Genomic DNA, 144,179 nt, shown 5'->3' on the forward strand with positions numbered 1-144,179 from the left:
TAGCTTTATGCAATGTCCAGAAGTGTTAAGAATGATTGTGTCACTTCTGAACATGTTAATTTTTATTGTCCACTAACCCTCTAATGAGTTGTTTCGAGTTTGGTGTGGAGGAAGTTTTCAAGGATCAAGAGAGGAGTATGATGCAATATGATCAAGGAGAGTGAAAGCTCTAAGCTTGGGGATGCCCCGGTGGTTCACCCCTGCATATTCTAAGAAGACTCAAGCGTCTAAGCTTGGGGATGCCCAAGGCATTCCCTTCTTCATCGACAACATTATCAGGTTCCTCCCCTGAAACTATATTTTTATTCCGTCACATCTTATGTGCTTTGCTTGGAGCGTCGGTTTGTTTTTGTTTTTGTTTTTGTTTTGTTTGAATAAAATGGATCCTAGCATTCACTGTGTGGGAGAGAGACACGCTCCGCTGTTGCATATGGACAAGTATGTCCTTAGGCTTTACTCATAGTATTCATGGCGAAGTTTCTTCTTCGTTAAATTGTTATATGGTTGGAATTGGAAAATGCTACATGTAGTAATTCTAAAATGTCTTGAATAATTTGATACTTGGCAATTGTTGTGCTCATGTTTAATCTCTTGCATCATATACTTTGCACCCATTAATGAAGAAACACCTAGAGCTTGCTAATTTGGTTTGCATATTTGGTCTCTCTAAAGTCTAGATAATTTCTAGTATTGAGTTTTGAACAACAAGGAAGACGGTGTAGATTCTTATAATGTTTACAATATGTCTTTTATGTGAGTTTTGCTGCACCGCTTCATCCTTGTGTTTGTTTCAAATAGCCTTGCTAGCCTAAACCTTGTATCGAGAGGGAATACTTCTCATGCATCCAAAATACTTGAGCCAACCACTATGCCATTTGTGTCCACCATACCTACCTACTACATGGTATTTCTCCGCCATTCCAAAGTAAATTGCTTGAGTGCTACCTTTAAATTTCCATTCTTCACCTTTGCAATATATAGCTCATGGGACAAATAGCTTAAAAACTATTGTGGTATTGAATATGTACTTATGCACTTTATCTCTTATTAAGTTGCTTGTTGTGCGATAACCATGTTTCTGGGGACGCCATTAACTATTCTTTGTTGAATATCATGTGAGTTGCTATGCATGTCCGTCTTGTCTGAAGTAAGAGAGATCTACCACCTTAATGGTTGGAGCATACATATTGTTAGAGAAGAACATTGGGCCGCTAACTAAAGCCACGATTCATGGTGGAAGTTTCAGTTTTGGACATATATCCTCAATCTCATATGAGAATAATAATTGTTGCCACATGCTTATGCATTAAAGAGGAGTCCATTATCTGTTGTCCATGTTGTCCCGGTATGGATGTCTAAGTTGAGAATAATCAAAAGCGAGAAATCCAAAATGCGAGCTTTCTCCTTAGACCTTTGTACAGGCAGCATGGAGGTACACCATTGTGACACTTGGTTAAAACATGTGTATTGCGATGATCCGGTAGTCCAAGCTAATTAGGACAAGGTGCGGGCACTATTAGTATACTATGCATGAGGCTTGCAACTTGTAAGATATAATTTACATAACTCATATGCTTTATTACTACCGTTGACAAAATTGTTTCATGTTTTCAAAATAAAAGCTCTAGCACAAATATAGCAATCGATGCTTTCCTCTTTGAAGGACCATTCTTTTTACTTTTATGTTGAGTCAGTTCACCTATTTCTCTCCACCTCAAGAAGCAAACACTTGTGTGAACTGTGCATTGATTCCTACATACTTGCATATTGCACTTATTATATTACTCTATGTTGACGATTATCCATGAGATATACATGTTATAAGTTGAAAGCAACCGCTGAAACTTAATCTTCCTTTGTGTTGCTTCAATACCTTTACTTTGATTTATTGCTTTATGAGTTAACTCTTATGCAAGACTTATTGATGCTTGTCTTGAAGTACTATTCATGAAAAGTCTTTGCTTTATGAATCAGTTGTTTACTCATGTCATTACCATTGTTTTGATCGCTGCATTCATTACATATGTTTACAAATAGTATGATCAAGGTTATGATGGCATGTCACTCCAGAAATTATCTTTGTTATCGTTTTACCTGCTCGGGACGAGCAGAACTAAGCTTGGGGATGCTGATACGTCTCCGACGTATCGATAATCTCTTGTGTTCCATGCCACATTATTGATGATATCTACATGTTTTATGCACACTTTATGTCATATTCGTGCATTTTCTGGAACTAACCTATTAACAAGATGCCGAAGAGCCAGTTGTTGTTTTCTGCTGTTTTTGGTTTCAGAAATCCTAGTAACGAAATATTCTCGGAATTGGACGAAATCAACGCCCAGGGTCCTATTTTGCCACGAAGCTTCCAGAAGACCGAAGAGGAGACGAAGTGGGGCCACGAGGTGGCCAGACTATAGGGCGGCGCGGCCCAGGCCCTGGCCGCGCCGACCTATGGTGTGGGCCCCTCGTGCCGCCTCTTTACCTGCCCTTCCGCCTACAAATAGCCTTCGTCGCGAAACCCCCAGTACCGAGAGCCACGATACGGAAAACCTTACTGAGACACCGCCGCCGCCAATCCCATCTCGGGGGATTCTGGAGATCTCCTCCGGCACCCTGCCGGATAGGGGATTCATCTCCCGGAGGACTCTTCACCGCCATGGTCGCCTCCGGAGTGATGAGTGAGTAGTCTACCCCTGGACTATGGGTCCATAGCAGTAGCTAGATGGTTGTCTTCTCCTCATTGTGCTTAATTGTCGGGTCTTGTGAGCGGCCGAACATGATCAAGATCATCTATCTGTAATTCTATATGTTGCGTTTGTTGGGATCCGATGAATAGAGAATACTTGTTATGTTGATTATCAAAGTTATGTCTATGTGTTGTTTATGATCTTGCATGCTCTCCGTTATTAGTAGATGCTCTGGCCAAGTTGATGCTAGTAACTCCAAGAGGGAGTATTTATGCTCGATAGTGGGTTCATGTCTCCGTGAATGCAGGGAGTGAGAGAAACCTCTAAGATTATGGATGTGCTGTTGCCACTAGGGATAAAACATTGGTGCTATGTTCGAGGATGTAGTCACTGATTATATTACTCGCAATACTTAATGCAATTGTCTGTTGTTAGCAACTTAATACTGGAGGGGGTTCGGATGATAACCTGAAGGTGGACTTTTTAGGCATAGATGCATGCTGGATAGCGGTCTATGTACTTTGTCGTAATGCCCAATTAAATCTCACAGTACTCATCATAATATGTATGTGCATGGTCATGCCCTCTCTATTTGTCAATTGCCCAACTGTAATTTGTTCACCCAACATGCTGTTTATCTTATGGGAGAGACACCTCTAGTGAAAGGTGCACCCCGGTCGTATTCTTTACATCGCATACAATCATCTGCAATACTTGTTTTCTTGTTTTTCGCAAACAATCATCTTCCACACAATACGGTTAATCCTTTGTTACAGCAAGCCGGTGAGATTGACAACCTCACTGTTTCGTTGGGGCAAAGTACTTTGGTTGTGTTGTGCAGGTTCCACGTTGGCGCCGGAATCTCTGGTGTTGCGCCGCACTACATCCCGCCGCCATCAACCTTCAACGTGCTTCTTGACTCCTACTGGTTCGATTAAACCTTGGTTTCTTACTGAGGGAAACTTGCCGCTGTGCGCATCACACCTTCCTCTTGGGGTTCCCAACGGACGTGTCAACTACACGCATCAACAGGGCACATCAAACTTGAGATTAAATTATGCGTTCTAGTTCTATACAAAACCCAGTAGGAGGTTGATCGGCAGCGGCTAGGGTTTAGTGTGGGAGGAGATGATATGCGTACGCTCCTGTTTATATAGGTCGGAGGCACGCGACGGCCGCTGCACGCGTGGCATCGCCATTCGCAGAGGTAGGTGACGACGCGTGCCAGCCGAGGCATCGCCATTTTACGCGACCGCAGACTGCCGAAGCGGCGCCGCTGAGAAGACGCATCGACGCTGGGTCACTGCCAAGCGGGCCCGACGAAACGTTCGCCAGACGCGAGCGGACACTTTACGCGTCCACGCAGCGTCCGCGCGACGGATCCGAGACACATATTTGGGCATGTTTGCGTCGCTGCGAACGGCCCAGTCACTATGCGTCGTCCCGCTGGAGTTTGTACCAGACAAATTTTTGGCCCGGACAGATGCGCTCGGAACCGAAATCATCTTCTGTTCCCTTCTCTATTTGTTCAGGTTCGAGAGAACACAGCAGCTCTTGAGCTCAGCAGAAATTAATCGGGTCACGCTGTTGCTTTCCTTGCCGTTGGATTGAAACGAATGGTGGATGGGAAGCCTCAGGTCACGTTGTGCCCTGTGAACGTGGGGGCACTGGATCTCTGTCCAGAAGATAGATCATGATCATGGTAGTGACCTATATTCAACGTGATGATGATTTGATTTTGCACTCGGCCTTGAACAGAGGTACTAGTACGGTGTCACAATTTTTTATCATTATACTTGGACGGTGGCCAAATTCAAAATCTCATAGCGGCAAAACTTGCCGCCCACAAAATACAAAAATTTCACACGCTTCCAAATTCCCATTCTACCCCTGTGGAGATGGCAGGAAAGTCGGTTGGTGGGGGGGGTCTGCCCGTCATTTTTTGGATCACCACCTCCCAAGCCCGGAAACCCTCCCAAAAAAATTCATTTCCCTCAGACCACCCACCGGAACTTCCCAAGTCCCTCTCTCCCACCTCCACGACCACCGCACCGGAACATCCCCGCCGGACTTCCCTGGCCTACCCGAGGCCTCGCGATCCTCGTCATCCGGCTGCCTGCCGGAGCCGCTTCATCGACGCCGTCATCAACCGGACCGGATCATCCCCGCCGAACCTCGAAACCATATGCTCATCCAGCAGTCTACCGCAGTCGCTTCAGCTACGATATCGTCCACCCCACGGGAGCCGCTTCGCCGGATCCGTCGTCCACCGCATCGGATCTTGCTCACCGACACCGCTGTGCATGAACCGGATCTGCTTCACCGGTGCCGTGCATGATCTAAACTCTTCTACTGTCGCTTTTCTATTGCTTGCCTACAAGTTCTTGTTTAATCTTGGGGGAACCTGTTTGTGCTAACGACGCGCCGTTACGTTTTTGCAGATGAGATGAGTAACCATGAAGTGTAATGGCCGTCTCTCCAACCCCAAGTAGCACATGTAGCGTACTTCATCACCGGATCTATCAACCCCAGGAAGATCTGCTGTGACTCCCACATAGTGCTTCTCCTAATGTAAGTCCCTTGTTTTAGCGCCATGTTAAGGTTCGTATGCTTGTTTGTCTGAAGCTCTTTTAGTTCATTCCTAGCTATGACCGTAACACCTTGCTATTTTCTACTTCATTGCTAACTTTAAGCGATTGAACATTTTGGTTTGCATTCCCTGCTCTGTAGATGTAGCCATCATAACTTCTATCTTGCTCAGTCGTTGTTACAAAAATTATAGGTATTATAGTAACATCCTGCTATTATTTAGTTCATGGACAATTTTAAGTAATTGCACATGTTGGTTCGCATTCCCTGCTCTATAGCTTTTGGCATCGTAACTTCTATATTTGGTTTACATTCCCTGCTCTGTAGATCTAGCCATCATAACTTTATCTTGCTCAGTCGTTGTTACAAAAATTATGGCCTACTACTATGTTGTTTGTGCCAATTTTTTACTCCATGAACATGTTGGCTTGCATTCCCTGTACTACAGGTGATGCCATTGTTTTGTATCTAGTTCATTGTAAGCTAACAAAGTAAGGACTTAGTTTGGCATGCTATCACTCTGCTATCTAGCCTGTAGTACAAATAAACTTGTCATACTACTAGATAATAATTTTGCGTGCCATCTTGTTCTTCAAAAGCTGCTTTATTGACTTGTTTCTCTGACTTGGCATGACGCTCACATATGGAAAGCTGAACATATTGGTTTGCATTCCCTCTTATACAAGTTCACAGGTGATCCCACTATATTCTGTATCTGGTCCATCCTAAGCTCCAGCATTAACTATCCTCTATGTGTTGCTCATTACAAGTTTATATCCCGAAACATCTTGATTTGCATCCCCTTCACTATAAGTTCAGGAGTATTATTTAGTTCACGGCCAAAATGAAGTAATTGCACTTGGCACATGTTGGTTCGCATTCCCTCCTCTTTAGCTTTTGCCATCGTAACTTCTATTTTTGGTTTACATTCCCTGCTCTGTAGATGTAGCCATCATAACTTCATCTTGCTCAGTCGTTGTTACAAAATTTATAGCCTGCTACTATGTTGTTCATGCCAATTTTGTACTCCCTGAACATGTTGGTTTGCATGGGACTCGACGATGTAGTAAGTCTATTGCTTCATTCTAACATGCTCGTTATATTGGTCATTGGTATGCGGCATGCACTCTTTGTTTGCTTATTGTGCGCATTACAATGATCTTGTTATAACGACGAAATGATGAGTTCCAAATTCTTTGGCAAACAATATTGTAGTGTCTTTGCCTTTTCATTGTTGATGTCTTAACTTGTAATGTCTTTGTTTCAGATATAGGTGCTGCATGGATAACTTAAAAGATTGCCGGATCGCTTCATTGTATTGCTAGGTTTAATTACCATTCAATTTCTCTGGGTTCTGTAATATTTTTTCAAAGCCTTGCAGCTGATGTAATATTTAGTTAGTTTTTATAGTTCTTTCGCGTATTTTTTCTTTGGTGCTTGTGGTAAGTGAGGCTATCCGACAGAAATCAATGCTGCGTAAATATTCTCAGTATCTAAATCACGAATTCCCATCCCTTAAACGGCCCAATTAACCGAAATCACATATGTGCCGGCCCGCAAAATCCTAAAGCGCCTATTATGCCGGCATATAAACAGCAACTAAACGGGCTGGCCCACTTACTTATTGGGCCAGCCCACTTGATTTACGGTGGACCCCAGACTCTAATTGGGCCGGCCCACTTGCTTTAAGGTGGACCCCACCCACTACTGGGCCGGCCCACTAACCAGTTGGGCCAGCCCAATTGCTTTCGTGGTGGACCCCACATACTAAATGGGCCGGCCCTTTAAGAGGAAAGTGGGACCCACCTGTGTTTCTGGCCCGGTCCACTATCCTGTTGGGCCGGCCCACTTGCTATATGGTGGACCCCACGTACTAAATGGGCCGGCCCTTTAACAGGAAAGTGGGACCCACCCGTGCTTTTGGCCCGGCCCACTATCTTGTTGGGCCGGCCCACTTGCTATATGGTGGACCCCACATACTAAATGGGCCGGCCCTGTAAGAGGAAAGTGGGACCCACCTGTGTTTTTGGCCCGGCCCACTAGCGTGTTGGGCCGGTCCACTTGCTAAATTGTGGACCCCACATACTAAATGGGCCGGCCCTTTAACAGGAAAGTGGGACCCACCTGTGCTTTCGGCCCGACCCACTATCTTGTTGGGCCGGCCCACTTGCTATATGGTGGACCCCACGTACTAAATGGGCCGGCCCTTTAACTGGACGGTGGGACCCACCTGTGTTTTTGGCCCGGCCCACTCTCTTGTTGGGCCGGCCCACTTGCTATATGGTGGACCCCACATACTAAATGGGCTGGCCCTTTAACAGGAAAGTGGGACCCACCAGTGCTTTTGGCCCGGCCCACTGGCTTGTTGGGCCAGCCCATTTGATCTAATGTGGACCCCACGTACTAAATGGGCCGGCCCGATAGCAGGAAAGTGGGACCCACGTGCTAATTGGGTCGGCCCAATAACTTCTTGGGCCGGCCCACTTGCTTTAAGGTGGACCCCACTTGGTAAATGGGCCGGCCCGATAACAGGAAAGTGGGTCCACATGTTTTGTGGGCCGACCCTTTTGCCTGTTGACCGGTCAAACGAGTGCATTCGGCCCGGCCCACACGCTTAGTGGGCCGGCCCATTAATGTTTTGACCAGTCAACCTTAGAGGTTAGGCCCGGCCCACGTAACTAATGGACCAGCCCAGCTATATAGTTGACCGGTCAAACTAAGTCAGCTGGCCCGGCCCGCAAACTTAATGGGCCGGCCCGCTTAAGACGTGGCAGGCCTCGTGTGGGCCTACCATCTACCACGGGGTTTCAGCCGGTTAACGCCGTTAACTGCCAGTTAACGGCGTCTGCCACGTGTCAGTTTGCATGACGTCAGCAGTCAACGGGCTCCCGGAAACACTTGGGCAACGGTCCGATTTTCCGTGGCGGAAGGGCGCCCAAGCGCAACGGACCTAAAAAAACGTCGTAGGACTTTGCCTGACGCAGTTTCGACAACAGAACCCATATCGTCGGGTTAGGCCCATAGGCGACGAAAAATACCCCTTAGCGGACGATTTTGAGACGTTGTCTATCAGAACTTTTCTTGTAGTGTATGTTGCTTATGTATCTTATTTCTTATAAGTTGCTTGTTGAGCGGTAACCATGTTTCTGGGGACGCCATCAACTTTTTAGACCTTTGTTGAATATCATGTGAGTTGCTATGCATGTTCGTCTTGTCTGAAGTAAGGGTGATTTATCATGATTAAATGGTTTGAGTATGCATATTGTTAGAGAAGAACATTGGGCCGCCAACCAAAGCCATGTATCATGGTGGAAGTTTCAGTTGGACATTAAACCTCAATCTCTTATGAGAATATTATCTGTTGTTGAATGCTTAAGCATTAAAGAGGAGTCCACTGTTTTCTATGTTGTCCCGGTATGAATGTCCTCAAGTTGAGATCTATCAAAACTGAGAAATCAAACGCGATCTATCTCTTTGGACCTTTGTACAGGCGGCATAGAGGTACCCCTTTGTGACACTTGGTAGAAACATATGTAATGCAATGATAATCCATGGAAATCCCGAGCTAATTAGGACAAGGTGCGGGCATTATTGGTATTCGATGCATGAGGCTTGCAATTTATAAGAGGTTTTATGCATAACACATATGAATTATTACTACCGTTGACAAAATTGTTTCCATGTTTTCAAAATAAAAAGCTCTAGCACATGAGTAATCCATGCTTCCCTCTGCGAAGGGCCTTTCTTTTACTTTATGTTGAGTCAGTTTACCTACTTCTTTCTATCTTAGAAGCAAACACTTGTGTCAACTGTGTGCATTGATTCTTACATGTTTACTTATTGCACTTGTTATATTGCTTTATGTTGACAATTATCCATGAGATATACATGTTACAAGTTGAAAGCAATTGCTGAAACTTAATCATCCTTTGTGTTGCTTCAAAACTTCTATTAAGAATCTATTGCTTGATGAGTTAACTCTTATGCAAGACTTATTGATGCTTGTCTTGAAAGTACTATTCATGAAAAGTCTTTGATATATGATTCAGTTGTTTAGTCATTATCTTTACTATTGCTTCGAATCACTTCATTCACTTCATATGCTTTACAATAGTATTGATCAAGATTATGATAGTAGCATGTCACTTCAGAAATTATCCTTGTTATCGTTTACCTACTCGAGGGCGAGTAGGAACTAAGCTTGGGGATGCTTGATACGTCTTAAACGTATCTATAATTTCTTATGTTCCATGCTAGTTATATGACAATACTCACATGTTTTATATACACTTTAAATCATTTTGATGCATTTTCCGGCACTAACCTATTAACAAGATGCCGAAGCGTCAGTTCCTGTTTTCTGCTGTTTTTGGTTTCAGAAATCCTACACATGAAATATTCTCGGAATTGGACGAAACAAAAGCCGAACTTCCTATTTTCCTCGGAGGGTTCCAGAACACCGAAGGAGAGACAGAGAGGGCCCACGAGGTGGCCACACCACGTGGCGGTGCGGCCAAGAGGGGGGGCGCGCCGCCCTATGGTGTGGGCCCCTCGGGCACCCCCCTGCGCTGCCCCTTCGCCTATAAATTCCCTTCGTTGCGAAAACCCTATTACCGAGAGCCACGATACGGAAAAAGTTCCAGAGACGCCGCCGCCGCCAATCCCATCTCGGGGGATTCAGGAGATCGCCTTCGGCACCCTGCCGGAGAGGGGAATCATCACCGGAGGGCTCTACATCACCATGCCCGCCTCCGGACTGATGCGTGAGTAGTTCATCCTTGGACTATGGGTCCATAACAGTAGCTAGATGGTTGTCTTCTCCTCTTGTGCTATCATGTCTAGATCTTGTGAGCTGCCTATCATGATCAAGATCGTCTATTTGTAATGCTACATGTTGCGTTTGTTGGGATCCGATGAATATTGAATACTATGTCAAGTTGATTATCAATCTATCATACATGTGCTGTTTATGTTCTTGCATGCTCTCCGTTGCTAGTAGAGGCTCTGGCCAAGTTGATACTTGTAACTCCAAGTGGGAGTATTTATGCTCGATAGTGGGTTCATGCCTCCATTGAATCTGGGACAGTGACATAAATTTCTAAGGTTGTGGATGTGTTGTTGCCACTAGGGATAAAACATCGATGCTTTGTCTAAGGATATTTGTGTTGATTACATTACGCACCATACTTAATGCAATTGTCTATTGTTTGCAACTTAATACTGGAAGTGGTGTGGATGCTAATCCGAAGGTGGACTTTTTAGGCATAGATGCATGCTGGATGGCGGTCTATGTCATGGGCGGGCACAAACAGATTCATGGGTATTCAGCTCAATACCCATTTTTCTTTGGCAAAAAAAAATATATACATATCATATGTTCGTATGCGATTTCCCTTTGTCGCGTTCGATCGCGCGAGCGATCGATTCTTTGCCGCGAGACCGCTAGCTAATAACGTGTTCTTTATCGCGACATGCGCACGCTAATCATACGCGTTCCCACTTACCGCTTGGCCTGGCCCAAATTTAATTCTGCCCACCATGTGCCCACTATTTTCCATTTCCATGCTATTACGTAGCATTAGTACTCCTGCTGATTTCCTTTTTTTTTTGCAGTTCCCTTTGTTGGTAGTTGTAAAAATAAAATAGGGAAACGGGGACAACATGATGGATTTTTTTTTTGCAATTCCCTTTTATCAATTCCCTTTATTTTTTTGTTTTCATTACTCTGTATCAAAATTTATATTAGTTGGACTATTTTTTTCAATTCCCTTTAACTTTTGTTTTTATTACTTTGTATCAAAATTTATATTAGTCGGACTATTTTTTTCAATTCTCTTTTTCGGGCCAATGATTTTTAAAGGGGATTTAACGGGTGGGAAACCACTTGCAACTCAAATAAACTACCACTTGCAACTCACATTAATGATTATTTCACTATAATGAACCAACACTTTAAAATTTATTTTATTTGAATTACCTCGTGGCCTACAAATTTATTGCTAAATTATTCTAATTGAAATTTTCATTTTTTGATTGGTAGTTTTTTGTATTTACCATTGATAAATATTGGGGCAGGGGGTTGATAATTTGTGAGCCAAAAAAGTCCCCAAAATATTCTAAATAAAAATAGCTTTTTTTGGGTCGATAGTTTTTTAGGTTTACCGTTGATAAATAATGGGGCAGGGGGTTGATAAAGTGTGACACAAAAAATTCCCAAGATATTCTAAATAAAATTAGCATTTTTGGGTGGATAATTTTTCATATTTACCGTTGATAAATAACGGGGCAGGGGGTTGATAAATTGTGAGCCAAAAAAGTCCCCAAGATATTCTAAATAAAATTAGAATTTTTGGGTTGATAATTTTTCATATTTACCGTTGATAAATAACGGGGCAGGGGGTTGATAAATTGTAAGCCAAAAAAAAGTCCCCAAAATATTCAAAATGAAATTAGTATTTTTGGATCGATAATTTTTCACATTTATCAATGATAAATAACGGGGCAGGGGGTTGATAAATTCTGAGACAAAAAAATCCCCAAAATAATTTAAATAAAACTATTTTTAGGTTGATAATTTTTTATATTTACCGTTGATAAAAAACGGGGTAGGGGTTGATAAATTGTAAGCCAAAATTGTTTCCAAAATATTCTAAATAAAAATTGCATTTTTTGATCGCTATTTTTTTGCATTTACCGTTGATAAATATTGGGTCAGGGGGTTGATATATTATGAGCCAAAAAGTTTCCAAAATATTTTAAATAAAATTAGCTTTTTGGGTCGATAGGTTTTTAACGTGATGGATTTTTTTTGCAATTCCCTTTTATCAATTCCCTTTAACTTTTTCTTTTATTACTTTGTATCAAAATTTATATTAGTTGGACTATTTTTTCAATTCCCTTTTTTCGGGCCAATTATTTTTATAGGGGAAATAACGGGTGGGAAAACCACTCGCAACTCAAATAAACTACCACTTGCAACTCACATTAATGATTATTTCACTATAATGAACCAACACTTTTAAAATTTCTTTTATTTGAATTTCCTTGTGGCCTACAAATTTATTGCTAAATTATTCTAATTGAAATTTTCATTTTTCGATCGGTAGTTTTTTGCATTTACCATTCATAAATATTGGGGCAGGGGGTTGATAAATTGTGAGCCAAAAAAGTCCCCAAAATATTATAAATAAAAACAGCTTTTTTGGGTCGATATTTTTTTAGGTTTACTGTTGATAAATAATGGGGCAGGGGGTTGATAAATTGTGAGCCAAAAAAGTCCCCAAGATATTCTAAATAAAATTAGATTTTTTGGGTTGATCATTTTTCATATTTACCTTTGATAAATAATAGACAGAGCGGTTGATAAATTGTGAGCCAAAAATGTTCCCAATATATTCTAAATTACATTAACTTTTCGGATCGATAACTTTTCACATTTACCATTGATAAATAACGGACGGAGGGGTTGATAAATTTGAGGGCTAAAAATGTTTTTAAAATATTATAAAAGAAATTAGCTTTTCGGGTTGATAACTCTTCACATTTGCCATTGCTACATAACGAACATAGGGGTTGATAAATTATAAGCTAAAAATATTCACAAAAGTATTCTAAATAAAATTAGCTTTTCGGATTGATAACTTTTCACATTTACAGTTGATAAATAATAGGCATAGTGGTTGATAAATTGTGAGCTAAAAATATTCCCATAATATTCTAAGTAAAATTAGTTTTTCGGATTGATAATTTTTCACATTTACCATTGATAAATAACGGACAGAGGGGTTGATAAATTTTGAACTAATAAAAAGTTTTTCAAGATATATCAACATGGATGTTAGTTTTATAGGTTCGCTTCGATAATAATTTATTGATGAAAATAAATCTTAAGTCGAAGTTACGTTTTGAGAATGAATTTTAGAATTAGAATAGATTGTCAGTGACGTCTAATAGTTCGTGCATCATACTTCTTTTTTTAAGTGCATGCAAAGTTTGTCCATTATACATTTTACTATATAGATTAGATAGTATAAAAAAAGTTCGGCTCATCTATTAGACGTGAAGTGGTACTAGCTCAGCTGGTAAGCGTGCTGTTGTGTGGGTCGATCGTCAGGTCATGGGTTCGAATCCTATGAGATGCAGCTGAGTTTTTGCCACCGCGCGAAAAGGAAATTGAGCCGGAAAGGGAATTCCACTAGTTGAGCCGGAAAGGGAATTCCACTAGGCGGGCCAGCGCGCGCGGGAACGCCAGAAAAGGTAATTCTCCTGGTCGGAAATCGATCGCTCGCAGGCTGGCGCGCGGTCGAGCGCCAGGTAGGGTTGCCCGTTCGTATGGCACGTACCCAGCACTCCGGCTGCGCGTTCGGTTAATATGGTTAATTCGGTTCGGTAAATACGGTTTTTCGGTAAATATAATTTTAATACTTCGGTAAATACGGTTACGTATAAAAATACGGTTCGGTTTCGGTAATAACCATATAAATTCGGTTCGGTTTCGGTAATAACCAAATTAACCAAAGTTGACGCGAATTTTTAAATAACACCTACTTTTTATGGACATATATTTTGTTTATGTATTTTTAAAGACCAAACTGATTGTGTTACAGGAGAAACAAATGATAAATAATAGAAATGCGACCAAAATAAAAATTACAAAGTTATTTAGGACTTAAACTGAGAACTTGTCCACATATATATGTATACTTACACATCCAAACCACCGCACTAGACTACCTTTGTTAGCACAACATGCACTTCTAAATGATATACAACGTTAACATGAATTTGTGATGGGCCTGGAAAGCAAAATTCCTTGTTGGGATGTGCAATTCGGTTTTGTTCGGTTAACCACGGTTTTTTCAGTTTTTAACTGAATTAACTGAAGTGTATATGGTTAGCACTTTTGCTAACTGAAACCTAACCATAAAACCATAAAAACTGAAAATCCAGTTCGGTTAGGTTTTTTTCGGTTCGGTTTTCAGTTTCGGTTCGGTTATGTGCAGTCGGACCCAGCACACCTAGCCAACCAAACCAAAGCCATAAACGTGTCTGGCCCATAGCATCTCCAGCGAATGGACTTAGAAAACAAAATTCTACCGAACTATCTAATCCAAAGCCCAAGTGGAGCAACAGTTTTGTTCCCGTACGGCCGTACGTGATTCTCCAGTCGTTTGGCATTCCTGAGGCTTCACTGTTCCAGCTACAGAAGATGAGGCGATTCGTGAGTTCGTGAGTCGTGACTAGGTAGCGAGGTGGAAGCGCCAAGGCAGCATCGCGGCGAGCGAGCGAATTCGTGGCTGCCGGCGCCGCGTGCGATGCGATCGGCAGAGAGCGCAAGACAACAGGGGAGTCCGGCGTGGCCGCGTGGGTACCGTGAAATTGCAGAGCTGAGACTTGCAGGCCGTGAAACTGCTGGTTAGGGTTTTTAATCCCTCCTTTTTTGCCAGATTCTAAACTAGTAAATCTGTAATTGTTGTTCCAATTGGGATTAGTTATTCACTGATCACACTTCCAATAATTCGCTGATTGGCTGCTCCCAGATCTGGCCATGGGCAGCCCGGCCCGAGCGGCCCGGCCCGACCCGGCCCGAAAAACTCGGGCCTGGGCCGAGATATGTTGGCCCGACACCCGGGCCGGGCCGGGCCTGGGTAGCCCGAAAACTGAGATTAAGCCTACGGCCCAGCCCGCGGCCCGACGGCCCGGCGGGCTTGGTGTGTTTTTTGCCGGGCCGGGCTTGGGCCGAATTTTTTCGCGTCGGGCCTACCTCGGGCCGGGCCGGGCCCGGCCCGACACATGCCCAGGTATGGCTGCTCCATACTGAATTGATTGTAGGTCGCAACATTTACTGATTTTTCCATGAGTACAAAGATGAAGAGGAGCAGTGTTCATACCAGTGTTGGTTTGATGACATTGTGGGAGAGAGCTTCAAAGACAGAAAAAGATTGATTCCATTGTTGGTATGTGAACTTTTATGTTTATATCATGGTTTATACCAACCAGTTTATCAATCGTCAGTGTACGCACCTCTATATCATTTTTTTTGTACCTTCAGTTTTTCATTGGATTTTTTTTTTACTTTGAATACCCATTGCAAATATCCTGTGCCCGCCCATGGTCTATGTTCTTTGTCGTAATGCCCTGATTAAATCTCATAGTAGTCATCATGATATATGTATGTGCATCTCTATTTGTCAATTGCCCAACTGTAATTTGTTCACCCAACATGCTATTTATCTTATTGGAGAGACACCACTAGTGAACTGTGGACCCCGGTCCATTCTTTTACATCTGAAATACAATCTACTGCAATCTCTATTCTCTGTTGTTTTCTACGAGCAAACATCATTCTCCACATCATACGTTTAATCCTTTGTTTTCAGCAAGCCGGTGAGATTGACAACCTCACTGTTAAGTTGGGGCAAAGTATTGTGATTGTGTTGTGCAGGTTCCACGTTGGCGCCGGAATCCCTGGTGTTGCGCCGCACTACACTCCTCCACCAACAACCTTCACGTGGTCTTCATCTCCTACTGCTTCGATAACCTTGGTTTCTTACTGAGGGAAAACTTGCTGCTGTACGCATCACACCTTCCTCTTGGGGTTCCCAACAGACGTGTGCTTCACGCGCCATCATTTGGTTCAGGGTGGGCGTGTAAACGGATCGGATCAGATTTTGCTCATACCATATCCTTTACCATATATTTTTCTTGGTTTCGGATCGGAGCGGATATTGACCGATTTCGGATTCGAATGCGGATATTTTGGATTGTGGATTCGAATCGGTAATGGGGTAGACTCGCACCGGAAACAAAAACAGTCGGATTTATGCTCTCATAGTTAGATAGTTATAATTCTTGCAAATTTTTGAGAGAGATTTAAACTTTCATGCTTGTGTAGTTAAGAAAAAAGATACATTACGCTAAAACTCAAGCATTGATAGGAACTTAGAAAACATGATCGCCAATTGAATTTGGTAACTCAATAAGTACTAACCTTTCAAGGTTGATCTTGAATTTTGACTCAAAAATTGGATTATCCTGTTTAAAACCTTCGAATTATCCTAATTAAATTTCGGATAATTCATATCCGCATGCTATTTGCTATACTATATCCTACACCGTATTCGGAGCATCACTTTGGAATCGGATATCCTTATCCGTCGGATTCTTTAAAAACGGATATGGATACTTAAAACGGATTCGGCACCGATTTTGATGCGGAAATTATCTTACACCCCTAGTGTTTGGATGCATAGAATTTAGCTTTAGAATTAGTATTCTGGAATTCAGCCTACAATTCTACCGTTTGGCCGGTTTGGGTGTGCGCTGAATTTTGGAGTGGCAAGTGGAAACAGAGGCAAATTCCGAGCCCGCACCCGCCCCGTGGTTTCCCTCGCTTGAGCAATACGGAGGGTCCGCTCGGAACTGCTCTCCGCGTACCTCTTCGGGCGGCGAGTTCCACAACCGTAGGAGAGCTTCACCGACGGCGTCCGCCCCTCCATGACCCCTAGGTCGACCAGGCAGGATTGGAACGGCGGGAGGGAGGGCGATAGGGGTAGCAGCGCCGGGAGGTTAACGGCTTCTCCCTTGGACATCGCCTCTGCCCTGCCGCTCGCCTAACCGGCCTCTCCCTCTGTTTTCTTCTTTATTTTCTGCCGATGCACCTTATGTTCTCTCTATCCAAGGCAGAACAAGAACGACAACATTGGACTAATCTGCTCTTCGGCATAGGATTGCTGGCGTACGCGACGACATCGACGTCTTTCCTACAGGTCACACCAATTGCTTCCGTAGCTGGAGATGGAACGTGGATCGTAAAGTAATACTCAGTCTGATGGAGTGATGGTCTAGGGTTACACAACAGAGCACCGATTTCAGTATGTAATGATGGTGTGTAAATTTTAATGTTTGTAGAAACTTTGCTCTCTAGCAATGGAGAAGGCAGATGACTGGCTGCGGTCAAACTCTCGAGAAGAAACTGAACATATTGGTAATGTTGTGTTTGGATGCATAGAATCCTCTATGGAATTGAATTCGACTTTCAGATTCTAAATTCAAGATGGAAATGAATTGGCTCCGAATTCGAATTCGGCTGTTTGGATGTGCTCGGAATTTTATGTTGGAATCAAAGAGTGAACCCAATTCCAAATCTGTTTGGATGTACAAACCATCGAATTTGGTAGTCTGGTGAATTGGAACCATATAAACATGTGTACATGTAAAAAATATCGTGTATATATTACAATGTATATATATTATTTAGCACACACAATAAATCATCCGTCATAAACGACAGGAACAAGCTAACAATTTCAGGCAAGGAAACAGACATGGCCCCCACGCTCGCCGTCGTACTCTGCTCCCGCGCCGCCATCGCACTCTGCTCCCGTGCCGCCGTCGTACTCCGCTTCTGCGCCGACTGGGCCTCCACGCGCGCGCGGTCCATCTCCCCGAGGAGCGCGGGGAGACGTCGGAGACATCGCCACCGGCGCCCACGAGGCGCTCGATCTACCTGCAGGTGATGGAGGTCGTGAGCTCCATGGTGGACGTCGCGGCCCTCCTGCGCGAAGCAGATGACCACGAGCTGGAGCTCCCGCGGGGAGAGGTCGGCGAGCGAGGCCTTTTCGGCGGCGGCCGCGCCGGGAGAGGGGCGGCCAGGGGAGGCGGCGCAGAGGGGAAGAAGAGGGGAAGCAAGGAAAGGGAGAAGAGCAGGGGACCGAACCTGCGCACCACCGTCGGGGCTCCGCTGCCGTCGAGGCTCCACCGCTTCGGGCGCTCGCGTCGGGATGGAGGCGGCGACGGGCGAGTCTCGCCTGCTCGCTCTGCTCGCGGGACGAAGAGCTACGCTCGATTCCACAGGTTTCCGAGGGTCTGCCCTCGGAAAGTTTCGGGCGTTGTTTACACGGGCCGAAACAGTGCGTGGAATTCGTCCTCAATTTCCAGGCTCCGATTCTAAGCCTAACCAAATGGTGGAAACGGGTCCCGAATTCCAGGTTGGCTGATTCCAAGCCCAATTCAACGCCAACCAAACACAGCATAAGTGATTTCAATTTTGTAAATTTTACCTCTTTCTAGTTGTCCATGAGGAATTTGCCTATGTTAGGAATCTTATGAGTTTCTTTTTATGGTGCAGATACACTTTTTGCAATCTGTGATTCCGGCAAGACCGAGGGGTTCTTTTGCAAATTTTCTGTGCTGGCTACAGTCAGCGTGTCTTCCATATGTCCAATTCAGACTAAAATGGACTGATTAGCACGGATTAAGAGCATCTCCAGTCGCGTCCCCGAAACCGCGCTGGATTGAACTTTTGGGGGACGTGTTTTGTTCGTGCCGCGTTTGGGGGACGTCGCTCCCCAGCCCGTCCCCCAAACGCCGCCCCCAAACATTAAAAATACTTCTTTTTTTAACACAGAACCATTTATCAAATATAGCATATGAATAGAAATGTTTTGCGGGGATTGTTTTCAAAATAAAATACAACAGACAATAAAATAAGTAAACAAATATAATAAATAGGGCTTGATCAAGGTGCCACGGCATTTCCTTTGATCCTCCACAAATGCTCAACGAGACCAGCTTGAAGTTGATCATGAACATTGCTGTCACGGATCTCTGCGTGCATGGCGAGGAAATCAGCAAAATCATGATCAACCTCCACAAGAGGGCCCTCACACTCATAGGGGCCAACATGTGTCCTGGCATGATTCTTGCGGTCATCCTCGATGATCATGTTGTGCATGATCACACAATCCTGCATCACCTCCCACATTTGGTCGTGAGACCAGCTTAGAGCAAGGTACCGGACAATGGTAAATTGTGCTTGAAGCACACCAAATGCGCGCTCGACATCTTCCGGCAAGCCTCCTGTCGCGTAGCAAAGTGGGAATTCTTCAAACCTGATGGATTCGAGATTGTTTTGACAAAAGTGGCCCATTTTGGATATATATCATCGGCTAGATAATAGCCTTTGGTATATTGGTGGCCATTGACCTCATAGTTGCATGGTGGAGCATGCCCTTCCACTAGTCTGCTGAACACCGGAGACTACTGCAACACGTTGATGTCATTGTGTGATCCCGCCATGCCAAAAAAAGAATGCCAAATCCACAGATCATAATCTGCCACAGCTTCAAGCACCACACTGCAATATCCACGACGCCCTTTGTATATACCTTGCCAAGCAAACATGCAGTTCTTCCATGACCAGTGCATGCAATCGATGCTTCCAAGCATTCCAGGAAATCCTCTAGCAGCATTTTGTGCCATGATCCTTGCAATCTCTTCCTTAGTTTTCCCTCTCAAGTAGTATTTGCCAAACTTTCCCATCACAGCTCGGCAAAACTTGTACATGCACTCAATGGCAGTAGACTCACTCATGCGAAGGTAGTCATCCTGTGTATCGACAGGTGCTCCGTATGCAAGCATCCTCATGGCGGCGGTGCACTTCTGAATGGACGAGAACCCGACAACGCCTACAACGTCGAGCTTGAGCTTGAAGTAGGGGTCGAACTCTCGAACGCCGTGGAGGATATTCATGAACAGACCCTTGCTCATCTTGTACCGGCGCCGAAAATTATCGGCATGTGTTGCCTCATCTGCGAAGTAGTCGTTGTGCAGCATGGTATGCCCCTCCATCCTCTGCCGGGGCTTGGACTTCTTTCTCCCCGGCCTTGATCCTCCGCGGCGCGGCCTCTTCCTCTTCTCCGCCTCGGCGTCAACCATGTCCTGGAGGGACGCGATGATCAGCAAATGCTCCCGCAGGTCGTCGTCGAAGGCTTGCTCATCCTCCAGTAGCTGGGCAAGCATCTCATCGTCGTTGTCCATGTTTAAAGCAAAATCAATGGTTAAAATTGCGCAGAGGCAGACGACGCAACGAACAACGGCCAATCGCGCCTACCTGGCAAGTCGTCGAGCAACTTGTGTGCGCGGAGGTGGGGCGTATTTGACGCGCTGGCGAAGCGGCGGCGGCGGAACGACCGAGCGCCAGTCGCGACGACGGTGCCGACTCTCAGAAGAGATCAGACGTCGAAACGGCCGGGAAATCCAGCGGCAGCAGAGGGGTGGGAGGCGCAGGAAGGAAGGAGCGACAAGAAAAAAGGCGTGAACCAACGGTTTATGCAAATAGTCACCGACATGTGGGAACCCGCCTCGCTTTTCGTTGTGTCCGGCGTGTCCGGAGGGTCCCCTGTGGGGCGGGGATGGGCTCGGGGCACCGGACACCGTATCGGGACGCGCCGGACAAAAATCAACTATAGGGGACCCGGTTGGAACTTTTTTTTTATCCAGCGCCCCCCAAATTACTTTGGGGACGCTTTGGGGGACGCGACTGGAGATGCTCTAACAACAATATGGACCAGCTTAGCTGATTTGCAAACGTCCCCAAACAACCCACTAGGTTTACCTCGCATTGGTCTCGCACGCCACTACCTTAGAGCATCTCCAGCCGCGTCCCCCAAACCGTCCCCCAAACCGCGCCGGATTGAGCGTTTGGGGGACGTGTTTCGTTCGTGCCACGTTTGGGGGACGTCGCTCCCCAGTCGCGTCCCCCAAACAAAATTTCGCAAATTTTAAACTTAACTAGATTCAATTAGATTCGTCCAAACTTACATAGATTCGAACGAAATTTGACTAACTTTAAACTAAACCTAATCTAGAACCACTTGCGGCGGCCGGAGGCGTCGTAGTACTGCTGGAAGTTGTACATCTCGTCGGTGACGACCTCCTGCTTGACGCGCTCGTCGACGGGCTCATCGACGGGCTCGTCCTTCACCAAGCCGCTTGGTCCTGCCTCGCCGTCGTCGGTGAGGTCCACCAGCGGCTTGCCGGAGTCGCGGATGGACATGGCGATCGCCGCGTCCAGGTCGCCCCTCCAGGCGTCCTTGCCGTCCATGGACGCCAAGAACGCCGCCCGCAGCCCTGGGCAGTCGTCGGGGTTGTCGCTGCTGGCGATGAGCCGCTGCTGCCGCTCGTACTCCGCCAGCAGCGCCGCCTGCGACGCTTCCTCCGGCTCCTCCTTCACCTCCGGCTTCGGGATGAGGAGGGCGCCGCCGCGCCTCCCTTGCTGCCGCCCGCTGCCGCTGCCACCACGCCTCGTGTTGACGGGCGTCGCCGGCTCCTCCTTGACCTCCCGTTTGGGGACGGTGTAGGGCGCCGACCGGTACGACGAGGACGGCGTCGATCGCGCCGGTCCCGAGGAAGAAGAGTGCGAGGAGGACGAGTACGTCGTCCTCCTCGGCTGCCATTGAGGAGACGGCGGCGGCGACGACGGCATCTCCAGCCTTGGAGCGCCGTTGCGGAGGCCGCGGATGACGTTCTCGAGGGTGCGCCCCGGAACGCCCCAGAACAGGGCGCGGCCTTCCCTGTTCCAGCCATAGTTTTAAAAACCGGACCGGACCGGCGGTCCGACCGGAAAAAACCGGAACCGACGCCCTGTCCGGTTTTTTAAGTGTCACTGGTCTAATTAGCAAAAAACCAGAAAAAATGTATACAAATATTTCATTTTTGGCAGGATTCGAACCTATGAGCTGTCACAATGCTCAAAACTGCTCACCTGCGACCCAATAACACCTCTGCTAGGCTTGATTTGTGTTATACTACAGAAGTAAATACAATACATTGGATTACATGCTAATATTTCCCAAGATTAGCATAATAATTTATTAAATTTAGCGTTTTTTTGTCGCAACTGAACCGGCTGAGCCAGCGGTTGAACCGATGAACCAGTGAGCCAGTCACTTCTCCGGTTCACTCGCCGGTCCGGTTTTTAAAACTATGGTTCCAGCTGTTGGGGCCGCCGACGAGGTTGTCGGTGCTGTGCATCTCGATGTCGTACTTCGCCTGGAAGTACGTCGTCCACCAGGCGTCGTTGTCGTTGACCGCCCATGTCGGATCCAACCGCTCCTCGGCGGTGAGTTGAGCCCGACGGGCCTTGATGGCGTCCCTCCATTGGTCCGTCTTCGGCTTCGGCGGCGGCGGAACGCCAATGCCGTTCACGGCCATCTTCCAGCCGCCGCTGCTTGGCAGCCGCATGTCCGGCGGGACTGGATACCGGGCGTGGTACAGCGCCCACGCCTCCGCCACGGTGAGGCTGCCGCGGCCGAAGCCGTTCGCCGCGGCGATCTTGCGGGAGGACGAGCTCGACATTTTTTGAGCGGCGAGGAGAAGATCTGGGAGGGGGAGGCGGCGGCGACGAGAAGGATTATGAGCGGCGAGAACTGCAGGGCGTCTTAAAACAGCGGCGGCAGCGGGTGGTTGCACACAATAACTCCGGCGCGGACGGCCACGCGGCCATGCACGACGAGACGCGTCCCTGCGTCGCCTGGGAAAACAGGGACGCCATTAACGTCGCTTGACCAAAGGTAGGCGACGGGGTTTTAGCCTTCCTGTGCCGCTGACGGGTCGGGCCCGCCACTCCCCGCCTCGCTTTTCGTTGTGTCCGGCGTCCCCGGTGCGTCCCCTGTGGGACGGGGACGGGCTCGGGGCGCCGGACACCGTATCGGGCCGCGCTTTGGGGGACGCGGCTGGAACGCATTTTCTGTCCGGCGCGCCCCAAATCCCTTTGGGGGACGGTTTGGGGGACGCGACTGGAGATGCTCTTAGTCCGCCGCCGCCGCCACCACCACCACTGCCGCCGCCGCTGCCACCGCCATCTTCTCCCCCTCCTCTGCTATTCTTCCAAGGTTTGCACCCCCTCCTCCTCCCCTCCCCGCTCCTCATCGGGAAAGCTGTTTATGTTCCTCTCCTTTGCTTTAGATCTGCACTATCCATTTTCGAATTATTCATGATTGTGGACAGGATGGTGTCGACGCCATCGAGCTGCACCATGGAGAAGTTGATGGTGTCGAGATGCTTCTTCCACAAGAAAGGGACGCACATCTTCGAGGTTGCTGGGTACAGCCTCATGAAGGGCATGGGCGTCGGCAAGTTTGTCTGCTCGCCCACCTTCACCATCGGTGGGTACGACTGGTCCATCAAATGCTACCCCGAAGGAACCACCGAGCCGTCCAAAGGGTGTGTGGAGATATGTCTCGAGCTCATGAGCAGCAACGCCGAGGTTCGGACCCTGTTTGATTTTGGATTGGTAAGGCACGATTCAGGATTGATCAGTACAGCGTTTGCCCCACAAAGCAAGGTCTTCAGCTCAAAGGCCAGGGGGACCTGTCAGTATTGTGTGATGATTGTAAGCAGCAGCATTGATGCGGAACCAACTAAGTACCTTCAGAATGATGTCCTCATGATCAAATCTGTAATCACGGTGATCAAGGAATCCCAGGCTTCTGTGATTGTGGGCCCTCCTGAGATCGAGGTTCCGCCATCGGACATCCTGGAGCATCTAGCAAAGCTGCTGGAAGCTAAGGAGAAAGCAGATGTCACTTTCAGTGTTGGAGGAGAGACGTTCCAGGCGCACAAGACCGTGCTCGCCATGCGCTCACCCGTCTTGGAGGCAGAGCTCTTCGGGCCGCTGAGGGAGACATGTGTAACCATCCAAGACATGCAGCCTGCTGTGTTCAAGGCTCTGCTGCATTTCATCTATACAGATTCATTGCCTGACTTCGATGATTTTGAAGGTGATGACAAATGTGAAATGCACCGCCATCTACTGGTGGCTGCAGATAAGTATGCCATGGACAGGCTGAAGATGATATGTCAAAACATCCTTTGCAAGAATCTTAATGTGGAGAATGTGGCAACTATATTGGCTTTAGCTGATCAGCATAACTGTGACAAGCTTAAGGATGTCTGCGTTGAGTTTATTGCCTCTTCAGATAAGATGGATGATGTGGTTGCAACCCAAGGTTATGCAGATCTCAAAAGATCATGCCCTTCTGTCTTGGTAGATGCTTTCGAGAAGAGAAGTAGGTCTCGCAAAGCATAGATGGCCAGCTTGTTGTCAGCTAAACATATTGGTTGGGTAGTTTAGTTTGTAAAGCCGAGTAGTATAACATCATTGTGTGGAACTGTCATTGTCACATACATTGCAATGTCCAATGTCAGATAACAGTAGCATGTTTTTGATGGAACATAACAGCATAAATCGCAACTAGTTTTATGCTGTCATACTGTTAACTGTGGTTCCTTGAGAACCTAAAGATGGCACCTGGCTCATAATTGTGGTTCCTTGAGAATTGAAAGATGGCACATTGTATGCAACCTGTCTTATAATTATTCAAGGCCCATAAGCTATGAGTACATCCACATGTTATTCATATGTAGCGATCTTATTAGATTAATTGCTTGCATTATAAAACATTTGGAGGAATATATGTTTTTATTGATCCACTGACCTGGATGTACTTGGGTTTTTCTGGGATTACTACTACACAGCAAATTTCATGTTTTTTCGAGAAAGCGCTAAGTACTCTTTGCGTTTCTTTTCATTGAAAAGATAGAAAGTTTTACAACCCTCCTAAGAGGCAGATTACAAGAGTGAGTGCTTAATGGACGTCCCAGGTCGTCGGTAAGAGGATACGCAGTCCTAGGGCACCAGCTCGACCACATCCTAGCTTCTTCCTTGATCAGGGCAACTCTGGCGATGACGGAAAGCTGTGGTCCCTCATTCCGTTGCTTCCAAACCATCCAAGGGATGAGCAAGGGACTAGCAAATTTCTACTACTGTTACAATTTTGCATCAAACTGGAAAGGTATGTATACTTGTTTTACTGTTGTATCCTGTGTTATTCTGTTATTAGCCTATTAGGGGACTTGGTATTACTGTGTTATCAGTTTTATAAAGAGTAAGTCACAATAGTAGCAATAAGCATTTTTTCTGCGGACAAACACAATATCTTTTAACCTGAACAAGTGAAATAATACGGATATTTACTTGAGGATAATTTCTGTGCTGTGGGGGAGTAGGTCATAACTAGATAAAAATATATCCATTTTGGTTGATTACTCCTTGAGAATAGAATGCACACCACATTCCATTCTTAAATTCCTTTTTGAGCCATAATGTACGCAGAAATGGTCCGGATGTCCATGTAGGAACGTGCATTATTCAGTAATACCGTAACACTGAGTTGATGCATGGTTGAGTTACATCAGCAAATGAAACAGTATTTTCGTCGAATAACCAAAACTAATATGCTATGCATGGGAGGAAGCTTTGTTCCATTGTTTCCATAATTAAATACATGATCTTGAAGGTTATAATTTTGCTTTTTTGTCTGAAATAAATTTTGGTTGCATGATAACCATGCTATACAGTATAGAATATAGCCGCTGAGCTCCTGTTTATGTTGGTCATTTGATAGGTTATGTAATAGAAACAAAAGAAGAGAAGTTCTTGCATAAATTCCAGCTTCATTTCGTTAAATTATGCCATAGCATATTCAGTTGGCTAAGTATACTGCTCAATTATCATGAGCAACACCCATGACGATGTTGTTTACTGTTGAGGTACTGGCTATACATGTTACTGCTGAAATTGTGTATCTCTTAAAGTTCAGCATCGCATCAACAGACTGGTGCTATGAATTTGCGTTCTACTCAATACAATATCTATTTCTGCTTTGGTTGGAAGCAAAGTTTGTTCCCTTTTGTAGGCCACTGCCAACTTCGCGACGTCTTGTTGAGACTAGATGCTCGGCGCTTGTTGGCACTGGACCTATTTGGATATTGCACTGTACCCACACTATGTAGAATGTATGGCCCTATTGAAAATTTGGCTTGTGCAAGTCTCGCTAATACAAGACACAATTTATACTATCTGTTATGTGGTGTTATAGATGCCATTGTATTTATTGCTCTATGTATCCAATTTGTTCCATATAGCTCTGAGTTTTCATCACTTCTTCGCATCTCTGTATTATAATTCTTTTGACGTTGTGTTGAGGTATTGCTCTATGTCGTGACTTAAAATTCCTCTACTCAGAGTGCCTAGTTTTCTACCTTTTTCTCCGTTTTATTCACAGAATGGTGCGATATTTGTCTATTCGCACTAGCCTGTCAGACTATACTTCAAAACTATGAGTCTTAATGCTGGTCAGATTCAATGATGTCAAGGAGAAATGTAAAACTACTATCATGTAACAGCTCTTCCTGGGATTTCTTCAGTGTGGTCGAAGCTCTGCCTCTTCTGTTATTTGACCTACTACCATGCAGCTTATTTTTTGCTTCAACCGCTTTCCCAAGCTATAAGAAGGAAAGTGTCCCATGCATAAACATGACAGTTACTGATATTTTGAAATATTTGGATTAATTCGAAAAAGTTCCAGGGGAAAATTAAGGCATGTGCAGATCTGCGAAATGATTAAAAAAACACATTCTTCGGTATCAATCCATGGCACTTGATCTTAAAGATGTATGTTAACGCATGATTTTGCTAACCAATCAATCTGCAACATCAATTTTTGTTAGAGGAGACAAAATGTTGCAATAGGCACACCGTCACATAACATAAAAGTTACATTTTCCACGGTGTTTTTCATTTAGTGTTGTTCCAGTTACCTCAGTAATTACCAATTGGTTTCAATTTGTTTTGCTTGCAATCTTGCCAATGAAGTTGTGCCTCACCTAGGAACTATATCATCCTGCATGAATACAGAAAATGACACGGTAATTGCAAAAGCCAGAAAGGAGAAGAGACAAAAAAAAAAAGATATTTATGCCCTTTCAGGCCATCTACATCGGGGACGCTAAGCGTGGGCCCTAGGGTCCTAATCCCAATGAATCGGCAGTTGTCTCGGAGGGTCCTGGCCTATATGCATTTAGTTACATCCTTATAGGCATGGACACAAAATGTTGCATCGGGCGCTTAATTGAAGTTTAACTTGTGATATGAAAATCAGATTGAATTAGCTGGAGAAATAAGTGCTTCGAATTGAAGACCAATCGTTGGAGCTATGGACTCGGAATGATGTTTGGTTGGCGCCCAAATATGCCCGCCAAAATTTTGGTTGCCGATAAGAAGTTGCTCACAGTTCTTGCCAAAATTTTGGCCAAAACGGGGCTAAGAAATGCTTAGCCAAATTTTTTTGCTAGACAATGGTTGTGAAAAATTGATGGAACATTTATTTTCATGCCCACATTTTTATATTTTTCTCAGTTTTGCCCTTGTAGGCCTGAAATAGGCAAAAAATGAAAGCTAGAACTAAAACGGCAATACGTTGAACATGCAAGCTCTAAATAAGATGAAATCAATGTTGCTGGAAATATAATGACAAAAACTATCCAGCAATACATAGAGGTTTAGACCTAACTCAAACAAAAACTATGCCGAGTTTTCGTCGTAGGCAGAAATAAGAAACTGGGACACGAAAATAGAAAGCCTCAAATTGATGGAAAGTCCTATTGGCTCCTGAGCTCACTGCTCCGTGGGTATTAAAATTTGAAATTATATTTACAAGTTTCGAAAAATCGTGAAACAAAATCTATAAAGTAGCTAATGATGTATTCTACAAACATGCAAAATATCAATTCAAAATGTTTTATTTTTTGAGCTACAAAAAATATCAAAGTTTACAGTTTTTTGGATATTTGAAATCACTATATTCAGATTTATAATTTTGTCATTTTTGTGTAGCCTAAAATACACATTATTTCCAAATAATATTTGACACGTTTGTGGAATACTTTACTAGCTACATCCGGATTTATTTTTTTTCAGATTTCTTTGAAACTCGGAAATATGATTTTCAATATCTTTTTTTTGTAAGAAGGGGTCTGCTGCCCAGAAATCCCCACTCCAAAATTGATAGGAACATACCCTAATCGCCTAAGAGCATCTCCACTCGTCCCCCCGACGAGGCCCCCGAGCGACGTTTTTCCCATCTGGACGGCGAAATTCGGCCCAGTCGCGCCCCCGGTTCCTCCTTTTCGTCCGGATTTGGCCCTTCATCCATCCGGCGAGCCCACGCCATCCCCGGCCCCCCGGGGCGCGCTCGGGGACTCCGGACGAAAGATTTTGGCGCGAAACATCGTGTGGACCCGCGTAGTCGGTGACAGGAAAACCAAATCCTGTCGATTTTCCCTCCAATTTGCTTGCATTTCCCCATTCCCTCCAATTTGCTTGCATATGCCCATTCTCTCCCGCCGAATTTGTCCATTCTCCTCGTCTTCCAGTTCCAGTTCCCGGTGATACGTCCAAAACGTATCTACTTTCCCGAACACTTTTGCTATTGTTTTGCCTCTAATTTGTGTATTTTGGATACAACTAACACGGACTAACGCTGTTTTCAGCAGAACTGTTCTGGTGTCTCGTTTTTGTGCAGAAATCCAACTTTCGGGAAAATCCTCGGAATTTATGCAGAAGGCCCTATTTTCCCAGAATGCGACGGAGCGTAAGGACAAGTAAGGTGGAGGCCCGAGGGCCCCACACCATAAGGCGGCGCGGCCTAGGGGGGGCCCGCGCGGCCCTATGGTGTGGCCCCCTCGGCCGGCCTCCGACGCCCTCCTTCGGACTATAAATTGCCTTCGACCTAAAAACGCACGGGGAGAAGTCGAAGTCGCCAGAAACCCTCCAGAACGCCGCCACATCGCGAAACTCCGTCTCGGGAGCCAGAAGTCTCCGTTCTGGCACTCCGCCGGGACGGGGAATTGGAGGAGATCATCGCCATCATCACCGCCAACGCCTCTACATCAACCAGCCATGTTTCCCCCATCCATGTGTGAGTAATTCCCCCGCTGTAGGCCGAAGGGGATGGTAGGGATTGGATGAGATTGGTCATGTAATAGCATAAGATTGTTAGGGCATAGTGCCTAGTGTCCGTAATTGGTACTTTGATGATATTGTTGCAACTTGCTATGCTTAATGCTTGTCACTAGGGCCCGAGTGCCATGATCTCAGATCTGAACATGTTATTGTTTCATCATGATATTCATTGTTTTATGATCTTACCTGCAAGTTGTATACACATGTCGCTGTCCGGAACCAATGGCCCCGAAGTGATAAGAATCGGGACAACCGGAGGGGATGGTAGTGATGTGAGGATCACATGTGTTCACGGAGTGTTAATGCTTTGCTCCGGTACTCTATTAAAAGGAGTACCTTAATATCCAGTAGATTCCCTAGAGGCCCGGCTGCCACCGGCTGGTAGGACAAAAGATGTTGTGCAAGTTTCTCATTGCGAGCACGTACGACTATAATTGGAACACATGCCTATTGATTGCTTTGTACTTGGACACCGTTTTATTATTATCTGCAAATGCCCTGCTATGATTGTTACATGAGTTTCTCTCATCCATGCAACGCCCGTTATCCGTCCCCGTGCCTACAGTATTTTAATCCTGTTGTTTACTAAAATCACTACTGCTGTCTTTGTTACTCTGCTGCTGTTATTTCACTACTGCTACTGCTATAAAACTGTTACTACTGATAAACTCTTGCGAGCTAGTCTGTTTCCAGGTACAGCTGAATTGACAACTCCGCTGCTAAGGCTTTCAAGTATTCTTTGTCTCCCCTTGTGTCGAATCAATAAATTGGGTTTTACTTCCCTCGAAGACTGTTGCGATCCCCTATACTTGTGGGTCATCAAGACTATTTTCTGGCGCCGTTGCCGGGGAGCATAGCTTTATTTGGAAGTTCACTTGGATTGATATTGTTCGCTGCAAATTCTCCATCATGGGTAAACCTCGCGATACTAAGGTCGCCATATTACCATCCACTACAAGAAAAGGTACAACTCTGAGTACCTCTGCTGCTCTTGATTCACCATCTGTGATTGATAAACTTGTTTCACCGCCACATGCTTCACATGCGGGTACTTCTGCTGAATCTGAAAACTCTCATAATATTGATAATATTTCTGCTGTGCTTGATGATAGTGGTTCATTGGGATCTTTTCTAGACGCTACAATTGCTAGGTCTAGACAAATTGAAAATACTGAAACTCCTAATGAAAATGCTGTTACACCTGTTAATTCACCTGAGTTTGTTGAATACTCTAGTGATGATCTTGATGAAGATTATGTGGAACTTGATGATGATTTTATTGAAAAATGCAATGCTACTACTGATGCAAGAAAAATTAAAAAGTTGCTTGCAGAACATGCTGTTAGATATAAACTGTCTCCTGATCCTAAGTTTGCCACATCTCCTATAAACATTAAGGATAAAGATTATGATTTTTCTCTTGATTTATCTCATATAGCTATTGTTGAGAAAACACCCTTTTGTGGTACTGAAAAACAAAGTGCTGTTGAACACATGATTGAGCTATCTACTACGAGTAGCTTGTTTTCTCGATGATGTTAAGAAGCGTACTTACTTTGTTGCTAAAATCTTTCCATTCTCATTAAAGGATGACGCTAAAACTTGGTATAATAGTTTGCCACCTAATTCTATTAAAAGTCCAAAAGAATTGCTTGATGTTTTCTTCCGTAAATACTTTCCTGCTAGTGCTCAACATATTGCTTTGCAGAGAATCTATAATTTTGACCAGGGAGATGGAGAGAAATTGCACGAGGCTTAGGCGAGATTTTGCTCTCTTATTAGAGCTCGGCCTGATCATGATTTGGAAAAGCATGATTTACTTGATATATTTTATAGTGGACTAACCATTGAGTCTAGGGCATACCTGGATAGTTGTGCTGGTTGTGTTTTCAGGAAAAGAACTCCAGGGCAATATTTGAAGAATTATTGGCTAAAATAGGCCGGAATCATGATGATTGGACTACGCCTGAACCAACTCCAACGCCAATATTAAAGAAGAGGGGTTTAATTAAATTGAATGATGAAGATATGAGAGAAGCCAAGAAGTCTCTCAAGGAGAAAGGTATTAAATCTGAAGATGTGAAGAATCTTCCTCCCATAGAAGATATATGTGAGATAATTCCCCCTTCATCCATGATTGAGGTAAACTCCCTTCAACGCTTTACTAGGGAAGATATTCCGTATTCGAAACCTCCTGCACAATGCTTAGATGAGTTTGATAATTATATTGTTAAGCAAGAAAATTTTAATATGAGAGTAGAGAATCATTTAATGGAAAATTCTCGGGCTATTAGTGAATTGCATGATATTGTAGAGAGAACCTCCAATGATGTTAAGATGCGTGTTAAACATTTTCATATGGTTCAAACTCAAATTGATCAACTCACTAAAGTGCAAAATGACTTGTTGGGGAATAATTCTAAAGAAAAACATGCTTATGAAGTAACAACTAGAGGCGGTGTTTCTACTCAGGATCCTTTATATCCTGAGGGACATCCCAAAAGAGTTGAACAAGATTCTCAACGAACTAAAACTAGTGCTCCATCTAAGAAAAAGAAAAAGAAACATAAGAATGTTGTAGAATCCTCTGAACCCGTTAATGATCCTAATAGCATTTCTATTTCTGATGCTGAAACTGAAAGTGGTAATGAACATGATAAAGATAATGATAAGAATGATGCTTCTGATAAAGAAGATGTTGAAGAAGAACCTGAAAAGCATGCTAAAAATAAAAAGTACACTAAAGAAGATTTTATTGCTGAAAAACATGGTAATGAAAGAGAACCTTGGGTTCAAAAGCAAATGCCTTTTCCTGCTAAGAAACTAAAATCAAAGGAAGAAGAACACTTTAATAAATTTTGTGATTGGATGAAAGCTTTATTCTTGCAAATCCCTTTGACTGATGCTATTAAATTGCCTCCTTATTCAAAGTATATGAAAGATATTGTTACTAACAAAAGGAAAATCCCCAATGAGGAAATTTCCACTATGCTTGCTAATTACTCTTTCAATGGCAAAGTTCCAAAGAAGTTGGGCGATCTAGGTATACCTACTATTCCTTGTTCTATTAAGAATAATTATGTTAAAACTGCTCTATGTGACTTGGGAGCCGGTGTTAGTGTTATGCCTTTTTCTCTTTATAAAAGACTTTACTTAGATAAGTTGATACCTACTGATATATCTTTGCAAATGGCTGATAAATCTACTGCTATTCCTGTTGGTATATGTGAGGATGTTCCTGTTCAAATTACTAATAACTGCTTGATATTAACTGATTTTGTTGTGTTGGAAATGCCTGAAGATGATAATATGTCTATTATTCTTGGGAGACCTTTTCTTAACACCGCAGGGGCTGTTATTGATTGCAATAAAGGAAAGGTTACTTTCAATGTTGATGATAGGGAGCATACCGTTTATTTTCCCAAGAGGATTGAGAAAGCGTGTGGAGTTAATACTATTTCTAATGTGAGAACTATCAAAGTGGGAACTATTGATTGTCCTATATATGAGCCTAAAGAAGAATATCAAACTCTCGTGATTGGATCCATATCAATACAATTCAAGGTAACATGATTGATTTGAGGTTTATTTCTTCTTATGTTATGTAAAATTTATTTGGTGGCAAGACTTGATCAACCTTGTTAACAAATACTTTTTATATGCATAGAGGAGGTAAACAACATCTCTTTCTTCCTCCACTTGCTCTAGTTGCTGTAGCACTTTTAATTTGCAAAGTTCCTTAGTTAATTGGAGATTTCAAAATTTTTCCTGGCCAGTAATAATAAACTTAATACCCAGAAATGTGCATTTTTCAAAGTTTTCAAAAATTCACAAAAATTATACCGTTGGTCCTATTTTTCGACGAGGCACCTGGGAGCACCAGAGGATGACCTGTGGGGCACCACAGGGTGCCACACCACCAGCCGGCGCGGCCAAGGAGGTGGGCGCGCCACCCAGTGGTGTGGGCCCCTCTTTGCCCCACTATTTCATCTCTTTCTCCCAGCATCTTCTCTCTCCCGAAAAAACTCGCACCAGGTCCCTCTCACTCGTGTTTTTGCTCAAGAACTCCAGATTTCTCGATCTCTTTGCTCAGCCTAGATTTCTGTCTGAGATTTGGCACATTTGCTCTTCGGTATGTGACTCCTCCGCCTATCCAAATAGAATTTTGTTTGGTTGAGTATATCTTGAATATTTTGCTGCTGTAGGTAACATGTTTAGTGAGCTTGCATGCTTGTTCTAAGTTGTATAAACTAGTTTTGATGCATGATTAGTACTCTAGCAAGTTCCTATAGTAGTTCCCCTTGATTATATGTCACCAAATCAAATTTTATATTGTTTATTGAAAATTTCAGAAAATGGAGTGGAATAGATATCAACTTAACCAACAAGAATTGGAGGTCCAACAAGTCATGAGAGTGAACCGTGAAGAGGGAGTATACCCCTCTTACTACCCGTGCGCGGATTTCATGAGAAGCGCGGGAATATTGGAAGATGTTCGGAGTCTAATTTCTCGTGCAGGTCTGAGTGATTTTGTTGAAGGAGAGCCAAGCCAATATGCAAAACTAACTATGTCTGTTGTGCAGGACTTTAAGTTCAATTGGTCGCGATCTAACCCCACGGTTCAGTACAAAATTTATAATAAAGCTGTCAACTTGCCATTCAGAGATTTTTGTGCAGCAATTAGAGTACCGCAATGGGGATCATGCGAGAAGATAAGGGGATCGCCACAAGAACTCTTAAGCCTCTTCAAGATGATTTGCTATGGAAGGAGTTTCTCAGAGGATAGTGGTAAAATCACTAGCATTCAGCTACCGGCTATCCACTACTTTGCTTATTACATTACTAAATGCGTTCTTGCTAAAAGGATTGGTGGTAAACTATCTATCCCGGATTTAGCTTTTCTAGCTGCGGCATTGCAAAGTAGTAGGACTTATAATTTGGGGGCATTGATAGCTTATAGACTTGCTACTAACCGTGAGAAAGGTGGAATTTGTGGAGGTCTCATCGCTTCTCGTTTACTAGCTTTTCATAATGTAGAACCTCATCATCTTGATATTCCACTTTCCATAGAAAAACTTGACATAGCCTCTATGATTAAACATGAATTTGTTTCTGATTCCTCCAACTTGGTGAAAGGACACGGATGTCGCCTAGAGGGGGGGGGGGGTGAATAGGCGATTTAAAACTTTTACGAGATGGGCTTAACAAATGCGGAATGAAACTAGCGTTTACTTTGTCAAGCCCAAAGCCTATATACTATGGTTCACCTATGTGCACCAACAACTTATTCTAAGCAAGAGTTCACCTATGTGCACCAACAACTTATGCTAAGCAATACAAGCAAGTATGTGATAGCAAGATATATATAACTTCAAGCACGATGGCTATCACAAGGTAAAGTGCATAAGTAAAGAGCTCGGGTATAGAGATAACCGAGGCACGCGGGAGACGATGATTTATCCCGGAGTTCACACTCTTGCGAGTGCTAATCTTCGGTGGAGAGGTGCGGTTGCTTAGTGCTCCCGAACGCCACAAGAGGCTCACCTTGAGGTGTGGTTGCTCGATGCACACCAACGCCACAAAGGCCTCACCCCAAGATGAGGTACTCACACCACACACCGAACGCCACGAAGGCGCCTCACCTAAATCTCCGGTGACCCTCGCCACAAAGGCCTAGGTCACGGTTCCACTAAGGGATTTCCTTCGAGGCGGAAACCGGGCCTTACACAAAGATTGGGGCACACATCCACAACTTAATTGGAGGCTCCCAACAAACCGCCACAAAGGCCTAGAATCCGTCTAGGGTTCCAAGAACCCAAGAGTAACAACCTTCTTGCTTTCACCACCACGAATCACCGTGGAGACCTCAAACCGATGCACCAAATGCAATGGCAAGAACACCACAAAGATGCTCAAGTCCTTCTCTCTCAAATTCCAACAAAGCTACAAAAGCTATTGGGGGAATAAGAGAGGAAGAACAAATGAATTCACAAAGAACACCAAGATCAAGATCTAGAGAGTTCCACTCACAAAGAGATGGATTTGATTGGTAGAAATGTAGATCTAGATCTCCTCTCTCTTTTCCCTCAAGAATATGCAAGAATCATGGGAGGAATCAAGAACTAGGGCAAGCTTTGAAGTACAACAATGGAGGGGAGAGAGAGAAAGTGAACCAACCAGCCCAAGGAGGAAGAAGGGGGTCTTATATACCCCCTCCCAACGAAATATGACCGTTTGGGACCTCCCAGGCCGGAAAATCCGCCCCCGGGCCGGATTATCCGCCCCCCAAAATCGCCCCTGGCTCGGGCCGGATATTTGGCCGGATATTGTCCCAGTTTTGGTCATTCGGGCCGGATTATCCGCCCCCCCCCCAGAAAACTGCAGAAACACCAAAACTAAAACGGGCATAACTTTAGCATCCGGACTCCGATTTTGATGATCTTGGGCTTGTTTTGAAGCTAGGAACAAGCTCTACAAGATCATGCAGGAAACCATCATAGTCCAACAAGGGAGGATAGAAACAAATGATAAAAGGTTTGACCTATCTAAAAAAGACATACCGGTAAAACCTCCAATCTCGAAAATGCAACAAGTTGCCCATGCAAAAACCATTCTTGATGAACTAGAGCTTGTCATGAGAATAAGCACAAGCTCTAAATCATCACATGGATAAGATCCAAATAATAACCAAGAAAGATGATGAACCAAACTCGAAAATGCAACAAGTGATCTATGCAAAATCCGTTTTCGATGAACTAGAGCTTGTCATGAGAATAAGCACAAGCTCTAAAACATCACATGGATAAGGTCCAAATAACAACCAAGAAAGATGATGCAGGGATGCAAAGGTTTGAGCTCTCTCCGAACGATACGATCGAGTTACTCACTCGAGAGCCCTCTTGATAGTACGGCAACTAAACTATAAACCGGTCTCCAACTACACTATGAGACCGGTGAGAAAGAAACCCTATCAAGAGCAAACCTTATACTTGCGCATTCCACTTGAGCTTGATGACGATGATCTTGACCTCAACAAGATGGAACGCCTTTCTTGCTTGTGCTTGCTTGACGAAGTCTTGTAGATTGCTCCCCCATAAACCACCATGGGAGAGCTACTTCTTCGGCGCATCTTCACATAATTGCCTATGGACAACTCCTACAAATATAACTCAATGCAAACATTAGTCCATAGGGATTGTCATTAATTACCAAAACCACACATGGGGGCTCCATGCACTTTCAATCTCCCCCATTTTGGTAATTGATGACAATCTCTTTGAGAGGGTTTATATAAGGAATTTAAGTAACAAATAAGTTGAATATATAGAGCAAACTCCCCCATAATATATGCATGTGTGAATGATCTTGACTTTCATTGCATATATTGGCATTCAAAGCCTAGTGGAGTTTCCTCTAAATATTGAACTATGCAAAGCAACAAGATGCAATGCAATAAAGGCACATGCTTAAGCACAAAGCAAAGACATAATCAAATTCCCTTAAACCCTCCAAACTTCTCCCCCATTGGCACCAATTGCCGAAATGGGTGAAAAATTTAGAAGGCCAATATAGTGAGAGTTCCTCCATAGCGTGTGCATTTCTCATAATTTGAGTGGAATCAAATGCACATATCCAATGACGAATATTCGGAAGGAATCACACTATAGATAGGATCAAAGATTGCAAAAGATAACAAAGTCAAGAAGCTTCAACAAATGAAGCAAGCAACCAAATGAACCACAAAGAGGATACCAAAAGAAAGATAGATATTATGATAAGATCAAGAAGATTGCTCTAAATAATATGAGGAAGCTCCCCAAGGTTTGTGCACAAAACTAGACAATTTGCATTAGAGTATAAAGTGCACAAACATGGAATCATCACTCCCATAATATCATTCAAAAACAAAAGATACCAAGTGAATCAAACTCTAATGATCGCCACAAGATAGTGCTCTAAATCAAATGAGGAAGCTCCCCAAGGTACATGCATAAATTAAAATGTTGTATTTGATTACAATATGCATAACATGGAATCCTCACTTCCTCATTTAAAACACAAACATTTGTAATAGATCATAGATAGAAAAGTAAGCTAAACACTTGCAACAAACAGATAGTTGAGCAACAAGTAAGAGGCACCATAATAAAAAGGCTCAACCAAGAGGATATGTGAAAGGCATGATAAAGCATATTATAAGACTATTACAAGGATGAGCAAAAAGCATCATCATAGTCTTCAAAGAATTATATTGCTTAGCATGACCAATCAACACGCAATAATAAATAAGATATCAAACGGAGATGTATCATCTCTTATGTGTATAAGTTTCTCTAAGTGGGCAATATCACAAAGATATTTATCCACAAAGAAACATGCACACATAAAATAGATACGCAAGAAAAATAGTATGATATCCAAGACGAAGTCATGCAATATACCAATAAGAATTTTTGCTTAATAGCATGGCCAAAGGCTCAATTTTATCTTATTGTACATTCATGAACTTCAACCACAAACAACTAAAATACATCACAAATATCAACAAGGGATAGAAGATAGTTGGGATGCATTTGAGAAAGGCAACAAGTATCACAAACGGGGATACCAAAAGAAGTAACTAAATTTGCACTTTCATCTATATTGCACATGTGAGAGCCTTGAGGAATTGATATGCAACAAAATTGCTAGATAGGCATAGTTGGGATGGATGAATTATGAGCATGATTTAAAAATACTTCCCAACAAATGCACTCATCTAAAATTACTCACATTCACAATAAAGAGGTTTCATTAAGACTTTTGCAAGAAGCCCAACATTTGCAAATCAAGAGATTCATGCCAAGATGCAACCATAAGGTTGGATACAAGAAAAGTATGCATGAGAAGATACTTGTTACCAAGATAGCATTGGTGTGGATGTAGTAGATATGTGTTCGTTGATCATCCTAGCTTGCCTCACGTTACCATCGAGTCACCACTTCTTTCCAAGAGTGAGACAAGCATTCAATGCATATCCATTGTACCTAACACAAAGGTAAGTACAAAATGGTCCCCAAACTAATTGGGTCCGAAGTAGTTAGACACACTACAACATATAGGACAAACTCCACAATTCTATGTGCATATAGATATGAAATTGAATTTCATACACATCTTAGCCAAATTAGGATTTGATGGAGTTTACCCTATATATTGGATCAAAGAAAGTGACACATGCCATAAGATATACATATATTAAATATGCATGCACAATACTTTCAAGAACCAAAGGAAGATACAATTTGGACAAAACACCAAATAGACCAAGAGACAATGGTTGTCCAAATTATATCAAAGAATCAAATCAACACAAGATTGACTCCAAAGACTTATCTCATTATAAGAAGCTAATTAAACCTAAACACAAAGGAATGAGATAACCAACTCCCAAGAGAGCAAGGTTCCAACAAATAAACCAAACCCTCGAAACTTTTTATGATGGCACAAAGTACCAAAAAGAAAATTTATGTCTCCCAAAACCAAATTGTTGACAATGATCAAGAGATGTTAAGCCTTCTAACAAATATAGGAGAGCTCCCCCAAGATTAGTGCATTATCTAGGATTTTGCATATGAATACAAAATGCACAAAACTAGGATCATCACGCTACCTATATCTACTAAAAATGCTAAGAAAGTTTGAAAAGACAAATTAAATCCATAAGATGCAAGGAAGACACATGGGAGTCAAAGCACAACAAATTCATGGCAATAAATAAGGCAATATAAATACAAGAGCCAATGTAGATATGATCAATAAATATCTACCTCATAATTGATTACCAATTGTCCTAGGACAAGAGGTATTAGGAAATATTTCACGGTGGTAGTTTGTAAGTATACATAAGATCATATTTACAACGAACAAAGCATATGGTAAAAGATAAGAGTTAACCATCATGCAAAGATAGTTTCTTGATAGCTTCATTTAGTCATACCAACATGCAAGGCAATTAATAGTATTCATACCAACATGCAAAGCAATTAATAGTATTCATACCAACATGCAAAGCAATTAATAGTATGACTTGAAGCACATGGTTTTCCAAAAATGTATTGAGGGACACGTTGGGAAACCATGCCAAGAAAAACTTTCACAAATAAGATCCACAAAGATATTAGCAATGAAGCCATTTAAGCAAATTGGAGCTTGTTTGAGCAAACATGCCACATAGGAGAGAGATAATTTACGGTATCAATTCTATGTGACACAACCTCAAATGTTCACATTTTCTAGGCTTGTAATATGCACAAAGCTTATTACTCCCCCATAATGTGATAAGGAATTTATTTTCACAAGAGGCAAATAAGATCCAAGTAGAGATATTAATGGACATTAGAATTTGAATTTCTCATGAAGATGACATACCACATAGCGACTAGATAATCTCGCAATATCAATTCTAAGTGATATTCCTCATGTACACACATTGTTTAGGATAATGAAATTCCCAAAGGAATATCACTCCCCCAAAATGGGATTGTCCATTAATCGCTCATAAGAGCCATATAAGATACAACAAGATGCAAAGAGGCTCCAACACAAATACAAATACATGGTGTGCAACCCAACATGCATAGACTTGATTTCTCAAGAAAAAGCAAGTAGGAAGCACAACATATACAAGCACATGTTAGGAACAAAACTAACACATGCAAAGGGGCGAGTAACTTTCAATATAAATGAGTTGAGCACATGTTACCGCAAGGAGGAACATTGAATATATGATAGAAGCAAGATAACCAAGACTTGGCTTGAGATAATATAAATGATGAAGATCCCTTAATTCTTCATGATGTAGCCAAGTCTCCAATGCCCTCCAAAAAGCACATATTGATCAAGTTTTGGATTGTTGGTCCCCAACTAAGTTGGGTCCTAAGAGGTTAGTCACAATAGGCTTGGCAACCCAAATGGTTCTTTTCTTGACACCACTTTGAGCACCAACATATTTGGCAAACACATTGCCACCCTCATCCTTACAAACAGAATAAACATCATCAATGGAGATAGAGTTGGATGAGGTACCAATAGTGCAAAAAGAGGAGATGTGGCCCTTCTCACGGCATATGTAGCAAGTTCTTTTCTTCTCCTTCTTCTCACTAGATTTCTCCACAATGGGAGCATTGGCTTGATTCTTCTTGGGAAGTGGAATTTCTTCAACTTGAGGTTGAATATGAGTTTGAGCTTGAGGCCTCTTCCCTTTTTGCTTCTTCTTCAAAGGGCAAGATCTAACATGGTGCCCTTCAATTTTGCACTTGAAGCAAACAATCTTGGCCGGGTCTTTGACTTGTACTTGGCCCTTCTTGTTGTTGTTGTTCTTGGACTTGTTCTTGTTGTTGGATTTGAATCCAAGTCCACTCTTGTCATTGGGGGATTGTTGCATACTCAACATCGTGTCAAGTTTGCATTTCCCTTCATGACCCTTTACCAAGTCATTCTTCAAAGAAGTGACTTGGGCCTTGAGCTCTTTGATTTCCTCTACATGGTTAGTAACAACACAAGTACTAGAGGAAGTAGAACCTTCATTGTTAGAGCAACAAGGCAAGGAAGATAATTCATCACAAGATTTAGCAATACTATGAGTGGATGAATTACAAGGACTAGCACATGGCAATATAGCATTTTGAGTAGTAGTGCTAGTATCCACATGAGGCTCACAAGGTGTTGCCTTAGATATGATAGCCTCATGAGCTAACTTTAGCCTATCATGAGAGGCTAGAAGATCCTCATGGGAGCTAGAAAGCTTTCCATGATTTTCTTCCAATTTCCCATAATTGCAAGTTAGCAAATCAAGTTGAGCCCTTAGCTCAACATTCTCCTTCATGATAGATGCTTCACAAGAAGTAGAGTTAGTAGCACAAGCATCATCACAAGACATATCAAGAAGAGAGGGTAACATAGCATGCTCTTTTAAATATGAAGCTTGTAGTTGCTCATATGACTTGGTGAGGATAGAGTGTTCGCTCTCCAAGGCCTTGTGGGCCTTGTCTAGATCATCTAGATCCTTAACAAGTTTATCATGGCCAACACCAACTTTGAACTTTTCATTTTTAAGCAATTTTAATTTAGCTTTAGCATGGTCTCTTTCTTTAGTGAGTTTAGCAAATATTTCATTTTGAGACACCTCAAGGGTTTGAAGTTGCTCCTCAAGAGAGGCTACGGTCTCTTGTTCTTCTTCAAGATCATTCTTTAAAGATGCTACATCATCGGCATACTCTTGTTCAAGAGCACCCTTTTTATCAATGGTGTTCTCATGCATCCAAATAAGTTTTTGGCTCTCAATAGCGGTAGTCAAGATTTCAAAGAAGTGAGAGCTAGCAATTTTATCTTTGTAAAGAACCTTGAATACACTCTCACCTTTATCGCGTAGAGAGACAACCCAATCCTCTTCTTCATATTCATCCTCATTCTTATCACCACGAGACATATTAGGTTCCATGGTAGGAGGTACCGTGGAACCCTTGGCCATAAGGCATATATGAGGACCGTGAAATAAAGATGAGGAGTTACTTGAGGCTCCTTTCAAGATCTTGTCTTGACCAATAGAATCTTTGGTTTCCTCTACATTGTTAGACACACAACAACTAGAGGAAATAGAATCATTTTTATCATGGCCACAAGACAATGCAAGCATATCATCATTAGATTTTTCAATCAACTTACACATGATATGCAAGGACTATCAACACAAGCATGTAAATCATTTCTAGTGCTAGATGTGTTTAAGTCCAAAGATGAACCATTGCAATGAGATATAGATGAAGGATCATCAATAGTAAGCTCAATACCAACATTGCAATTTCCATCACCACTCACCATATCATTACCTTGTGTCTTGAAACACTTTGGTGAAGTGGATGAAGATGAGAACTCATCACGGCCGGAAGTGGAAGCAATACAATCATCCTCAATGATATTGGACACATCATATTTATCTCGAAGCTTTGTCCATAATTCATGAGCGCTCCCAAAAGGCATGATTGAAGAAGTAACTACATTGCTCACAACAATGGAAAACACATGAGAAGCAAGAGCATCGAGACAAGAGTTTTTCTTCTCCTCATAAGATAAATTTTGGGGATCCTTAGGAGAAGAAAAACCCATGTCAAGAAATCGCTCCATGTTCGGGAAATACCCGCAAAATATTAAGCACATAAATTTTCCATAGATCATAATTTGTGCCATCAAATATAAACAAGTTATTGTGATCTAATCCCCTAACCGACATCTTTACTCTCAAGGCGGTGAAGCCTAAGAATGAGAGACCTTGCTCTGATACCAATTGAAAGGACACGGATGTCGCCTAGAGGGGGGTGAATAGGCGATTTAAAACTTTTACGAGATGGGCTTAACAAATGCGGAATGAAACTAGCGTTTACTTTGTCAAGCCCAAAGCCTATATACTATGGTTCACCTATGTGCACCAACAACTTATTCTAAGCAAGAGTTCACCTATGTGCACCAACAACTTATGCTAAGCAATACAAGCAAGTATGTGATAGCAAGATATATATAACTTCAAGCACGATGGCTATCACAAGGTAAAGTGCATAAGTAAAGAGCTCGGGTATAGAGATAACTGAGGCACGCGGGAGACGATGATTTATCCCGGAGTTCACACTCTTGCGAGTGCTAATCTCCGGTGGAGAGGTGCGGTTGCTTAGTGCTCCCGAACGCCACAAGAGGCTCACCTTGAGGTGTGGTTGCTCGATGCACACCAACGCCACAAAGGCCTCACCCCAAGATGCGGTACTCACACCACACACCGAACGCCACGAAGGCGCCTCACCTAAATCTCCGGTGACCCTCGCCACAAAGGCCTAGGTCACGGTTCCACTAAGGGATTTCCTTCGAGGCGGAAACCGGGCCTTACACAAAGATTGGGGCACACATCCACAACTTAATTGGAGGCTCCCAACAAACCGCCACAAAGGCCTAGAATCCGTCTAGGGTTCCAAGAACCCAAGAGTAACAACCTTCTTGCTTTCACCACCACGAATCACCGTGGAGAACTCAAACCGATGCACCAAATGCAATGGCAAGAACACCACAAAGATGCTCAAGTCCTTCTCTCTCAAATTCCAACAAAGCTACAAAAGCTATTGGGGGAATAAGAGAGGAAGAACAAATGAATTCACAAAGAACACCAAGATCAAGATCTAGAGAGTTCCACTCACAAAGAGATGGATTTGATTGGTAGAAATGTAGATCTAGATCTCCTCTCTCTTTTCCCTCAAGAATATGCAAGAATCATGGGAGGAATCAAGAACTAGGGCAAGCTTTGAAGTACAACAATGGAGGGGAGAGAGAGAAAGTGAACCAACCAGCCCAAGGAGGAAGAAGGGGGTCTTATATACCCCCTCCCAACGAAATATGACCGTTTGGGACCTCCCAGGCCGGAAAATCCGCCCCCGGGCCGGATTATCCGCCCCCCGAAATCGCCCCTGGCTCGGGCCGGATATTTGGCCGGATATTGTCCCAGTTTTGGTCATTCGGGCCGGATTATCCGCCCCCCCAGAAAACTGCAGAAACACCAAAACTAAAACGGGCATAACTTTAGCATCCGGACTCCGATTTTGATGATCTTGGGCTTGTTTTGAAGCTAGGAACAAGCTCTACAAGATCATGCAGGAAACCATCATAGTCCAACAAGGGAGGATAGAAACAAATGATGAAAGGTTTGACCTATCTAAAAAAGACATACCGGTAAAACCTCCAATCTCGAAAATGCAACAAGTTGCCCATGCAAAAACCATTCTTGATGAACTAGAGCTTGTCATGAGAATAAGCACAAGCTCTAAATCATCACATGGATAAGATCCAAATAATAACCAAGAAAGATGATGAACCAAACTCGAAAACGCAACAAGTGATCTATGCAAAATCCGTTTTCGATGAACTAGAGCTTGTCATGAGAATAAGCACAAGCTCTAAAACATCACATGGATAAGGTCCAAATAACAACCAAGAAAGATGATGCAGGGATGCAAAGGTTTGAGCTCTCTCCGAACGATACGATCGAGTTACTCACTCGAGAGCCCTCTTGATAGTACGGCAACTAAACTATAAACCGGTCTCCAACTACACTATGAGACCGGTGAGAAAGAAACCCTATCAAGAGCAAACCTTATACTTGCGCATTCCACTTGAGCTTGATGACAATGATCTTGACCTCAACAAGATGGAACGCCTTTCTTGCTTGTGCTTGCTTGACGAAGTCTTGTAGATTGCTCCCCCATAAACCACCATGGGAGAGCTACTTCTTCGGCGCATCTTCACATAATTGCCTATGGACAACTCCTACAAATATAACTCAATGCAAACATTAGTCCATAGGGATTGTCATTAATTACCAAAACCACACATGGGGGCTCCATGCACTTTCACTTGGGTAACCTGTTTTACAAGATGACATTTTATAAGAAAGTCTGGAGAATAACTAAGAAAACTGAGAAACTAGTAAGATTGCCTGCGCCTGTTCTGTCTAACCTTGATTCCAGGGAGGATTGGTCGGTCACAGAAGGTGCACTGGATGCACACATAGAGGGAGGAGGCCATCATGCAAGAGACAACATGGAGGAGGCTGAGGAACACCTCGACTCATCGTCCGATGCAGCAAGTTCCTCGCATCAACATGTTGGGCATGTGGAGCCTTCACGCTTTTCTTCTGCACAGGAACTTTACTATGACTACGCCGTGAATTATCCACCGGCGAGGAACAGCGACCCTCGATGGGATTGAACTCCACTTAGGCCAAAAGCCTAAGCTTGGGGGGAGGTATACCGGCATCACTCATTCTTTGCATATTATGATTGCTGGATACTTGTACATACTTGTTTTGCTTGTTTGAGTGGTTTTCTAATGAGACGAAGATGATATTTGGGGAAGTGCTGCCTGAAAACAGATTCTGGACTGTTACTAGAAAAATTCGTGCGCACAGCCAGAACGTTATTTTGAGCTGCCAATTTTTGTGCAGGTTCCCCAGGTTGTTATCTAACTTTCATTAGTTGAACACTTTTCGAGCTGAGCAACGTAAGATTTTTGTAAAAATCGATTTCTGTACTGCTGTCAGGTTTTGGCAGATTTCTGCCATCTCGCTTTTCTGTGTTTCTTTTAGTTTTCATTTTCTTGTTCTTGCTTTGTTTCTTTCCTAAAATACAAAAAGACCAAAAATATTTCTGCTGTTTCTCTTCACCATTTGTTTATCTTGGTTTCTTGCATTTGTTTCGCTTTATTTGCTATTGCCAGTTTGCTATAAGAAAACCCAAAAAGATTTTGCTTTGTTTGTTTGTTTCCTTTTGTTCTTGTTCTCAAATTCGAAAACACCAAAAATATTTGCTATTCTTCTTTGGTTTTGTAAAGTTCTTTATGAGTTCAATGGTCTTCGGTGGCTGGAGCGTGGTTTTCATTTCATATTATCCAAGCTATACAAGTGAAAAGGCAATAATGACGATCTACGACAATCTGATTGTGGTGAGAGGCTGGTATGAACTCTATTTGTTTTCATTTTTGTACATATACTCATCCATGTGAGCATGCTTGGTTGGTTCATGTGAGGTATATGTCATTTAAGAAGTCTAGTAGTTCATGATCTCTCATGTTAAGCTCCAATTTATTAATATGAGTAGCATGTCATGGATGTTTGTTGCATTGTTTTATTCATAAGTAAGTATGGCATTGTGGTATCCTCCTCTGAATAATTCATTTATATCGACTTGGCACATGCTCACGCATGCATATGACTGAACCAAAGTCAATTAAGCCTCGATGATTTATATTGCTTCAGAGTTCTTGTATCACTTTTATGCCTCCGTTAATTTATTTTGCCGCAGGCATGATTATGACGATTCTTGCTCTCTTGATTTGTCGCTCCCTAGTCTTTTGCTAGCCTTCACTTGTACTGAGCGGGAACGCTGCTCGTGCTTCCAAACACATGAAAACCAAGTTATTCCAGTGTCCACCATAAATACCTATGCATGGCATTTCAAACCATTCCAAGTAAATTCTCATGCGCTACCTTTAAAACCTTCAAAATGCTTCCCAATTTGTGTTTATGTTTCATAGCTCATGAGGAAGTATGTGGTGTTTAGCTTTCAACCTTGTCATTTACTTTTGACGGACTCTCATATGGACTAGTGGCACATCCGCTTATCCAATAATTTTACAAAAAGAGCTGGCAATGGGATTCCCAGTCCCGAATTAATTAACTTAAATAGACACTCCTCCATGGTATGTGATTGTTGGATGGCACCCGAAGGATTCGGTTAGCCATGGCTTGTGTAAGCAAAGGTTGGGGGGAGTGTCATCATCATAATAAAACTAAAATAAAAAGGCACTCCTTCATGGTATGAGATTGTTGGCAGGCACCCGAGGATTCGGTTAGCCATGGTTTGTGTAAGAAAGGTTGGAAGGAGTGCCACATAAACATGCAAATAATTCATGGGAGCCGCTCTTGGAAGTCCGGTTGGCGAGGTAGTTAGTGTACCCATTACCATTCGTTGACAACAACAAACACCTCTCAAAACAATTTTACTCCTGATTTCAAAAATGAAAAGCTCTAGCGCATGTTAATCCCTGCTTCCCTCTGCGAAGGGTCAATCTTTTACTTTTATGTTGTGTCTCCATTATTTCTTTGAGCACTATCTTGAGAGCACAACTGTCATTCTTAGTATAATATGCTTGTCTCAAAATATGATTGATTGTGGTATAACTTTGATGCTTTTATCTTTGACAATCACTACTTCTAGTCTTTCTATGAACTCCAGAGGTGCCTGGGCATTTATGTTTTGTCGATCAAATACGGGCAAGCGAGATACCACTTTATCATACTCTCTTATGAACATTGCAATCCTGCTTATATACATGATTCATGATGCTTATTATTAATTGTTGGTACCTCTCCATGATTGACATAGCTGTTAGATGATCTTATTTGCATGTATCTCACTATGAACTGCTTAAGTATTAGCCATAGCATGAGAATATATACATCATATGAGCAAATGTGTTCGTGAAAGTTCTTTTATCGCTCAGTTGTTAACTGAATTGCTTGAGGACAAGCAATAAGTTAAACTTGGGGGGAGTTGATACGTCCAAAACGTATCTACTTTCCCGAACACTTTTGCTATTGTTTTGCCTCTAATTTGTGTATTTTGGATACAACTAACACGGACTAACGCTGTTTTCAGCAGAACTGTTCTGGTGTCTCGTTTTTGTGCAGAAATCCAACTTTCAGGAAAATCCTCGGAATTTATGCAGAAGGCCCTATTTTCCCGGAATGCGACGGAGCCAGAAGGACAAGTAAGGTGGAGGCCCGAGGGCCCCACACCATAAGGCGGCGCGGCCTAGGGGGGCCCGCGCGGCCCTATGGTGTGGCCCCCTCGGCCGGCCTCCGACACCCTCCTTCGGACTATAAATTGCCTTCGACCTAAAAACGCACGGGGAGAAGTCGAAGTCGCCAGAAACCCTCCAGAACGCCGCCACATCACGAAACTCCGTCTCGGGAGCCAGAAGTCTCCGTTCTGGCACTCCGCCGGGACGGGGAATTGGAGGAGATCATCGCCATCATCACCGCCAACGCCTCTACATCAACCAGCCATGTTTCCCCCATCCATGTGTGAGTAATTCCCCCGCTGTAGGCCGCAGGGGATGGTAGGGATTGGATGAGATTGGTCATGTAATAGCATAAGATTGTTAGGGCATAGTGCCTAGTGTCCGTAATTGGTACTTTGATGATATTGTTGCAACTTGCTATGCTTAATGCTTGTCACTAGGGCCCGAGTGCCATGATCTCAGATCTGAACATGTTATTGTTTCATCATGATATTCATTGTTTTATGATCTTACCTGCAAGTTGTATACACATGTCGCTGTCCGGAACCAATGGCCCCGAAGTGACAAGAATCGGGACAACCGGAGGGGATGGTAGTGATGTGAGGATCACATGTGTTCACGGAGTGTTAATGCTTTGCTCCGGTACTCTATTAAAAGGAGTACCTTAATATCCAGTAGATTCCCTAGAGGCCCGGCTGCCACCGGCTGGTAGGACAAAAGATGTTGTGCAAGTTTCTCATTGCGAGCACGTACGACTATAATTGGAACACATGCCTATTGATTGCTTTGTACTTGGACACCGTTTTATTATTATCTGCAAATGCCCTGCTATGATTGTTACATGAGTTTCTCTCATCCATGCAACGCCCGTTCATCCGTCCCCGTGCCTACAGTATTTTAATCCTGCTGTTTACTAAAATCACTACTGCTGTCTTTGTTACTCTGCTGCTGTTATTTCACTACCGCTACTGCTATAAAACTGTTACTACTGATAAACTCTTGCGAGCTAGTCTGTTTCCAGGTGCAGCTGAATTGACAACTCCGCTGTTAAGGCTTTCAAGTATTCTTTGTCTCCCCTTGTGTCGAATCAATAAATTGGGTTTTACTTCCCTCGAAGACTGTTGCGATCCCCTATACTTGTGGGTCATCACCCGGCGGCGTCTTCTCGTCCACCACCGCTCTCCTCCTCGTCTTCTCGTCCACCACAATTCCGCCGAAGGCGACGACGAGGAAGCCGCGGGCGAAGAAGGAGCGGCCGCCGGGCATGACGAACGCAGAGTGGGCGGCGGACGAGAAACGGCACGAGGTGGAAACATGCGCCAGGGCGGAGAGGGTGAAAAAAGCCGCCGCCAAGAGGGCGGCGGCGGCCCAGGATGAACAAGCGAGGAAGATCAGCATGGCCATGAGCGGCGGCGGCGGCGCCATGTTCCCCGGCCAATGGCCGGCGCAAGGTACAAGTAATTCCCCGTCGTCCTTCTCCCCTTCGATGTACTCGCCGTCGCCGCCTTCCATGTTCCAAGAGGGCGCCTACGTCCAACCGTCCAGGTTCACGCCGTCGCCGCCCGAGCTTGACGTCGGCATCGGCGGCCAGTTCGAGGGCACCTCGCCGGTCATGCGACGAGGGCCGCTCCCGTTCGGCGCGATGGCGGCGCCGAACGAAGAGGAGATCCACGAGATGATCACCTCCGGCTCCATGGCCGCCGCTGCGAGCCCAGGGTTCTTCATGGCCGCCGCCGCGAGCCCGGGGTTCTTCACGCAAGAGGAGGCGAGGGCGACGGCAGATGTGGCGGCGCGCAACGAGCATCGGGAGGATGTTGCCGACGGAAGCCAAGCCGTCGAAGAAGAAGACGAAGAAGAAGAAGAGCCAACTCAAGCCGCCGCCAACCTGTCGAAGGGGAAGAAGAAGAGGAAGAAGGACTCGCCGCCTGTCGAACCGCGTATCAAATGGACGCCGAAGGAAGAGGAGTGCCTCGCTGAAGCTTGGATGACCGTGTCCACGAACGGCATAAACGGCGCCAATCAGTCGTTCGACACATATTGGCTTCGAGTGAGGCAGGCGTACGAGGAACGCAAACTCGTCGATCCCTACTTCAACAAGACGAACATGAACGTGTACCGGGGAGACAAGGCAATGGCCACCCATTGGGGGATCATGCAGACGGCGTGCAACAAATGGCACGGCATACAGGAGGAGGTCGAAAAACCGAGCAGTACAACCCCGACGCTCCGGTGGCTTGCGCGGCGGAAGGGCGCCCTGAACTCGGCCAGAAGAAGCTCAAAGAGCTCAAAAAGACGGGCAATCCCGCCGACAGGATGCAGGCGTCGATCGACAAGTGCTGGGCCGACTTGAGGTCGCACGCCGACGGGAGGAACGACAAGTTCAACGGCAGGTGGCGGGAGATGCTCGCCAACCAAGGCGTCCGGATCGCCCTGCTGAAGACGACGGTGGTGGCCAAGAAGAGGAACACAGACTTGGCGTTCCTGATGGGCGGCGGCAACATGGAACTGATGGACGAGGAGACGAGGAATTGGTACCAGGGCCACCGCAACGACATCCTCCGAGCCACTCCGGCCAGTCCTTCGTCGTCTCCGCCGGCTCCTACCTCGGCTTCCTCACCATCTACCTCGTCGACTGCGGCTGCTTCGACGTCCACTGCCGCTGCTTCGTCGTCGACTGCCGCAGCCGCTTCGGCCACGGCGTGTGAGGAAACTGGTCCGTCGGACACCGCCGTGCCGGCCGGGACTGCCGATGAGCCTGTTTCCGTGTAATTTCCCTCCGATCGCCGATCTATGGCTGATCCTTTTGCTCCTTTTCCCGATCAACTGGCCGTACTTGTAGCGCGGGACGGCGCTTTGTTCGAATTTAAACTATGTCCGCCAAACTCCGGGTGGACGACTGGAAATACGGTACTCCCCACGACTTAATTTCGTCCAATCCGGAGGTTGTTTCGTCCGGATTTCGCCGTGGGAAGCGCCAACGAGTGGAGATGCTCTAAGGGCATCTCCAACGGCGCGACCCAAACCGCGGCCGCGCGTCCGTTTGGGTCGAGACGGACAAAAACGCGGCCCAGCGCGGGGACGCACCGCAAAAGCGGACGGCCGCGGCGTCCGGAACGACGCAAACCCGGCCCAAATCTGGGCTAGGTTTGCGTGGCCGCGGATGGCACGCGCCGTCCGCTCGCGTCCGGGCGCTGGTCGCCTCGTCTCCCTGGGGCCCACCTGTCGGTGGCCAGGGAGTCTATTTAATGGGGACCGGAGGATCCGGTCCTCCACTCCGCCCCCACTCCACTCCCCGCAGCGAAACCGCCGCCATGGCCAAGCGACGGTTCGCTTCCGCCAACGACGACGAAGCGAGCAGCAGCCGCCGTCGCCCGCCGGCGCTGCGGGCTGCGGGAAGAAACCGAGGCGGCCTCCACATCGGAGAGGCCGCCCGCGGCGGTGCGGCATTGCCGCAACCGCCGCCTCTCCTGCTCGAGCCGAAGCCGGAGTCCACGGAGGAGGACCCGGACCTCCGCGCCGCGCTCATGATCTCGGCGGCGGAGGAGGAGGCGAAATGGCCGCACCTCCATGCGGCCATTCGCACCTCCGAGATGGAGGAGGCGGCCGGCGGGAGGCCGAGGAGGCAGGGCTGGGAGCTCTACGCCCTGTGCCCGCCAGGCGCGACGGGAGGAGGAGGAGGCGGTGCGGCGGGAGGAGGCCAGGCGCCGCGCCGACGAGGAGCGCCTCGAGGAGCAGCGGCAGCGCCAGGACCATAGTTTTAAAAACCGGACCGGCGAGTGAACCGGAGAAGTGACTGGCTCACTGGTTCATCGGTTCAACCGCTGGCTCAGCCGGTTCAGTTGCGACAAAAAAACGCTAAATTTAATAAATTATTATGCTAATCTTGGGAAATATTAGCATGTAATCCAATGTATTGTATTTACTTCTATAGTATAACACAAATCAAGCCTAGCAGAGGTGTCATTGGGTCGCAGGTGAGCAGTTTTGAGCATTGTGACAGCTCATAGGTTCGAATCCTGCCAAAAATGAAATATTTGTATACATTTTTTACGGTTTTTGCTAATTAGACCGGTGACACTTAAAAACCGGACAGGCGTCGGTTCGGTTTTTTCCGGTCGGACCGCCGGTCCGGTCCGGTTTTTAAAACTATGGCCGGAGGCCGGGCGCCGCGCTGGCGGGAGAGCGGCGGCGCCTCGGGGAGAGGCGCCGCTCGTGCGCCGCCGTAGCCTCGGGTGGCTCCGGACCCCCACTCGCCGTGGGAGGAGGCCCTGTGGCCTCGTCGCCCGGGGACGTCGCCGACGACGCCCACAGGGGCTAGGCGGCGCACCGGCGGCCACCGCGCCGCCGACCAAACCCTAATAGAGGGTTTTAGTTTAAATTTAAAAGCCCATATAGGGCTTCTTTTGTTAGTTTTATTTGCCCAAAATATAGGGCTATGTACAAATTTGCCCAAAATAGGGCATATGTTCAATGAAATTTTGTTTAAATTTGCCTCTTTTTTTGTTTTCGTGTTTCTCCGGTTATGCGATGCGTCCACGCGTTGGGCGCAGCGCGCGGCCGAAACGGACACGCGGAACCGTTTGGGTCAGCCGGTTGGAGATGCCTAATCTCCCCTTTTTTTTCTCAGCTCAAACGCCTACACAAGCGTTCGGCATTTACCTCGCACTAGTCTTGCACGCCCCGCCGCCGCCGCCGCCGCCACCACCCAGCCGCCGCGGCTACCTCCACCGCCGTCTTCTTCCCCTTCTGTGCTTTCTTTCAGGGTTTGTACCTCCTCCTCCTTCTCCTCCTCGGGAAAGCTTTCTAGGTTCCTCTCTTATACTTTGTGCTTCAGATCCGCACTATCCATTTCACGAATTAATCACGATTGTGGACAGAATGGCGTCGACGGCGGCGACCTGCACTACGGAGAAGTTGACGGTGTCGAGGTGCTCCACACACATGGATAAGGGAGCGCACCTCTTCGAGATCACCGGGTACAGCCTCAAGAAGGGCATGGGCGTCGGCAAGTTCGTCCGCTCGGCCACCTTCACCGTCGGTGGTTACGACTGGTCCATCAGGTTCTACCCCGAAGGAATGCACTACGCGCCCGAAGAGTGTATGATGATCACTCTCGAACTCATGAGCAGCAACGCCGAGGTTCGGACCGTTTTTGATTTTGGATTGGTAAGGCACGACTCAGGATTGCTCGGCACGAAGTTTATCACACAAACTAGGGCCTTCAGCTCAGAGACCGACGCCACTAGTCAGTATAGTGTGTTAATTGTAAGATGCGGCGTTGAGGCGTTACCATCCAACTACATTCAGAACGATGTGCTCATGATCAAGTCAGTGATCACGGTGATCAAGGAATCCGAGGAGTCTGAAACTGTTTGGCGCCCGGAGATTGAGGATCCACCGTCAGACATCCTGGAGCATCTTGCAAAGCTGTTGGAAGCTAAGGAGAAAGCAGATGTCACTTTCAGTGTTGGAGGAGAGACGTTCCAGGCACACAAGACCGTGCTCGCCATGCGGTCACCCGTCTTTGAGGCAGAGCTCTTTGGGCCGCTGAGGGAGACATGTGTAACCATCCAAGACATGCAGCCTGCTGTGTTCAAGGCTCTGCTGCATTTCATCTATACGGATTCATTGCCTGACTTGGATGATTTTGAAGGTGAAGACAAATGTGAAATGCACCGCCATCTACTGGTGGCTGCAGATAGGTATGCCATGGACAGGCTGAAGATGATATGTCAAAACATCCTTTGCAAGAATCTTGATGTGGAGAATGTGGCAACTACATTGGCTTTAGCTGATCAGCATAACTGTGACAAGCTTAAGGATGTCTGCGTTGAGTTTATTGCCTCTTCAGATAAGATGGATGATGTGGTTGCTACCCAAGGTTATGCAGATCTCAAAAGATCCTGCCCTTCTGTCTTAGTAGATGCTTTCGAGAAGAGAAGTAGGTCTCGCAAAGATCTCAAAGTAGGTCCAGTGTCAGATTACGGTAGCATGTTGTGGATGGAACATAACAGCATAAATCGCAACTAGTTTTATGCTGTCATACTGTTAACTGTGGTTCCTTGAGAACCTAAAGATGACTCCTGGCTCATAATTGTGGTTCCTTGAGAACTGAAAGATGGCACATCGTATGCAACCTGTCTTATAATTATTCAAGGCTCATAAGCTATGAGTACATTCACATGTTATTCATATGTAGTGATCTTATTAGATTAATTGCTTGCATATAAAACATTTGGAGGAATGTATGTTTTTATTGATCCACTGACCTGGCTATACTTGGGTTTTTCTGGGATTACTACTATACATAGCAAATTTCAATTCAGCGCAAAGTACTCTTTCGTTTCATTTCATTGAAAAGACAGAAAGTTTTACAACCCTCCTAAGAGGCAGATTACAAGAGTCAGTGCTTAATGGACGTCCCAGGTCGTCGGTAAGAGGATACGTAGTCCTAGGGCATCAGCTCTCGACCACATCCTGGCTTCTTCCTTGATCAGGGCAACTCTGGTGCTGACGGAAAGCTGTGGTCCCTCATTCCGATGCTTCCAAACCATCCAAGGGATGAGCAAGGGACTAGCAAATTTCTACTGGTGTTACAATTTTACATCAAACTGGAAAGGTATGTATAATTGTTTTACTATTGTATCCTGTGTTATTCTGTTATTAGCCTTTTAGGGGCTTGGTATTACTGCGTTATCAGTTTTATAAAGAGTAAGTCACAATAGTAGCTAAGTTATAAGCATCTTTTCTGCCAACAAACACAATATCCTTTAACCTGAACAAGTGGAAATAATACGGATATTTACTTAAGGGTAATTTCTGAGCTGTGGGTGAGTAGGTCATAACTAGATAAAAATATATCCATCTTGGTTGATTACTCCTTGAGAATAGAATGCACACCACATTCCATTCTTAAATTCCTTTTTGAGCCATATTGTTCGCAGAAATAGTCCATCTGTCCATGTAGGAACCTGAATTATTCACTTATCCATATCGTAACACCGAGTTGCTGCATGGTTGAGTTACATCAGAAAATGAAACAGTATTCTTGGTCGAATAACTAAAACCAAGATGCTACGCATGGGAGGAAGCTTTGTTCCATTGTTTCCATAATTAAATACATGACCTTGAAGGTTATAATTTTGCTTTTTTTTTTGTCTGAAATAAATTTTGGTTGCATGATAACCATGCTATACAGTATAGAATATAGCAGCTGAGCTCTGGTTATGTTGGCCATTTGTTTACTGTTGAGGTACTGGATATACATGTTACTGCTGACATTGTGTATCCCTTAAAGTTCAGCATCGCATCAACAGACTGGTGCTATGAATTTGCGTTACTCAACACAATATCTATTTCTGCTTTGGTTGGAAGCAAAGTTTGTTCCCTTTTGTAGGCCACTGTCACAAACTTGGCGACCTCTTGTTGAGACTAGATGCTCGGCGCTTGTCGGCACTAAACCTATTTGGATATTGCACTGTACCCACACTATGTACAATGTATGGCCCTTTTGAAAATTTGGCTTGTGCAAGTCTCACTAATACATACATGACACAGTTTATACTATCTGTTATGTGGTGTTACAGATGCCATTGTATTTCTTGCTCTATGTATCCAATTTGTTCCATATAGCTCTGAGTTTTCATCACTTATTCGCATCTCTGCATTATAATTGTTTTTACGTTGTGTTGAGGTATTGCTCTATGTTGTGACTTGAATTTCCTCTACTCAGAGTGGCTAGTTTTCTACTTTTATCTCCGTTTTATTCACATCATGAATGGTGCGATGCTTGTTTTTCATTTACGGCTGTTCCAGTTACAGTAATTACTAATTGGTTTCGATTACTTCAGTTTGCACCAATGGAGCTGTGCCTCACCTAGGAACTATATCATCCTGCAGGAATACAGAAAATGAGACGGTAATTGCAAAAGCCAGAAAGGAGAAGAGACCAAAAATGATATTTATACATCCCAATAAAATCTCGAAGCAACATCAGCTATTGATACACAAGATGGGTTTGCAAATCCAACAGCTAACAACTTCAGACGAGGAACGCCAAACCTGAATCTTTGTTTTGTTTTTCTAGACAAGCTAAATCTTTGGTTTAATTCTTAACTAGAAGCTCATATTTTGAAGGCCTAAAAAGCCGGAGTTCAAAATTCAGGGAAAACAATTCGGAAGGGAACATGAGCCCCGCGCAGACACGCGGACCTAGCCGACGGTCCATTTGGGTCGCACACTGGCGCAGACGCAACGCAAAAGTAAAAAAAAAAAATCTAAACTAAAGTTCATTTAAACTTAGCCCTATTTTGGGCAAATTTTTACACAAAAGAAAGCCTTATATAGGCTTTAAACTAAACAAAAGGGGGAAACCCTAGTCTAGGGTTTGGGACGCAGTGACCGCCGGCGCGCCACCTACTCCCAGTAGTACTCGTCGTCGCCGCCATCGATGAGGACGATGCCCCCCGGCGGCGACGCGCTGTTCCGGCTGGACACGTTGGAGGGCGCCGGGGACTCCGGCCAGGGCGACCACTGTGCCCTTTTCCAGGCGGAGTGCGGGTCCGGAGGGCTCGCCGGCCTGCGCAGGCGTGCTAGCCGCGCCGCCTCCTTCTGTCGTTGCTCCGCCGCAGCGGTCTGCAGCTCCGCCTCGTGCCAGAGCGCGGATAGGTGCTCCTCCTCCTCCCGGAGCGCGACCTGGCGTGTGGCCTCCTCCTGCCGGTGCGCCATGGCGAGGAACGCCCACGCGTCGGCGTCCTCCTTGGCCTTCCTGGCCTCCTCCTCCAGCGCGGAGGCGCGTAGCACCTCGGCGAGGTGCGGTCATTTGGCCAGCTCCTCGAGGTCGTTGACCTTGCGGGACGTCGCGAGCACGGCGTGTAGCTCGGGGTCGTCGTCCTCCTCGGGCTGGGCCTGTGGCACTAGCGCTGGTGTGGCACGCGATGGAGTAGCCGCGGGCTCGTCGATGTAGAGGCCGCCGGGGCGGCGGCCAACCTCCTAGTCTGCGCGCGAGGCCTCGCCGTCGCTGAGGTGAAGCAGGTGCGCCGGCGCGCATCCTGCTCCACCAGGGACTTCGCTATAGGGTGCTCCCGGAGGTCCGCCGACAGCTGCGCCAGGCGGGCGGCACCGGAACCCGATCTGGGCTCAAGTGCCAACCGTGGGGGAGGTGCATGTCGCCCCACGACATTGGGGCGCCGGCCTCCCAGAATATCTGGACCACCACGACGGTGACGGAGATCTGATCGCGCATCGACGCCGGCAGCCCCATGTTGAAAGCCGCTGACGTGGCTCGCCGGCTGCTGCCGGCCTCGCGGTCGTTCGCCGATGGCTCGAACTCGGCGCAGAAGCTCAAGCTCGAACATGCGTGTAGAGTGGAGTGGGGAGTGGGAACTGAATAGGGACGGTCCCCTCCCCAGTCCACATTTAATATGACTCGCCCCCGACATGTGGGCCTGGCAGGCGAGCAGGCGGACGCGCGAGGACGCCGCGTCATCCACAGCCACAAATCTGATCCAAATTTAGGTCGGGTTTGGATCGTCCCGGACACCCGGCCATCCGCTTTTGAGATGCGTTCTTGCGGTGTTGGGCCACGATTTTGTCCGGCGCGAACCATTCGGACGTGCAGGCGCAGGATGGAGATGGCCTGAGAGCATCTCCAGCCGTCTCCCCGAGAAGACCCCAGGACCCCCTTTTTTTATCCGGATGGACGAAAACGGCCCAGTCGCGCCCCCAAAACCTCGTTTTCACTTTGATTTGGGCTTTCATCCATCCGGCGAGCCCAGGTCATCCCCGGCCCCACGGGGAGCGCTTGGGGAGTCCGGACGAAACGAAAGCGCGGGAAACGTCGAGAAAACTTGCCGCGCGGATGGTGGCCCCGAGTTGTCAGCGACAAAGGCCAATCGTCTGGCCGCATTCAGCACCGCCGTCTCCTTCCTCTCCCCAGCCCTGTCTTCTCTCCCCAATCCGCCTCCAGCGAGCAATGGCGGGCCACGACGAAGGCGCGGCGAACAACGGCTTCGGCCACCAGTGGGAGGCGGGACTTCTGCACATGGCGGGCTACCCGGCGCCACCGGACTTCCGCGTGCCCGGAGGATGGCACCTGAGCGCGGGGGGCGTCCCGATCCCGCCGCTTCCGGTGGGAGGCGACGAGCTCGATGGCGCTATCGACGTTGTGCGGGTCACCCTCAGCGAGGAGCAGCGCACGGAGGAGCGGTACCTCCCCGACAACTACGACACCTGGAACGAGTTCTTCCGTCTTCGGCACGAACGGGAACTCGCAGCGTACGACGGTCCTCCCCCTCCTCCAGCGCGTAACAACGCCGGCGGCCGCCGCTGGTGGGGTGCGCCGGGCCGCACACTCGCCAGTGTGCTCGCGCACATCGAGGCCGGCAACTCCCCCGTTCTGGGGATGCCGCCATCGACGCCAGCGCCGTTTCCCCATCTAGAACGCCGTTTTTAAATTTTAGTTTACGTTTCCATCTGGCCGAATTCAAATACATAACTGATTCGGCCGAACTCGCCTATATATGTTAAATATCTCTAAATTTCGCTTATGTTTGAACAAATTTCATTTTGTTTTGTCTGAATTTGCCGACATTTGTTCAAAATTTTCATCTATCCAGCTCGCTGCTGGAAAAATAGGTCTCTCAGAGCATCTCCAGTCGCGTCCCCCAAAGCGTCCCCCAAACCGCGCCGGATTGAGCGTTTGGGGGACGTGTTTCGTTCGTGCCGCGTTTGGGGGACGTCGCTCCCCAGTCGCGTCCCCCAAACAAAATTTCGCAAATTTTAAACTTAACTAGATTCGATTAGATTCGTCCAAACTTACATAGATTCGAACGAAATTTGACTAACTTTAAAACTAAACCTAATCTAGACCCACTTGCGGCGGCCGGAGGCGTCGTAGTACTGCTGGAAGTTGTACATCTCGTCGGTGACGACCTCCTGCTTGACGCGCTCGTCGACGGGCTCGTCCACGGGCTCGTCCTTCACCAAGCCGCTTGGTCCTGCCTCGCCGTCGTCGGTGAGGTCCACCAGCGGCTTGCCGGAGTCGCGGATGGACATGGCGATCGCCGCGTCCAGGTCGCCCCTCCAGGCGTCCTTGTCGTCCATGGACGCCAAGAACGCCGCCCGCAGCCCTGGGCAGTCCTCGGGGTCGTCGCTGCTGGCGATGAGCCGCTGCTGCCGCTCGTACTCCGCCTGCGACGCTTCCTCCGGCTCCTCCTTCACCTCCGGCTTCGGGATGAGGAGGGCGCCGCCGCGCCTCCCTTGCTGCCGCCCGCTGCCGCTGCCGCCACGCCTCGTGTTGACGGGCGTCGCCGGCTCCTCCTTGACCTCCCGTTTGGGGACGGTGTAGGGCGCCGACCGGTACGACGAGGACGGCGTCGATCGCGCCGGTCCCGAGGAAGAAGAGTGCGAGGAGGACGAGTACGTCGTCCTCCTCGGCTGCCATTGAGGAGACGGCGGCGGCGACGACGGCATCTCCAGCCTTGGAGCGCCGTTGCGGAGGCCGCGGATGACGTTCTCGAGGGTGCGCCGGAACGCCCCGTATCAGGGCACGGCCTTCCCGTTTCCACTGTTGGGGCCGCCGACGAGGTTGTCGGTGTTGTGCATCTCGACGTCGTACTTCGCACAGAAGTACGACGTCCACCAGCGTCGTTGTCGTTGACCGCCCATGTCGGATCCCTCCGCTCCTCGGCGGTGAGTTGAGCCCGACGGCCTTGATGGCGTCCCTCCATTGGTCCGTGCGCGGCCGGCGGCGGCGAACGCCAATGCCGTTCACGGCCATCTTCCGGCCGCCGCTGCTTGGCAGCCGCATGTCCGGCGGGACCGGATAACGGGCGTGGTACAGCGCCCACGCTCCGCCACGGTGAGGCTGCCGCGTCCCGGCCGTTCGCCGCGGCGATCTTGCGGGAGGACGAGCTCGACATTTTTTGAGCGGCGAGGAGAGGATCTGGGAGGGGGGAGGCGGCGGCGACGAGAAGGATTATGAGCGGCGATAACTGCAGGGCGTCTTAAAACAGCGGCGGCAGCGGGTGGTTGCACGCAATAACTCCGGCGCGGACGGCCACGCGGCCATGCACGACGAGACGCGTCCCTGCGTCGCCTGGGAAAACAGGGACGCCATTAACGTCGCTTGACCAAAGGTAGGCGACGGGGTTTTAGCCTTCCGTGCCGCTGACGGGTCGGGCCCGCGTCGGTTGGCCTCGCTTTTCGTTGTGTCCGGCGTCCCCGGAGCGTCCCCTGTGGGACGGGGACGGGCTCGGGGCGCCGGACACCGTATAGGGACGCGCCGGACAAAAAAGGGCTTTGGGGGACGCGGCTGAAACGCATTTTCTGTCCGACGCCCCAAATCCCTTTGGGGACGGTTTGGGGGACGCGACTGGAGATGCTCTCAGACACCAAACTTTACATTCATCCGGCGCTAAATAGCGGATTTCGGACTCGTGAGCCCAACGGATGGAGATGCTCTGAGGGCTTTCTGGTCCAAGCCTCGGGCGGGCACAGCTCATCCCGGTCCACCACCGCCCTCCGTCCGTCTCGTCGCTCCGGTGCACCATCCTAGGGCAAAAGCACAACTCTCCTCTCCTCTCCTCTCCTCTCCTTCCACCACGCCGGCCAGAGCACCTCCAAGAAACCACCCGCTATCCCCTGTGGTCTACGGCCCTCCACCTGGATGGCGTCGAGCGGAGGAGATCCGTCTGGATTAGCTGCTGCCGGTGAGCCGGCCCTTTCTTTGGCTATCGAACCCGAATCTATGTTTGTTTGTTGCTTTCCTCCAACCCATCAATCCATCCGAACATTATTCGATCCGGTCCTTCTCCCCCGCGCGCGCAAGCTCGATCTCGGCCCCCCGGGATTGGGCGTCCCATCCTGCGTGTGAACCCACTCACTCGGCCAAAGCATGGATGGATGCGGCCGCTTGCGCTTCATGTCTTTTTTTTTTCTTATGAATTGCCACGAAGTGGTAGTCAAGCTTACATCCACGCGTGGATATTTTGCCACTTTCCGCCTTTAGCTGTTTAATTAACTGATCAGCACGTCAGGTGATACTCATGTGATATTTAATGGCTGGGAGTTAGGCTAAGAAATGCTTATTCAGGTCTTCAAAAGGTGTGAAACCATGCTTCCTGCAAATAATATAAATTGGTAGGAGATAGGTTATTTGCTTGATAAGTTTTGTTGTTTTCTGTCCACATACTGATGTTTCTTTCCTTTGTACTTGGTCTTTTGCCTTGCTAGCTTTACATGCTTCCAGTGATGCAACCGGACCAGAAGAAATTGAACATGCTGATGACAACAACACCATTTCAGACGATGCTCTGGAACCACCGAGTTTTTGCCCGGAACAAGAATCAAACGATGCTAGTGTTAGCACAAAAAAGAAACAGCCTGCTGTGTCGAAGTGCAAGTCAGTGTAAGAGCTTCCGAGAGAAGCAACCGTGACAAGGTTCAAACTGTCGATTCCAAGAAGCTCTCCTCAAGTAACAATAACAGTTTAAGGCTTGCTGCGATTCAGGATCTCAGAAAGCCGCCGAGAAAGGGGGGCCATCCCGTCCAACTGCGCGAGAGTGTAATGTCTGAAGATAAAAGACCTTCCACATGGATATGCAAAAAAATGCAGCCTGCAAAGATGTGGTTACCTCAGAAAATACATTCTGTAACCGGTGCTCGTGTTGTATTTGTCATCTTTTCGATGACAACAAAGACCCTAGCCTTTAGCTGGTTTGTTCATCAGAGACTGGTGGCGGCAGGGATTGCTGTGAGTCAGCCGGCCATGTTGAGTGTGCACTCCAGCGCCAAAAGGCAGGACAGGTTGATCTTGGGCAGTCTCTATGCACCTAGATGTCCATCATTGCTGTGCTGCCTGCGGGAAGGCTAAGGCTATCGGAATACTTGGGTGAGTAATTTTTCCTCTGGCTGACCGACTTGGATTTAGTGAACATGGTTCCAAGCGAGGATGATACCTAGACCATCGATGCACACACTAGGATCTGTGGTTAATAGCATGTCAATAAATACAAAAAAATACTAATAGAATAAAACATCAATACATGTTGGAATACAAGGCTAAGTGGCGTACTTTATCATCGGGCTAGTAAATGCAACACTAGAATTTGTATGACGGCTCGTACCTTCTGGTACTGAAATAACTAATCTGTAGATTTTATCAACTAATATGCATCTACTGATTATAGTACTGTAATAATGACCCCAACTACCCAGTATGCGATATGTGCCTGGTGTAGTGGATTTGGTAAAATAAAACTTACTTAGTATTTCAGCAAAATCCATACGTGTTTTCAGTCTCACTGTCACTATCCTATTGATCTATTAGTAGCAGTGTTTGGTTAGAAAGTCTCACTCTCATATCCTGTTGATCTATTAGTAGCAGTGTTGTTGGGTTAGAATATTTGTACCACCAATAAGTAAAATTGACATAAATATTAAGTTTTTTCCAAACAAAGGCAAAAAAATGTAGAATATCTGGTTGAAAATAAATGATATAAAATCATGAAAAACACATTTTGGTAGTCAGAAAGTAAGGCTGGTAGCTTGCCAATCCCAAATACTAATAGAAAGCATTTGCTGGCCGTATCTCTGCATGCTTGACCAGGTACATCACAAAAAATAATTCGTGAACCTAAATGCCAAATTTTGGCACTAATGGTTCCCTAATATACATTAATTTTGAAACACAATTTTTTTTAATGTGGAAAGATCCGTTGGCTTCTGTCACAATTAACCAATGGTGCAGATAACAAAATAAGCTATTTTGAAACACAAATATAAATTATGAAATGTTGTAAAATTCCAATTTTTTTGTACTAATGGTTCCTTGATATAACAATAATTTTGAAACATGATTTTTAATATGTGGAAAGGTCCATGCCCTCGTCACCATTAATCAGTGGGCCGTTCAGATAGTCCTAGAATAAATCAGGAAAGCTAAAGAGCGCACATGAAATCTCTTACTGTGCTGGAAATAAACGCAGGCTTGATAAACTACCACTTCCTAATTCTTTTCTGGATAAACTTTACAATCACGGAAGGAAATAACATGCAAAAAAAATTCTGTTTTGGGCTAAAATTAATATTTCAAAACAGAATTGCTAGACTTTATGATAACTAGAATTATGATAGTAATTTACAACTTAGAAATTTTATTGCTCACAAATGAGTTGCATGTCATTAAATTGGTGGCATGACATTTTTGCAGCACGTGGCTGAGGCCTTGTTTGTCAAAAGTACCAGTCCCATTCAATGTACATGTGAGTACACATCAAATACACCATGCCAAATAGACATAACAGCACTATACACACTATATATTGATGAGAATACACATGTTGTTGGACATGTGGAGGTCTCTGCTTGACGCATGTTCACCGTGGTATTTTCGCTGACTTATGCATTAACATATATATTTCAGTATCAGAATGTTGTTATGTATTTCCAGACACACGCTCTCTTATGTTGCATTTACCTGGTTCTACTACCATTTAAGGCTGGAACTGTTGAGATGTTGATTTCGTCTCATTTTTACTGGCTGACCCGGAACTTTTCCATGTTTCGATTTGTTGGATTTAAGTGTTTAATTCCGGATATTCCCCTACATTGTCAAGCCTATTTGTTAATATTGCCTGAAATATACATTAGAAGTATGACAACAGTGAGATGGTGTCCATTTTGTTACATTACTGTACATGAGCTCAGTGAACCCTTTACTCAGTCTATTACCTGTATAAGTTTTCTTTGTTACTTTTGTTAATTTATTGTACTCCTTGGATTGAGAAGCTGCTGGAAAAGGCAGCTAGCTGTTGCTAAAAATGCTCGTTGGTTTGATATTTACATAGGTCACCCGATTTAAAGAGCTGCATCAGATTGTAGAGGATACAAAAGCAAAGCTGCAAACTGAGGTTGGTCCCCTTGATGGCATGTCTTGTAAGATGGCCCATGGTATTGTGGGCAGGCTGCCTGTAGCTGCTGATGTGTAGAAACTTTGCTCTCTAGCAATGGAGAAGGCAGATGACTGGCTGCGGTCAAACTCTCGAGAAGAAACTGAACATATTGGTAAGTAATTTCAATTTTGAAATTTTGCCTCTTTCTAGTTGTCCATGAGGAATTTGCCTATGTTAGGAATCTTATGAGTTTCTTTTTATGGTGCAGATACACTTCTTGCATTCTGTGATTCAGGCAAGACCGAGGGGTTCTTTTGCAAATTTTCTGTGCCGGCTACAGCCAGCGTGTCTTCCATATGTCCAATTCAGACTAAAATGGACTAATTCGCACGGACTAACAACAATATGGACCAGCTTACCTGATTTGCAAACGTCCCCAAACAACCCACTAGGTTTACCTCGCATTGGTCCCGCACGCCACTACCTAAGGCCGCCGCCGCCGCCACCACCACTGCCGCCGCCGCTGCCACCGCCCGCCATCTTCTCCCCCTCCTCTGCTATTCTTCCAAGGTTTGCACCCCCTCCTCCTCCCCTCCCCTCCCCTCCCCTCCCCGCTCCTCCTCGGGAAAGCTGTTTATGTTCCTCTACTTTGCTTTAGATCTGCACTATCCATTTTCGAATTATTCATGATTGTGGACAGGATGGTGTCGACGCTGTCGAGCTGCACCATGGAGAAGTTGACGGTGTCGAGATGCTTCATCCACAAGGAGAAAGGGACGCACATCTTCGAGGTTGCTGGGTACAGTCTCATGAAGGGCATGGGCGTCGGCAAGTTTGTCTGCTCGCCCACCTTCACCATCGGTGGGTACGACTGGTACATCAAATGCTACCCCGAAGGAACCACCGAGTCGTCCAAAGGGTGTGTGGAGATCTGTCTCGAGCTCATGAGCAGCAACGCCGAGGTTCGGACCCTGTTTGATTTTGGATTGGCAAGGCACGATTCAGGATTGATCAGTACAGCGTTTACCCCACAAACCAAGGCCTTCAGCTCAAAGACCAGGGAGACCCGTCAGTTTAGTGTGCTGATTGTAAGAAGCAGCATTGAGGCGGAACCAACTAAGTACCTTCAGAATGATGTCCTCATGATCAAATCTGTAATAACGGTGATCAAGGAATCCCAGGTGTCTGTGCCCCCCCCTGAGATCGAGGTTCCGCCATCGGATATCCTGGAGCATCTTGCAAAGCTGCTGGAAGCTAAGGAGAAAACAGATGTCACTTTCACTGTTGGAGGAGAGACCTTCCAGGCGCACAAGACCGTGCTTGCCATGCGGTCACCTGTCTTCGAGGCAGAGCTCTTCGGGCTGATGAGGGAGACGTGTGTGACCATCCAAGACATGCAACCCGCTGTGTTTAAGGCTCTGCTGCATTTTGTCTACACTGATTCATTGCCTGACATGGAAGATCTTGAGGGTGATGATGAATGCGAAATGTACCGCCATCTACTGGTGGCTGCAGATAGGTATGCCATGGACAGGCTGAAGGTGTTATGTCAAAACATCCTTGTCAAGAATCTCGATGTCGAGAACGTGGCAACTACATTGGCTTTAGCTGATCAGCATAACTGTGACAAGCTTAAGGATGTTTGCATCGAGTTTATTGCCTCTTCAGATAAGATGGATGATGTGGTCGCAACCCAAGGTTATGCAAATCTCAAAAGATCATGCCCTTCTGTCCTAGTAGATGCTTTCGAGAAGAGAAGCAGGTCTTGCAAAGCATAGATGATGAGCTTCTTGTAAGCTAAACATTTTGTTGGCTCGTTTAGATTGTATACTCGAGTAGTATACCATCAATGTGTGAAAATGTCTATCACATCGATTGCAATGCCAATGTCAGATACCAGCATCATGTTGTTGATGGAACATAGCAGAATAAATGGCAATGACTCCTATGGTATCATATTTTTAACTGTGCTTCTCATACTGTTAGTTGTGGTTCCTTGAGAACTGAAAGATGGCACATGGTATGTAGTGTTGCTCATAATTATTCAAGGCCCATAAGCTGTGAATACATCTTCATGATATTCATATTTTAGTGATCTTCCTTATAGGTTTTATCGATTGCATATAAGTTCTTTTGAGGAATGGATGCTTTTCATTGACCCACTGCAACCTGGTGGTTTTCTGGGATTGGTACTGTAGGAATGAAAGCTCCTGTACATTGTGGGGTCTGGGGAAGGGTTTTCAGCAAGTTTGTACTTGTGTAGTATTAATTCTTTCTTCCGATATGTATTTCCATTCATTTCAAAGTGTCAAAGAGAGTAGATACATGCAGAGAGGTAATTATGCCAGCGCAGGGCGTCCTCTTCACGATTCAGGTATTTGAATCGGTACAACCATAGCGACAAATCTGAAACAACATTAGAGATTGTTTGGGAAGCGGTGATTGTCTCGTTCCTGAATATGAGTGCATTTCTTGTGTCCCAGATTTTCCAGAGAATCGTTAGTGCCTCTGAGGTTCATGCATAGGCAGGTAGCTGATGTATGTTGGGAGGACTCCAGATGTTGTTGAAGCATGTCGTTTGGGGATGTCCGATTGTTTCCCGGACTTGTTGAGCAAGTGGGCAGGTGAAGAAAAGGTGGAGTCTGTCTTCAACCTGGCCAGGGCACCTAGTGGCCAGTGGGGCGAGTTGATGATCGTCTTCTGATGTAGGTTTGCCCGGGTGTTGATCTGTTGAGATGAAGCATCCATCCGAAGATTTTGGCAAGGCTTGGCACCTTTGATCCCCACAGAGCTGCAGGCATCATTGTTATTGTCGTGCAGAGCCTTGTATGCCACTTTGGTGGAGAACGGCGAGCCATCCAACATGCAACACTTGTCGGTGTCAGTGGAGAGGGAGACATTCTGCAACGAAGACATAAGAGAAACGAGCTCGGCAGAGGCTGCCGAGGTTAGTCTGTTCTGTGGGTCGCTTTGGACGCCAGTCTGCATAATATCACTGACGAGGCCATGCTGGGTGGTGGGAGTAAATGGCTGGTATAGCTGTTGCTAGTGGCTCAGGAAGTAGCCATCTCTCTAGCCAAAAGAAGGTAGCCAGATTTTGTTATTGTTGTAATATGTGTTCTTCTATGTTGTCGGCATATTTGGGTATTCTCATTGCTGCATTGTCAGTTTTAAAGAGTAAGACACAATAGTAGCCAAATTTTAAGCATCTTTTCCGCCAACAAAAACAATAGGTGTTCGAAATTATGAAGCTTGGTATAAACCTGAACAACACTATACATGACTTCCGAGTTCTGAACTAAACAATGGCAATATAATGCTGCCCAAAGTATTGAGGTTATCTTTATCGAACAGCCTAACAACGTTATCTTTATCGAATCATTGATGCTTTGAAGGTTCACTGATCCTTCCCAAAACTCCTGACAAAGCCGATAGAAATCATATTTAACAAGTGGCCAACACACTTTAAGAAAAAAGGCCAGAGAAACCATGCGGACCTGTAGCTTTGTCACCTAGCATATGAGCTATCACTTTGTCAATCTCATCATGAGTAAAGGGACGAGACATCTCTTCTAAACCTTCAAAAGGCTGGAAATAATGTGAAAAATCCACTATAGGAGCAATAGAAACAGATATGCCTAACCTACCCTAAAACGAGTTCCAAAGTAGCCCCGCCTTTTCAATATGATCCACTGCCAAAGAACCATCCTCTCTCAAAAGAGAAGAAATGTTGTTTTTTCTATACCTTATAGTTGCCATTGACTGAAAAGAAAGCGGTGGTTTCATCACCCAAACGAGCCCAACGAGTAGTGCATATCTTCCTATAGTAATCACTTGATTTTCTTCACTCTTTTTTCTTCTTTCAACTTTAGAGCCAACAAGCGGTGATAAATCCTACAGTTTATTTTTTCTGAGATGTTGGTTTAAATGTTAAGGGCATGTTTAATTCGCAGGATTTCACAAATGTAGGAATAAGAAAAACATAAAATGGGATAGAAATGTATGTGTAATCCCATAGGATTGTAAAAGCATAGGAATTTGCTATATTGGCTGTTTGATTCGCAGGAATAGGAAAACACAGGAATTCTTAAAAATCATAATTAAATCATGATTAAAATAAATGTAAAGGTGAGATTAGGTCATTATCATGCAACTGATGACCTTTGCTTTGTTCTTTGTGAATAGGAATGTAAAAAAGAGGTTTGAATGGATTGTAGAATTCCTTTGATTTTCCTATGAAACCTAAACCAAATGAAATATTCCTACATTTTTCCTACGCTCCATTCCTTTGAATCAAATAAATAAATAATGTTACAAAAGGAAAATTTTCTATTGCTATGGTTTTTCTCCAACATTCCTACGAATCAAACATGCCATAAGAAGCTCTCAGTTTGAAGGTCCGAGAAGTCGGAGCTAGACAGGGAAAAAACTTAGAAAGAATGACGGGAGCCCCTAATCTCCGCCTTAAGCGGACTGGATACTCGCTCCTCACGCACGATTGTGCTCCACCTGCTATGATGGGCTCGGCCCATTAATTACCGGACAACAAGAGCCTCTGCGTCCAGTTTCAAACCTCAGGTACGTTTTCTTTCTTTTCATTTTTTTTTTCTGTTTAGATTAGATTTTAAAAACGCTTAAATGTAAAAATCTTTAAATTTAAAAAAAGTTCAAACTCTAAAAAAGTTTGTACTAAAAATTCGTTCGGCTAAAGGATGTTGAAATTTAAAAAATGTTTAAATCTAAAAAAGTTCAAACTTAAAAAATATTCACATAAAAAATTGTTCGGACAAAATGTGTTCAAATTTGAAAAGTGTTCAATTCTAAAAAGTCAAAACTCGAAAAAATTTAGTTCAAAACAATTTTAAATAAAAAATCTAAAATTTTAAAATTGTTCATACTTAAAAATGTTCTTGTTCAAAAAATGTTCGAATTCAAAAAATGTTCAAATTGAAAAAAGTTCAAAATTAAAATAAGTTCGAAATTCAAAAAGTTTAAAATTTAAAAACTCATCAGAAAACCGATCGGAAAAACCAAATCTGGAGCAAAAAACCAGTACAACGGAGAAAATACCCAAAAAAAGAAGGAAAAAACCCGGCCCTCGCTAACGGGCCAGCCCAATCGACCCCCGCTCTGTGTGGAGCGCCAGATAGCGCCCGCTATGAGTGGGGAATAGGATTCACCAGCGCCTATACAGCGCTTTAAGCGGCACGGGGCGCTAGCGCCGCTTCAAGCGCTGGCTGATGGGTAAGGATGGCAATGGGCAGGGTAGAGCAATACCATACCCATGCCCGTATAGTCAATGGGTACAAACTTCCACTCATACCCGTACCCGCGGGTATAAAATTTTACCCATACCCATACCCGGCGGGTACCCGTATCCATTAGGTACCCGGTGGGTAGTTCAAATTGTATACAAGTCACTCGCAATTTTACATTTCTCGACAACAAATTTGATTGAAAACATGAATAATCTCAACTCAATAATAGGTAGTTGAGTACATAAAAATTAACAAAATATAAAAAGCACATTCTCATATTTTAACTCATAGGTCAACAAAATTAGACGTATCACATAAGAAATTGATAATAAACAGGCAGGGTACGGGTATACCCGCGGGTACGACGCTATACCCGTGCCCTACCCATGACTTAGTGGGCAGGGTATGGGTACTACCCATGGGCATAAAAGTACACCCATACCCTGCCCATATGGGTATGGTACCCGCGGGTACCCGTACCCGTGGGTAAAATTGCCATCCTTACTGATGGGCCAGGCCCATTTACGAACATGGCTTTTTTTTTTTTGAGAATCATTTACGAACATGGGCTGTTATGCAATCGACCAACAACCTCGAAAATTTGAAAAAAATTCAAAATCGAACAAATTCAAAACGGAACAATTTGAAAACAATGAATTTAAATACCGAACAAAATTCGGATCTGAACAAATTTCGGATTTGAACAAATTTTGAATTTGAACAAACTTTGAATTTGAACAAAATTTAAATTTGAACAAATTTCGAATTTAAGCAAATTTATAAGTATGAACCTTTTTTTAATCTGAACAAAAAACAAATCTGAACAAATTTCAAAATCAACAAAACCAGCAAAAACAAAAAGAAACAAACCAGAAACCGAAAAAACATGGAAAAGCCCAGCAAAAACCGGAAATCAAAGGAAAAAAACCGTACATGTAGGCGCTAATGGGCCGGCACACCCCGTCCGCCGCTTCAAGCGGGAGCGAATCGCTCCCGCTATGAGCGGGGAATAGGGGTGTTGCTTTACACCAACCTGGTCGGTGGCAAAGCGAGGAGCCGCACACCCCCCCGGTCGTTGTTGGGCCGGCCCACGATCCCGACTGGCTGTTATCATTTCCGGTGGTCCGACGTGGCTTGCTGGGCCGGCCCAACAGCATCAGGTAAACGTTTTATTTTTTTCGTTTCTTTTCTTTCTGTTAATTTTTTATAATTTGAATATTTTAAAAAATGAAAATTTTAAAATCTGAACTTTTAAATTTTAAAATCGTGAATTTCTGATTTGACAATTTTATTAAATTTTTCGTTTTTTAAATTTGAACAATTTTTAAATTTGAACAAATTTCAAATTTGAACAGTTTTAAGTTTGAACAATTTTAGGTTTGAACAAATTTTATGTTTGAACAATTTTAGGTTTGAACAAATTTTATAATCTGAACAATTTTTATTTTTTAACAATTTTTTAATTCGAACAATTTTCAAATTTGAACAAATTATAAATTTGAACATTTCTAAAAAATTAAAAAAAATTAATTTATTTTTTTGGAATTTTTAAAAAGAAAGAAAAGAAAAAGAAACAGAAACAGAAAAGAAAAGAAAACAGAAAAACAAACAAAAAAGAAAGAAAGCGAATAAACAGAAAACGAAAATAAAATGAAAAAACGCAAATGGGCCGGGCCCTATACCCGACCAGGGTGTGCGGTGCTTGGTAAGCACCGACCTGGTCGGTGTATAGGATTCGCCGGGGAATAGGGCCAAGAATGACCGCAAAAAAAATCGTATGTGAATATGAGAAAAAAAAGCCCTGGGCCTTCTGGGCCAAGCCTCGGGCTGGGCCCAACTCAGCCCGGTCACTCAGCCTCCTCCGCGACTCCGTCTGGTCGCTGTCGTGCACCATCCCGGGGCAAAAGGGGGAGAAGAAGAGGAGGAACAAAACCCTCCTCTCCTCTGCTTCCACCACGCCGGCAGGAGCACCGCATCCGCTCTCCCCTCCTGCTCGACGGCGGCGGCGGCCCTCCACCGGTATGGAGTCGACCGGAGGAGATCCGTCCGGATTAGCTTCAGCTGCCGGTGAGCCCGCCCTTTCTTTGGCTTCTTTGCCGTAGCTATCAACCCCGAATCAATCCACCCGAGCATGGTTCGATCCGATCCTTCTTCTCCCGCCCGCGCGCGCGCGCGCAAGCTCGATCTCAGCGGGCCGGGTCCGGGGGGTCCCATGCCGCGTGTGAACCCACTAGCAGTAGCTCGGTCAAACAGATGCTTCATGCTGCTTTCTTCTTATGCTGAATTGCCGCAAAACGTTTGTCAATCTCACAGCTACGCGTGGGTAGTTAGTTACTGCTTTCCGTCTTTAGCGATTTAGTTAATTGGTGATCAGCACGTCAGGTGATATTTAATGGCTCGGAGCTAGGCTAAGAATTTGCTTATTCAGGTGTTCAACAAGTGTGAAACCATGCTATATGCAAATAATATTTAATTGCTGGTAGATAGGTGATATTTACTTGATAAGTTTTGTTGTTTTCTGTCCATACCGATGACGTTTCTTCTCTTATCTGTTCTTCGTTTTTTTGCTTTGCTAGCTTTACATGCTTCCGCTGATGCAAGCGGACCGGAAGAAAGCGGGCATGTTGATGACAGCAACACCATTTCAGACGATGCCCCGGAACAATTTAACTGTTTCCCGGAACAGGAATCAAACGATGCTAGTGTTAGTACAGAAAAGAAACAACCTGCCGGATCGAAATGCAAGTCAGTGGAAGAACTTCCAAGAGCAGAAACCGCGAAGAGGTGCAAGACCACCGATTCCAAGAAGCTCTCCTCAAATAACAGCAATAGTTTAAGCCTCGCTGCTATTCAGGCCCTCAGAAAGCCGCCAAGAAAGGGGGCCCATCCTGCTCAACTGCGTGAGAGTGTAATGTCTGAAGATAAAAGGCCCCTTTCCACATGGATATGCAAAAATGCAGCCTGCAAAGCTGTGCTTACCTCAGACAACACGTTCTGTAAGCGGTGTTCGTGTTGTATCTGCCATCTTTTCGATGACAACAAGGACCCTAGCCTTTGGCTCGTCTGCTCATCGGAGGCTGCTGGCGACAGGGATTGCTGTGAGTCGTCCTGCCACGTGGAGTGTGCACTCCAGCGCCGAAAGGCAGGGCGTGTTGATCTTGGCCAATCTATGCACCTAGATGGTCATTATTGCTGTGCTGCCTGCGGCAAGGTTATTGGAATACTTGGGTGAGTAATTTTGCCTCTGACTAATGCATTAGCACATATTTCAGTATGGTAATGCTATGTATTTTCTACATTGCACTTTCTATTATGTTGCATTTGCCTGGTTCTACTATCAGTTAAGGCTGGAATTTTTGAGGTGTTGATTTCTTCTCATTTTAACTAGCTGACCTGGAGCTTTTCTAGAATCGTCTTTTAAATATTTAATTCTGGATATTCCCCATCCTTGACCAGCCTATTTGTTAATATTGCCTGAAACGTACATTGTAAATATGACAGTGTAGATGGTATCCATTTTGTTATCTTGGTGTACGTGAGCTCTTTATAGTGAACCACTGAACCCTTAACTCACCTATTTCCTGTGTAAGTTTTCTTTGAGTTCTGCTAATTTATGCTACTCTTTTGATTGAGCAGGTGCTGGAAAAGGCAGCTAGCAGTTGCTAAAGATGCTCGTCGGGTTGATATTCTTTGTTCTCGCATATACCTAAGCCATAGACTTTTGGATGGCACAATCCGTTTTAAAGAGCTGCATCAGATTGTAAAGGATGCAAAAGCCAAGCTGGAAACTGAGGTTGGTCCCCTTGATGGCATGTCTTCTAAGATGGCCCGTGGCATTGTGGGCCGGCTGCCTGTAGCTGCCGATGTGCAGAATCTTTGCTCTCTGGCAATGGAGAAGGCAGATGACTGGCTCCAGTCAAACTCTCAAGCAGAAACTAAACAAATTGGTAAGTGATTTCAGTTTTGTAAATTTTACTTCTTTCTAGTGGATCCATCTGGAATTTACCTATTTTATGAATCTTATGAAGTTATTTCATGGTGCAGATACACTTCCTACTGCCTGCAGGTTTAGATTTGAAGATATTAGAGCTTCATCATTAGTGGTTGTTCTGAAAGAAACTGCATCTTCACCATATCATGCTATCAAAGGCTACAAGCTTTGGTACTGGAATAGCAGAGAACCGCCCTCCACTAGGGAGCCTGCTATTTTCCCCAAAGACCAAAGAAGGATACTGATATCCAATCTGCAGCCCTGCACAGAGTATGCCTTTCGGATAATTTCTTTTACCGAGGAAGGTGAACTTGGCCACTCAGAGTCTAAGTGCTTTACCAGGAGTGTGGAGATCATTCACAAGACCATAGAACACGGTGCAGAAGGTTGCTCCTCTACTGCCAAGAGAGATGTCAAGAGTCAAAATGGTAGGTCGTCGTCAGGCTTCATGGTGCGCCAGCTGGGTAAAGTATTGCGGAAGGCATGGGCTGAGGAGGACGGTTGCCCCGATGAGTTCTGCAAGGATGAGATTGAGGATTCGTGTGATCATAGTGATTCACTGACACCAGACAAGGATCAAGTCGCACATGTTTCATGCAAACGTGATCTTAATGAAAACTCGGTCCCCGATCTAAATGCGGAGGTAGTAATGCCAACAGAGTACCTTCGGAATGAGAATGGGTGTAGTTCAGGAAAGATTGGATTGAGAACATCAAATGGTTGTGGTGATTTTGCAACCTGCGCCGAGGGGCATGTCACGGAGGCACCTGCCATGGAATCTCGGTCACAAAGTCGGAAGCAGACATCAGATTTGGAGCAGGAAACCTGTGCAGAGGATGGCAATTTGGTCGCTCGCTCACAGACACACTTCTCCGGTAGATTAGGTCAGCTAGATGATCACTATGAGTACTGTGTGAAGATTATTCGATGGCTGGAACGTTCTGGCCACATCAAGAAGGATTTTAGAATGAGATTCCTAACCTGGTTCAGCCTGAGATCGACGGAACAGGAGCGGAGGATCGTGTTCACCTTTATCCGCACCCTCCTTGATGAGCCCAGTAGTTTAGCCGGGCAGCTCCTGGATTCCTTTGAAGAAATTGTTGCCAGTAAAAGGGCAAGAATTGGTGGTTTCTGCACTAAGCTATGGCACTAATCCAGATAGTATAAAACTGAAATCACAAATATATTATTCAATATTCTTACACGGGGAAACATGACATTTGCTTATGTACTAAGTTATGGCGCCAATCTGGCTAGGAAAACCCGGAACCACTAGTATAATAATATCGTAATATTCTTGCGAGGGGAAAATGTAACTGGCGCACAGTATTCCACTTTGTTGTAATATCAATTCTAACTGCTGATAAATGTATGTGTGGTTAGCTTTATTATTGCTCTACTTGGAATTCTACCATGATAATTGATGTCTGTACGATGTAACTCTGCATGACTGTATCTGACTAACTGGGTTATTCGTGTGACCACAAGCACGAGGGAACTATTACAGATGAGTTCTACACTTCCATCTAAACAAGTTTTCTTTATTCAGCAGTATATTCAGAGTGGACAGCGTTAACTTCTTTCTTTTCTGACTGCTCTTTCTCCCCGCTCTCGCTCCCACCCTCCCACCCACCGTCTGGTTATCTCTTTCCAGGGCTGGCAGGCCCCTCCCCCTCCTCTTCTCCGACGTCGGCCGGCGTTGAGCTTGGGTGAGGGTCCCTTCCCCCTGTACAGTAGTAGCTAGGGTTTGTAGTTTAGGTCTCGTTTTGTCCCTGTGTGGCGACTGGCGTGATGGTGTGTGGGAAGATGGAGATTTTGTCGCTGCCGTCTCCGAGCGGCGTGCGGTGGCAGTCGGCGACGCTCTTCCTAGTGGTGGCGGCGTGGAGCTGCGACTTGCTAGCAGGAGCGCCAGCGACGTCTTCACAAATAAGCTCGCTTATCCTTTGCAGATCTGTTGCTGCTGCTCAAGGGATTGATCCCCTTCTTCTTCCTCGTCATGGAGGCGAGCGGATGCAGGAGATCCTTTCTATTGGCAGTTCGTGGATGGATCTGCGGCGGGGGGTGGGAAGCTTTGCTTCTCTGGGGAGATGCATCATGGCGGCGATCTCGCCGTCGTTCTTCGGAGTCGAAAGGCGACCGCTCCCACCTCTCGCGTTGGCAACGGGAATCACCGGCCAGCGCTTGATGGACTTCTTCAACCTCCACGCTCAGATGCCGTTACGAAGGCCTTTCAGCGACGATGCAGTGGCCTCCCGCCTCTCCTCCCCAAGTGGTTCCGTCCCCGGCGGAGTTGAGGTTGCCTGTGTTGTGCTCATCTGCGATAGTGGAGGAGCTGGACCTGATCGCTTTTCCAATTTTCTTTCCGAGGTCCTTTGTGCAAAATGTAAGGGTTTGACTGTAATTTCTAGATTCTGCAGGGCCCTCTTTGTAATTTATGCTGCCACCGCTTAATGAATGAAAGCTAGCGGTCCTTCGAGACCGCATCCCCTGTTCAAGAGAAAAAAAGCAGTATATTCAGAGCTTAATGTTGGCATTGTGATTTTGAACTTGGCATGGCAAATGACGAATCTAAGGTGTGCTCCGTTAGCAGGTGGAAGTTGAACATGAGTGCAAATTTCCCAACTTTTTATTCGCTGGATACTGAATCTTGCTGCAATGGTGCTGTTCATGTTTCCATCTCGTATGCAAATGAACATGTTGATATAAGCCCGTCCTCCTGTTAGTGATACCATCATATGCCTGGTTAGCGTTATCTTTTGGCAGACACCACCATGAAGAATAAGAATTGTTGCAGATGCAAAAAAAAAATGAAAAGATTACATGTAACAGGAGAATGGACATGGGCATAATAACATTGAATACACACTGATGAGATCATTTCCATACAGTACCGATGACCATATATCAGTGAATCTTGCTGGTGTCCTAGGGCAGGGAAAATATGAATGACCCACATGGCCAGCAAGGTTTAGTTCGGGCACTACAAGCAACATATTTCAACCAGATGTTGACAACACAATCCATTAGAGTGAAATGGCAAGATCTACCGCCGAAGAACACAACCTTTTATCATTTTAACTCGGCACCTTCTACTTCTTGTATGTCATCCAATTCCTCGATTTCTGATTTCAGCTCAGGATGAACGTCCTCCATCGCCATCGTTTCCGAGCTTACTTCATGTTGTTTGCTTGTGCTTCCCCCTGGTCTATCTTCTATTGTGCTTTCCAGCTTATCCAAGAACTCTTCTTCAGCTTCTGTGAGGGGATGGTCGCCTTCTTGTTCGCTGTCGAAACAGGTATTGTACCTCACGAGATAATCGACCTGTCCCCCGGACTTGCTGATCTGGCTATGCATATCACTCAGGTCACAGCTTCTGTCCATCATCTCCCGCTCGCTGCCGTAGTATTCGGCATCAGAGTGCTGGCCCGAAGATGCTGGAGATGAGTACGGAGTGTAATCTCCGGCAGCTAGATCCTCACGCTCCCGAAGCGTCCTCAAGATCAATGTTTTCAGGAAGTTCATGACTTGCACAGCATGCATTAGGGCTGTCAAAGGATCTGACATCTAGTATTGAATAAAAAGGTAAATATTAGATGCAATAATTGACAACCTGCCGAAGTACAGACATGTGCTACCATGCAAGAATACTGAAATGATGACTACCTGAGTCATGTTGGGGGCAAACACCATGGCTATGTTTCTAGCATTCATCTTGTTTAGCTCCTCTTCTTCCACAACATCAGACATTAGCTCAACAGCCCAATTGAGGAGTGCCGCTGGAGTGGGGCGCAGTAGTGTCACAAGCTGTAGGAATTCCTCTTCAGAATTGCATTGCAGCACCTGCTCCGGGGAGAGGCTGTCGAGCACACCTTCAGGAAGTTCCCTGAACCATGCCTGACCAATACATAGAAATTCTAATTATGCCCTCTTGTAAAAGCAACAGCCTCTGTTAAACATTTGATTGTCAACTTATGGCTTGATAGCAGGGATGCTGTCATGAGTATTTTGATAAGAGTGGATGACAAATGTACCTTAATCAGGCTTGCCAAGCAGTGAACGTCGATGTCCTCAGGAACAACTCCCCTGTTCAGCTGGTCCCTCACGTGCTCTTCTTGGTCATTCTCTGGGTTTATGCGAAAGATCCCTTCAGCCTGAAGATTAAAAAAAACCTCAAATGAGATTCAGGCCTTACTGGTATAGAAATGAGCAAGTCATGATGTCTGACCTTGAGCCCTCCCTGAGCATACAGCCTCTCCTGCATAAGCAGCAGTATTGTGGGGACCGAGTTTCCCTTGCCATCGTAGGTGCATTGCATCGACTCGGCTGAGACGCCGAAAACACTCGCACTGAGGGGAGAAGATTTGTAAGCATCTTTTGACGTGTGCTTTTGTCAATTCGATTTGATTGAGTTCAAATATAGAATCTTGGACAAAGTCATATCTCAATCTCAGTTCTAATATTCAAGTTCATTCCATATGCATACTGAATGTTGGGCATGGGTTTGGTGTTTAAGTTAATGCCACGTGCATACTGAATCTTGGAAAAAATTGCCAATAAATGTCACATTTGTAGTTATGCAGTTAATTCCATGTGCATACAGAATCTTGGACACGTTCACCTTTAAATATCAGTTTTTAGGCATTCAGTTAACTCCATGTGCATTTTGAATCGTGCAGGAAGCATAGAGGAAATTTATGACAACAAACGTTCTGAAACAGAAGAGGTGTAAGTTTGCTAAAAATCGAACATTTGTTCCACCATCCCAGAAGTGAAATTGCTCTATCAATTGAAGTAGGAATGGTTCTATAAAGGAAGGGAAGCTATTAAAGCCGCCCACCGTTACAGAGACTTTTGAGTTAATACGAACTGAAACTTTCCCCTGGAGACTTTGCCTTGGCAGAAGAAGGGAGTGAAACTCCTGCCGCGTTTCCAGATCTATCTATCAGGAAGGTATGCTTTGCTCGAAGAGGCGAAGAATTTATAACGAAATGGACAACGTTCTCATATCACACATGAAGCAAACGGCCAAGAACTCATGAGCTGCTTCACCGGAGACGTTCACCCTTAATTCGGCAGATGCTAAAAAACTGAAATTCTTCCTGAACAATCGAAGCTTTTGCAGGGAGATCTCTCATGGGTGGGCAGGTGGAAAGAAGGGTGAAGGAATACCTGGCGCTGGGGACGCGGGGAGGCATCTCCACCTCGAACTCGACGGGGAGGCCGAGGAAGCCGTGGAAGCGGTCGAAGGTGACGTGCGCGACGTGGCGGACGTCGGTGGGCCACCCGATCTCCATCTCCCCGAGCCCGGCCGCGGCGGCCTCGTCGTCCTCCCCCCACCCGCCGCCGCCGGCGACGCGGGTCGGCTCCCGCTCCACCCGGCACGCCACCACCGACCTCCGCACGGCCGCGAGCAGCAGCGCCAGCACCGACAGCTGCTGCCGCTCCCGCTCCTCCGCCTCCTCCCCGCCGCCGGCCCTCTTCCTCCCCACGCTCTCGCCCTTGCACCCCGTCGACACCACCACCACCCCCGTCATCCCTTCTCTCCCTCGGCTCCCTCCGCCACCACCACTCCTCACGCAGCAGCAGCAGCAGCCAAGCTCGCGCCGCACATGGCCGTCGCCCCCCAGCTCAAATCTTCGAAATCAGAGCTCCGAACATCCGGATCGAAGCTCAAGCTGCTCCCTTTCTCTCTCTCTCCGCTTCTTGGAAGCTGGAACCGCACAAACAAATCCTCTGCTGCTCTCTCTCTCTCCCACTGCGGTGAGCTCAGAGAAGCATTAATGAGAGAGTGAGGCGAGGAGGACTGGAGCGTGAATAGTTTCGAACTCAGAGGGGGCGACATGCAAAACCGTAACGGCCGGATTTCAAAATCTGACCCGACCGCTGTGACCTTTTCGGCAGCAGGACCTGAAAAGCGGCCACTCGTGAGTCCTTCACCCTACCTCCGCCTTTTTCCACGTCACATTTAAACAGGACGGCAAATCTTGCATAATGCTTCAAAAGCACACAATCCACCTGGCGATTTGCAACTTCGTCAACGCGAGTACGAACGGATATCCATGTACAACTTGGGTGAGAGATTTATTTGGTTCGTGCTCGTGAAATGTTGATTGGGTGAAATGAACCTGTATTAGTGACTCTCTACGAAAAAAGATACTCCCTCTCTCACAGTTTATTAGACGCGCGCGTACTCCTAAATCGCAAGTATTTTCTAATAATATAATTTTTGCATTATATAATTTAAATTATATAGATTAAATTGGTGACATAGGGATATGGGAAAGACTAGTAAACTGAGACGGATGGAGTTGCGCTGATCATGAAAACATGCCAATTTATGCAACGTCAAGTTCTAGGTTATCCGTATGGTCTCACAATGGATCCACGATTGGTCTCTTTTGCTGCCGGAGACACAATGAGAGTCCATGCTACAAGTGGTGACATGGGCTATATACACACAGGCTGGTTGGCGTCCTTTTAAACAACTTTCAGATGTATAAGCGTGTCTCTTTTATTTTTCATTGGCTAGTCTATGTGTACAGTCTTTGTGATTCGTGAGTTGTAAAACTAAGGGTTATCTTCTTTGGGTAATAAAGAGAGCTATGTGCATCGATTGATGTAGAGGCTGGGGTCAGCCCTTATTTCGAAAAACAAGCATCATTTTTTTTCTCTTAGTAACGCAAACTCGTGACAACAATGTGTCCATGACTAAGAAAGAAGTGTGGAGGATTAACTGCAAGAATTCTAGAATCAGGGAAGAGTGGTGGCAGAGCTGGATCAAAATCAATCAGGTGCAGTAGCTTGTAATATATGTAGATTTGACCAACCAAGTTGCACTAATTTATACCTATATCAAAGCTGACCCGTTCTGCCGCGAGGGGAGCGTTTTTGTAACTGTTTCATCCTCTCTTTCATCCAATCAGAGTTACCCGCGTTAGGATTTTCCACTGTTCACGGGCAAACTTTCCTCTGCGTGCGGGAGTTTGTTTCCTTTTCCATCCTTTCTTTTTCTTCATGCAATTCTGATTTACCGGGAGCCAACCGGTTGATCCTCTCTTTGCAAGCCGGTTTCCTTCTATTTCCGTCCTGCTGTTAACTTCTGATCTCCGGTTTCATCGCTCTTGACCGATCGTGCATGCCCTTCGGGCGCTCCTGTTGTTATCTCGGTGACGTGTGGCTTTTACGTGTCCCTTCCCTTCCTCATCGTGGTTTTTGGGTCTAATTTCTCGCGAGGTTTCCTTTCAGCCTATTCCCTTCCTCGGTTCCTGTAACATCCCAAATTTCAATAAAAAGAAAGTTAGAAAATTCCAGAGAGCAAAATTTCAAACCAACAAAAACTTTTTAAATTGCATATAGTGCCATGCATAGGACTTGTGCATTTGAGTGATATGCCATGATGAGTGTTATTATTTGTTTGTGCTATACTCTAAAACCCTAATGTGATCATATTAAGATCACCAACCAAATAAATCAAAGAGGAAGAAAATCCATTAATTGAAAAACCCTAAAAACCCTCACATATGCCCTATGGCATTTTTATAAATTTTGACCCTAGACCAATTTGGTCTTCACCATTAGTTGAATAATGTTACTAAACACTTTTTACAACTTTTGGAATCAAAGAATCACAATTCAAATGATTTTCAAACACAAATCTTGCTCACATATGATAATGGTCAAAATTGACAATTATAGTCTGATCACTACTTTGAGCCATTGCAAATCAATTTTCTCAAACCAAATCTTGCTAACTCTTTGCACCATTTTAAAGTCAACATCAAGGTGAACACTTTTTGTAAAGATCACCATACCAAAATCTTTCTTGATCATTAGCTATGCTCATCCAAAGTTTCAACTTTTTAACATAATCAACAATCTCCCACTTATCAAATTTTGCAAAACTTTGAATTAAACTTTGCCACCACCACCTCTCATCATCTCTGGTCAAATACAACTTATCTAAACACACACAATTCAAATTGGTCAACCATTTGAATTAAATCGAATTTAGACAAAATTCACAAATTTCCAATATGGCACTATTTGACACTATTGCAAATAGTGATCTACTCTACCTAATCTACCCCAAATCTATTCTACATTGTCCCCTGGTTCCCTTAATCCCATTCAATGCCAAATAGAACCCTAGGGAGAGAGAGCAAGGCTAGACATGGCCATGCCGGCCATGTCGCCCAACCCGACGCTCTCCCCTCTCTCTTCTCTTCCTCTGCCCTGGCCACCGCGTGATGACCCACAAGTATAGGGGGTGTATCGTAGTATTTTCGATAAGTAAGAATGTCGATCCCAACGAGGAGCAGAAGGTGTTGACAAGCAGTTTCGATGAAGGATTCCCTGTAAATGCTCACAGACAAGTATTCGGGGGGTTTTGATGTAACAGTTGAATAAAGTACGAGTAAGTAAAGTGCGAGAGTAACAATTGCAGCGAGTGGCCCAATCCTTTTTAGCACAAAGGACAAGCCGGTTTGTTTACTTATAATGACCAAACGTTCTCGAGGACACACGGGATTTTAGTCTAGTGCTTTCGCTACATACGGCTAAATAATCTTCATTGTTATGATAAGTGTTGTGTGGGTGAACCTATGCTAATGTACCGCCCTTCCTAGGACTAATACATACTTGTGATTATACCCCTTGCAAGCATCCGCAACTACAAGAAAGTAATTAAGAATAAATCTAACCACAGCCTTAAACTCTGAGATCCTGCTATCCCTCCTGCATCGATATACCAACGGGGGTTTAGGTTTCTGTCACTCCGGCAACCCCGCAATTGGCAAACGAGTACAAGATGCATTCCCCTAGGCCCATAAATGGTGAAGTGTCATGTAGTCGACGTTCACATGACACCACTAGAAGAATAACACCACAACTTAAATATCATACCATTGAATATTACTCAACCATAGTTCACTACTAACATTTAGACTTCACCCATGTCCTCAAGAACTAAACGAACTACTCACGAGACATCATATGGAACATGATCAGAGGTGATATGATGATGAATAACAATCTGAACATAAACTTGGTTCAATGGTTTCACTCAATAGCATCAACAACAAGTAGAGATCGATACCGGGAGAGTTTCCCCTATCAAACGATCAAGATCAAACCCAAATTGCTACGGCGATGACGATGTCCAGCGGTGGAGACGGCGGTGATGATGGTGGAGATGATGATGATGGTGATGGAGATGATGTCCAGCTCGATGACGGTGATGATGGCGTCGATTTCCCCCTCCGGGAGGGAATTTCCCCGGCGGATTCCTGCCCGCCGGAGAGCTCTTTTCTCTCTGGTGTTCTCCGCCCCGCAGAGGCGGCTGTAACTCTCCGCGAGGTACCCTCTGTGGCTTAGGTTTTCGGGACGAAGGGTTTCACGAAGAAAAGGAGGCGAAAGGGGCTGTGGGGCCCCCACACCACATGGTGGCGCGGCCAGGCCATGGGCCGCGCCGGCCTGTGGTCTGGCCCCACCTTGGGCCTTCTCAGCTCCTCCTTCTGGCTTCCTTCGTCATCTTGAAAAATAGGATTTTTGGTATAATTTCCTTCCACAGTTGATCTTCCGAAATATTGCGTTCTGACGGTGCTTTTTCCAGCAGAATCCTGGCTCCGGTGCTTGATCCTCCAATAATGATGAAACATGCAAAATAGATGAAATAACATAAGTATTGTGTCCCAATATGAAATATATCAATGAATAACAGCAAATTATGATACAAAATAGTGATGCAAATTGGACGTATCAACTCCCCCCAAGCTTAGACTTCGCTTGTCCCCAAGCGAAACTGAACTCGGTAAACAGGACCACATGTTTATGGAGTGAAGAGTCGATAAATAAAATACGGACAAGAAGCATCATATTCATTCACACAAGACATTATAGTAAACAACCTCCTCATATAACTCAACTTGAAACAAGTATAAGGTAATCACAAATAAAGGTGCATAAGAAATCATAGTTGGTGATGGCAAACTTCGTTCTTGGTCAGAGAACAATTAACAGATTATACTTATCCCATTGAGCAGCGCTCTCATGTTAAAGTTTATAAGGCACAACTTGCATACTCAATCATAATAGTCTACTTGTAATCATTGATAACTTGCAAAGTTATATTCATTCAGATAAAAATTGTACTAAACAAAGAAGAATAAAAGACATGATGAAGCAAATCACAATATAATGGTTTGATCACAACTACTCAAATGCTTGCTTAAGATGGAGGGAAATAGGTTTACTGACTCAACATAAAGTAAAAGACAGGCCCTTCGCAGAGGGAAGCAGGGATTAAATCATGTGCTAGAGCTTTTTCAGTTTCGAAATCATATAAAGAGAATAAAAGTAGCATTTTGAGAGGTGTTTGTTGTTGTCAACGACTGGTAGTGGGTACTCTAACCCCCTTGCCAGACAACCTTCAAAGAGCGGCTCCCATATTATTTTCATTTTATGTGGCACTCCTTCCAACCTTTCTTTCACAAACCATGGCTAACCGAATCCTCGGGTGCCTGCCAACAATCTCATACCATGAAGGAGTGCCTTTTTATTTTGGTTTTATTATGATGATGACACCCCCCCAACCTTTGCTTACACAAGCCATGGCTAACCGAATCCTTCGGGTGCCGTCCATCAATCACATACCATGGAGGAGTGTCTATTTAGTTTAATTAATTTGGGACTGGGAATCCCATTGCCAGCTCTTTTTGCAAAATTATTGGATAAGCGGATGAAGCCACTAATCCATTGGTGAAAGTTGCCCAACAAGATTGAAAGATAAAACACCACATACTTCCTCATGAGCTATAAAACATTGACACAAATAAGAGATACTAAGTTTTGAATTGTTTAAAGGTAGCACATGAAGTATTTACTTGGAATGGCGGAAAATACCATGTAGTAGGTAGGTATGGTGGACACAAATGACATAGGTTTGGGCTAAGGTTTGGATGCACGAGAAGTATTCCCTCTCGGTCTGAGGTTTTGGCTAGCAAAGTTAATTAGCAAGCATAAGAGTTGAGGGAAACAAACAAATATACATGTGATAGAAACAATCATGCATCTTCCTTGTAAGCACAAACAATTTTAACTTCAGAATAATAAGCTATGAGCTAACAAGAAAGAAAGACAATGAAACAACTACATGTATTTCTCTTTTCTACTTAAACCTCAAATTGTTGTTGCTATTGACCAATGCTAAGTTTGCCAAAACCAAATAGATTTATTCAATGCTCCCAAAGTGATACCAATACTAATGACAAGATAAATCATATAATAGAGATTGCAAACTAAAATAAGATGTGCAAAATGTAAATGATAAGACTTCTCATTAATATTCCATAACGATAACTCACACCAAGGGATACATAGACAACCAACTAAAGGAGAGATACTTCCAAACTGCAACCCATCTTATAAGATAACTTCCCTACTCATGATATGACACTACTTGACAATAAAAAGTAAAAGATAGTGATGATGTGATACCGCGGCACTCCCCCAAGCTTGGAACAAACCAAGGGGATGCCAATACCGATGATGAGTTACTCCTTCGGCGATGGTGGTGATGAACTCCCGTCATCAAACTTCCAAGGAAGAGGCTCTCCATCAAGAAACGACATCTTGGTCTCGGGAATCCTGAAACTAGCAGCACGGCTTATGTATTTAAACCTGTTTTCATACTCACAGTTCTGATTCTTAACGTCATAGAGTTGTGCTTGGAGCTTGTTGGTGGTGTCGTGAAGTGAGAGGATGTCGCCCCAAAGCTTTGCAGTTTCCTTCTCATGTTCAGCAATAAGTTCAGACACAATCCTGTGGAAGATATCCACCTCACGCTCAGCCATCTTCTTGTATTTGAAAACCTCTTGTTCTAGCTTCTCCATCCTGTCTTCCAAGCTTCCTTCTCCTTTAGGACCCTGGACATCCTTGATCTGCAGTTCTCCTTCAACGAGCAGCAACTCCTTGGGGTGCATCCTCAGCTCCTCCATGTACAAGTTGCCAACATCCTTGCAGGAGCTGTCCTTCGGAGTTTCCGACGAAGACATGATGGCTCTAGATCCGAAGCAAATCCTGGCAGAAACAGCTCGAAACAAAACACGTCGAGAAAACGATATACGGACCTCCAGGGGTCCGGGGGATTATATAGCAAAAATTTTCAAGACAAAAGGAAAGTACCAGATCGAACTAGAGTCGGAAAGGGGCAACGAGGCGGCCAGACCATAGGGCGGCGCGGGCCCTGGCCAGGCCGCGCCGGCCTATGGTGGCACGCCCTCGTGCGTCCTTTCCACTCCGTTTCGAACTCGTAATTTTTCATATTTTCCAAAAACAGCAAAAATATTGTTCGGAAAGTAAATTGCGAACTTTTCATTACCAGTACTGTTACCTATTCAAAGTCGAGTTCTGGCGGACTGTCAATTTGCCCTTTGATGAAAGCCTCCGGTGTTTCCACTTGAATAATATCAACATCAACATTATAAGAATCACCCGAGATATAATGCTTGAGTCTTTGTCCATTCACCACTTGCGTGGCATTACCTTGGAGAGAGCTAATTTTAATTGCTCCTGAATGATACACCTCCTCGACAACGTATGGTCCTTCCCATTTCGAGTGTAATTTCCCTGCAAAGAATCTGAGACGAGACCGATACAATAGGACTTTATCCCCAATATTAAATTCTCTTTTGATGATCCTCCTATCATGCCATTTCTTAACTTTCTCTTTAAAGAGTTTAGCATTTTCATAAGCTTCACTTCTCCATTCATCTAGAGAACTTAATTGCAACAACCTCTTATCACCAGCTAGTTTAGGATCTTTATTTAGTTCTCTAACAGCCCAATAAGCTTTGTGCTCTAGTTCTAAAGGTAAATGACAAGCTTTCCCATAAACCATTTTATAAGGTGACATTCCCATGGGATTTTTATAAGCAGTTCTATAAGCCCATAGTGCATCCTTCAATTTACTAGCCCAATTCTTTCTAGTTTTATTAACAGTCTTTTGCAAGATAGATTTAATCTCTCTATTTGATAATTCTACTTGCCCACTAGTTTGAGGATGATAAGCGGAAGCAATTCTATGATTAATACCATACCTAGCAAGAGTTTTTCTAAAACCTCCATGAATAAAATGAGAACCTCCACCAGTCATAATATATCTAGGCACTCCAAATCTAGGAAAAATAATGTCTAGAAGCATTTTTAAAGAGGTCTCACCATCAGCACTTTTTGTAGGTATGGCTTCCACCCATTTAGTAACATAATCCACAACAACAAGTATATGAGTGTTACCTTCTGAAGACGGAAAAGGTCCCATAAAGTCGAATCCCCAACAATCAAATGGTTCAATAACAAGAGTATAATTCATAGGCATTTCATTACGTCTGGAGATATTACCAACCCTTTGGCATTCATCACAAGATAAAATAAACTTTCTCGCATCCTTGAAGAGAGTTGGCCAATAAAAACCTGATTGTAGAACCTTTTGCGCGGTTCTTTCTCCGGCGTGATGTCCTCCATAAGCACTACCATGACATTTACTCAATATCTCTTGTTGTTCATATTCGGGAACACATCTTCGCATAATACCATCCACTCCTTCTTTATATAAGTGTGGGTCATCCCAGAAATAATGCCTCAAGTCATAAAAGAATTTCCTCCTTTGCTGAGCTGAAAAAGTTGGAGGCAAGTACTTGGAAACAATAAAGTTAGCATAATCAGCATACCAAGGACTGTCTCGCGAGCTCACCTTTATTACAGCCAATTGTTCATTTGGAAAACTATCATTAACAGGAACAGGATCATAAGCAATATTTTCCAATCTAGACAAATTATCAGCGGCAGGATTATCAGCACCTTTCCTATCTACAATATGTAAATCAAATTCTTGCAAAAGAAGTACCCATCTAATAAGCCTCGGCTTAGCATCTTTCTTTGTCATAAGGTATCTAATTGCAGCATGATCAGTATGAATCGTAACTTTTGAATCAACAATATAAGATCTAAATTTATCACAAGCAAAGACTACAGCTAATAATTCCTTTTCAGTAGTAGCATAATTTCTTTGAGCAGCATCAAGAGTTTTACTAGCATAATGAATAACATTCAGTTTTTTGTTTACCCGCTGTCCAAGAACAGCGCCTACAGCAAAATCACTAGCATCACACATAATTTCAAATGGTAAGTTCCAATCAGGAGGTTCAACTATAGGAGCAGTTGTTAAGGCTTTCTTAAGAGTTTCAAAAGCTTCCTTACAATCATCATCAAAAACAAAAGGTACATCTTTTTGAAGAAGATTAGTAAGAGGCTTTGAAATATTGGAGAAATCTTTAATAAATCTCCAATAAAACCCAGCATGACCAAGAACACTACGAATACCTTTAACATCCCTCGGATAGGGCATCTTCTCAATTGCTTCAACTTTAGCTCTATCAACTTCAATACCTCTCTCAGAAATTTTATGTCCCAATACAATTCCTTCATTAACCATAAAGTGGCATTTCTCCCAATTAATAACAAGGTTAGTTTCTTCACATCTCTGCAAAACTTTATCAAGGTTTCGCAAGCAACTATCAAAAGAATTCCCATAGATGGAAAAATCATCCATGAATACCTCTACAATACTCTCGCAAAAACCATGAAAAATAGCAGACATGCATCTTTGAAAAGTAGCAGGAGCATTACATAACACCAAAAGGCATGCGTCTATAAGCATAAGTTCCATAGGGACAAGTAAAAGTGGTTTTCTCTTGATCTTTAGTTTTAACAGCAATTTTTGAAAACCCAGAATACCCATCAAGAAAGCAAAAATGAGTATTTTTAGACAATCTTTCTAGCATTTGATCAATAAATGGTAAAGGGTAATGATCTTTCTTAGTAACTTTATTAACTTTTCGAAAATCAATGCACATTCTATACCCTACAACTACTCTTTGAGGGATGAGCTCATCATTATCATTAGGCACAACAGTCATTCCTCCTTTCTTGGGAACGCAATGCACAAGACTAACCCATCTACTATCAGCAATAGGATATATAATACCAGCTTCAAGAAGTCTTAATACCTCATTCCTTACCACTTCCTTCATCTTCGGAATTAGACGACGCTGATGTTCAACAACAGGCTTTGCATCATCTTCCATATTAATAGCATGTTGGCAAATAGAAGGAGAAATCCCCTTCAAATCATCAAGAGTGTAACCAATAGCGCCTCGGTGTTTCTTCAATATTTCCAATAACCTTTCTTCTTCAAACTCTGTAAGCTTAGAACTAATAATAACAGGATATATTTTCTTATCATCAATATGAGCATATTTAAGATTATCAGGCAAAGGCTTTAAATCAAAAACAGGATCTTCCTTTGGTGGCGGTGTTGTACCCAAATCTTCCACCGGTAAATCATGCTTGAGAATAGGTTGGCGAAGAAAAATTTCCTCAAGCTCATCTCTTTCTTTCCTAAAAACTTCACTCTCGCTATCCTCCAAATGTTGCTGCAAAGGATTATTAGGAACAAGAACAATAGATGCACACTGCTCCATTTTAAAATCATCACTAGGCAAATCAGCTTTATAAGGGGTTTTGGTAAATTTAGAGAAGTTAAACTCATAAGATTCACCAGCAAATTTAGTCAAAATTTTCTCTTTCTTGCAATCTATAATAGCTCCACAAGTATTTAGAAAAGGTCTACCAAAAATGATAGGACAATAATCACTAGCAGAACCAAGTACCAAAAAGTCAGCAGGATATTTAATCTTACCACATAGAACTTCCACATCTCGAACAATACCAATTGGAGAAATAGTTTCTCTATTAGCCAGCTGAATAACCACATCAATATCTTCAAGTTCACAAGAATCAATTTCGTGCATAATCTCCGTGTAAAGCTCATAAGGAATAGCACTAACACTTGCACCAATATCACATAATCCATAATAGCAATGATCACCAATTCTAACAGATAGCATAGGAACACTAACTTGTTTGGGTTTATTAGGATGTGAAACAATATTAGAAGCATCTTCACGAGAAAATAATATGACCATCCTCCACATTTTCAGTCACAAGATCTTTAACTATTGCAACAAAGAGTTCAACTTTTATTTGTTCTTCAGGTTCTACAGGTTTCTTTTCACTTTTATGAACCACACTATTTATAACAGAGTACTCCTTCATTTTAGCAGGGAAAGGAGTTTTTTCAATATAAGCTTCAGGAATAACATGATCAGCAGTTTCAACTACAACGCATTTATTAATAGATGAATCAATTTTATCTTTATAAGGTTCATGATACTTATCAAAATTCTTCTTTGGCAATTCATAATGAGAGGCAAAAGCTTTATAAAGATTTGCAGCAACTTGAGAATCAAGACCATATGTAGCACTCATATTACGAAATTTATCAGTATCCATAAAAGCTTCAATGCATTTATAATCATAAATTATACCTGATTCTCTATCCTTGTCGTTCTCCCAACCTTCAGTATTTTCTTGGATTCGATCAAGAAGGTCCCTCTTAAACTCTTCTTTGTTGCGTGTAAATGATCCAGAACAAGAAGTATCCAGCAAGGTCTTGTCTTGAAAAGAAAGTCTTGCATAGAAATTATCAATAATAACATTACCAGGAAGCTCATGAATGGGGCATTTGAGCATTAAAGACTTCAATCTCCCCCAAGCTTGGGCAATACTCTCTCCATCATGAGGCCAAAAATTATATATGCGATTCCGATCCTTGTGAATTTCACTTGGAGGATAGAACTTAGAATAAAACCGGGGCACAATATCATTCCATTCAAGAGAATCCCCATTATCCAGTAATTTATACCAATGCGCTGCCTTACCAGACAGCGATAAAGAGAATAGTTTCTTCCTCACTTCATCCATAGCAATACCTGCACACTTGAATAAACCGCATAATTCATGCAAGAACAATAAATGATCTCCAGGGTGGACAGTTCCATCCCCTTCATAGCGGTTATCCATAACACGTTCAATAATTTTCATAGGTATTTTGTATGGTATCACTTCCTCACCTGGCGCCTCATCCACTACCGTTGCAGTAGTAATAGATTTCCCAAATAGAAATTGAAGAGAAGATCTCTCCATAATGACTTATAGCAGCAGGCAGAAATAAAATCAGCACAAACAGTAAAGATTTTCCTTACCAATTCCACTTACCAATAGCGCTTCACTCCCCGGCAACGGCGCCAGAAAATAGTCTTGATGACCCACAAGTATAGGGGGTGTATCGTAGTATTTTCGATAAGTAAGAATGTCGATCCCAACGAGGAGCAGAAGGTGTTGACAAGCAGTTTCGATGAAGGATTCCCTGTAAATGCTCACAGACAAGTATTCGGGGGGTTTTGATGTAACAGTTGAATAAAGTACGAGTAAGTAAAGTGCGAGAGTAACAATTGCAGCGAGTGGCCCAATCCTTTTTAGCACAAAGGACAAGCTGGTTTGTTTACTTATAATGACCAAACGTTCTCGAGGACACACGGGATTTTAGTCTAGTGCTTTCGCTACATACGGCTAAATAATCTTCATTGTTATGATAAGTGTTGTGTGGGTGAACCTATGCTAATGTACCGCCCTTCCTAGGACTAATACATACTTGTGATTATACCCCTTGCAAGAATCCGCAACTACAAGAAAGTAATTAAGAATAAATCTAACCACAACCTTAAACTCTGAGATCCTGCTATCCCTCCTGCATCGATATACCAACGGGGGTTTAGGTTTCTGTCACTCCGGCAACCCCGCAATTGGCAAACGAGTACAAGATGCATTCCCCTAGGCCCATAAATGGTGAAGTGTCATGTAGTCGACGTTCACATGACACCACTAGAAGAATAACACCACAACTTAAATATCATACCATTGAATATTACTCAACCATAGTTCACTACTAACATTTAGACTTCACCCATGTCCTCAAGAACTAAACGAACTACTCACGAGACATCATATGGAACATGATCAGAGGTGATATGATGATGAATAACAATCTGAACATAAACTTGGTTCAATGGTTTCACTCAATAGCATCAACAACAAGTAGAGATCGATACCGGGAGAGTTTCCCCTATCAAACAATCAAGATCAAACCCAAATTGCTACGGCGATGACGATGTCCAGCGGTGGAGACGGCGGTGATGATGGTGGAGATGATGATGATGGTGATGGAGATGATGTCCAGCTCGATGACGGTGATGATGGCGTCGATTTCCCCCTCCGGGAGGGAATTTCCCCGGCGGATTCCTGCCCGCCGGAGAGCTCTTTTCTCTCTGGTGTTCTCCGCCCCGCAGAGGCGGCTGTAACTCTCCGCGAGGTACCCTCTGTGGCTTAGGTTTTCGGGACGAAGGGTTTCGCGTAGAAAAGGAGGCGAAAGGGGCTGTGGGGCCCCCACACCACATGGTGGCGCGGCCAGGCCATGGGCCGCGCCGGCCTGTGGTCTGGCCCCACCTTGGGCCTTCTCAGCTCCTCCTTCTGGCTTCCTTCGTCATCTTGAAAAATAGGATTTTTGGTATAATTTCCTTCCACAGTTGATCTTCCGAAATATTGCGTTCTGACGGTTCTTTTTCCAGCAGAATCCTGGCTCCGGTGCTTGATCCTCCAATAATGATGAAACATGCAAAATAGATGAAATAACATAAGTATTGTGTCCCAATATGAAATATATCAATGAATAACAGCAAATTATGATACAAAATAGTGATGCAAATTGGACGTATCACCGCGCCACAGCTCGCCACCGCATCGCCTAGCACTGCCTAGCATCGCCACGGTCGAGGAGGAGCTCGACACTGGCCGGAGACAACGCGCCCAGAACGCGCTCGCCATGCCGACGACGTCGCGCATGCACGTGCATGGACGCGCTCTGGCCACCTCTCGCCTGGCCACCTCGCGCTCGCCCTGGCCCCGTTCACTAGCCGTTGAGCATCACCATGCCACCTGGACGCCGCCAGACACTCGCTCGACCAGACCCTGGGCCGCCGCCGCCGTAGACGGAGAAGAAGATCCCGCCACTGCCGCGACATGCCTGGAAGCAACGCGACCCAACCAAGCCCTGCCCGACCAAGCTGTCGCCGCCAATAGCATCGCCAGGAACCGTAGAACACTGCCGCCACCTCGCCTAGCTCTCTAGCTCGCCGGAGAAGCCGCGCCATGGTCGACCACCACCCTGCCCCGCAGCACTCTCGCATTGCTATAAAAGGAGACCTCCCCTGGACAATCTAAGCACACCACCGCACTCGCCACCTCTCACTGCCTCTTAACCACCTCACCACTCTCTCGATTCACGCCGGAGCAAGGCCAATCTGGAGCTCGCCGCCGCGGAAGCTCTGCAGCAATCGCCGGCGAACCAGACCACCTCAGGCGACGCCACCTGTACCTGGAGCTTCGCCGTCGTCCACATCTACCCCGAGCACACTGCCATCCCTTGCTGGAGCCGCCGTAAGCCCTCCAACCCCCTACCGCCGCCGCCAGAGCGTCGGGTTCTCGTCGGAGACGACGATGAACCACGGCCGTTGATCTTTGATCTAATCCAACGCCCCTGGTTACTCCATACCGCTTCGGGTTTAAATAGATGCTGACATGCGGGACCCTCTGTCAGGCAGCCCGCGCATCTCTGGACCGTGGCTGGGCTGGCCTTGGGCCATTTTTAAATCTTTCAGCCCGTTTAGTTTTCCCGCCCGGCCTTTTAATTCAAATTCGTTTTAAACAATTACAAATGAATTTCAGTACTGCCTCCACTTTGAAAATCAATAGATTTAAATTGGCTAAACCAAATTCAATGAATTTTATGTTGTTGGAAAGCTAATGAAATTATCTACAAAATGCCACTGGTCCCATGACCAGATTCATTGTAGAATTAATGTGATGAAAAGAAGAAGGCAGGGACTTTTCCCTATTCAAATAATTATTAAAAATCAACCAAAATAGATATTAAGTTAATTCCAACTCTAATAGCTCACATTTGACTTACAATAATTGTTTATGCAATAAAATGGTGTGGTCACTTTGCATGACATGCCCTAGATTAATTATTGGATAATATGGCTAGTTTAACTAGTTGATATTGTCCAAAACTATTAAGTAATTCATATGAAGTCTTATACTTCATTTAAATCTTGTCTCACATGAATTCATGGGATGTTTGGACCCCTGGCCCAAACTCTCTTATATGAATTACTTAGAGATTTAAATCATATGTAGTGTATTTAAATGATATGAGGTGATCCACCCCATTTAAATCATTTTCTCAAATGATGATGATGAACATTTGACTTAGGTCAATATAAGTTCATATATGATGGTTTGAGAAATTAAATCTTAAGAAGATTTCAATGAGAGGAAATTATTTCTCAAGAACCCTATGGAAACTATCATTTACATATTAAATAAAAAGAAGTGAATTCTATTCAAATCACACAACCCATGCACCCTAGTTAAATTATTTATGTGCATAGAATAGTTTGTGTGTTTGTATGTGATATATGGAATAGCCATTGAATTAGTGAGTAATTATACTCGTATTCAAATTTAGACGCTAGCACCGGAGAGTACACCGAAGAAGAAGGTTGCTACCAAGAGGAGGAGGAGGAACAGTTTGAGAACTACCAAGGCAAGCTAATATTCTTGCAAAGTGCAAAGCCCCTTGGGGCAAGGCACCATGAACCTTACCTTCTCTTACATAAGCCTACCCCAAGTTTTTACCTCACAAGTTTTACTTGTTGTTTTCCAAGAGTTACTTTTATAGTTTACTTTGGTCAAAGTAAAGAATGGTTACTAGAGTAGTGAAGTAGACTCAATCAAGCAAAGCAAGATAGCACCCCTCATGATTTAGAGCTAGTGCTAATGAAATAAAACTTGACTACTCTAGATGGGAAACAATGTGAATTGAAATGAATTTGAAACCTTGGAATGATGAAGCATTCCATTGAATAATTTTTGAAGGTGAATATGACCCAGAGAAGATGGTGATTTTTGATAAACATGAGGTTGGTTTGAATGCGATACCTTTCCAATTATTAAGTACCCCCACAATACCTGATTATGGGAAGGGCTTAACTGGAAGTTTATGCATCTTAGTATGGGTTCCCTCTGAACACACGTCATAGGGGTTACGCTTGAGGCTGCCTCCGTTGTTGAGAAATGATGTGAAATTGAGGTGAATTGTACGGCCAAGCCCTGTGCAGTTCCCAGGTTGACAGTTGGTCTTCACTGGGAGGCCAAGCTCATGGGGAGAGGTGCTCATACTAGGATTTGTAAGTGAAAGGTTATGGTTGATGATCCGCGTACTGTGTTACGATGATTCGGGGTAATCCCGACAGATGAAATCAAATGTTGTGGCACAAGTGTGCAACCTCTGCAGAGTGTCAATCTATTCGAATAGCCACGTCCACGGTTACGGACGGTTGGAAAGGCCATACAGTTTCCGATGTCATATCTTTGAAAATGATGTTGAAAGATGATGGTGAAATGACTTGTGGTGAATTAAATTGAAATCACAACTTGAAGGGTGGGAATGACACTAATGTTCCCACTTGAGTTAGTTAGCACTGGAACAAAGCTTTTCTCAAATACTTGTGAACTAAAACTGGCTTTATGCAAATAAACTAGAGCTTAGCAAACCATACTAGAAATGTCTAGCACTTACATTAGTATTAGTTTGCGAGTACTTAAAGTACTCACGGCTTTGTCCCTGGCTATTCAAATGGCCAGAGTATGAAGATGAACAAGGAGACGACCAGCAGGACGCCTACGACAACTAGGAGTCTTCCGACGTCAAGCGTTGGCCTGTGGACTAGAGAGTCCTTGTATCTTACGCTTCCGCTATGAACTATGAACTTGTGTTTGTTCGTTGATCAATAGATCAACTATTCGTGTAATATGGATCATGTGATTCCAATTTGTAAGAACTTATGGTTTGTAATGAATGATGACTGTGATACTTAACTATTATGCCTCGCAACAACAATATTCCTGGGATTGCGATGTATGACATAATAGGCATCCGGACTTAAAAATCCGGGTGTTGACAAGTTGGTATCAGAGCCATTGTTTGACCTTAGAAGACCTTAGTTAGAATGGGCGTTCTGAAAAACTTAATTTTGAAATCAAATGAAAGAAAATATTTGTGAAAATTTACTACACTCTTGTCTTTGAGACTTTGCCAAAATTTGATGAATCATGTTCTATCTTATTTGAATCAACTTAAAATTTTGCCACACTTTGCACTATCTAACTTACTCATCCAATTCTCTTTCAGATGGAGCCGAATGAACCCATCAACACCAAGTTTTACCAGCTTGGGAACGGAGGGAGCTTGATCTTCGAGCACGACCTCAGCGCCGTCTCTGACTTCCTTGGGCGCCCACACCCCGAGTTTCACGGGGTTCAGCTGGACGACACGCCCGGAGGAGAGTTGCAGTGGGTGATCACTGCCGACTTGAGGGGCAAGATGGAGCCTCCCACCTCGGAGAGGATCCTCTTCTCCTTCCGCGAGAGCAACTAGCTCGACGGACTCACACGTGGCCTTCAGGAGGCACTTGCGCGCCTCTGTGGACAGAACGTGGTGCACATCCTTGCGTCGCGCTACGCACATCTTGTGAGGCGTGATGCCGCGGGAGTGCTCATGGAGCTGCAGCCGCACCCAGAGTTGAGGCACCATGCTGAGCACCTGGACTTCATGCTCTACCAGACTCAGAGGGACCTCGACGCCACTCGCGCTTACGCGAACCAGACCCATGCTCATATCACCGAGCAGGGTGAGGCGATCAAGCTACTCAACAACGACCGCAAGAGCCTTCGTCAACAGCGTGCCAAGAAGGACGCTACGATTCGGCGCCTTCGCGCCAAGATAGCGTCACTTGAGGCCACCGTCAAGGCCCAGGAGGATCAGATTCGTGAGCTGGAGGATGACGACGGAGGCATCGACATTCAGGGAGGAGGAGCCTTCCTGAGTGACGACGACGACTTTGAGGAGGACGAGAACACCGAGGAGGAGGACTACGAGTTCCTGGAGGCAGGACCCGACGACTACGTCCCGATCGATGTCGAGGACGAGGAGTAGTTGCACTAGTTCACTTATGTAGGTGTGAGTTGTATCTCGTCCCTTGTATCGTAGCATGAGAATGGTTCTTAAAACCATTGGAGTATGTGTGTTAGTTTGTACTATGTGTTGAATGAATGAATGAATGTTATGTTTGTCATGAAAAGATTACAAGTTTTCAAATGTTTTCAAACTTAACCAAAATGAACCATAGAATGTTCCCTCTTATCTCATGATCTTCTATATCTTCAGATGGCCCCTCCCAATCGCACCAACGATGCGATGTTGCAACTGCTGCAAACCATGCTGGCCGACAGGGAAACAGAAAGAGCCGAACGCCAAGCCAACCTCATCGTCTTGCAGAACATTGCCAACCAAGGCCATGGAAACCATGATCACCCTGGATCCAAGCTCAAGAACTTTCAAAACACCAATCCCCCGGTGTTTAGCAAGACCGAGGAACCCCTCGACGCCGACGATTGGCTCCAGACTATGGAGAACAATCTGGAGGTAGCCGGAGTGGAAGCCAACGAGAAAGTCTTGTTTGCAACCCACTATCTCGCTGGACCAGCCCGCGCTTGGTGGACAAGCACCCGTGCCATGAACGGAGGTCAGTTCATGACTTGGGAGGATTTCAAGCTAAAGTTCAGCAAGTACCATGTACCCCCGGGTCTTATCAAAAAGATGAGGGATGAGTTCCGTGAACTGAAACAAGGTCGCATGACGGTGGTTGAATACCGCGACAAGTTTCTCACACTGTCGAGGTACGCCCCTGATGAGACCGACACCGTTGAAAAGAGGAAGGAGAGATTCCTGAACGGACTGCATGATGAGATGCAGACTGTCCTCGTCAACATCCCCTTCGCCGACCTTGAAGCCCTTGTTGACTCCGCCATCAAGATGGAGGGCAAGTTGAACCAAGCCAATGAGAACCGCAAGCGCCGCATGGCAAATCAAAGTGGATCAAGCCACCCCCAGAAGTATCGCCCTAGCTCAAGAGGAGGTTTCACTCCGAGAAACAACAAACTCTCGATGCAGAACTCGCGCCCCGGTTATCAGAACCGGAGTGGAGGAAACTCCAAGCCAGGAGGCTACAACAACAACTACTACAACAACAACAACAACTACAACCGCGCTCCGCCCCGAGCCCCCAACAACAACAACAACAACAACACCAACACCGCTCCCAGAACCGGAAGCAATGCCGTTCCCGTTGCGAACAAGCAAGACAAGACCACCATCACTTGCTATGAGTGTGGTGTAGTGGGGCACTACTCCAACGAGTGTCCCAAGCGTCTTGCCAAGCTCGCCGGCAACACCGCTGCACCTGCCCAGCAGCAACGCCGTGTCTCCACCGGCAAGAAGTTCGCCCCCAACAACCCCAATAACCGCAACGGCCGCCTCTACCACATGAACGCCGAAGAAGCCCAGGAAGCACCAGATGTTGTACTGGGTATGTTTTCTGTCAACCACATCCCTGCCAGAGTGTTGTTTGATTCCGGAGCATCTCATTCTTTTGTCACCGAAGACTTTGCATCAACAAGTAAAATTCAACCCCTCAGTTTGAAGCATGTTATGATAGTTCAAATCCCCGGATCAACCACCAAAGCCAGAAAATTTTGCAAAAATGTACCTATCAAAATCCATGATGTAGATTTCTATGCCAATCTAATCATACTGGGAACCAAAGGTTTGGAAGTTGTCCTAGGAATGGACTGGATGTCCAAACACAATGGATTGATAGACTGTGCCAAGAAAGCCATAACCATGACTAGCAGCACCGGTATCGTAGTAGAGCACGTCTCTGAAAAACTACCCAGAAAATTTACCTGCAACCAAAGTGTATCCAAGCCAACTCTGGATCAAATCAGGGCCGTTTGTCGCTACCCTGATGTGTTTCCGGATGATCTACCCGGTATGCCCCCGGATCGGGATATCGAGTTTATCATCGAGTTAATCCCCGGAACTGGACCCATAGCCCAGAGAGCCTACAGCATGAACGCAACCGAGCTTGTGGAGCTGAAGAAGCAGATAGATGATATGTTGGCCAAAGGTCTGATCAGACCGAGTGCATCCCCCTGGAGATCCCCCGTCTTGTTTGTGGACAAGAAGGATGGTGCAAATCGTTTATGTACGGACTATCGTAAGCTTAACGATGTCACCATCAAAAACAAATACCCCCTACCCAAGATAGAAGACTTGTTTGATCAACTCACCGGATTCAGAGTTTTCTCCAAGATAGATCTTAGAACTGGATATCATCAGCTGAAAATCCGAGCCACCGACATTCCAAAAACTGCCTTTACCACCAGATATGGGTTGTATGAGTACAACGTCATGCCGTTTGGACTAACCAATGCCCCCGCTTATTTCATGAATCTCATGAATAAGATCTTCATGAACTTTTTGGACAAGTTTGTCGTTATCTTCATCGATGACATTCTCGTCTACTCCAAGTCCGAAGAGGAACATGAACAACATTTGGAGACCGTCCTAGAAACTCTTAGACAGCACAAGTTGTATGCCAAGTTCAGCAAGTGTGAGTTTTGGCTGGAAGAAGTTGGATTCCTGGGACACATCTTGTCCGCAGGAGGAATTGCCGTAGATCCCGCCAAGATCAAAACTGTTATGGAATGGCAAGCCCCAACCACCCAAACCGAGGTCCGCGCTTTTCTTGGATTAGCCGGATATTACCGCAGATTTGTAGAAGGTTTTTCGAGCATCGCTCGACCAATGACCCAATTGCTGAAGAAGGACAGGAAGTTTGAGTGGACCGACAAATGTGAAGAGAGCTTTCAACAGCTCAAGAGTAGACTGACCACAGCCCCAATCCTGATCATGCCAGATATCGCAAAGCCCTTTGACGTATATTGCGACGCCTCCAAAACTGGTCCTGGATGTGTGCTTATGCAAGAAGGCAAGGTTGTATCCTACCTTTCAAGACAACTGAAGCAACACGAACAGAACTACCCAACCCATGACCTCGAGCTTGCAGCCGTGGTCTTAGCCTTGAAAGTTTGGCGTCATTACCTCATGGGTAATCGATGCGAGATCTACTCCGACCACAAAAGCCTCAAATACATATTCACCCAGAAGGAGCTAAACATGAGACAACGCCGATGGATCGAATTGATCAAGGATTACGACATGGAGATTCACTACCACCCCGGCAAGGCCAATGTGGTAGCGGATGCTTTGAGTCGACTGCCGTGTCAGTTGAACTCCATGCTCGCAACCGAACAGCCCAGCTTGCATCAAGAGTTTGAACAGTTCAGACTTGAACTTGTTAGCGAAGGATTCCTAGCCAGCATAGAACTGCAACCCACCTTGGTTAGTCAAATCAAGGAAGCCCAGAAGGACAACGCTAGCATCGACGGAATCAAGAAACAGATAGCCGCAGGAAAAGCCCCCGGATTCACCGTAGACGAAGCCGGAGTTCTTTGGTACAAAGAACGTCTCTGCGTACCATCGGACTCCGACTTGAAACAAGTCATCCTGCAAGAAGCCCATGACACCCTTTATTCAATCCACCCCGGAGGTACCAAGATGTACCAAGACCTGAAGGAACAATTTTGGTGGCACGGAATGAAGAGAGAAATCGGCAGCTACATCGCCAAGTGTGACATCTGTCAGAGAGTCAAGGCAGAACATCAACGACCCGCCGGACTGTTACAACCCCTCCAGATTCCAGAATGGAAATGGGACTCCGTAGGAATGGACTTTATCACCGGACTGCCCAAATCCAGCAAAGGCAATGATTCCATATGGGTAGTTGTCGATAGATTGACCAAAGTCGCCCATTTCATCGCCGTCAAAACCACTTACCAAGGCCCCAAGTTAGCTGAACTATACATCTCCAGAATAGTCGCCCTGCATGGAATCCCCAAATCGATAGTGTCAGATAGAGGATCACAGTTCACCTCGAGATTCTGGCAGAAAGTGCACGAAGGACTAGGCACCCGTCTGAATTTCAGCACCGCCTATCACCCCCAGACCGACGGACAGACTGAGAGAGTCAACCAGATACTGGAGGACATGCTAAGAGCATGCGTACTGGAATATGGATCCAATTGGGAAGACTGCTTACCTTACGCAGAATTCTCTTACAACAATAGCTACCAAGCCAGCCTACAGATGGCCCCCTTTGAAGCCTTGTACGGAAGGAAATGCCGTACCCCCCTGAACTGGTCGGAAGTCGGAGAAAGCCAAGTTTTTGGCCCAGATGTTCTTCGTGAAGCCGAAGAGAAAGTACAAAAGATCCGAGAGTACCTCAAGACGGCGCAATCAAGACAGAAGAGCTACGCCGACAAGAGACGTCGGGAGATGACCTTCGAGATCGGAGACTTTGTCTATCTCAAGGTATCCCCCTTGAAAGGAATGCAGAGATTCCAGCTGAAAGGAAAGCTCGCACCCTGATATGTCGGACCTTTCAAAGTCCTCAGCCGCCGAGGTGAAGTATCTTATCAACTGGAGTTGCCTGAAGAAATGTCGGCCGTACACGACGTGTTTCACATCTCACTCCTCCGGAAGTGCCTTGAAGTCCCCGAGAAGACCGAAGTGTTCAAGAACATCGATCACCGATCGGTAGATATCAACAAGGACTTGACATACCGCAAAGTGCCGATTCGCATCCTGGAGGAAGCTTACCGAACCACCCGCACCCGAAGCATCAAGTTTCTGAAGATCCAATGGAGCAATCATACCGAGGATGAAGCCACATGGGAACGCGAAGACTTCATGAAGAAGGAGTACCCAGATCTCTTTAGTACCTAACTTTATTTTCGATCTCGGGACGAGATCTTTTGTAAGGGGGAAGGGTTTGCAACATCCCAAATTTCAATAAAAAGAAAGTTAGAAAATTCCAGAGAGCAAAATTTCAAACCAACAAAAACTTTTTAAATTGCATATAGTGCCATGCATAGGACTTGTGCATTTGAGTGATATGCCATGATGAGTGTTATTATTTGTTTGTGCTATACTCTAAAACCCTAATGTGATCATATTAAGATCACCAACCAAATAAATCAAAGAGGAAGAAAATCCATTAATTGAAAAACCCTAAAAACCCTCACATATGCCCTATGGCATTTTTATAAATTTTGACCCTAGACCAATTTGGTCTTCACCATTAGTTGAATAATGTTACTAAACACTTTTTACAACTTTTGGAATCAAAGAATCACAATTCAAATGATTTTCAAACACAAATCTTGCTCACATATGATAATGGTCAAAATTGACAATTATAGTCTGATCACTACTTTGAGCCATTGCAAATCAATTTTCTCAAACCAAATCTTGCTAACTCTTTGCACCATTTTAAAGTCAACATCAAGGTGAACACTTTTTGTAAAGATCACCATACCAAAATCTTTCTTGATCATTAGCTATGCTCATCCAAAGTTTCAACTTTTTAACATAATCAACAATCTCCCACTTATCGAATTTTGCAAAACTTTGAATTAAACTTTGCCACCACCACCTCTCATCATCTCTGGTCAAATACAACTTATCTAAACACACACAATTCAAATTGGTCAACCATTTGAATTAAATCGAATTTAGACAAAATTCACAAATTTCCAATATGGCACTATTTGACACTATTGTAAATAGTGATCTACTCTACCTAATCTACCCCAAATCTATTCTACATTGTCCCCTGGTTCCCTTAATCCCATTCAATGCCAAATAGAACCCTAGGGAGAGAGAGAGCAAGGCTAGACATGGCCATGCCGGCCATGTCGCCCAACCCGACGCTCTCCCCTCTCTCTTCTCTTCCTCTGCCCTGGCCACCGCGCCACAGCTCGCCACCGCATCGCCTAGCACCGCCTAGAATCGCCACGGTCGAGGAGGAGCTCGACACTGGCCGGAGACAACGCGCCCAGAACGCGCTCGCCATGCCGACGACGTCGCACATGCACGTGCATGGATGCGCTCTGGCCACCTCTCGCCTGGACACCTCGCGCTCGCCCTGGCCCCGTTCACTAGCCGTTGAGCATCACCATGCCACCTGGACGCCGCCAGACACTCGCTCGACCAGACCCTGGGCCGCCGCCGCCGTAGACGGAGAAGAAGATCCCGCCACTGCCGCGACATGCCTGGAAGCAACACGACCCAACCAAGCCCTGCCCGACCAAGCTGTCGCCGCCAATAGCATCGCCAGGAACCGTAGAACACTACCGCCACCTCGCCTAGTTCTCTAGCTCGCCGGAGAAGCCGCGCCATGGTCGACCACCACCCTGCCCCGCAGCACTCTCGCATTGCTATAAAAGGAGACCTCCCCTGGACAATCTAAGAACACCACCGCACTCGCCACCTCTCACTGCCTCTCAACCACCTCACCACTCTCTCGATTCACGCCGGAGCAAGGCCAATCGGGAGCTCGCCGCCGCGGAAGCTCTGCAGCAATCGCCGCCGAACCAGACCACCTCAGGCGACGCCACGTGTACCTGGAGCTTCGCCGTCGTCCACATCTACCCCGAGCACACTGCCATCCCTTGCTGGAGCCGCCGTAAGCCCTCCGACCCCCTACCGCCGCCGCCAGAGCGTCGGGTTCTCGTCGGAGACGACGATGAACCACGGCCGTTGATCTTTGATCTAATCCAACGCCCCTGGTTACTCCATACCGCTTCGGGTTTAAATAGACGCTGACATGCGGGACCCTCTGTCAGGCAGCCCGCGCGTCTCTGGACCGTGGCTGGGCTGGCCTTGGGCCGTTTTTAAATCTTTCAGCCCGTTTAGTTTTCCCGCCCGGCCTTTTAATTCAAATTCGTTTTAAACAATTACAAATGAATTTCAGTACTGCCTCCACTTTGAAAATCAATAGATTTAAATTGGCTAAACCAAATTCAATGAATTTTATGTTGTTGGAAAGCTAATGAAATTATCTACAAAATGCCACTGGTCCCATGACCATATTCATTGTAGAATTAATGTGATAAAAAGAAGAAGGCAGGGACTTTTCCCTATTCAAATAATTATTAAAAATCAACCAAAATAGATATTAAGTTAATTCCAACTCTAATAGCTCACATTTGACTTACACTAATTGTTTATGCAATAAAATGGTGTGGTCACTTTGCATGATCATGCCCTAGATTAATTATTGGATAATATGGCTAGTTTAACTAGTTGATATTGTCCAAAACTATCAAGTAATTCATATGAAGTCTTATACTTCATTTAAATCTTGTCTCACATGAATTCATGGGATGTTTGGACCCCTGGCCCAAACTCTCTTATATGAATTACTTAGAGATTTAAATCATATGTAGTGTATTTAAATGATATGAGATGATCCACCCCATTTAAATCATTTTCTCAAATGATGATGATGAACATTTGACTTAGGTCAATATAAGTTCATATATGATGGTTTGAGAAATTAAATCTTAAGAAGATTTCAATGAGAGGAAATTATTTCTCAAGAACCCTATGGAAACTATCATTTACATATTAAATAAAAAGAAGTGAATTCTATTCAAATCACACAACCCATGCACCCTAGTTAAATTATTTATGTGCATAGAATAGTTTGTGTGTTTGTATGTGATATATGGAATAGCCATTGAATTAGTGAGTAATTATACTCGTATTCAAATTTAGACGCTAGCACCGGAGAGTACACCGAAGAAGAAGGTTGCTACCAAGAGGAGGAGGAACAGTTTGAGAACTACCAAGGCAAGCTAATATTCTTGCAAAGTGCAAAGCCCCTTGGGGCAAGGCACCATGAACCTTACCTTCTCTTACATAAGCCTACCCCAAGTTTTTACCTCACAAGTTTTACTTGTTGTTTTCCAAGAGTTACTTTTATAGTTAACTTTGGTCAAAGTAAAGAATGGTTACTAGAGTAGTGAAGTAGACTCAATCAAGCAAAGCAAGATAGCACCCCTCATGATTTAGAGCTAGTGCTAATGAAATAAAACTTGACTACTCTAGATGGGAAACAATGTGAATTGAAATGAATTTGAAACCTTGGAATGATGAAGCATTCCATTGAATGATTTTTGAAGGTGAATATGACCCAGAGAAGATGGTGATTTTTGATAAACATGAGGTTGGTTTGAATGCGATACCTTTCCAATTATTAAGTACCCCCACAATACCTGATTATGGGAAGGGCTTAACTGGAAGTTTATGCATCTTAGTATGGGTTCCCTCTGAACACACGTCATAGGGGTTACGCTTGAGGCTGCCTCCGTTGTTGAGAAATGATGTGAAATTGAGGTGAATTGTACGGCCAAGCCCTGTGCAGTTCCCAGGTTGACAGTTGGTCTTCACTGGGAGGCCAAGCTCATGGGGAGAGGTGCTCATACTAGGATTTGTAAGTGAAAGGTTATGGTTGATGATCCGCGTACTGTGTTACGATGATTCGGGGTAATCCCGACGGATGAAATCAAATGTTGTGGCACAAGTGTGCAACCTCTGCAGAGTGTCAATCTATTCGAATAGCCGCGTCCACGGTTACGGACGGTTGGAAAGGCCATACAGTTTCTGATGTCATATCTTTGAAAATGATGTTGAAAGATGATGGTGAAATGACTTGTGGTGAATTAAATTGAAATCACCACTTGAAGGGTGGGAATGACACTAATGTTCCCACTTGAGTTAGTTAGCACTGGAACAAAGCTTTTCTCAAATACTTGTGAACTAAAACTGGCTTTATGCAAATAAACTAGAGCTTAGCAAACCATACTAGAAATGTCTAGCACTTACATTAGTATTAGTTTGCGAGTACTTAAAGTACTCACGGCTTTGTCCCTGGCTATTCAAATGGCCAGAGTATGAAGATGAACAAGGAGACGACCAGCAGGACGCCTACGACAACTAGGAGTCTTCCGACGTCAAGCGTTGGCCTGTGGACTAGAGAGTCCTTGTATCTTACGCTTCCGCTATGAACTATGAACTTGTGTTTGTTCGTTGATCAATAGATCAACTATTCGTGTAATATGGATCATGTGATTCCAATTTGTAAGAACTTATGGTTTGTAATGAATGATAACTGTGATACTTAACTATTATGCCTCGCAACAACAATATTCCTGGGATTGCGATGTATGACATAATAGGCATCCGGACTTAAAAATCCGGGTGTTGACAGTTCCTGTGTTCACGGCTCCGCATCGGAGAGTCCGGTGCTTCTTCCTTCCTTACTTTCTTCTTCATCGCTGGTTGGGTTTCCTTCCCAGGTCGTCATCTCATGGCTTCTGCTTCTTATTCGTTTTTTTGGTTCCTTCATCGTGACTCACTTCATCTAATATTCCTGCAGCTCCCTGTGTGAGTATTGAGCAGAGATGGTGCTCCTAGCAGTGGGCGAGGCCCGCCGGCTCCTGCGCCGCCGCCTCTGCGTCCACTCTTCCCTTCTGTTCGTGCTCAGCTGCCACCTTTGCTGATGCCTCCGCTGCACGCCACGACAGATTTGGCACCTGTTCCTTCGCCTTCGTCTTCGGCACCGCATCGCCGGTATGGCCTGGATGAGTTGTTTCCTCGGTCGGCAGGCCGGGGTTCGCTCAGCGTGGCCGTGGCTCTTCTGCTGCCGCCGCCCCAGCTGTTGATTCAGCTGGTGATGTTGCCTTTGCTGCCTCTGATCGTCCATCTTCTCGGCCTCCTGCTTTGGTTGATGATGGTTATATGGCGGTGATGCAGCCTGCCGGAGGTGTAGGCCGGGCATCTGGTCGTCGGCGTGGAAGATCTCTCTCTTCTCCGCCTCCACGCTGCCGCTGTCCTGCCAGCAGTGCTTGGCCTTTGGCACCTGTATGTGTTCCTCTGCAGTCTGCTACCTTTGTTGTTCCTATGTTGCCTACTGGCGCCGTCCAGTCCTCCTCGGCTGTGCCTGGTTCCACTGTTGATTCTTCAGTTGGTGCTGTCGTCAGTTATGGATCTGTTGTGGATCCTTCTGCTTTTCCTTTGGCTTCGCGTTGTTGTCTTCTAGGCACGTTTCTTCGGTACAAGCTCTTGCATAACCTTTAGTGTTTCATGTAGAATCTCGGAGGCGGGAGATAAGTTCAGGCAAGCGCCCTGTTGAAGAGGTTCCTGACGCTGCTGTTGGTGGTAATTTCCTCTTCTATCTTGCCTTTAGTTTGTCCTGCCTCTGCAATATCATTTAATTTTTACATTAGCGATGCTGCTTGCTGATTATACAAGTTCTTTGCAAGATAGTTGAGTAGAGCAAACAGATGAGGTTAGTGTATGTTCGCAACAATTATCATTATAATTATCTTGCACTTTAACAGTCATATGCACCATTGTCTCCTTAATTGTCTCCCTTCTCCCGTGGCATTGGTCTGATCAACAAAGATCCCCTATTTATTAAATTTTACTCTCCCATTTGGTTCGGTGTTTCGTTAACTGAAGCCTCATTTTCTCTTCGTATAACTCAAAACATGCTTTTAAGAATAAAAAGAAGTTGATGTAAGAAAAGAGCTGCTGCTAGCAATGAAGTCAAACTCCCTTCCACGACATGATGATCTCATCAGTCAGGATGAATTTAGTTACTTCCTCTACAGCCATACAATAATTTGGCAGATTCGATGACCATTCAAATATTCAATACTAATTTCAGGACTGACAAGCTACAGGAGATGTCAAACTATCAATGTGTATATGTTCCTTACATTTTTTATGTTAATGATATGATGCACTCTTACTCTACCATACTGCAGACCTCCATTGGCATATCGTGGATGAGCAGTCATTTCCCATTGAAATACCATCACACCAAAAACTGCAGAACGATTCCTATATATGTTGGCTGAGATTGAAGTTGCTTTCCATGCTCTCTCATGGTAAGACATTCCATTTGATAGGAAAAATTGAATCCTAGGCACTTAAGTTGGTTGGCATTTGCCTACTGAAAATGGATTTTGCACGACGTCTTCACCATCTCATAACATGTATTAATTTCAGAGACGGAATTAGCGAAATAAAGTATCTCAGGGCAAGAACGTCAAGCTTAAACAAATCATTAAGATAGTGAATTTATTTGATTTCGCCATGTGCTATTATAGATCCAACAGAGGTGGCTATATAGTAGTCATCCCACATTGTGAACACAATTATTTCATTTATTTTTAATTAATGTAGGTATGCGTGTTCCTTGACGAGAAGTGGGAGCCTAAGCTATCACTCAATGTTTCCCAGAAAAAAAAATCATACCAGATTCCTTGAAACTAGATCTCCAGAGAATATTCCTTCCAGCAAAGTTCATTTTGACCTATGGACAATGTAGTCTAAGTTTTTTTATTGAGTGAACCATCCCAAGAATTTCTACTTCCTACATATGTGCATGCGCTGGCTTGGTTGAAAGTAATTTCTGCTCTTTGCTCTCTGCTCTGTTTTCTGTTCATCAAATACGAGTACAATGGGGCTTATTCTGTGCTTAGGTGGGTTGAAGTGAATCAAGAAATAATGTTCTGATTAGGTTGAATTGTTGGGTTTTCGTTTTCGCTTTTTTTTTCAGAGTGTAACATGTAGTACATTTTGTCATTGTTTCAGATAAGACGCGTCATTCAACTGGATAAAAAGACCCACAGATGGACCATTCTATATTGCTATCTCAGGACTAATATCAAGAAAATGTGTGAAAATACTTGCAATAGATGAGGGCGGTGTACCTGTAGCATCTACTTGGTGGACAATGGCGAGGCGGGAAGCAGCATTGCGCATGGGATGGGCTCAAGCTGGCCGTCGGAGTACCTCGATCTGCTTCAGCTCTCCATCTGCCACCGAGCCATTCCTCTTCGTTCTACAGCAAGATGGTGTTCTCTAGCGAGCCTGTTAGCTTTACATGTGTGATCTTCACTGGCATATGAGGCTGGTCTCTCCTGTCTCCCGGTGCCCATTGGCTGTTTCCTCCTCTCTTCATATCCATGGTAAGGCTTCTGTTCTTTCGCTTCTGATTGGCTGTTACTATGACCATTCTTCAAGTGCTCTGATTGCTAGCCCAACACATCAGCTGCCTGGAACACAGGTCCACAAGTTCGATAAAAGTCTATTCTGGCTTTTGGTAAAAATAGAAGTAAAATTAGAAAATAAATGACTGACAACATTATCAAAATTAATATAGAAATTTTGCAGAATCCAAGCTACGCAAGATGTTTTTTTACTTTGTCCATAAGTTTGATGTCTGGTACCTAACCACGAAAAAAATTCTATGTATAATTTCTTGGAATGTACAGTCTGGGTCATAGTTTAAACTTTGATAGGGGCTAAAACGAAGGGAAGCCATATTCCCAAGCATAAATGCTCTGCACGCACTGCTTATAGACAGTTTTCTCTGTTTTGTGTTGCTAACCTGCTATTTTTGAACCTTGGAATCTGTATTTATATTTTCTTTTACCAGTGCTCTTTTTTTATTAAGATCAGTACCGATCTGTTATCTTTCAGCAGTTTTTCATGAAGTTTGGTTGTTTAGTTAAAAAATAGAAGTAATTCTTGATAGTACAAAGTTTTAAATTAATGCTATGTACGAGTGGCATGGTTGACGAGTTATCATCTTGGAAGAAACTTATGGTGAGTTTTTTTCAAAAAAGAACTAGCAAAAATACATATGATTCTTCAGATCGATTCATTTTGCCACCGATTGCTTGATCATCTCGCTGTGCATATGTTTCAGAACGTCAGTAATCTCTACACAAGGAGAATGAAGAGTTTATATGGAGAGAAAAGAATCAAGCTTTGTAGGTAAGATTGACCAGCATAAATTCCAGTAAGTAAGCGAACTAGCGGAGTAAGCAAGTGAGATAGGTACAAGCGGAGAAATGGAGAATATAACCTTTGATTTTTGTACAGCGAGGAGAAGCAGCACATCAGCGGAAACAGAGCCAACATGCCAGCACCACATGGTTCTGCTTTCTCTTCCTCGCTCAACAAAGTAGCTGATGCTGCGGCCATGCATGCGCATGGAGAGGCAGCGGAGGCTCCACTGACGATGTGGTTTCCTTCACCAAGAAGCGACAAGACGGATGGTGGCGCCGCTACCATCGTCAAAGATGTCGCGGTAGCGCATTCAGCTCTGCTTCTGACGCTTCGGTGCCACGACAGGGCTTCACAGCTCGGCAGATGTGTAGCCCCCTTCCCCGAGCAATGGCTGCAGGCCATTGGGAGCACCGTATTGTTCTTACATGCGTCGATTCATGGCTCCGGCGATCGGAATTGAAGAGAAGAAGCAACAGAGGTAGCGTCACAGAAGGGGGAGGAAAAGGGGATCCTGATGTGGGTGAGTGTGGATGCATGCGTGTGAGCCTGTGAGGAGTTACCAATGACAAAGTAGGACTGTGTGCTGCGTACATGCGCGTAGTCGCGTACGATGTGTACATTTTTTTGACCCTTCGTATGTTGTGGTACATTGGCTGTATACACTTATTATTTCTTTAGTTAGTTCATGTAAAATATCAAACTATAACTCAAACAAAGGGGTAATGCATTACATACAAAATACAAGAAAACTTTTAGTTTTTGTTGATTGGTGCCCGATAAATTTATACATACATTACTTTCAACAAATCTAAGTTTATTTTTTATGTTGCTATCAAACTTTCTAAAATATTTATTTGGAATATTTTTAGGTTGTGTAAAAAAGGAATACTTATTTGAATCTGACCAACATAGTTTAAGAGGTACATAGTGATCTCAGAGAAAACATATGCATGACTTATGATAGAGCATTTAACTAGAAATGAAGATCTGCTTATATTAAAAATGAATATTATCCTAAAAATAAAAATCACCAATACAAATGGAAGTAAATGTAATAGGGGAAACAGGTGTATTTTAGTGTAATAAAAATTAACTTAACAAATATGATATATGTCTTTACCAATATCATAATATTATTTTTTACTGTGAAAACCGTAGAGGAGGCCACTCGGTAATTTTATGTTATATTAAAAGTATTTAAAAGCAAGTTATATGGATATTAAATGGTGGGAGGGGGAGGAAATAACTTTGTCAAATTCATAAATTGTGCTCATACATACTTAGCTGAAGTTGGTAATATAAAATTTGATTAAAGGAATCTCCTAACCGGAAAAAGTTGGACATACAAAACTTGACATTAAAATGCATCAGCAATTGACACAGATGGTTTTTCATGCCCAAATATAAATGATTCGACTAGACATAATTGCTCACGATCGAGTCTCATGCTGCATTATATAATTCAAATTTAACACGGGTGAATATGTAGGATATCTAAATTGAGTACGTCCATAAACAATACAATTGTGATTAAAGATATAGTTCTTAGAAATTTATATTAATACCAGCACAGTGGATTAGCCGTTTCTGTCACCCAACGGGCGCGGCGTGCCGCCGCGCCTAACTTCCTAGTTATTGATTACAAGCAGAGCCGGAACTAGGCCTGAAAAGTTGAGCAGGCCAATACACCAACGATAGGTAAAACGCGTAGTCTTATTTTGATCAAGTAGTCATGTGCTCATTTACCGTTACGTCAGTTCTAAGCTTAATTCTTAACAAGTCCCACTCCTCAGTCCTAATCCACAGGTGCATAGTATACGTACATTTTTTTTTTTGAGAATTCGATGGAATTTTATTACTCAACAATGTGTCGTTGCCTATTCGACGGAACTTCGGAGGAGGGATCGTCACGAGGGGAGAAGAAGTAGGGGTCATAGGGCGGAGTGCACACGGGACGGTGGTACGCGATTTACCCAGCTTCGGAACATCTGCACGATGACAGGGACTACTGCTGCTTGTCTGGAATTATTTGGACGCTTTCGCGTTGTTACAATGAGTTGTGGTTGTGCCTCTAGGGCTCCCGGGATCCGGCTTATAAAGGCGCACGGATCTAGGGTTTACATGGAGAGTCCTAGCCGGATTACAAGTTGCCTAACTACAGTACAATGTCTTGCCGTGTACGTCAAGGATCCGCCTTCCCATCTACGTCGTACTGGATCCGGGTTCCATATGGGCCTCAACGGATTCGGCTTCCTCCGAAGGTCGGTTGGGATCCGGCTTCCCTATCCTAGGCTAGACTTCATCCTTCAGGATCAACAGCAACTGGGCCGTCTGATGGGCCACATGCCACATCACCATCTATGGGCCACCCGGGCTTGCCGGATCTAGGCACTGCCGATGGTACACCCATGAAGTATACCCACAACAGTAGCCCCCAGAGTTCTCCGAGTTTCACCTCTTGTTTCCGCCTTGCTAACGCTTCATGATTTCCGGCAATTTCGGTAACACGGAGAAACTTGAAGAACTCCAACTTCACATTTTCTTCTTTCCCAACTCTTGGTCGAAAAATTCCCCCATCCTGCGGAACTTCATCCATTGACAGCATACGGCATGTCTCCGGGTTATTCCCCTGCTGCGGACAAGAGTTTGCTTATCTTCACGCTGCAACCCGGAACCTTAAAAGGTTCGAACGGTTCCGCCAATACTGGCGCCATTTTCGCGCGATTTGAGCGGTAACTTATCCTTAGCCGTTTTTACCACTTAGGGTTTTCGACACGTGTCGCTCATACAACGGTGCGACGCTTGCGTTCTGACCAGAGGATGCGGAGCACGAATCTCCTCCTTCGGCCTATAACTATCCGCCGTTCAACCCTAATCACTCCATTCGCCCCCTTTTCACCTCCCAGGTGGGCTCTTCCTCCGTCGTACCGGAGTTCGCCGGAAGTTCGCTGGAGTCGTTTCGCCGCCGCGCAGTGTTCATCGTGTTCTTAACTTCAGCGAGCCACCGCAGCGAAACCTCACAGCCGGCGACTCCGACCACCGCGGCAGCCATTCCGGTAAGCTCTCAAGCTTCGTCTTCGCACCGTAGTTGGTAGGGATGAACTAGGGTTTTAACATTGGATCCGACTAAGCTAGTTTTTCCGCCATTGTTTCCTCTTCAGATGTCTTCTTCGACTCCGCCTCCTACATCCGAGCCGATCATGGCAACACCCCTCTCCTCCGCCCTCCCCCCTTTGTCCCAGTTCAGCTGGAACCTTCCAAGGACTCCGGCAAGAACATCAAGGGAACATCTGCTAACCCGGAGAAAGCCATCGGAGCAGAACAAGCAGAGAAGAAGGCGGAAGAAGCAGCCGCCAAAAAATCTAAGGCTCGCTAGCGAGACAGCGAAGCCAAGGGGAAGTGGTGATGGGATTCGTAGAATAGAAAACAAAAAATTTCCTACCGCGAGAACGCAATCCAAACCAAGATGCAATCTAGAAGATGGTAGCAACGAGGGGATGAACGAGACTAACCCTTGAAGATTTCCAAAGCCTACGAGATTAGATCTCGTTGTTGCAGAAGATGATCACTTGCCGCTTGCAAAAGCGCGTAGAAGATCTTGACGGTGCCACAATCGGGCAGCACGTTCGTACTCGGTCACACGTTCGGTGTTGATGACAACGTCCTTCTCCCCGTTCCAGCGGGCAGCGGAAGTAGTAGATCCTCCTCGGAATCCTGGCAGCACAACGGCGTGGTGGCGGTGTCGATGGAGAACTCCGGCAGGGCTTCGCCTATGCGATGCAGGAGTATTATGTGGAAGAGGGGCGCTAGGGTTTGGGGAGAGAGAGAGGGGTAGGGCGCCGGCCATGGGGGCCCTAGGTGATGCGGCCAAGAGTGGGCTGCCCCTCCCTCTCCTCCTCATTATATAGGTGGAAATCCCCAAGAGTTGTAGTCCAAGTCTTCGAATAAGACCCCAACAACAAAACCTCCCATAGGTGGGAAACCTACTCAAGGGGGAATCCCACTCAAGGTGGGACTCCCACCCCTTCCTTGGGGGGGTTGGCCGGCCACCAATGGTGGAGCCCACCTGGGACTCCTCCCCTTAGGGTTTGGCCGGCCATGCAAGGTGGAGTCCCTCCGGGACTCCACTTTCCATGGTGATTTCTTCCGGACTTTTCTAGAACTTTCTAGAACCTGCCATAAATGCACCGGATCATTTCCAAACTTGGAATATGACTTCCTATATATGAATCTTATTCTTCGGACCATTCCGGAACTCCTCGTGATGTCCTGGATCCCATCCGAAACTCCGAACAAAACTTCGAACTCCATTCCATATTCCATATCTACTTAAACGACATCAAACCTTAAGTGTGTCACCCTACGGTTCGTGAACTATGCAGACATGGTTGAGACTTCTCTCCGACCAATAACCAATAGCGGGATCTGGAGATCCATAATGGCTCCCACATATTCAACGATGACTTAGTGATCGAATGAACCATTCACATACGATACCGATTCCTTTTGTCACGCGATATTTTACTTGTCCGAGGTTTGATCATCGGTATATCTATACCTTGTTCAACCTCGTCTCCTGACAAGTACTCTTTACTCGTACCGTGGTATGTCATCTCTTATGAACCATTCATATGCTTGCAAGCTAATTAGACGACATTCCACCGAGAGGGCCCAGAGTATATCTATCCGTCATCGGGATGGACAAATCCCACTGTTGATCCATATGCCTCAACTCATACTTTACGGATACTTAATCCCACCTTTATAACCACCCATTTACGCAGTGGCGTTTGATGTAATCAAAGTAACCTTCCGGCATAAGTGATTTACATGATCTCATGGTCGAAAGGACTAGGTAACTATGTATCGAAAGCTTATAGCAAATGAACTTAATGACGTGATCTTATGCTACGCTTAATTGGGTGTGTCCATTACATCATTCACATAATTATATAACCTTGTTATTAATAACATCCATTGTTCATGATCATGAAACTATGATCATCTATTAATCAACAAACTAGTTGTACAAGAGGCTTACTAGGGACTCCTTGTTGTTCACATAACACACATGTATCAATGTTTCGGTTAATACAATTATAGCATGGTATGTAAAAATTATCATAAACACAAAGATATATTATAATAACCATTTTATTATTGCCTCTTGGGCATATCTCCAACAGTCTCCCACTTGCACTAGAGTCAATAATCTAGTTTACATTTGTAAAGATATAACACCTTGGCCTTCCGGTGCTTTATCATGCATTGCTCACGGGAGAGGTTTTAGTCAACGGATCTGACACGCTCAGAAACGTATGTATTTTGCAATTCATTTGCGTCTCAACGCATCACTCATTTTCCAAATGAGTCGGCATTATTCTTATATGTTCAGTCCTCTGGTGGAACCTTAATTCCACGGTCTGAAATATGTCACTAATATTGTCATACACAATATAGCTTCAAAGTTCTGACACTATCGGAACTACACCAAGTTCTCCAAGAATTCTTCGACTTTAAACATCCTCAGTCATTGTCAAAACAATGACATACTATGCCTTCGTTTGTAGAGTCCGTCACAATATTTAGAACTCTTCTAAATCTAGCATTGTGCTACCTTTTAAACAACACTTAGCCTAATTGAGATTTGCATTTCATTTTTATATGTGACCAAACAAACATCGGTGCAACACCTTATAGCGATTTGTTTGTCATTACCCCATATAAAAATATATATGTATCCTTGGTTCTTCTAAAGCACACATGGATATTCTTACTGTTTGTCCAATGATCATCACATGTATCATTCTGGTATATGCTCCTAACTTTTTAGAGCATAAGACAATTGATTTTGTACATATTATTCGTGATCTAAAATCACTCATGTGTTTTTACTCATCGAGTGTCAATTACACTCAAGTCTTGTTAAACCTTCGCATGAAAAAAACACCTTCTTAATATTTCTATATTGAACTACTTCAATATCCATTCTATGTACTTTGACTTAAACTTATTATGTGTTTTAATCTATCTTCATAGATCTTGACACTAAATATGTTTCAGTCCATATCCTTTCATTAAAGTTAATTCTCAATGAAACCTTTTAATCAAGTATATAATTTCATCATTTATAACCAACTATATGTCATCTACATAAATTATTATAAATATGTCTCAGCGCTCCCACTTAATTTCTTGCAAATGCAAGCATCTTCATCATTTCTAATGAAATCAAAAACTTTTTGACTGTTTCATCCGGTGAAGATTCCAACTCCGCGATACTCACTTTATCCAATTGAAGTTCGTATACATATCTAATATTTCACGGACTAGCAAAAATCTTGGTTGTATCTTGTATACACCTTTAATACACACTTCTGTTAAGTAATGTATTTTGCCATCCTACTAGCATATCTCATAAAAGAAATATGTAGCGATTACTAGAATAATCCACATAGACTATAAGCATTACTACGGAAGATCTAATCTTATCGCAGTCAACTCTTTGAACTTTGTCGTAAACAGCTTTTCGACAAGACGAACTTCTTCAACGATATTACATCCAAGTCCATCAATTTTATAGATCCATTTACTTTCAAAAAGTATTCATCTGTCTTGGATTTCATGGCGTATAGCCATTTTAACGGAGTCAGGGCCCATCATAACTTCTTTGTTTGTAGTTGGTTTATCATTGTTCAAAATCAATCCTTTGTCCACAAATCATTTATTTGATCACAAAGTAAACCATACCTACAAGGTTCAATATGTACTTCGATCTCCATGGCTAAAACACTTTGTAGTCATGGGAGCCATGATCGTCGTGGCCGCTTCTGGAACCAATTTCCGATGCTGCGCTACTCTGATCATTATGCTAAGGTTCATAAACCTTATCAAGTTCTATTGTCCTCCCACTCAAATACTTCGCTAGAAAACAATTTCTTGGAAATAAGCAAGTAACATTAACAAACACTTTTGTATTTTACTTCATAGTGGAAAGAATTCCCTATCAATTCTTTGGGATAACCAACAAAGACAATCATCCGATTTTGGTTGTAAACTCTTAGACCAAAATTTAAAGAAAGGACTATTAGGGTTTATACCCATGCCATAACTTGTATGGTGTTATTTCAACGGATCATGATGATGCTCTATTTAGTGTAAAAAGTAGTCTCTAAAACATAATCCACAAAAATATAATGGCATCAATATTTTATCTCATCATTGACCCAACAAGGTTTGGATACATCTCTCGGATACTCCATCATCACTATGATACTCCAAGAAACGTGTGTTGTAGAACAATTTCATAACTCTCTTAGATGTTCGCTAAAACTAGTAATTCAAATATTTCCACTATGATCCAATTATAGATATTTGATTTTTCTATTACGATGATTTCCACTTCATGCTAAAATTTATTTGAATCCATTCAAATGTTTCAAACTTCTTCCTTATCGAATATATCCACATATATATACTCAATTCATTGTTTGAAGTTTTCATGAAGTAGAAGAATCTCTCGCACACAACTATGCCCAGTGAACCATATACATCATCATGTATGTTTCCACTAAGTTAGTTGCCCGTTCAAATCTTGGCCTATGAATAGTATTTCATTCATTCTTTTTAGAAGAGATTTGCAAGCGCCAAATGATTCAAAAATCAAATGACTCCAATAATCCATTTGCATGGAGTTTCTTCATGCGTTCCTTTCCAACATGACCTAAATGGCGGTTCCACAAATAAGTGGAATTCAAATCATTTGCCTTACGGCATATTAGCGTTAGTGTTATGTATGTGTGTTTCACCATTAAGATTTATAATAACTTATCCATTGTACAGGGAGTAAGGTCACAATTTGAACAACTCATTATTTTCATTTGACCAGAGCAAAATAACAATTTATTAAGTTCTTTATTATAAATTCTAAGGGCTAGGTAGAATGCCAACGACAAATATAATAACACTTTATTATGTTCCAGACGTGCATTATTACCATATTCCTTATCAGTCACTTAGGCCATCGTATTCTTGTATTGCGTTGTACTGTAAGACATCTCATACCAACCAATATGGTACAAATACCCAAGTATTTTATTATGTGACCAAACAAGGAATACATCCATAACATGTATATCATTTATATACACCTGAACTAGACTTTCTAGTATTTTCTTTCTTTCTGCCAAAATATCTTTTGTAGTTTCTCTTTTAGCTTTCCTCATTCTCAAAAAACACTTAACCTTCAATAACTTCTAGGTCCATTGGTCAAATACCAATAACCATGAGGTTCTTACTTTGAAGTTGATCATCATATGACAAGTATTCCAGATTTCACTTTTAGTAACTTTGTAATCACTACAAGAAAATAATCACCTAGAGACGTCTTACCTAAGACGTTTTTAAGTTCGTCTCAGTATTCAAAGCGAATTAGCATGTAGAGACGTTCTCTGAGACGATATACATGTCGTCGCATGTTTTCCTACGTAGGGTTTAGAATCTTTATGCGGCCCATCGTCCCATCCCCTGAGTTATTAGAAAGAAAAAGTAAGTCTCCTCTCTCCCCGATTAGATCTAAGATTAGCAAACCTACTGCTGCCTATTCCCATCCCAATTGCGATCTCTTTAGGTCGCCGATCTGCACAGATTCCCCCATCCTCCCTCCTCCTACTGCTCCTCTCGCTACCATCCTCTCTCCTAGCGTCGCCAGTTTGTACCACCGGCGTTGTTGCCTTGACCCACTGCGATCTGCATCCTCTCTCTCCATGGACACCCAGGTCAGGAGGAAGCACTCTTTCTCTCCCCCATACCAGCGGTCACGGCACTCCGGCGGATGCTAGCGACGAATTCCGTCTCTTCTTTGTATTGTACAGCCTGCGGGATTTCTGTTTCACACAGGGCAACATCCACAGGTTGATCACCGTTGCCTTTCATCTTGTGTACATACAGGTAAGGTGTTTGATAATTTTACTAAGATGAAATTTCTTTTTGTTTCCTGTTAACTGCCACAACATGGCATCATGTTTCCCAGATTTGTGCTTGAGTATCTGTTAGACTGCTATTTTTATGAAGTTTTATTACTGGCCGAAATTACAAATGATGGCACAAGGTACCAAACCTCCACCAGATTTATCCCCATGTCGTGAACTTTGATTATGCCAGATGCATTGCAGGTTGTGTTACAATTGTTTAATCTGAATTTCGTTTTGCATCAATTATTAGCTGATGATGAAGAAGTACACCAATGCTCGGAAGGTGTTCTAACTCTCATCTCCATGTGAGATTCTATTCTATGTAGATGGACAAGCTTCACATGCTTAATCTCTCATGTTCTACCACAACCTTTTGTATTTGCTAGGAACTATAACTATTACCACTAAATTTCAAAGCCTGCTTGCATGTTGTTTCGTATTTTTTTCCTTCAGATCTGCACTGTGCAAACAGGAAGCTAGAATATCAAGTCAAGAGATGGTGCTCCTTTGCTATGGGTACTGCGCCTAATGGTAAAACACTTCGGTTCTGCTACTTCTGTGTTAAGTTTTGGTCGTTGAGGGTGGAAATAACTGAATATCTATGCAGTTCCATCTATGTTATGAGTGATCCAATTGTCTTGTTTAGCCAGCGCATGATACTTTGATGGTTTTATAGGAGCCAATGGACCTTAAACTTTTCTCTATTTGAGGAGAGAACAAAAATTGAGAAGGTAACAAACTACAGTCCTCTTGATATCATGTATATTCGACACGATTTTTACTCTTCATATGTATGTACTGATATACATTGCAAATTTCTCTTATTGGTGGGACTTACTACTGAAGTTTTCTAGTTAACCTATCTGTATTTGATTTGACTTTCTGTACAGGGTAATCATTTCTGATGATTCTGATTCTTGAAACTGGGCAACAAAAATATCATAGAAATCCAAGGAGACGTTAAGATTGAAACCTTCGAGCTCATGTACCTTCATATGTATGTACTGATATACATTGCAAATTTCTCTTATTGGTGGGACTTACTACTGAAGTTTTCTAGTTAACATATCTGTATTTGATTTGACTTTCTGTACAGGGTACTCATTTCTGATGATTCTTGAAACCGGGCAACAGAAATATCTTAGAAATCCAAGGAGACATTAAGATTGAAACCTTTGAGCTCATGTACTGTTAACTGTATGCAAAAGTTTATAGGTAGATGAACTCGAACTATTTGGACAAAGTATTGAGGATCTAAGGGATTTTGTCCGGTTGAGGCTTGATTTCTTGTTGTAATAAATCTACTGTTCGATTGATTGTAAAATACAGTTATTCTGAAGAAATAAAGATATATTTTTCTAACAGTGAGTTGTACTTCTGTTCTGTTTTGCCGTTTGTAATCGTAAGAGTATAACTTCTTGATTTTAATCGGTAATTATCGGTGATACTAAATCGAACAAAACATATGCAAAAAAGAAAATGCATTTCAGCTATTTAAGACGCAATCAAGCGGCTCAACATCAGTAGAGACGATGAGTAACGGCACCTACTAAAACGTCTCAAGAGGGATAAAGGATGCTTTATAATACGTCTTATTATCTCTTAAAGATGCTTACAAAACGTCTCCACATATCTTGAGACGGTGCATAAGTAGACGTTTCTAAGACGCTTTACTCAGCGACTCTACGCTCCTGTAGAGATGAAATGAAGCGTCGTTATCACATAAATTTGACGTCTTTACGTGCCTATTTTCTTGTAGTGAATATGATGAACAGTTTCACTCATAATTTTATCCATCATTTCTTGACGACTTTCAGAGACCATGTCTGTACATGCTAGGCTCGTAAAGTTTAACCTCAGTATTCGCATGTGCAAATCTGGCTTGCACCCGTTGTATGCACACGTAGAATCTATACCTCAGTATTCGAAAGGACGAGTCTTAGCAACGGTGCATACTAAGGACGATCACTTCATGGATATGCGAATATCGTTAGTGCCCCAATAGTTGGAGGATTGGGACGCCTTGCGTCTTCAACCTTCGTACATTCCCATAAAACTTATGAGTTTATGTAGTCTCACCAAATTATATTCTATCATCTTGCAATAAGGTCTTAGATATCACATATATCTCATACCTTGATTATTTCTGAAAACTAAATTTTCAGCTCCTTACTTTTCAAACAGATTTGAACTTCAAGTTTCACGGAGACAAGATAACTTTAGGTACTAATTGAAACCATAGTTCTTTGAATCAACAATGTGAGGTTTACTAAACGTTTGCAATAGGACTTAATCATTTCTTGATTCTTTAACAATACGGTACCAGTCCGTAAAGTTTATTGTCAGATTTTAACAGTATTTCTATCTCAATAACAAGACTAGCGCTTGGTAGAAAACGGATGCCAATACTACAAAATTAATTCAAAATACTACTCAGACTATGTTTAGTTCATGTTTTAATCTTATTACTAATAAACTCCTACTTAATACAACATCCCTCATAGTTGTTAAGTGGTACACGATCCACATTCACTACACCAAAACCGATCATCACGTGAGATGATGTAGCTTCAATGGTGAACATCAACATGTTGATCATATCATCCATATGACTCGTGTTCAACCTTTCGGTTTCCATTGTCCCGATGCCATGTCTGTACATGCTAGGCTCGTCAAGCAAACCCAAATATTCCGCGTGTGCAACATGGCTTACACCCGTTGTATGTGAACGTTGAGTCTATCACATCCGATCATCACAAGATGCTTTGAAACGACGAACTATATCAACGGTGCATACGAGGGGAGAACACTTTATTATCTTGATATTAATGTGAGGGATCATCTTATAATGCTACCGTCGCGTTCTAAGCAAAATAAGATGCATAAAGGATTAACATCACATGCAATTCATATGTGATATGATATGGCCCTTTAGTCTTTGCGCATTCGATCTTCATCTCCAAAGCACGGACATGATCTCCATCATCAATGGGCATGATCTCCATCATCGTCGGCGTAGCGTCAAGGTCCATGGCGCCGTCTTCATGGTTGTTCACCTCATGTAGCAACTATTACAACTAATTTGAAATACTACTCAACATGAAATTTAAAGACAACCATAAGGCTCCTGCCGGTTGCCACAATACAATAATGATCATCTCATACGTATTCAGCATCACATCATGGCCATATCACATCACCAAACCCTGCAAAAACAAGTTAGACGTCTCTAATTTGGTTTGCATATTTTACGTGGTTTAGGGTTTTCGAGTAAGATCCAATCTACCTACGAACATGAGCCACAACGGTGATACTAGTGTTGTCAATAGAAAGAGTAAATTGAATCTTCACTATGGTGGGAGAGACAGACACCCGCAAAGCCACTTATGCAATACAAGTTGCATGTCGAACGTGGAGCAAGTCTCATGAACGCGGTCATGTAAAGTTAGGCCGAGCCGCTTCATCCCACCATGCCACAAAGATGCTGTAACATCTCAAAAATTTCAAAACAAAACAAATGAATTCCCTTTTTCCAAATTTTAGAACCAACAAAAACTTTTATTAAATTAAGTTTGATACATAGTGATCTTGCTTAATTCTTGTGCTATTGCCATGATTGCTTGTTAAAGTATTTTGAAATGATCTTAAACCCTAAACCTCACCCCTCTTTTTACCATCTAAGTTAAAATAAAATAAAAAGAAATTAAATAAGAAAAAGGCCTATGTGCCTATGGCTATTTTTGTAAATCTTTACCCTAGGCCTTTCTACTTTGTTTAGAGGATTGGAAACCTTCATAAACCTTACCTAGTGCTTATCAAACCAAATCCAAGTTGAAACCAAAGAAAATAAAAAGAAACTAAAAATGCCATAGAGGCATATGAGAGTAAATAGCAAATTTGTGAATTTGAGGATGTTGACCCTAGGACTTGTTGTGAATGGTTGGATCACTCCTTTATACCATTTCAACACTCAACAACATCAATTGGGTCAAGCCAAGTCAAATTAAAAATCAAATGCAACATATGCATAGAGGCATATGTGACACATAGCCATAATACCCAATTCTTGTCCTATGCTTTTATACCTTACCCAAATGGTGGGAAACCATCTCTAAACCTAATCTAACACTAAATTGACCCTCAACCTTGCCCAAGTAAAGCAAGGGGAACAAATTACAAGAATAAGGAAATTTGACATATCACCTCTTATGTGTTATGGCCATTTTTGCAAATCTTTGAACTAGACCATTTGGAATGGTTTCAATAGTTTGGAATTGTTCCTAAACTAATAAGAATCCATCTTCGACATCGAGTCTCCGGGTCTGAGTTGGGGACATCGCCCAATATGTAGGTTTGAAGTGGATGAGAAAATAGAGTAAGAACTTTCAAACCTTTTTTTATAAAGCGGAGAGATAAGAATTTAGAAGCTTTGAATAAATAAGAGGAGTAGAAGCTATACTTCCGAATAAAGAAACAATTTGTTTCATAAATAGTTTCCCCAAGTAATTGTTTCCTAACTAACGTCCATGCTAACTAAGGTCTCCTACAGTCAGGATAGCTCTGATACCAGCTCTGTGGGGACCCCGGACCAGCTGTCCGAAATTCCCTGTTATGTATACAGTTCACGATCCCATGATCAGTGCGTCGTGAACACATAACCGAACTGATATCAAATTACACCATCCATTACAAAGCGGAATAAGAAAAATTACAACATGGTCACATGACCAATACTTACATAATAGTCTCGAAGGGCTTAGCTAAACATCAGAGTAGCATCATCACTTCAGCAGCGCAGTACCCAAGTCATCTGCCATAAACCCTACAGGCAACTGACTGGGAAGACGTTCCTAGCTCGCATAGACGTCGCCAACTCCTTCTTCATCCGTCGTGTTCCTCCAAGTCTGGCCAAGTAAATAGCCAGGGACAAAGCCGTGAGTACATTTGGAATTGTACTCGCAAACCATCAAGAAAGGTACTTTGCAAGAGTGCAAGATAACAAGTGCTAATCTACGATGACAAGAGGGAAGAGCTAATTTCACTAATGGAAATAGCAGGGGGAAGAGAATCAGTTTCTCTTGTGGATATAGCATGTGGAAGAGACATAGTTTCTCTCGTGGATATAGCATGCACAAGAGCGTCAGTTTCTCTTGTGGATATAGCATGCCGGCATCTCAAGTGATGCGGACACTATGGTGTTTTAGGGACAACTAGCTAACCTTCTAGGAGGAAAGGTAGCATGCCGCCATCTCAATTGATGGGGACGCTTAGGAAGTTCTATGACATATCTATATCTTTATTGGAGATGAGGTAGCGTAAGTCCATCTCAGTTGATGGAAATGCTAGAGGATTCCTATGACATAACTATATCTTTATTGAAGAAGATACTTCAAAAGATACTTATGACATCTCTATATCTTTGTTAAAGAAGAGTTCCTCTTCAAGAAACATATAGGAAAGAGTTCCCCACTTAGCCTCCATTTTTCCACGACCATCTCCATATGGTCAACACACGCTCTTTTTCCGTACCCTTCCGGTACACATAAACACAACACTTCCTTTGCAAATCATTTGTTCAAAAACAAAACTCAAGCCCCGGTTAAGTATGGCCATTTCAACTTGTCCATGACCGCGGACGCGGCTATTCGAATAGATTTGGCTCTGCAGAGTTTGCACACTTTCCCCACAACTATCCGGATACCTATCGTGTGGGCATCATCCCCGCATATCAACATATGCCACGACGGATACCCGGACATAACCTTTCACCCATCTCCACTGGCATGAGTCCTTCCCTACGGGCTTACCCCTTCCCGCCACCCCGACAGCATACCTCCTTTTGAGTGTATCTCCGGTGCCATGATAGAAGACCCTCAGTAATCGTCCGGCTATAGACAACTACAGTGTATTGCCTCCTTCAGAGCGCAACCCGGCGTCGGAGGTCGTCGTGACCCTCCCTAGAAAGTTGTGAAGGGTGCTCCTGCCAGCTTCAACAAACTACGGGCTAAGCCCCGTCCCACACCAGGGTAGAGTGGTTGCACGATAAAAGTTGGGATGGCAAACACTTATACGCAGTGCTCCTTTTTAGAAACCTTTCCTTTTTCCCACAACACCACGGTTGCTCAACCAACCTCCATACACCACTTTCCCAAACATCTTTATCAAGATCCTTTGCTTTCATAAACCATACACTTGGGTTAACTCACCCAAGGTTTTCATAAACATTTACAACAAGGTAAACCTTGAGGGGTTCCCAACCTATAGTTTCATGAGAAGGAACTAATACACACCATGGCCGAGATGAGGATCATCACGCCATGAGGAGTATGTGAGAGTGGCTCAAAGGGGATTATACTTGCTTAAGGTAAGCATGTATAAAGACACATAGGGTGGATCAAACTTTCAGATTTGTGGTACTACGATACAACTTGGATGGTGAAAGTTCACTACCCAACCAACATTCACAAGGGTACACGACATACTTCTCTCAAGTTGAGAATTACACCAAGATTCATGACTTTGACACCTCTAGACATCATCAAAGTGGTGGAGGTGAAGCAAGCTTTTATCTTAGAAAAGGATATGCCCATGTTGAGCATACAAGAAGACCAGAGGGGACAACACGGCCATGATGCCATGCATCCCTCCAACATGTGAGCAAGGGTGGGATAACACCATGAGGGAGTACCCCAATTACACCATACATAGACAACAAATATGGAGAGAGCAACACACATGGAAATAAGATGCTTCGGGACATCAACAAATGACATCCAACACGGCATCAAACAGAGTTCAAAGATGGCTTGCCTTGGCTTATTTGTCCCTGTACTTCTTCAACTCCATCAAAATAAGAATCCCAACAACATAAATAAAATCCTCGTCCGATTCCACTTCTTCTTCTTCTCCGGAATTGTTCGCATCTATCGCCGGAAAATACAAAAGGAACACAATCAATCACATTGCATCAACAAGACAACATTCAACAATCAACAACTAATCATGCAGCCAAGGTATAACATACTAAGGACTTATAGATACCACAAAACAAATTTAAGAGTTTTAATTTAGAAAACCCCATTTATTTACCTAGTAGAGGCATGAGTGCATCACAACTTAGCAATTGCCTCTCTCGGTTATCACCATGGTATACACCAATTATCCCCTGGTAGATAACATCATGAAGAGGACAAGAGCATTAGTTTGGCATCACAAACATTCACAACATAATTTCAAACATTTTTGGAAAAGTAGAAATCAGTTTTCCTAATTTAATTTGCTCACTTAACATTATACAAAAATAGGAAGCAAACCATATACCACATCATTTGAAAACTTAAGCAAAACAAAAGAGCTAAAGTTAGGTTGCAGAGGTTTTGTTTTGCAAGCATAAAACAAATGTTGCCCATCTCTACTAAAAAGAGTTTGTCATGGGTTTTAAATAAACCGAAAAGTTTTGCTTTAACAATGCATGTCACACATAAACATTACTAACAGCAACAACTATGTATGAACAGAGACTAATAATATTTTTCCTAGATAGCCAGTACTAATACAAGACTACCCCAATTGGAATCACCCAAAAATATTAAACCTACAATTTTAGGAATTTCTTTGAATCTGACTGTACAGAAAACAAGATCTGTAAGCCATAAATCGTAGAAAAATCCTAAAAATATGAGGCCACTGGCATTTGAAAGGTAATTAAACAGAGATGCATACACAATTGGATTTGGGTTTAAATTGTTTCTGAAACTCTCACAAATGGATTGACAAGGTTACTGCATGTTTTCACCATTTGCTTTAACTATGGAGTTGCAGAAGAGATAATGGTTTGAAACTTGTTTGAGATGATTATGAAAACATTCAGTAATCCTACAGAATTGGAATCACTCAATTAGGTTCAAAAATGGATTTTTGGTGATTTAAAAGCTAACAGCCATGTCTGCAGAACACACAGAAAAAGTTTAATTCTCCAAAAATCGTACATAAATCATAAAAATATGTGGTCAGCTGCATATGAAAGGTATTGACAAGCTGGTTCTTACCCAACTTGTTTCATTCAAAAATTCGTTTCCAAGCTCCTGGTTTAATTCGACAAAGTCAGATATGTCCAGATCTTGATCTGTGAACCATTTCAATTTCAGGAGGTCATTTGAAGTGAAACCGACGCCAAAATGAAGGTACTGGAGAGGGCTTTTACCCACAGTTGAGTTTGCTCAAAAAGGTTTTGAAAACGGAACAAATCTAACAAACAGTGATTCTGCATGTTTAAAGAACTTTATTTACCATGGAAAATCCCTAAAGAATTTGAGGATGAGACCAATGCCAAGTTGTAGATCTTTTCAATACATATCTGTGGAACTTTGAATCACTCGATTTGGATCTGCACACGAGATTTGGTGGATTTTACAAGTTCGTACCAGAATCTGAAACAACAAGATTACAGAAATTACTGCAGGGATTTAGACAAACTTTGCTCAAGAACTTCAGATCTGAGGATTGCTCAACCTTCTCCATGCTTGGACCAACATGCACCTGTATCAAGATCCAATCTTGTGAGAGGATAAAGGAGAAAGAGAGCTGGATTCATCAAAGGTTAGGGGAGAAGAGAGTGAGAGGGAAGCTCTCATGGTGAGGGGAAGCTTGGGAGAGGAGTAGAGCTGCGGTTTGGTGTGCTCCCATGGCCATGGCCGGCCATGGAGCCTTGGGGGACCTTCAGCTCGTGGGGAAGGGGTAGGAGAGGGGTGTGAGAGAGTGGAGGAAGGAGTGGAGTGTTAAAAATGAAGCAAAGGAGGAGGGGGTGGCCGGCCAAGCTCCTTTTATAGAGGAAGAGGGGTGGCTGCCTCCTTCTTTGATTGGCCAAGATGGGTGGCTGCTCACTTAATGATTTGGTTAGGTGGGAGGTAAGGCTTGTGGAGGAAGAAAGTGAGGAGAAACATGGCTGGCCGAAATTGTCATGGCCGGCTCCATTCTTGCCAAGCAGAAGTGAGCAATGTGAGAGAGAGAGGCACAACATCAATGTGTTTAGGACAAGACATGATGTTGAGGAGATAATGTCCATGAGTGATTTGGATGATGATAAGTATGGGAGTAGATACATATAGATAAAAATAAGTGTGAGGTGATATGTACTCCAAGGATAATTGTTACCACTATGGTTGGGACAAACATAAGATGAAAAATGGACTGATACGCGTACAGCACGCGTCCGTTGGGAACCCCAAGAGGAAGGTGTGATGCGTACAGCGGCAAGTTTTCCCTCAGTATGAAACCAAGGTTTATCGAACCAGTAGGAGCCAAGAAGCACGTTGAAGGTTGATGGCGGCGGGATGTAGTGCGGCGCAACACCAGAGATTCCGGCGCCAACGTGGAACCTGCACAACACAACCAAAGTACTTTGCCCCAACGAAACAGCGAGGTTGTAAATCTCACCGGCTTGCTGTAACAAAGGATTAGATGTATAGTGTGGATGACGATTGTTTGCAGAAAACAGTAGAACAGTATTGCAGTAGATTGTATTTCAGTATAGAGAATTGGACCAGGGTCCACAGTTCACTAGAGGTGTCTCTCCCATAAGATAAACAGCATGTTGGGTGAACAAATTACAGTTGGGCAATTGACAAATAAAGAGGGCATGACCATGCACATACATATTATGATGAGTATTGTGAGATTTAATTGGGCATTACGACAAAGTACATAGACCGCTATCCAGCATGCATCTATGCCTAAAAAGTCCACCTTCAGGTTATTATCCGAACCCCCTCCAGTATTAAGTTGCTAACAACAGACAATTGCATTCAGTATTGTGCGTAATGTAATCAGTAACTACGTCCTCGAACATAGCACCAATGTTTTATCCCTAGTGGCAACAGCACATCCATAATCTTAGAGATTTCTGTCACTTCCCCAGATTCACGGAGACATGAACCCACTATCGAGCATAAATACTCCCTCTTGGAGTTACAAGCATCTACTTGGCCAGAGCATCTACTAGTAACGGAGAGCATGCAAGATCATAAACAACACATAGACATAACTTTGATAATCAACATAACAAGTATTCTCTATTCATCGGATCCCAACAAACGCAACATATAGAATTACAGATAGATGATCTTGATCATGTTAGGCAGCTCACAAGATCCGACAATTAAGCACAATGGGGAGAAGACAACCATCTAGCTACTGCTATGGACCCATAGTCCAGGGGTAGACTACTCACACATCACTCCGGAGGCGACCATGGCGGCGTAGAGTCCTCCGGGAGATGATTCCCCTCTCGGCGAGGGTGCGGAGGCGATCTCTGAATCCCCCGAGATGGGATTGGCGGCGGCGGCGTCTCAGTAAGGTTTTCCGTATCGTGGCTCTCGGTACTGGGGGTTTCGCGACGGAGGCTTTAAGTAGGCGGAAGGGCAAGTCAAGAGGCGGCACGAGGGGCCCACACTACAGGCCGGCGCGGCCAGGGCTTGGGCCGCGCCGCCCTGTAGTCTGGCCACCTCGTGGCCCCACTTCGTCTCCTCTTCGGTCTTCTGGAAGCTTCGTGGCAAAATAGGACCCTGGGCGTTGATTTCGTCCAATTCCGAGAATATTTCGTTACTAGGATTTCTGAAACCAAACAGCAGAACTTGACAATCGGCACTTCGGCATCTTGTTAATAGGTTAGTTCCGTAAAAATGCACGAATATGACATAAAGTGTGCATAAAACATGTAGATATCATCAATAATGTGGCATGGAACACAAGAAATTATCGATACGTCGGAGACGTATCAGCATCCCCAAGCTTAGTTCTGCTCGTCCCGAGCAGGTAAAACGATAACAAAGATAATTTCTGGAGTGACATGCCATCATAACCTTGATCATACTATTTGTAAAGCATATGTAGTGAATGCAGCGATCAAAACAATGTATATGACATGAGTAAACAAGTGAATCATATAGCAAAGACTTTTCATGAATAGTACTTCAAGACAAACATCAATAAGTCTTGCATAAGAGTTAACTCATAAAGCAATAAATCAAAGTAAAGGTATTGAAGCAACACAAAGGAAGATTAAGTTTCAGCGGTTGCTTTCAACTTGTAACATGTATATCTCATAGATATTGTCAACATAGAGTAATATAATAAGTGCAATATGCAAGTATGTAGGAATTAATGCACAGTTCACACAAGTGTTTGCTTCTTGAGGTGGAGAGAAATAGGTGAACTGACTCAACAGTGAAAGTAAAAGAATGGTCCTCGATAGAGGAAAAGCATCGATTGCTATATTTGTGCTAGAGCTTTGATTTTGAAAACATGAAACAATTTTGTCAACGGTAGTAATAAAGCATATGTATCATGTAAATTATATCTTACAAGTTGCAAGCCTCATGCATAGTATACTAATAGTGCCCGCACCTTGTCCTAATTAGCTTGGACTACCGGATCATCGCAATGCACATGTTTTAACCAAGTGTCACAAAGGGGTACCTCTATGCCGCCTGTACAAAGGTCTAAGGAGAAAGCTCGCATTGGATTTCTCGCTATTGATTATTCTCAACTTAGACATCCATACCGGGACAACATAGACAACAGATAATGGACTCCTCTTTTATGCATAAGCATGTAACAACAGTTAATAATTTTCTCATATGAGATTGATGATATATGTCCAAAACTGAAACTTCCACCATGGATCATGGCTTTAGTTAGCGGCCCAATGTTCTTCTCTAACAATATGCATGCTTAACCATAAGGTGGTAGATCTCTCTTACTTCAGACAAGACGGACATGCATAGCAACTCACATGAAATTCAACAAAGAGTAGTTGATGGCGTCCCCAGTGAACATGGTTATCGCACAACAAGCAACTTAATAAGGGATAAAGTGCATAAGTACATATTCAATACCACAATAGTTTTTAAGCTATTTGTCCCATGAGCTATATATTGCAAAGGTGAATGATGGAATTTTAAAGGTAGCACTCAAGCAATTTACTTTGGAATGGCGGAGAAATACCATGTAGTAGGTAGATATGGTGGACACAAATGGCATAGTGGTTGGCTCAAGGATTTTGGATGCATGAGAAGTAATCCCTCTCGATACTAGGTTTAGGCTAGCAAGGCTATTTGAAACAAACACAAGGATGAACCGGTGCAGCAAAACTCACATAAAAGACATATTGAAAACATTATAAGACTCTACACCGTCTTCCTTGTTGTTCAAACTCAATACTAGAAATTATCTAGACCTTAGAGAGACCAAATATGCAAACCAAATTTAAGCATGCTCTATGTATTTCTTCATTAATGGGTGCAAAGTATATGATGCAAGAGCTTAGACATGAGCACAACAATTGCCAAGTATCACATTATCCAAGACATTATAGCAATTTACTACATGTATCATTTTCCAATTCCAACCATATAACAATTTAACGAAGAAGAAACTTCGCCATGAATACTATGAGTAGAGCCTAAGGACATACTTGTCCATATGCTACAGCGGAGCATGTCTCCCTCCCACAAAGTGAATGCTAGGATCCATTTTATTCAAACAAAACAAAAAAACAAAAACAAACCGACGCTCCAAGAAAATCACATAAGATGTGATGGAATAAAAATATAGTTTCAGGGGAGGAACCTGATAATGTTGTCGATGAAGAAGGGGATGCCTTGGGCATCCCCAAGCTTAGACGCTTGAGTCTTCTTAGAATATGCAGGGGTGAACCACCGGGGCATCCCCAAGCTTAGAGATTTCACTCTCCTTGATCATGTTGCATCATACTCCTCTCTTGATCCTTGAAAACTTCCTCCACACCAAACTTAGAACAACTCATTAGAGGGTTAGTGCACAATAAAAATTAACATGTTCAGAGGTGACACAATCATTCTTAACACTTCTGGACATTGCATAAAGCTACTGGACATTAATGGATCAAAGAAATTCATCCAACATAGCAAAAGAGGCAATGCGAAATAAAAGGCAGAATCTGTCAAAACAGAACAGTTCGTATTGACGAATTTTATCGAGGCACCAGACTTGCTCAAATGAAAATGCTCAAATTTAATGAAAGTTGCATACATATCTGTGGATCACTCACGTAAATTGGCATAATTTTCTGAGTTACCTACAGAGAATTTTGCCCAGATTCGTGACAGCAAAGAAATCTGTTTCTGCGCAGTAATCCAAATCTAGTATGAACTTTACTATCAACGACTTTACTTGGCACAACAAAACACTAAACTAAGATAAGGAGAGGTTGCTACAGTAGTAAACAACTTCCAAGACACAAAATAAAAACAAAGTACTGTAGTAAAAACCATGGGTTGTCTCCCATAAGCGCTTTTCTTTAACGCCTTTCAGCTAGGCGCAGAAAGTGTGTATCAAGTATTATCAAGAGACGAAGTGTCAACATCGTAATTTGTTCTAATAATAGAATCAAAAGGTAACTTCATTCTCTTTCTAGGGAAGTGTTCCATACCTTTCTTGAGAGGAAATTGATATTTTATATTACCTTCCTTCATATCAATGATAGCACCAACAGTTCGAAGAAAAGGTCTTCCCAATATAATGGGACAAGATGCATTGCATTCAATATCCAAGACAACAAAATCAACGGGGACAAGGTTATTGTTAACGGTAATGCGAACATTATCAACTTTCCCCAAAGGTTTCTTTGTAGAATGATCAGCAAGATTAACATCCAAATAACAATTTTTCAGCGGTGGCAAGTCAAGCATATTATAAATTTTCTTAGGCATAACAGAAATACTTGCACCAAGATCACATAAGGAATTACAATAAAAATCATTAACCTTCATCTTAATGATGGGCTCCCAACCATCCTCTAGCTTTCTAGGAATAGAGGCTTCGCGCTCTAGTTTCTCTTCTCTAGCTTTTATGAGAGCATTTGTAATATGTTGCGTGAAAGCCAAATTTATAGCACTAGCATTAGGACTTTTAGCAAGTTTTTGCAAGAACTTTATAACTTCAGAGATGTGGCAATCATCAAAATTCAAACCATTATAATCTAAAGCAATGGGATCATCATCCCCAATGTTGGAAAAAATTTCAGCAGTTTTATCACAGGCAGTTTCAGCAGTTTTAGCAATTTCAGGCAGTTTCTCGCGCTTTGCATTAGAAGTGGAAACATTGCTAACACCAATTATTTTATTATTAATAGTAGGAGGTGCAGCAACATGTGTAGCATTAGCATTACTAGTCGTGGTAATAGTCCAAACTTTAGCTACATTCTTCTCTTTAGCTAGTTTTTCATTTTCTTCTCTATCCCACCTAGCACGCAGTTCAGCCATTAATCTTATATTCTCATTAATTCTAACTTGGATGGCATTTGCTGTAGTAACAATTTTATTTTCAATATCCCTATTAGGCATAACTTTCGATTTCAAAAGATCAACATCAGAGGCAAGACTATCAACTTTAGAAGCAAGTATATCAATTTTCCCAAGCTTTTCTTCAACAGATTTGTTAAAGGCAGTTTGTGTACTAATAAATTCTTTAAGCATGGCTTCAAGTCCAGGGGGTGTGTTCCTATTATTATTGTAAGAATTCCCATAAGAATTAGCATAACCGTTACCATTATTATAAGGATATGGCCTATAGTTATTACTAGAATTGTTCCGATAAGCATTGTTGTTGAAATTATTATTTTTAATGAAATTTACATCAACATGTTCTTCTTGGGCAGCCAATGAAGCTAACGGAACATTATTAGGATCAACATTAGTCCTATCATTCACAAGCATAGACATAATAGCATCAATCTTATCACTCAGGGAAGAGGTTTCTTCGACAGAATTTACCTTCTTACCTTGTGGAGCTCTTTCCGTGTGCCATTCAGAGTAATTGATCATCATATTATCAAGAAGCTTTGTTGCTTCACCAAGAGTGATGGGCATAAAGGTACCTCCAGCAGCTGAATCCAATAAATTCCACGAAGAAAAATTTAGTCCTGCATAGAAGGTTTGGATCATCATCCAAGTAGTCAGTCCATGGGTTGGGCAATTTTTAACCAGAGATTTCATTCTTTCCCATGCTTGTGCAACATGCTCAGTATCTAATTGTTTAAAATTCATTATGCTACTCCTCAAAGATATAATTTTAGCAGGGGAATAATATCTACCAATAAAAGCATCCTTGCATTTAGTCCATGAATCAATACTATTCTTAGGCAGAGATAGCAACCAATCTTTAGCTCTTCCTCTTAATGAGAAAGGGAACAATTTTAATTTTATAATGTCACCATCTACATCTTTATATTTTTGCATTTCACATAGTTCAACAAAATTATTAAGATGGGCAGCAGCATCATCAGAACTAACACCAGAAAATTGCTCTCGCATAACAAGATTCAATAAAGCAGGTTTAATTTCAAAGAATTCTGCTGTAGTAGCAGGTGGAGCAATAGGTGTGTATAAGAAATCATTATTATTTGTGGTTGTGAAGTCACACAACTTAGTATTTTCAGGGGTGGCCATTTTAGCAGTAGTAAATAAAGCAAACTAGATAAAGTAAATGCGAGTAACTAATTTTTTTGTGTTTTTGATATAGCAAACAAGATAGCAAATAAAGTAAAACTAGCAACTAATTTTTTTGTGTTTTGATTTAGTGCAGCAAACAAAGTAGTAAATAAAATAAAGCAAGACAAAAACAAAGTAAAGAGATTGGGAAGTGGAGACTCCCCTTGCAGCGTGTCTTGATCTCCCCGGCAACGGCGCCAGAAAAAGAGCTTGATACGCGTACAACACGCGTCCGTTGGGAACCCCAAGAGGAAGGTGTGATGCGTACAGCGGCAAGTTTTCCCTCAGTATGAAACCAAGGTTTATCGAACCAGTAGGAGCCAAGAAGCATGTTGAAGGTTGATGGCGGCGGGATGTAGTGCGGCGCAACACCAGAGATTCCGGCGCCAACGTGGAACCTGCACAACACAACCAAAGTACTTTGCCCCAACGAAACAACGAGGTTGTCAATCTCACCGGCTTGCTGTAACAAAGGATTAGATGTATAGTGTGGATGATGATTGTTTGCAGAAAATAGTAGAACAGTATTGCAGTAGATTGTATTTCAGTATAGAGAATTGGACCAGGGTCCACAGTTCACTAGAGGTGTCTCTCCCATAAGATAAACAGCATGTTGGGTGAACAAATTACAGTTGGGCAATTGACAAATAAAGAGGGCATGACCATGCACATACATATTATGATGAGTATTGTGAGATTTAATTGGGCATTACGACAAAGTACATAGACCGCTATCCAGCATGCATCTATGCCTAAAAAGTCCACCTTCAGGTTATCATCCGAACCCCCTCCAGTATTAAGTTGCTAACAACAGACAATTGCATTAAGTATTGCGCGTAATGTAATCAGTAACTACGTCCTCGAACATAGCACCAATGTTTTATCCCTAGTGGCAACAGCACATCCATAATCTTAGAGATTTCTGTCACTTCCCCAGATTCACGGAGACATGAACCCACTATCGAGCATAAATACTCCCTCTTGGAGTTACAAGCATCTACTTGGCCAGAGCATCTACTAGTAACGGAGAGCATGCAAGATCATAAACAACACATAGACATAACTTTGATAATCAACATAACAAGTATTCTCTATTCATCGGATCCCAACAAACGCAACATATAGAATTACAGATAGATGATCTTGATCATGTTAGGCAGCTCACAAGATCCGACAATTAAGCACAATGGGGAGAAGACAACCATCTAGCTACTGCTATGGACCCATAGTCCAGGGGTAGACTACTCACACATCACTCCGGAGGCGACCATGGCGGCGTAGAGTCCTCCGGGAGATGATTCCCCTCTCCGGCAGGGTGCCGGAGGCGATCTCCTGAATCCCCCGAGATGGGATTGGCGGCGGCGGCGTCTCAGTAAGGTTTTCCGTATCGTGGCTCTCGGTACTGGGGGTTTCGCGCCGCGCCGCCCTGTAGTCTGGCCACCTCGTGGCCCCACTTCGTCTCCTCTTCGGTCTTCTGGAAGCTTCGTGGCAAAATAGGACCCTGGGCGTTGATTTCGTCCAATTCCAAGAATATTTCGTTACTAGGATTTCTGAAACCAAAAATAGAAGAAAACAGCAACTGGCACTTCCGCATCTTGTTAATAGGTTAGTTCCAGAAAATGCACGAATATGACATAAAGTGTGCATAAAACATGTAGATATCATCAATAATGTGGCATGGAACACAAGAAATTATCGATACGTCGGAGACGTATCATGGACCCAAAGGTATATTTGATGATTAGAAGTTTTTATTTGAATTTAATTTTGGAAGGATTGAGATTGGCCACATGCAACAATGCATGAGCATGTCAAGGTAGATGGGATGGTGATTGTGGTTTGGGCAATGGTAGAGCAAGTTTAAGAGAGATGGTGAGTGAAATAACCATATACCCACAATGAAGAATGTGGTGACTTAAATCATGAATTCATGAGGTCAAGGCAATGATGGAAAAGAATATAAATTGCTCTACAAATGAGAGGTCAATTGGGAGTGGTTTGAAAGTATCAAATGATCATCCATTTGATCAAGAATTGGAGGATGGGGAAATACAATGTGGTAGACCAGAGGTGTGCATAAGATGTGCAAGTGTTGCCATTTGAAAAAGGATTTATTTGAAAAGGCATATGAAACACCTCAATTATCAAGGGACAAGTGGGAATGATCTTAAGTGGAATGAAATTTGAGAGTGTTGAGATAAAACTAGTAGGAACATAGGAGTTCAAAATATTCTACTTACTTTCCCAAGTAAAGTAGAGTTTTTCTCAAATGTAAAAATAAGCAAGAGGGGAAAAAGAAATGGTATAAGTACCATAAACAAGCCTTTTGTTAAAAAGAAAACAAAATAGAAAGTAATGTTTTAGAAATCAGTACTTGGTAGAAATGGGATGAAAAACAGAACCCATTTCAGTTCCTTGTTTTCTTTGAAGAAATATCTTGAATAGATTTAATAAAACTAGAAGTAGTTTTGTTATCCAAACTAGAGAAGGAAAATCAATAGGATTTTTGGGAGAGAAAACTAATTTAGGGAGAAGTGTTCTCAAGGGTAGATGGTGGCTACAAAATGTACCCATCATTCCACTCTTGGTTTTGTGAAGATTAAACTTGAATAAACACAAGAGGTAAAATTGAAGGAAGTGATCTAGTGTTGAATCATTGAATAGGGTACAAGATCAAGTTGAATATATGAGTTGCAAGGATTGACTGAGACATGCAGGACGTGGAGGTCAAAGAAGGTGTTGCATAGATGGGATCCATGCTTTGAGATTACTAATAACAGTTGTGGTTGCCTATAGATTAACTGCCAAAGTCTGGAAAATTTAAGCCTGTCAACACAGATGGTCGACATGGCCTCAAAACCAACAAGGATGAGTGGGTATAAGAGAGGGATGTAGCTAGGGGTAGATGATCCCAAGTTTTGAATTAAGGATGATTGAGCTATCTTGTACCACCAAGAGAAAAATCAAGATGGCACACACATGTTGCCATCAGAAGAAGAGTGTGATGTAGTAAAAAGGAAAACAATTTTTCCTAAGTCACACATGTGTTTTGTTAGGTGAGTTGTATGTCTGACCACTAGAGGTGTTGTTCTTTGAGGTACTCAAGACAAAACTCAACAAGCAAAACAAGACAATACATCTAACAACAGATCAAAGCAATTCATCTTAACAAACAGATCAAGGCAATTCATCTTAATTAGTCTAAAGAAAAAGTTTTTGTTCCCCCTAATTTTTGCAATAAGGATAATTAAACAAGTTTGCAAAAGTGGGGCGTTACAGACTCTTCCACCCTTAAAAATAATCTCGTCCCGAGATTACTGAGCGTGGAACTAGAGGGGTTGTAAAGCTTAACGAAAGTTAGACTCCATCTTTCTGTAGATGCACCATTGTAGAGAAGGTCGTTGCGCCTTCTTCTAGCAGACATGATGGATTCCTGCCGATGTCGAGCTTCATGAAGAGGTTGACTACTCCCTGCAGATGTTAGACCTGTAGCTTCTTAACGAACCTAGTGGAGCTCACAACTTCGGAAATTTAGTGCACTCCAATGGTGCCTTAGCAGGGTTGAAAACTTTTTAGAGTTAGCTTGAATTTAGTGGAAGACGAAGTCTTCCACCCTTAAAATTGTTCACCGGGGAGGGGTTTTGAAAACTCTAAGCTTAGGCCTCGGGTCTTTGTCGGGCGCTCCTTGGAGAAGTCACCAGTCTCACGTCTTGAGGCGAACATCTTCAGAGGTTGATGTGTAGTCCATAGCTTCGAGGGGAGTTAGTGCATCCCAAGTTCCCAACGGTGTTTTAGAAAGGTGGAAAATTTTAGGGGTTAGCTCCAAATTTAGTGGAAGATGAAGTCTTCCACCCTTAAGATTTTTCATCGGGCTTTCGGAAAAACTTAGAGCTTCTGCCTTGTGGTTCTGTCTGGGGCTTCTGAAGAAGTCATCGATCTTCTGTACTCAGTTGAAGAATCTTCAGGGGCGACGTGCAGACCACCACTTCAAGAGGCACTCACGGTGTTAACTGAGCCATATGGGACGCGCGGCGAGTTAGTAAGTTGAAGAAATGCCTGGTTGGTATCCATATGAAGCCGCAACAGAGGGCGTCGAAGAAAATCTTCAGCTTGAGGGTCGGTACTGACTTCAGTAACAGCTAAGAAGTTAGCGGGTAAACTACGCCTAAATTCTTGAGTCTTGGAGTATCTTCAGGAGCTTCACTTGATGAGGACCAGATGAACCATGTTATGTAGCTTGACTTTGACGCTATTGTTCTCTCAGCCTGTTGGACGGTGTGTTAGAAGGTGGTTTCAAGAAGATATCTCGAGGTTAGTGCAGTTATGCTCTAAGGTTAGACCAAATTAGTATGTCTTCTCGCCGAGGTGCAGTCACTCATGAAGGTAGGGGCTTCTGCTTTGTTGGCGTAGCAGAGTTGCTTCAGCTGACCTTGAAAGTAGTCGGTGTAGATAGGGTTCTGGGTTAGTTTCCCTGACGGTTGAAAAACAACTGCTAACGGGTTTAGAGTTAGAGTCTTTCGGTAATCTACCCAACTAACTACCAGTTAGCAGTACATCGGCGAGGCAAACTTTAGTCCTATCATAGCATGTGACACCCATACAACCATAACCAGAGACAAAATACTACTAACAAAGGCTACTGGTATTTTTCCTAGATGCACAGTAACAAAACAAGATCAACACAATTGGAATCATTCAAAAATATTTATTTTTCGATTTTTGAGACTCAAAATATTAACCAGAAACAGTGATCAAGTTTTAATTATTAAAAATCTCACAAAAATCCTAAAAAAACAGGGTCAGTGTCATCTGAAAGATAATTTCATACTGGTTCTAGCGCAATTGGAATCACATCAATCGGAGCTACCAAACTATTTTTATTAGCAAAACAGTACACTGGCAGATTTCCATTTTTAATTTCTGTTTTGCAAATTTCAAACAATTAAAAAGGGCGGCAACGTCTAAATAGCAAGACATACATTCACACAACAAATAGATACAAACACTCAAGGCAGCACACTAGGGAACTACAAGCAATCATCAAACCAGACATGGTACTCTAAGTACCCAGAAATTCCTAATGCGCGGGGGTAGCTCAATCAAAGTGATTGAGTTTGTCCTATCCATCCTATAGGTTTGGGGGCTGGTCACATATGTTGCCGTCTTCATATCGTCAGCATCAACTTCAACTTGGATCCTTGTAGCAGTTGGTAGTGAAGGGGTCGGGTGTTGAGTCATTGATGTTGAGGCGGAGGAGAAAGCTGTGTAGAACTTCTAGTCTCGACATCCCGGAAACATGAGGTCTTCGAAGAGGTAGCTGTTGAGGTGCTCCCGAAGTCGATATCTTCTCGTGGCTGGCCTAAAAATTACTAGTCAAGAGACTGAGGACTTGATCCCTAACGACTGCAAAAAGTGCAAGTCCACGGTGGAACAAGGTCAGCTCCTTGACAGACTTTGGTGACAACCAAAGGCACGACGTTATCATCCCTATATGTGCACACTAAGTCGGCCTCCAATCTTCAATAGTTGTTGTTGGAGATACGTGAGACTTCATAAAAAGTTGATCCATCTTCAACATCGAGTCTCCGGGTCTGAGTTGGGGACATCGCCCAATATGTAGGTTTGAAGTGGATGAGAAAATAGAGTAAGAACTTTCAACCTTTTTTTTATAAAGCGGAGAGATAAGAATTCAGAAGCTTTGAATAAATAAGAGGAGTAGAAGCTATACTTCCGAATAAAGAAACAATTTGTTTCATAAATAGGTTTCCCCAAGTAATTGTTTCCTAACTAACGTCCATGCTAACTAAGGTCTCCTACAGTCAGGATAGCTCTGATACCAGCTCTGTGGGGACCCCGGACCAGCTGTCCGAAATTCCCTGTTATGTATACAGTTCACGATCCCATGATCAGTGCGTCGTGAACACATAACCGAACTGATATCAAATTACACCATCCATTACAAAGCGGAATAAGAAAAATTACAACATGGTCACATGACCAATACTTACATAATAGCCTTGAAGGGCTTAACTAAACATCAGAGTAGCATCATCACTTCAGCAGCGCAGTACCCAAGTCATCTGCCATAAACCCTACAGGCAACTAACTGGGAAGACGTTCCTAGCTCGCAAAGACGTCGCCAACTCCTTCTTCATCCGTCGTGTTCCTCCAAGTCTGGCCATGTAAATAGCCAGGGACAAAGCCGTGAGTACATTTGGAATTGTACTCGCAAACCATCAAGAAAGGTACTTTGCAAGAGTGCAAGATAACAAGTGCTAATCTACGATGACAAGAGGGAAGAGCTAATTTCACTAATGGAAATAGCAGGGGGAAGAGAATCAGTTTCTCTTGTGGATATAGCATGTGGAAGAGACATAGTTTCTCTCGTGGATATAGCATGCACAAGAGCGTCAGTTTCTCTTGTGGATATAGCATGCCGGCATCTCAAGTGATGCGGACACTATGGTGTTTTAGGCACAACTAGCTAACCTTCTAGGAGGAAAGGTAGCATGCCGCCATCTCAATTGATGGGGATGCTTAGGAAGTTCTATGACATATCTATATCTTTATTGGAGATGAGGTAGCATAAGTCCATCTCCGTTGATGGAAATGCTAGAGGATTCCTATGACATAACTATATCTTTATTGAAGAAGATACTTCAAAAGATACTTATGACATCTCTATATCTTTGTTAAAGAAGAGTTCCTCTTCAAGAAACATATAGGAAAGAGTTCCCCACTTAGCCTCCATTTTTCCACGACCATCTCCATATGGTCAACACACGCCCTTTTTCCGTACCCTTCCGGTACACAAAAACACAACACTTCCTTTGCAAATCATTTGTTCAAAAACAAAACTCAAGCCCCGGTTAAGTATGGCCATTTCAACTTGTCCATGACCGCGGACGCGTCTATTCGAATAGATTTGGCTCTGCAGAGTTTGCACACTTTCCCCACAACTATCCGGATGCCTATCGTGTGGGCATCATCCCCGCATAACAACATATGCCACGACGGATACCCAGACATAACCTTTCGCCCATCTCCACTGGCATGAGTCCTTCCCTTCGGGCTTACCCCTTCCCGGCACCCCGGCAGCATACCTCCTTTTGAGCGTATCTCCGGCGCCATGATAGAAGACCCTCAGTAATCGTCCGGCTATAGACAACTACAGTGTATTGCCTCCTCCAGAGCGCAACCCGGCGTCGGTGGTCGTCGTGACCCTCCCTAGAAAGTGGTGAAGGGTGCTCCTGCCAGCTTCAACAAACTACGGGCTAAGCCCCGTCCCACACCAGGGTAGAGTGGTTGCGCGATAAAAGTTGGGACGGCGAACACTTATACGCAGTGCTCCTTTTTAGAAACCTTTCCTTTTTCCCACAACACCACGGTTGCTCAACCAACCTCCATACACCACTTTCCCAAACATCTTTATCAAGATCCTTTGCTTTCATAAACCATACACTTGGGTTAACTCACCCAAGGTTTTCATAAACATTTACAACAAGGTAAACCTTGAGGGGTTCCCAACCTATAGTTTCATGAGAAGGAACTAATACACACCATGGCCGAGATGAGGATCATCACGCCATGAGGAGTATGTGAGAGTGGCTCAAAGGGGATTATACTTGCTTAAGGTAAGCATGTATAAAGACACATAGGGTGGATCAAACTTTCAGATTTGTGGTACTACGATACAACTTGGATGGTGAAAGTTCACTACCCAACCAACATTCACAAGGGTACACGGCATACTTCTCTCAAGTTGAGAATGACACCAAGATTCATGACTCTGACACCTCTAGACATCATCAAAGTGGTGGAGGTGAAGCAAGCTTTTATCTTAGAAAAGGATATTCCCATGTTGAGCATACAAGAAGATCAAAGGGGACAACACGGCCATGATGCCATGCATCCCTCCAACATGTGAGCAAGGGTGGGATAACACCATGAGGGAGTACCCCAATTACACCATACATAGACAACAAATATGGAGAGAGCAACACACATGGAAATAAGATGCTTCGGGACATCAACAAATGACATCCAACACGGCATCAAACAGAGTTCAAAGATGGCTTGCCTTGGCTTATTTGTCCCTGTACTTCTTCAACTCCATCAAAATAAGAATCCCAACAACATAAATAAAATCCTCGTCCGATTCCACTTCTTCTTCTTCTCCGGAATTGTTCGCATCTATTGCCGGAAAATATAAAAGGAACACAATCAATCACATTGCATCAACAAGACAACATTCAACAATCAACGACTAATCATGCAGCCAAGGTATAACATACTAAGGACTTATAGATACCACAAAACAAATTTAAGAGTTTTAATTTAGAAAACCCCATTTATTTACCTAGTAGAGGCATGAGTGCATCACAACTTAGCAATTGCCTCTCTCGGTTATCACCATGGTATACACCAATTATCCCCTGGTAGATAACATCATGAAGAGGACAAGAGCATTAGTTTGGCATCACAAACATTCACAACATAATTTCAAACATTTTTGGAAAAGTAGAAATCAGTTTTCCTAATTTAATTTGCTCACTTAACATTATACAAAAAAATAGGAAGCAAACCATATACCACATCATTTGAAAACTTAAGCAAAACAAAAGAGCTAAAGTTAGGTTGCAGAGGTTTTGTTTTGCAAGCATAAAACAAAGGTTGCCCATCTCTACTAAAAAGAGTTTGTCATGGGTTTTAAATAAACCGAAAAGTTTTGCTTTAACAATGCATGTCACACATAAACATTACTAACAGCAACAAATATGTATGAACAGAGACTAATAATATTTTTCCTAGATAGCCAGTACTAATACAAGACTACCCCAATTGGAATCACCCAAAAATATTAAACCTACAATTTTAGGAATTTCTTTGAATCTGACTGTACAGAAAACAAGATCTGTAAGCCATAAATCGTAGAAAAATCCTAAAAATATGAGGCCACTGGCATTTGAAAGGTAATTAAACAGAGATGCATACACAATTGGATTTGGGTTTAAATTGTTTCTGAAACTCTCACAAATGGATTGACAAGGTTACTGCATGTTTTCACCATTTGCTTTAACTATGGAGTTGCAGAAGAGATAAGGGTTTGAAACTTGTTTGAGATGATTAAGAAAACATTCAGTAATCCTACAGAATTGGAATCACTCAATTAGGTTCAAAAATGGATTTTTGGTGATTTAAAAGCTAACAGCCATGTCTGCAGAACACACAAAACAAGTTTAATTCTCCAAAAATCGTACATAAATCATAAAAATATGTGGTCAGCTGCATCTGAAAGGTATTGAAAAGCTGGTTCTTACCCAACTTGTTTCATTCAAAAATTCGTTTCCAAGCTCCTGGTTTAATTCGACAAAGTCAGATCTGTCCAGATCTTGATCTGTGAACCATTTCAATTTCAAGAGGTCATTTGAAGTGAAACCGACGACAAAATGAAGGTACTGGAGAGGGCTTTCACCCACAGTTGAGTTTGCTCAAAAAGGTTTTGAAAACGGAACAAATCTAACAAACAGTGATTCTGCATGTTTAAAGAACTTTATTTACCATGGAAAATCCCTAAAGAATTTGAGGATGAGACCAATGCCAAGTTGTAGATCTTTTCAATACATATCTGTGGAACTTTGAATCACTCGATTTGGATCTGCACACGAGATTTGGTGGATTTTACAAGTTCGTACCAGAATCTGAAACAGCAAGATTACAGAATTTACTACAGGGATTTGGACGAACTTTGCTCAAGAACTTCAGATCTGAGGATTGCTCAACCTTCTCCATGCTTGGACCAACATGCACCTGCATCAAGATCCAATCTTGTGAGAGGATAAAGGAGAAAGAGAGCTGGATTCATCAAAGGTTAGGGGAGAAGAGAGTGAGAGGGAAGCTCTCATGGTGAGGGGAAGCTTAGGAGAGGAGTAGAGCTGCGGTTTGGTGTGCTCCCATGGCCATGGCCGGCCATGGAGCCTTGGGGGACCTTCAGCTAGTGGGGAAGGGGTAGGAGAGGGGTGTGAGAGAGTGGAGGAAGGAGTGGAGTGTTAAAAATGAAGCAAAGGAGGAGGGGGTGGCCGGCCAAGCTCCTTTTATAGAGGGAGAGGGGTGGCTGCCTCCTTCTTTGATTGGTCAAGATGGGTGGCTGCTCACTTAATGATTTGGTTAGGTGGGAGGTAAGTCTTGTGGAGGAAGAAAGTGAGGAGAAACATGGCTGGCCGAAATTGTCATGGCCGGCTCCATTCTTGCCAAGCACAAGTGAGCAATGTGAGAGAGAGAGGCACAACATCAATGTGTATAGGACAAGACATGATGTTGAGGAGATAATGTCCATGAGTGATTTGGATGATGATAAGTATGGGAGTAGATAATATAGATAAAAATAAGTGTGAGGTGATATGTACTCCAAGGATAATTGTTACCACTATGGTTGGGACAAACATAAGATGAAAAATGGACCCAAAGGTATATTTGATGACTAGAAGTTTTTATTTGAATTTAATTTTGGAAGGATTGAGATTGGCCACATGCAACAATGCATGAGCATGTCAAGGTAGATGGGATGGTGATTGTGGTTTGGGCAATGGTAGAGCAAGTTTAAGAGAGATGGTGAGTGAAATAACCATATACCCACAATGAAGAATATGGTGACTTAAATCATGAATTCATGAGGTCAAGGCAATGATGGAAAAGAATATAAATTGCTCTACAAATGAGAGGTCAATTGGGAGTGGTTTGAAAGTATCAAATGATCATCCATTTGATCAAGAATTGGAGGATGGGGAAATACAATGTGGTAGACCAGAGGTGTGCATAAGATGTGCAAGTGTTGCCATTTGAAAAAGGATTTATTTGAAAAGGCATATGAAACACCTCAATTATCAAGGGACAAGTGGGAATGATCTTAAGTGGAATGAAATTTGAGAGTGTTGAGATAAAACTAGTTGGAACATAGGAGTTCAAAATATTCTACTTACTTTCCCAAGTAAAGTAGAGTTTTTCTCAAATGTAAAAATAAGAAAGAGGGAAACAAGAAATGGTATAAGTACCATAAACAAGCCTTTTGTTAAAAAGAAAACAAAATAGAAAGTAATGTTTTAGAAATCAGTACTTGGTAGAAATGGGATGAAAAACAGAACCCATTTCAGTTCCTTGTTTTCTTTGAAGAAATATCTTGAAAAGATTTAATAAAACTAGAAGTAGTTTTGTTATCCAAACTAGAGAAGGAAAATCAATAGGATTTTTGGGAGAGAAAACTAATTTAGGGAGAAGTGTTCTCAAGGGTAGATGGTGGCTACAAAATGTACCCATCATTCCACTCTTGGTTTTGTGAAGATTAAACTTGAATAAACACAAGAGGTAAAATTGAAGGAAGTGATCTAGTGTTGAATCATTGAATAGGGTACAAGATCAAGTTGAATATATGAGTTGCAAGGATTGACTGAAACATGCAGGACGTGGAGGTCAAAGAAGGTGTTGCATAGAT

The 144,179-nt window shown here is 43.7% G+C and overlaps 5 protein-coding genes and 2 long non-coding RNA genes across 10 annotated transcripts; 4 read left to right on the plus strand and 3 right to left on the minus strand.

Annotated features, from left to right (window-relative positions):
* Positions 1–17,384: 17,384 nt before the first annotated feature.
* LOC139831008 (uncharacterized) lies at positions 17,385–18,169 on the minus strand. Its single transcript, XR_011744834.1, has 2 exons — positions 17,998–18,169; positions 17,385–17,787 (listed from the first exon to the last, which is right to left on the minus strand). It is a non-coding gene; the product is annotated as an uncharacterized lncRNA (long non-coding RNA).
* A 4,659-nt stretch (positions 18,170–22,828) lies between these two features.
* On the plus strand, positions 22,829–24,440 carry LOC127299409 (BTB/POZ and MATH domain-containing protein 1-like). Its single transcript, XM_051329373.1, has 2 exons — positions 22,829–22,954; positions 23,070–24,440. Exon 2 carries the CDS (start codon positions 23,071–23,073, stop codon positions 24,148–24,150), a length of 1,080 nt encoding a protein of 359 aa, XP_051185333.1. The 5' UTR covers positions 22,829–22,954; position 23,070; the 3' UTR covers positions 24,151–24,440.
* Positions 24,441–51,933: 27,493 nt separating this feature from the next.
* On the plus strand, positions 51,934–53,565 carry LOC127299408 (BTB/POZ and MATH domain-containing protein 1). The gene is made up of 2 exons (XM_051329372.1): positions 51,934–52,064; positions 52,179–53,565. The coding sequence occupies exon 2, from the start codon at positions 52,180–52,182 to the stop codon at positions 53,329–53,331; it is 1,152 nt and encodes a 383-aa protein (XP_051185332.1). The 5' UTR covers positions 51,934–52,064; position 52,179; the 3' UTR covers positions 53,332–53,565.
* Positions 53,566–59,754: 6,189 nt separating this feature from the next.
* On the plus strand, positions 59,755–65,159 carry LOC127299407 (BTB/POZ and MATH domain-containing protein 1). Of its 4 annotated transcripts, XM_051329369.2 has the most exons (6): positions 59,755–60,011; positions 60,339–60,405; positions 60,535–61,192; positions 63,150–63,366; positions 63,463–63,764; positions 63,895–65,159. In XM_051329369.2, exons 4-6 carry the CDS (start codon positions 63,322–63,324, stop codon positions 64,970–64,972), a joined length of 1,425 nt encoding a protein of 474 aa, XP_051185329.1. In that variant the 5' UTR covers positions 59,755–60,011; positions 60,339–60,405; positions 60,535–61,192; positions 63,150–63,321; the 3' UTR covers positions 64,973–65,159. The 4 variants fall into 4 exon arrangements, with proteins under 4 accessions (XP_051185329.1, XP_051185330.1, XP_071676012.1 ...); XM_051329370.2 differs by having other exon boundaries at positions 59,755–60,441; XM_071819911.1 differs by having other exon boundaries at positions 59,755–60,405.
* A 5,191-nt stretch (positions 65,160–70,350) lies between these two features.
* LOC127299410 (VIN3-like protein 1) lies at positions 70,351–73,831 on the plus strand. The gene is made up of 4 exons (XM_051329374.2): positions 70,351–70,519; positions 71,029–71,680; positions 72,089–72,399; positions 72,497–73,831. The coding sequence occupies exons 1-4, from the start codon at positions 70,474–70,476 to the stop codon at positions 73,594–73,596; spliced, it is 2,109 nt and encodes a 702-aa protein (XP_051185334.1). The 5' UTR covers positions 70,351–70,473; the 3' UTR covers positions 73,597–73,831.
* A 1,452-nt stretch (positions 73,832–75,283) lies between these two features.
* On the minus strand, positions 75,284–78,212 carry LOC127299411 (rho GTPase-activating protein 5). Its single transcript, XM_051329375.2, has 5 exons — positions 77,613–78,212; positions 76,669–76,789; positions 76,475–76,594; positions 76,107–76,337; positions 75,284–76,007 (listed from the first exon to the last, which is right to left on the minus strand). The coding sequence occupies exons 1-5, from the start codon at positions 77,975–77,977 to the stop codon at positions 75,513–75,515; spliced, it is 1,332 nt and encodes a 443-aa protein (XP_051185335.1). The 5' UTR covers positions 77,978–78,212; the 3' UTR covers positions 75,284–75,512.
* A 26,268-nt stretch (positions 78,213–104,480) lies between these two features.
* On the minus strand, positions 104,481–108,406 carry LOC139831009 (uncharacterized). The gene is made up of 3 exons (XR_011744835.1): positions 108,269–108,406; positions 107,109–107,453; positions 104,481–105,586 (listed from the first exon to the last, which is right to left on the minus strand). It is a non-coding gene; the product is annotated as an uncharacterized lncRNA (long non-coding RNA).
* Between the last annotated feature and the right edge of the window lie 35,773 nt (positions 108,407–144,179).

Source organism: Lolium perenne, chromosome 5, assembly GCF_019359855.2.
Source record: "Lolium perenne isolate Kyuss_39 chromosome 5, Kyuss_2.0, whole genome shotgun sequence".
In the NCBI taxonomy this organism is placed as follows: domain Eukaryota; kingdom Viridiplantae; phylum Streptophyta; class Magnoliopsida; order Poales; family Poaceae; genus Lolium; species Lolium perenne.

Bases quoted from the DNA above. Each gene is read 5' to 3' on its own strand.
- LOC127299407 (XM_051329370.2), top strand. From the start codon at position 63,322: ATGACTGGCTGCGGTCAAACTCTCGAGAAGAAACTGAACATATTG. The intron at 63,367-63,462 runs GTAAGTAATTTC...TTTATGGTGCAG, and splicing joins AGAAGAAACTGAACATATTG to ATACACTTCTTGCATTCTGT. The intron at 63,765-63,894 runs GTTTGCACCCCC...GATTGTGGACAG, and splicing joins TCCTCTGCTATTCTTCCAAG to GATGGTGTCGACGCTGTCGA.
- LOC127299409 (XM_051329373.1), top strand. From the start codon at position 23,071: ATGGTGTCGACGCCATCGAGCTGCACCATGGAGAAGTTGATGGTGTCG.
- LOC127299408 (XM_051329372.1), top strand. From the start codon at position 52,180: ATGGCGTCGACGGCGGCGACCTGCACTACGGAGAAGTTGACGGTGTCG.
- LOC127299411 (XM_051329375.2), bottom strand. From the start codon at position 77,977: ATGACGGGGGTGGTGGTGGTGTCGACGGGGTGCAAGGGCGAGAGCGTG. The intron at 76,595-76,668 runs GTCAGACATCAT...TTTAATCTTCAG, and splicing joins ATGCTCAGGGAGGGCTCAAG to GCTGAAGGGATCTTTCGCAT. The intron at 76,008-76,106 runs GTAGTCATCATT...ATTCAATACTAG, and splicing joins TTGCCCCCAACATGACTCAG to ATGTCAGATCCTTTGACAGC.
- LOC127299410 (XM_051329374.2), top strand. From the start codon at position 70,474: ATGGAGTCGACCGGAGGAGATCCGTCCGGATTAGCTTCAGCTGCCG. The intron at 71,681-72,088 runs GTGAGTAATTTT...TTGATTGAGCAG, and splicing joins AAGGTTATTGGAATACTTGG to GTGCTGGAAAAGGCAGCTAG. The intron at 72,400-72,496 runs GTAAGTGATTTC...TTCATGGTGCAG, and splicing joins AGCAGAAACTAAACAAATTG to ATACACTTCCTACTGCCTGC.